This window comes from Pseudorasbora parva, chromosome 15 (assembly GCF_024679245.1).
Source record: "Pseudorasbora parva isolate DD20220531a chromosome 15, ASM2467924v1, whole genome shotgun sequence".
NCBI classification, from domain to species: Eukaryota; Metazoa; Chordata; class Actinopteri; order Cypriniformes; family Gobionidae; genus Pseudorasbora; species Pseudorasbora parva.
The window spans coordinates 19547906-19692084 of record NC_090186.1 but is presented as its reverse complement, the minus strand read 5'-3'; the positions used below and the strand labels follow the sequence as shown (position 1 = coordinate 19692084).

At 37.6% G+C, this 144179-nt stretch overlaps 9 protein-coding genes across 11 annotated transcripts in view; 3 read left to right on the top strand and 6 right to left on the bottom strand.

The window, feature by feature from the left end:
* Nucleotides 1-22671, bottom strand: part of LOC137041033 (connector enhancer of kinase suppressor of ras 3-like) — a 27397-nt gene extending 4726 nt beyond the window's left edge. Inside the window, exons 1-3 of the mRNA XM_067416957.1 lie at nucleotides 22465-22671; nucleotides 9106-9269; nucleotides 40-242 (exon numbers count right to left, since the gene is read on the bottom strand). Of these exons, the coding sequence (XP_067273058.1) occupies nucleotides 40-242; nucleotides 9106-9269; nucleotides 22465-22516 (419 nt within the window). The 5' untranslated portion in view covers nucleotides 22517-22671. The remainder of the gene's footprint in view (nucleotides 1-39; nucleotides 243-9105; nucleotides 9270-22464) is intronic.
* A 3111-nt stretch (nucleotides 22672-25782) lies between these two features.
* On the bottom strand, nucleotides 25783-29357 carry si:ch73-111k22.3 (pleckstrin homology-like domain-containing protein). The gene is made up of 2 exons (XM_067417307.1): nucleotides 29190-29357; nucleotides 25783-26588 (listed from the first exon to the last, which is right to left on the bottom strand). The coding sequence occupies exons 1-2, from the start codon at nucleotides 29355-29357 to the stop codon at nucleotides 26373-26375; spliced, it is 384 nt and encodes a 127-aa protein (XP_067273408.1). The 3' UTR covers nucleotides 25783-26372.
* Nucleotides 29358-30036: 679 nt separating this feature from the next.
* On the top strand, nucleotides 30037-40114 carry c15h1orf198 (chromosome 15 C1orf198 homolog). Its single transcript, XM_067417310.1, has 4 exons — nucleotides 30037-30368; nucleotides 32394-32444; nucleotides 32532-33107; nucleotides 37988-40114. The coding sequence occupies exons 1-4, from the start codon at nucleotides 30054-30056 to the stop codon at nucleotides 38042-38044; spliced, it is 999 nt and encodes a 332-aa protein (XP_067273411.1). The 5' UTR covers nucleotides 30037-30053; the 3' UTR covers nucleotides 38045-40114.
* Nucleotides 40115-41142: 1028 nt separating this feature from the next.
* On the top strand, nucleotides 41143-47605 carry clec11a (C-type lectin domain containing 11A). The gene is made up of 4 exons (XM_067417313.1): nucleotides 41143-41546; nucleotides 43272-43383; nucleotides 43786-43977; nucleotides 44923-47605. The coding sequence occupies exons 1-4, from the start codon at nucleotides 41436-41438 to the stop codon at nucleotides 45318-45320; spliced, it is 813 nt and encodes a 270-aa protein (XP_067273414.1). The 5' UTR covers nucleotides 41143-41435; the 3' UTR covers nucleotides 45321-47605.
* selenol (selenoprotein L) lies at nucleotides 47468-65097 on the bottom strand. Of its 2 annotated transcripts, none has more exons than XM_067417312.1 (10): nucleotides 64965-65097; nucleotides 64663-64744; nucleotides 64504-64557; nucleotides 64153-64198; nucleotides 57872-57999; nucleotides 55623-55737; nucleotides 55260-55382; nucleotides 53454-53591; nucleotides 52439-52589; nucleotides 47468-47604 (listed from the first exon to the last, which is right to left on the bottom strand). In XM_067417312.1, the coding sequence occupies exons 1-9, from the start codon at nucleotides 65095-65097 to the stop codon at nucleotides 52470-52472; spliced, it is 939 nt and encodes a 312-aa protein (XP_067273413.1). In that variant the 3' UTR covers nucleotides 47468-47604; nucleotides 52439-52469. The 2 variants fall into 2 exon arrangements, with proteins under 2 accessions (XP_067273413.1, XP_067273412.1); XM_067417311.1 differs by having other exon boundaries at nucleotides 47469-47604; nucleotides 52425-52589.
* Nucleotides 65098-66202: 1105 nt separating this feature from the next.
* Nucleotides 66203-106545, bottom strand: ttc13 (tetratricopeptide repeat domain 13). Its single transcript, XM_067417306.1, has 23 exons — nucleotides 106357-106545; nucleotides 103315-103409; nucleotides 101492-101567; nucleotides 101328-101398; nucleotides 98534-98599; nucleotides 94581-94673; nucleotides 94389-94505; nucleotides 92564-92674; nucleotides 92288-92370; nucleotides 91261-91402; nucleotides 87434-87608; nucleotides 84471-84627; nucleotides 84187-84317; nucleotides 83082-83214; nucleotides 82849-82941; nucleotides 78140-78223; nucleotides 75003-75087; nucleotides 74534-74643; nucleotides 71353-71488; nucleotides 69381-69460; nucleotides 66890-66968; nucleotides 66724-66803; nucleotides 66203-66644 (listed from the first exon to the last, which is right to left on the bottom strand). The coding sequence occupies exons 1-23, from the start codon at nucleotides 106523-106525 to the stop codon at nucleotides 66530-66532; spliced, it is 2481 nt and encodes an 826-aa protein (XP_067273407.1). The 5' UTR covers nucleotides 106526-106545; the 3' UTR covers nucleotides 66203-66529.
* A 129-nt stretch (nucleotides 106546-106674) lies between these two features.
* arv1 (ARV1 homolog, fatty acid homeostasis modulator) lies at nucleotides 106675-119626 on the top strand. The gene is made up of 5 exons (XM_067417304.1): nucleotides 106675-106811; nucleotides 107108-107227; nucleotides 107325-107478; nucleotides 114059-114280; nucleotides 118727-119626. The coding sequence occupies exons 1-5, from the start codon at nucleotides 106722-106724 to the stop codon at nucleotides 118852-118854; spliced, it is 714 nt and encodes a 237-aa protein (XP_067273405.1). The 5' UTR covers nucleotides 106675-106721; the 3' UTR covers nucleotides 118855-119626.
* Nucleotides 119627-125962: 6336 nt separating this feature from the next.
* fam89a (family with sequence similarity 89 member A) lies at nucleotides 125963-130265 on the bottom strand. 2 transcript variants are annotated; one of them, XM_067418553.1, is made up of 3 exons: nucleotides 130162-130261; nucleotides 129835-130074; nucleotides 125963-127957 (listed from the first exon to the last, which is right to left on the bottom strand). In XM_067418553.1, the coding sequence occupies exons 2-3, from the start codon at nucleotides 130048-130050 to the stop codon at nucleotides 127682-127684; spliced, it is 492 nt and encodes a 163-aa protein (XP_067274654.1). In that variant the 5' UTR covers nucleotides 130051-130074; nucleotides 130162-130261; the 3' UTR covers nucleotides 125963-127681. The 2 variants fall into 2 exon arrangements, with proteins under 2 accessions (XP_067274654.1, XP_067274653.1); XM_067418552.1 differs by having other exon boundaries at nucleotides 129835-130265.
* A 4609-nt stretch (nucleotides 130266-134874) lies between these two features.
* sprtn (SprT-like N-terminal domain) overlaps nucleotides 134875-144179 on the bottom strand; it is a 10620-nt gene continuing 1315 nt past the window's right edge. Inside the window, exons 3-5 of the mRNA XM_067417303.1 lie at nucleotides 142400-142528; nucleotides 140744-141035; nucleotides 134875-137341 (exon numbers count right to left, since the gene is read on the bottom strand). Coding sequence (XP_067273404.1) covers nucleotides 136290-137341; nucleotides 140744-141035; nucleotides 142400-142528 — 1473 coding nt within the window. The 3' untranslated portion in view covers nucleotides 134875-136289. The remainder of the gene's footprint in view (nucleotides 137342-140743; nucleotides 141036-142399; nucleotides 142529-144179) is intronic.

Sequence of the window (144179 nt, the reverse complement as noted above, 5' to 3'; positions counted from 1 at the left end):
GTGTGTGTGTGTGTGTGTGTGTCTGTAAATCTCACATACCTGTCAAGCCAGGCCAGCATGCCCTTGGCAGCCCCTATCAGCTCCACCACAGCGGTGAGGAACACGTTAGGTGGTTTGTTTGGACTTCCTCCATCATAAGAAGGATTTTTTCTCCGTTCTGATGCACAGTTGTGCAAGTTGTTGGATGCTGCTCGCATCTGACCTACCAGAGTCTTCAAGTTATCAGTCTCCACGCCACAGTTCTGCAAAGAAAAAAGAAGTATTAAATTAGTCTTTTTACATCTTTTTACATTTAAAAAAAAAGTGTTGCTTTTCCATTTAAAGGTTGCTGACACAATGTTAGGATGTATATATTTAGCATGTTGCTATGCAGGTTGTTATTTAGGGTGGTAGATCAATGGCCCAAATCAAAAGAGCTCGATCCCAACTCTATATTCAGGTTGGTAGATACCCTTGTGAAAAAGAAGCACACTTTAGTACAATTTGTTTCCCCCTTGAAATTGCCTCATCAACATGGCATCCTCAATAAACCCTGGGAACGGGTTTATTGAGGATGCAGCAGATCTTTTCAAATATTTATATTGAATAATTGTTTAATCAACATGTCACCCTCAATAAACCCGTCTCCGGCGTGTTGCCTCCAGTCTTTTTTAAATATTCCTATCTAATATGACTTCTGACCATAATAATCATACACTGTTTGTTAATAGGCCAGAGGAGAACTGGCACCCTGACTGAGTCTGGTTTCTCCCAAGGTTTATTTTTCTCCATCATGCCCAGGTTCCTTGCCACTGTCGCCTTTGGCTTGGGTTTCTCAGTTGGGGACACAAAAATTGCAAATAAATATCCAAATAAATTGAATTACTAAACTAAATGTACTACATCAACTAAATTACTGATCTGCCCACATTGTCACTATATGATAACTGAAATGATCTGGATGACATCACTGTTTTCTCCAGAGCGAGCGGCTGTACAACCAAATCAAATTCTGTTGCATTATTTTTCTGTTGAACACTGTGAAGCTGCTTTGAAACAGTCTGCATTGTAAAAAGCGCTATAGAAATAAAGGTGACTTGACTTGACTATAGGGCTAGGGTAGGATTAGGGTTTGGTTTAGGGTTAGTTTATCGTAAGTAATACATGTACTTTTCTTTCAGTGTAAGTTTACAGTGATTTTTTTTTAACCATTTTATTGTAATTTATTAAAGTTTATAAACTTAGATTTGGTGATTTTGCAAATAATAATTCATTGTCAAATTCCACATATAATTATAGTCATGCTAATAGTACCACTAACAAATGCCTAGCTTATCAAGTGCTAAAGCAGTTTCCATTTGTTTATCTTTCATTTTAGCGATATGAAATGTGAAGTATCTGGTAATATTTGTAATGTCTCGTGACAGTGGCTACGGCGCATGGGTCATTCTCACAACCTTTCCAGCTAAAAATCCCATCACATTCCACTGCACTGGTCAGAGTTGACGCATGAACATGGTCACTGCCTGACTTCAAAAGAATTCCAGAAAGCCATTTCTAGACCCAGCCAGACACTGACCGACAGAATGTTTGCATGGGCTTGAGGTCTGCCAAAAAGTGTAAGATACTTTGGCCTGGTCAGCAACAACAACACAGCAAACAGGTGTTTGGGAGATATTTTAAAGGGATAGTTCACCCGAAAATGAAAAAAAGCCCCATGATTTAGTAACCCTCAAGCCATCCTAGCTGTATATGGCAGTCTTCTTTCAGACGAATACAATCAGAGTAATATTTAAAAAAAATGTCCTGGCTTTTCCAAGCTTTATAATGAATGGATACACTTTTTGGGCTTTAAATTTTGGTCTGCCATTTACTGCTATTATAATGCTTGAAGGAGCCAGGGGATTTTTTAGTATAAACTCAGATTGTATTTGTCTAAAAGAATAATGTCATATACACTTAAGTGATTAATTTATGGGATAATTTTCATTTTTGGTTGAACTATGCCTTTAACCTGCACTGAGTTCAGGAATGATACAGGTGCTCTTATGGAATCTTCCCAAGTTGTTTTTGTATTATGATGAAGCTTTAACTATGATAAGTTCATGATGTCGGAATTATCAAAGCAATTATAAAAGATAATCCATCCCCCAGATATTCATTTCATGCTGCCCCCCTCAATGATTATAACTGTATGAGAAATGAGTTGAAAGACCAGAATCTCCCCTGGACCACAGACAAAAATGTGTTTAATGTTGAACAAGTTCAATGCAAATAACACAAAATGTTATGTGTTAGTGTTAAAGGGATAGTGTACGCAAAAATGAAAATGTTTATCTGCTTACCCCCAGGTCATCCAATATATAGGTGACTTTGTTTCTTCATTAGAACACTAATTAAGATTTTTAACACTAACTGTTGCAGACTGTCAGTCATGTAATGCATGTGAATGCATGCTTTCAAACACAACCCGTAACGGTCCCGGATCGAGTTGACACGTGACATCCTGATGTGACGTATAATGGCGAGCGATCTCAGCTTCAGCGCGGATAGTAAGGAGCTCCGTGGTCTCGACTTGTGTCCAGTTTGCGCACATTTCTGCTTGTTTAATTTTAGTTTCTTTTATATACGAACACTCTCTGCGTTTAAAACACCGACTAGCTCTTCTGGCACTGCAGAGTTGTATTATTGAAAAAACAAGCTCTAGGAGTCGCATGAGAACTACGTACACATTGCAGCATTAGTTTTGGCTTTTGTTCACACAGCGCTCGTCCCGGGTCGAACCCCGCAATGTTACTAGGTCCCCGACCCGGGTTCAGTTCGGTAATCAATTCAGGGACGTGGTTGCTTTCACACAGAAGGCGACCCGGCAATGTTCCAGGAATATTGCGGGTCCGACGTGCAGTGTGAAAGGGGCTTATGAGAGAGAAAATAAAAAACATGCAAATTATATTAAACCCTGCAGCTTGTAATGACACATTGATGTATTAAGACACAAAATGTGCAAGAAACCAAACAGTAGTATGTATATTTTTTACTTAAAAATACACCACTATGTCCAACAGCCTTCAGTGCGCGATCACTTCCGGTAAGTGAGGTCTGTACATGATATGGTTTAGTTTATGCAAGCCCCGGAAGTGATCTCTCACGTGTATCTCTACGCCATATCCTCACCGGAAGTGATCGCCCGCTGAAGGCTGTTGGACATAGTGGTGTATTTGAGGTATAAGATATATATATATATAACTGTATCTGGTTTCTCGCACAAGTCAATTGTTTCATGTCTTAAGATATCAATGTGTTGTCACGAGCCGCAGGGTTTAATATGGTTTATTAAATAGGGTTTAATAATAATTTTCCATAGATGCATGTTACCATTCACATACATTATACTGACTGCAACAGTTGGAGCTAAAAATCTTAATTTGTGTTCTACTGAAGAAACAATGTCACCTATATCTTGGATGTACTAGGGGTAAGCAGATAAACACCACATTTTTATTTTTGGGTGAAATATTCCTTTAATGTATTTGGTATTGACCAAGCCTGCAGTCTCCCTCTCAGATACTGAAGCTTTCGCGCCTCGACGTCATGACTGACAGCTGAGATCGACGTCTTCTCTGAGTGAAGTTGTCACTGAGGCACTAACAGACTTTTTTTTCGGAATTTTTGGGAGCAGATTGGAGCTTTAGCTTTAATTTCTACATTTCCATAACTGTTTATTTTACACCAACATAATTAATTGTTCTGCATCTGTGAGAGTGTGGGCGGGCTTTTGATATCGCGACTGTACTTCCTGGTCTACTTCCTGCACTCTACTGCGCAACTCCGGCCCCGAAATCGCTACTGCGCAGACTCGGTCCCAAGATGTCCGCGCCCTGCAGGCCGCCTAAAAGCTTCAAATCTGCCAAGCGGAAACGGATGATGTCGAGTCGTCCATATTTTTTTACGGTCTATCTATGGTATTGACAGACCAGATTTGCTAACCTGCTGCTGCAAAGCAAGCCTGACTTGCTATTGCTAATAAATACACAGGCAACAGGCGTGCTTCTGTGAGAATGTACTGTAAATATGCTGCTGCTGCCTAAATAGACATACACAAATCCCGTAGCAGATCTAGGCAGGTGGAGCTGGAGGAGGGTTTCTGAGGAACTTTGATAGCGTAATACAGGACTAGCCAACAGCAAGCAATGAACTAGACAATTAAATGTTTTTATTTAAATGTTGTAATGATGTGATTGCTTGCAGACTGCATGTGAAGGACATATCTAGAGTTTCATGACTGAACTATTTCAACCAAGCTATCAGTTAACTCTTCCAGTGGAGTTTTGCATCACTGGCATCAGATTTAGTACAATGTGTCTTGGATGTGCCGGTATTGTATTTGCGCAAACACGAATGAGATTTTGAGAGCAAATTACAAAATTTTCATTTGGGGTGAGCTATTGCTACAAAGTTCATGGGGTGTGCTATCAGAGACAGATGTGGGGTGTGATTCTGCCCAGATCTGCAGCCACTAAAAGCATACAGAGTACAAAATACATGAGAGAAATAAATGAGATGGACAGCTAGAGAAGGAGCTGAAAGAATAGATTATAAAACAAAGGTTTTAAAGTAAGTTTAAAGAACCACTTTACTGCAGTGGAACTGAGCCAGAGAGTGTTAGGGAGTTTAGCACGTCCTTAACGCTTATGGAAGCTATTTTTAAAAATAACCAGAGACCTAACAGATACAGAGCGCTAAGGTGAGGCTGAGTCAATCCGCTCGGCGGAAACTACTGGAACAATGGCGTGACATATTTTCCTGCACTAGCTTACTGTGTGTTTGTCTGTATATGAGGGAGCTGGGCGGGGGGGCTCTCTGACAGGTGGGTGGGTCACATCTGTTTCCTGCTCTCCAGGAGATATCTTCCAGAACATTCTACCCAGGAGTGCTATAGCGGACCTCTCACAAAGTCAACACTGCAATGTCTATTCCAGACTAATGCTACAGTTCCTCTTTGGTTCTATGCTCACTACTGCTTAGAACAGGTAACGCTTAATTATAAACAACTGTAAAAATGTTCTCAACAACATCCTTGTGACACCCGGTCTAACAGGTAGAGCTCCAACATACAACATCAAACCACAAACCTTCCTTTTACTCTTTGCTTCAGGCATACTCTTACAAAGAAACACACCTTTTGTGCAGTTATGGAGGGATGTAAAGGATTAGTTCACCCACTGTTGTCATTTGCTCACCCTTGTGTGGCTCAAACATATTATGAACAAACTCCAAAAAACACCATAAATAATGATCCACCAATACTGTCATGATCATGTTTTGTTTTATTCATAGTCATGTTCTGTTTCATTGTCTTGTTCTGTTTAGTTTCCAGTCATGGGCTGCATCCAAAATCGCACACTCTCTTGAGTAGGTACTTATTAATTACTCCACGGCCGATAAATAAGTATGTTCTATATAATAGTATGAATGTGCGTAGTATGTAATCTGGATTTACTACATTCGCCATGTTGTCATTATTTTCTGACCTACTACCAGCATCAACTGCGTCGCTTCACTTTCATACAGAAATCTTCTGTGGCCTCACGGGATGGTAAAGTGTCCATCAGAATCGCACCGGAAGTAGTAGGTCCTCCGGGTACTTTTGCCTACTCTTTTATGAGTACTGGGAATTCAGACATACTTACTTTGTCACATACTCTTTTTCGCCTACTATATAGTAGGGAAGTATGCGATGTCAGAAGCAGCCATGGCTTTCCGTTTCACAGTTTTGCCTGATTTCTCGTTCATTCATTCTCATTCATTAGTTGTCATGGTTCCTGATTAGGTCACACCTGTTTCCTGCTCCATTGATTATCTTTCCTTGAGTATTTTCTTCAGTTCAGTCTCTTGCATTTATGCTTATGGTGGTTGTGTTTTTCTCTTCTGTATTTATATAAGTTGTTCCAGATTGTTTAATTGGCATCATGTATCGTCTGTTGGATTAAGCTACAGCTCACTATTATAGTTATTAGTAATATTAATGAAATTATTATGTTAAAGTTCTATACTATTTCTATACACCATAAAATGCAGTTGCCTTGACAAGAATTCTTAAGTTCAAAAGACCACCTGTTATTCAATAGAAGAACAAATGTATTTAAAGGGATAGTTCACCCAAAATTTTAAATTTACTCACCCTAGTAACCTATCATTTACTCACCCAAGTCATCCTAAATGTATACATTCTTTTCCGACGAATAAAATCAGAGTTATATTTAAAAAGTCCTGGCTAATCGGAGCATTATGATGGCAGTGAATTGTTGCCTCGTCTATGAAATCCATAAAAGTGCATCTATCCATCAAATAACTGCTCTAGGGGATTAATAAAGGCCTTCTGAAGTGAAGGGGCACGTTTGTGTAAGAAGAAAAAAATCCATATTTAAAACGTTATAGACTAAAATAACTAACTGCTTAGATTGCTGTACGCATCGATTTACGGCGAAAAAGTAACCATTGACCCTTGACCCCTTGAGCCATGCGTATTGACGAACACAGAAGCGCAGAGGATAGAGCTAAACAAAACATCGGTCATGAATTAAGAGTCTAAAACGAGAATTTGTAATATAAGATATAAGAGAAGAGGGGCTTGAGTTTGCTATCCGTGAGAGGCGTCAAAGCTTGCGATGCTTCTATAGGCCTTACTTAAAGGTAGTAGAATCATTGAAATAAAATGACCTGTTTCTTTCCTTTGTGCAGCACAAAAAAAGATGATAGTCAAATGAGTTATGGTGTACTATATATTGGTTATTGTTGATATTAAAGAATTTATATTTTAACAGATTTTTTTTGTCACATTTAGATATATTTACACATTTTATTTAATTGTGAATCACCTCATGAGGTTGTGTAAATAATACTACATACAGTATAAGCTTCCTTATTATATAACTTATAAACAAAATGTACAGAAAAATGGAGATAGAACAGAAAGTGTCTCTTCATGGTGCAGTCTCCTATTATAACGTCATGTGTCAGTCTCCTGTGCTGAAAGAGTGGTCTCTGAATGGACACAGTGGACACTGTTTGTTCCAACTGACCCTCCCTATTCATATCCCCCACAATGTTGGGACAGCGCGGCAGCTAGCACTGGTTCTGCGATAAGAATCAGCACTGCCTACAACTTTGGGTTTGCTAACACACAAAAACACACACATCCTTAATTTTATATAGGCAGAATGTTCCTCTAGTCCACCATGTGTTTTTAGGGTTCATTTTCTGGTCATTAATTCTGTCTGAGAGGGGAAAAAAGAGAGCGGGGGAAGTCAAGAGGACATTTTGGGAAGGAAGCGAGAGTGAACAGCTGATTGGAATGCCTGTGAAATCTCTGCTTTCCTGTTCATGGCAGTCTCCACCTATAACACAGCTCATGCTGGGGAGAAAGTTCTCTTTGAATGTTAAATGAGGCCATTTACATCTGAATGTTAAGCTACTTGTATTCAAACCGTTCTTGATTATAAAACAGCTTTATGTGGCCTGATTAACAGTAAAGTACGGCCAGTTTAGAGTCATATGAGTCATTAGGCTCTTCAGAAAAAAAAATTGTGCTTGGCTATGGCCACTTTGTCAATGCTTGGAATAGCACACTACAATAGTTATCTTGCTATTTCTGTAGCAATGTTTCCTGCGTCACTGGCTAGAAACCATAGCTTAACCACTTTAGTCCAATTCACAAACAAAGGAAGATAATCATTCACACACACACAAAAAAGAAAATTTGACCAGTGATTCAAAACTAAATGGAAATACATTTCTGCCGTAAAATAAAAATATTAAAAAGGTGAATGCAACTTTTTTTTCTCACAAATCTGACTTTCTCAGAATTGCGAGATAAATGTTTTTACTCGTGGTAAGACCAGTCGAAATAGAATTTCGAAATGTAAACTCACAATCCTGAGGAAAAAACCTAGTTTCCCGTGACAAAAACTTGAGAAAATTTACTAATTCCTGCTTTTTTTCTGCTCACACCCAAACTGCGTGCACATAAAGCCCCCTCTCAGTATTAAATTAAGTTATTTTTCGCTGCTTATTGCGCTTAAACAGTCGAACACAAAATAATGTCAAAATGTCGGTCTTAGCGAGTATTTGTGTAAACAGAGTTATGTTTTAAGTAAACGTAAACAAGAAAATGCATTAGTAACAGTGGATCCGTGCATCGGATCTTAGTGACAGCAGCCTAATATACCTGCTATTAAATTGTATTTAATAACAGGTATAATTATTATTTCTGTATACATACACTACACGTTAAACCTTAAAATCTTAAAGGACTGTTTACAAGGTTACATGGGTCAAAAAACATACAATAACAAAGGCCACACAATATATATATATATATATATATATATATATATATATATATATATATATATATATATATATATATATATATATATATATATATATTATATATATATATATATATATATATATATATATAAAATTATATTTTATAAAATTAACTGTTTATATTCTTTTTGACCACTGTAAATTGGATGCATTGTAAAGATGTTGTTACTTTTATTACTGAAATGCTGGAAAGTATTTACAAGAATGATCTTTCATCACCGTTCAGAAGAGAAAGAGAAGCAAAACACTTAAATATTTGAAATGAGATGTTATTAGGGCAGTAATTAACGTTATAGAGGTTGAATTTGCAGCATTGATTAACTTATTAAAGCTCATTTCATGACATCTTTCCATTTTTTCCCAAGCATATGCTAATTTTACAGCAATCATTCGACATGTGCAGGTTCCCAGGTGCACAGGATCACAAAACTCGCTCCTAATCACCAACCGAATGCACGAGTTTTATCACTGAGGTGGCATTGAAATGTATTTTTATGGACGTCCACATAAGAAACAATTACCATCCGAATAGGGCTAGAAAAATAGCTGAATTTATTCAAATGACCCGTTCAAAAGTTTATGAACCATTTCACGAGTTCGTTTACCCATATACTCTTTAGCTGATAAGGTTTAAACATATTTGGCTTGCTGTCCACGGTGGAGGGGCTCGAGGGCGCTGCTTCAACTCGAGCTTGGCATCTGATTGGATGGAAGTTGGGCAGATAAAGTACTGACCAATGCACAGAGGAGATCCACAGCCTCCAGTATCAGCTCCTGATGACCGACGCGGGTCACTGCCAGCTCCTCCAGATCCTGATGCGAAATCTTCAGAAGCTGCTCTCCATCGATCTTCTCTCTCTCAAAGTTAGGAACATACTGCTGCAGACTGTCGTCCAGCCCTGAGAGACAGACAGAAAGTGAGAATGAGGGAGACAGAACACAAAGAAACTCTTTCAGGGAGAGTGCGTATGCGTATGTTTTGACACCCCAAGTGTCTGTGCAAACATTGAGACGTTGAGTCAATATAAGACATTTGCACTAGCCCGAAGAGTCCCGCTTCTCAGCGTTCCTCAGGTACAAATGTCAGTTAGCTGAGCTGAGATCAGATAATTGTAATATAGGAGTAAACAAAGCAAGATCACACCACTGTCCAGTGGTTTACGTAACTGAACTCCATGTGTGTGAGAAAATGCAGCCATGCTGTCATTATTTCCACAAACACAATCGGCACATGAGTTGGGCCTGACAGACGGCACAGTATGTTGCTGAAGAACGATGTCTCTTGGCAACTTTTCCTGTGATTTCCCAAGGAAAATGATGTCAATATAACCCTTTCACATGATCTCATGTACAGATGAAATGAGAAGAAAAATTACCAACTCAACTTATTCCATCATATATAAAAAGAACGTAAAAATATAAGTAAAAAGAAATTATATTTTATATTAATAATAAATAAGAACATTATAAACAATAAGATAGAAATAATGAAATATATACATAAATATAACATTATATAATATAAAGAGCCTTTTTTGTTTCATTATTTTAATGACAATTAACCACATTTCCTCCCTAAATTCAGACTTATAACTGTATATTGTATCCTATATTTAATATATGTAAGTCTTTTTTGCATTACAGACTGTATTATTATATATTATTATATATATTATTATATATTAAATATAGGATACAATAATATTAATGTAATTAATAATTGCTGAAAATAATTAGAATTATTAAAAAAAAAATCCAATGCAAAATATACAGATAAAAAATACACAATTGTGTCCACTGACCTGTGCGCAAATTCCATAATCAGGAATTTTCTTACCAACTGAGCAATTAATGCTTGAAATACCACCGTCGTGTTCTTAACTGCGACTTTAATCAAATTAATCATCACATTGTGTGATTCATTTGATTAAAGTTTGATTGACAATTCTAGTTCCAATGCATAATGATCCTAGGAAAACACTGTAAAAATTGCTTATTTGTTGTAACAAGAAATTATTAAAATACATGTTTCAAACTTTCATGTTTAATTTGATGTTACTTGCTGTTTATTTGTATTGTAGTAGGCTTCATTTTCATTTATTTTCTTTATGCATATATATATATATATATATATATATATATATATATATATATATATATATATATATATATATATATATATATATATATATATTTTTTTTTTTTTGTATTTTTTGTCACACTGTAGATTGTTAAGTTTAGGTATTGGGTAGGATTAAGGGATGTAGAATAAGGTCATGCAGAATAAGGCATTAATATGTGCTTTATAAATACTAATAAACAGCCAATATCCTAGTAATATAAATGTTAATAAAAATAATTTGACCCTAAAATAAAGTGTTAAGGTTCTTTTTATATTGGAGAGAAATTACCTGGACATGTTTTGATAAGATTCATCCTTATTTTACTCATTTGAATGTATTTCACTGGAAGGCTGAAGTCTTACAGTACTGTGAAAACCAAGTCTGGAGAAGAAGAAGAAAGAAAAAAAACATTTGGCCCGTAAGTATTAGCTGAAACTCTTGTCTGGAGCAGGGGAGGTGAGCTCAAAACAGCCTTCTGTCCACTGTTTGTGTGACTGCAGTATGAAAAGTGGCTCTTTGTGGGGGGTAGAAGCCCCTTTTAAAATCAAAGAGAAAGTGAGAAAAGGAGGCAAAGAGAGGTCAAAGGGCAAAGTTAGGGACTCCTGAATACCCTCCACCCTCAATGCCCCTACTGAGAGACAACAGCTGCAGTTTCTGAGCTCAAAAAGAGAGACACAGTGTCAATGGAACCGGCAGAGAAAAGCTGCAATGTAAAAAGCTCAACCAATGTAGCAAGAGCAAACTAACTTCAGCTTTTATCTCTTATTCTCAGGGCATTTCTGTGTTAGGTAATCTGGCAAAGCTATAGGGATGCAGGCATGTTTCGTTCAGTGCGATTGACATGCACATTTGGTGATAAAGAGTTGATGTGCTGTAAACTGGTGAAATTGTGAGGTGACAAGGCAGGTTAAGTTACTGACAGGGGTAAAATCTCCAAAAATCAGAATAATTTTGAAAGAAGTCTCTTTGATCACTAACCAAGGATGCATGTATTTGATGAAAAATACGGTAAAACAGTAATATCCCGAAATATTACTAGAATTTAAAATAACTAGTTTTCTATTTGACTATATTGACTATAAGGTAATTTATTCCAGTGATAGAATAGCTACATTTTCAGCAGCAATTACTCCAGTCTTTATTTTAGAAATCTAGACGCACCCTAGAGGCACCAAATGTAATTTGCAGCAAGGGTCATCAAGCAACTCTCCGTCGGCTTGCGAGCTGGAAAATCAAAACTCTGGTCAGGCCAATCACATCATGTAAAGAGTCGGTGGGTGGGCCTAACATAATGACGGCAGAGTTGCGACGGTTCTGTGCGCTACTTGAAAACAAAGAAGCTGGCGAACAGTGGTTTTTGGAATTGGCTGAGACTGTTTAAGATTTGGATTTAAGCTTTTCTTTGAGAAAAGAACAAAAAAACAGCACTGAAGTCATTCTTTAAAAAGGAAGATGAGTTTAGAGTTCTGCCGTTTAATTGAGCAACTAGCACCTTCTTCGTTGCTCTGGTTGGTTAAAGCTCTATCCTGTTGCGTGCAGAGAGAATCTGAAAGACAACAATTTATCCTGCCCTTCAGATTGGTGATTGGCCAATGGTGTGTTCCCAGAGCCAACATCAATTTCCAGCTCCTCCAATCTTAGAGGTTTGACAGTCTCACAAGAGAAAGTTGAAGAAAACAGAAGATGAAAGTGGATGTCTTTGGGTGGAGACCTGTTTACATGAGCACATGCTCTGCGTGCCTTCAAATCAAGCATTAAAAGAACAGTTCACCCAATAATAAAAATGTTGAGTTTCAAAAAGGACCAGAAAATTTGATGCATTATCTCTTGATTCATTCCAAGTCTTCTGAAGCCACAATATAGCTTAGTGTGAGTTATTCACTGACAATTTTATCCTCTGCCACGGGATGATAAAGGATGAGTTTAATAAAATAATGTTGTTTTAAGACAAACGAATAAGTACAAGCTACCATCAAAATATCCATTGAAAGCAGACCAAATTAACTCCTCAAGAACCTTCCCATATGACAACAAAATCTAATCTTCTTTAGTAAAATGCCTTAGATATAAACACTTACCCTGTTGGTATATTTAGATAGAGATAATAATGTTCACAGTAGATTATCTGCATGCTGTAGCAGTTAAGAATCTTGAAAAAGTTGGCAGCTTTGACTATTAATGCATGAGGTCTTTCACACAGTGCTACATTTTGGGAAGACTTTATACAAAGACTATTATTACAATAAACGGGAGAAAGTGCAATGTAAATATGGCGGAATAAGTCTCACCTCCTAAATAAAAGAGCCAATTGCTGAATGGTAATGTCTTTGCGTCTTGCCGTTGCCGTTCGAAGCTATTTGAAACAACATTTATCAGTTTTTGTAAGATTTCATTGGTGATTTCAAATATGAAACGTAATCGTAAGCTTGATGAACAGCTTTGGAGTTTGATGTTGCTCTATTTAAAGAGATAGGAACTGCACTTGGATGACTGAAATAGCTTCTCAAGAGGCGTTTCAAAGATGGCCGCAGAGTAAAATGACTTGCCTTAAAGGGACTTTGGGAAACAGACACTGCAAAGACCCCAGTCGTATCTACTGACCCCATTCACATCCAATTGAATAACAAGCTTAAAAGCGCCATATTATAGAGCCGAGGCACCTGAGTCTCAGTTACAAATGAGAGAGTAGAGTGTCTCTCTTTCCTCCATGGCCTGTCTCCACCCCCACCCCCCCAGTCCCCTGTCCTGATGGAGTCTCTCATTAACAGAGCTGGCCTGCTTCCCATGAGAGACTGGTGCTGAGAAAGTCAGCTTGTGTACCAAAGGCAGTAGCAGTGTGTATTTCCAAAGCTTTCCTACTGAGCCTTTGGAGACCTGAAGAATGTTTATTGTTCTCCGTGTGCGACTGAAACACTTCCAAGATTCCGAAACGGTCCGGAGCGTTACTCTTCCACTCCATATCTAGGCCTGCATGAATCACACGTCATTCCATTTTTGCCCTTTAGTAGAAATCTAAGAAGGGAAATATGCAAACAAAATATTTTCACCTAAAACAAAGCATACATCACACTGAGGACTTGACACACTGCTAGAATGACATCACAGTCTGTCCTCCCTCCAGTCTGGTCAAGTGGATCCACAAATATCTTTATTTAAAAAGCAAATTAATTAATTTGTATCGCAATCACTTTGTACTTCTAGTTACCACTTAGTAATCAGCTTTATCCTGCACTTTAACCTTCCTTTGAATCCCAATTCAAATGCCTTCCTGCTTGGAAATCCAAGCTGTATTTGCATTAGGCAGTACAACAAAGAAAAGCTATTACAATACTCCAGCTCCACTTTTTCCTGTAGTTCAGAAACAGGGGAAAAGTGGATGTTGGACATTCATCTAACGTTTTTTATATGTTATGACATGTTTGTTCAGAGAATATTCAAATGTAATGTTCCCATAATGTTTTCAAATAGATAAAATGGAATGTGTCCTTAGCATTCATATGACCACGAAAACTGGAGTTTAAAAAAAAGTTTTATAACCTAATGGGGTTGCAAACAACTTTCGTTCTTTGCTTTTTTCAGTTAAATTTTATAACCACTCCCCAACAAACAATAGCTGTCACTTCACCATCTCGGTTAATGGACTCGATGTAGTCCGGTTATGAGTAACCCACTTCTAGCCAAAATTACCTTGAATTTGGTTGTCGTTGAAATTGGAAGGTTGTTTTTGCCAAAATAACTTGCGAGATGATTCTCGTCTCATTGCGAGATGTCTTTCCATCTTGTAAGCAAAGACAAAAGTAATTACAAGGTGTTTGGTTTAATTTCTTTGACATGTTCTAGATCAGCCTAGATGCCAGCCGAACTCAGTCGCACCCACAACATTTGAGCTCGGGCAGTTCATTCTGGACTTGATCCATAGAGGAATAATTATGCCCGAACAGAAACTGCTCGGACCATTCAAATTTTCAGGGCGGGCTTTAGACGATGATGGACAGATGATAAACATTAACGTAATCATCCATGTCATCAAAGACGCGTTTGGGTTGAAATTGTTCAAATCCTAAACGGAGAACTTGTTCGTATATGCATTCACCTTCACAATTTCTCTCTGAAATGATGATCATGTAGGTAAGTACTCTGTGTATCCCTAATTTCTTTTTTTTTACAACACCGGCAAAGATCGTTTATTCCAGTGTACGTGCAGATAGGGTTGCCAAGTTTTTACAAAATGTGTGTTATTTTTGCAAGTTTGCCTGCTAAAATTCGCATTCCTGGATCTATATATCACCTAATTAAGGTTGCTTGAACCCGCGGACATGGAAAACAAACCTTGGGAAAACCGCAGACTTGTCAACACAGTAAAGTTGAGTTCTGTTGACATCTGACAACTAACGTTATGCGTCGGTCTGTTGCTCTGATCTCTGATTATCTCAGGTTATCCAATTGAGGTCTTTCCTGGTCCGGTTGAAACATGCCCCATAATCACAGCCCAATGGAGCAGTATCAGATTCATATTCTGACTAGAATTGAGTATGACCACTAGATGACTAGTCTATTCTTGGGCTATGGTTAGACATTATTACATTTTCACTGACAGCCCAAATTTTGCCCAAACTTTAGGGCAGTGTTTGGATGGCTATAAGACATTTTTTAAATGTAAAATTTCTTGCTGGGTCAGTGCACTAGCTTAGCACATCACTGGTTGTTTAGCCTCGTAGCTTATCCTATAGCAAACCTATGCAGATATTCCGTTATGTTTCTATAATTTCTATATAAATTACATTTGTTTGATCAGGCATGTGGTCTAAAGCAGACTCGAGTGAATTATTTCTCACTGTCTTGCAAAGCTAAAACTGCCTTCACTTTTGCACACAAGTATCCTTTGGAATGATGCAGAGCCATCACTATTTAACAAGTTTTTGTTTTTTGACATAAGTCAATCCTGCTTTTTAGCAATAAATAGCACAAAGCTTTTCGCTATCAATGCAGACTATTCTGCTTGGCTGGCCTTGTCATTTACTGGCATATACATTGTTTAGCTAGCCTTCACTACAGCCAGCTCATCACTGGACACGTGCTTAGTTGTCTGAGCTGTGAATAAGTGAAGTTTGGCACACATTCCACAGCTTGGGGGGTCAATAGAGGGAATGTTTGCTCCGCCTCTCCTCACCCATTAACAACAAGTGTGCGCATGGAAAGCAAGAGCGGATGAAAGAAACATTTGGTGCATTTAGTGTCCCTTTCAATGGCGACGTGTCATCAGTCTTTTCCATCGGCAGGAGATGAGGGACTTGTAACAAAGGCAGTATTGGGGGGTGGGGGAGAGAAAGGAATGAAAAAGAGAATTTCCTCGATCTAGACCATCCAGACCTCAACAAAGCATCCACATAGCTGGCTTTCGTGCTGTTCCTGAAGCTCTGCTTGTGCATTCTAGGGTAATTCCAGAAGTGATATAATAGCTTCCTGTTTGAGAGAGTTTGATCTTATTGAGACTTAATTATCCTGCTGCCTGAACAAAACTATTGAATAGGGATACTCTCTTTTGTAATGAAAAACAGGATTTATTTCACTTGCTAAAAGATTAGCCAATAGAGTGGTGCAGGTATGGCATCACTTTGTAGGCCAAAACTTGGAAGCGAGGTAGCATTTTAGCACTTCCAGTTACCTTGTCCCGAAGTCAATAGGTATTTTGAATGGGGTTTTGGTTAAATGGCTGAAATATGTCTTTGGTGAACACAAGCTCAAGACACATTCATGTTTTGTTCTACAGTATAAATTAAAATACATCAGTATTTCCCTACTCGTGACTTTTTTGAAGCTGTTACATGTGTTGAAAAAGGTGGTTGCCGTGGCGAAATGGGACTATGGGGCTAGAGGCTGTCGGAGAGATTAAACGTCATCACACCGAACAGCTAAACTCAGCCCGCTTTTACAACCTTATTCTGCTCATAATTGTGCTCTTATAAACTAGTTTAACTCAAAAGTTCTGGGAAAATGTTTTGAGAAAAAAATTGAAAGAGTTGTCAGAACCTTAGTGATATAATGACGTTGAAATCCTGGGACCATGGTGTAGTCCGTTAATACCCTACCTTTAGCTTTTTAGGATTCAAAACTCATAAAACTAGTGTTCATCTGTGATAATTATCTTGATGGACACATCGTGTAATTATCATAAACTTTTGTTGATCGCAGCTTGTTTTTTGCAATAATCCAAAAAGCCTATGGGGAAATTCTATTTTCCTGTTTTTGACGAGAGAACTAGTGTGAGGCTAACAAAGTGACATCATACCGGCATACTCTATTAATACAGAAGTCATTTACATACAGGTGCAGCAACACAATCTAAAATTATGATGCAAGATACCTTATAATATAAGGTAATTCTAATATATTATTATAATATATTATAAGAGGACATTTCGGGGTAAATAAGAAAAATATGACCCCTTTAAACCCAATTAAGTTAACAGGTGCTAATCCATAAACAAGTGAAAACCAGAGTCAGGTTATGAGAGCTGAGCACATCAGTCAGAGTACAGCAGCTTGCTAATAACTCATCTTAAGTAAGTCATCACCTGCTGTAAGCAGCTGCAAGTCAAGACGAGGCATTTCTCTCAGCAGTTACATGTGCCACAGGAATGAAATAAACTACATGAACTTGGAATGAACTGGGACGGACGGACGGACGGACGGACGGAGGGATGGATGGATGGATGGATGGATGGATGGATGGATGGATGGATGGATGGATAGATAGATAGATAGATAGATAGATAGATAGATAGATAGATAGATAGATAGATAGATAGATAGATAGATAGATAGATAGGTACGAACAGAGAGACAGATAGACAGACAGACAGAGATGAACAGACAGACAGAGAGATACGAACAGACAGACCGACAGAGACAAAAAGACAGACAAAGACAGACAGACAGCAAGACAGACCGACAGAGACAGACAGACAGACAGACAGACAGACAGACAGAGACAAACAGACAGACAGACAGACAGACAGACAGACAGACAGACAGACAGAGACAGACAGACTGACAGATAGAGAGAGAGAAACAGACAGACAGACAGAGATGAACAGACAGTTAGAGGGATGAACAGACAGACAGATATATAGACCGATAGATAGATATACAGACAGACAGACAGAGCGAACAGACAGACAGACAGACAGACAGACAGAGACACACAGACAGACTGACAGATAGAGAGACAAACAGACAGACAGACAGACAGACAGAGACGAACAGACAGACAGGGATGAACAGACAGACAGATAGATAGACAGATATATAGACCAATAGATAGATATACAGACAGACAGACAGACAGAGAGACAGAGAGAGACGAACAGACAGACAAACAGATAGACAGAGAGAGATGAACAGACAGACAGAGACGAACAGACAGACAGACAGATAGATAGATAGACAGACAGACAGACAGACAGAGACACACAGACAGACTGACAGATAGAGAGACAAACAGACAGACAGACAGACAGAGACGAACAGACAGACAGGGATGAACAGACAGACAGATAGATAGACAGATATATAGACCAATAGATAGATATACAGACAGACAGACAGACAGAGAGACAGAGAGAGACGAACAGACAGACAAACAGATAGACAGAGAGAGATGAACAGACAGACAGAGACGAACAGACAGACAGACAGATAGATAGATAGACAGACAGACAGACAGACAGAAAAACAGATAGACAGACAGACAGGTTTCTGCCAAGACAACTGTCACCTGTGTCCTTACTGGTGTGGGGGCGGAGCTACAGTATGTTTGTGTCTGCATGTGTGAGTCAGAGTCAATATTGCTAACAAAGGCGAAACTGTCGTCTCCGCCTGATACACAAACAGTCCAACCGCAGTCACGCAACTCACTCATGTGTGACAATTCATGGACGAGTCCCAAAAGCACCTACAACACGACGATGAGTCTGTGATAATGTGATGATGTCAGAAAGGTGTGGCCAGGATGTACAGAGGAGATTTAATCACTAAAAGGAAAAACATGTCCTCTGTATTGAGTGAAGTATGTCAGTCTGGGGGAATATGCGGGCGTGTTACTGCACGATTCCCGCCGATAGCAGATAACAACCTTAGGCAATATTCAGGAAATATGCAACTTCAATGCATATTTTCAGACGAACGCATTTCTCCAACTGATTCATTTAAATGGCATATACTTGGATTGGGTTATAAATATGCAATATGTGTTATAGTATGTGAAAGCAGTGCTTTTGGTATTTAACTGAGGGGACTTGCAACCATATTTGTATTGCTAAGCCCAAATGTCAATGAAACTCCAGTCACGTTTAGCTAATTATCAACTCATTTTCTGCAGATTGCTTCAAAAGCAAACAATTTTTATAGCTAATAAAACACATACCACGGTGCAGTCATCAGAGACATGCCGACAAGAGCAGTGTGTGAACAGTTGGTGTAGCATAAGGTAAATAGTCAGCAACAGACGGTTAAGGCTAGTAGTTTTTATCAGTACCTTCAGGATTCAAATGTAAACACAAGGCCATGCTTGAGTCCTGGATCTGTGACGTTTGCTGACTCGCTGTGACACCAAATTATGAACTGGTCTAGGATCAGCTACCTAACTATAGCGTTATACTGTATATTATATAGCTATATAAAATGTTGTTATAATTACATTTTATTTCATACATACACACTAGCATCAAATTTTGGTGCTGAAAATTCAGCTTAGATCACAGGAATAAATTACATTTTTAAATATATTAAAATAGAGAACATTTATTTTAAATTGTAATAATATTTCACTTTTGTACCAACCCTAATCTTTTGAACGGTATTATTATTATATATTACTCATATTAATAGTTAATATTGTTTGTTTATTAATTTATCAAATTACTTTTAATAGCTGATTATTAGAATTTGCCCCTAAATGAAGATTAAATTGCATTATTGTGGCAGCACTAAATATATAAAAAGTGGCATCAAATGTAATATTTAGTTTGTTTTATTTTTACACCACTGAACATAAAGGCTGACCAACAGCAGACAGCAGTCAATCTGCAATCGAGCCACAAGTCACCAACTGTTATCCACGATGGTTGTGTAATTTCTAGAGTTTTTAAACTAAAATTACTAATTGTATAAGACAGAGGTACAAGAGTATTGATTTCAGTTCGTTTTCTGTGGAAATAAACCTAAAGTGAACCTTAATTTTGCGCAGTATTTTCTCAAAATTCACTTAAGAAATATGAAAATATGAAGTATTTCTTATTGCCCATTGATAAGGATGTTAAAGTAACTACACTGTAAAAAAATCTTGTTGGTTTAACTTAAAAAAAGTAATCTGGTTGCCTTAAAATTTTGAGTTTATTGAAATAATAAATTTGAGTTGCTACAATGAAGGAAATTGTTTTAGTGAATAGAAACTAAAAATATGATTCTATCTGAACCACATAAAAAATGTGACAAATCATGAAAATAGCACAATTTGGCACGTTTCACTGCATATTCACAAATAAAACACACAATTACCCAATATGCTTACAAAATATTTTAATTGTATTTAAATAAAGGTTGTCGATTCTCAAATAAAATTCATTGTATTAACTAATTTCATATAATTTAATTTTTAATTTCAATTAAATTTAAAATTTTAATTTCGAAATCAAAATTTTAAGGCAACCAAGTAACTTATTTTTGAAATATTTTTTTAAAGTGTATTTCTTCAAGGCAACTAGTTACAATAGTGTGCAACAGTTGGTTTCTGGATGTAAAAACACCTTTCATTTTCTCGATAGGAAATTGATTTTAAATGATAAATTATTAAACGACCACCGTTAAAGACCTGTTGTGATCTCCGAGCTTGTTAATCAATGATATTTAGCTTTTTGCTGAAGCCGTCAGCCTGACTTCAGTTGCAGCTTTTTTTTCTTCTTTTTAAAAAAATAAATAATCATGTTGAACAGTCTGTGGTTGTAAACTACATTACCCATGATGCTGTACAGAAAATCACACCAATCAGAGTTGAAAAAAGCAGCATGCTCCAAAACATCTATTTAGCTCCACCAACTCCCATGAAGCACTACAACAAACTGAACCTATATTGTTTTTTTTTACATATATATTTAACCAACATTTTAAAAGTTTTATATTTCTTCATTGGTTTTAATTAAAAATTAAACTGCTATATTGCAATTATGTCCCCCACTAAAGCCGTTAAGTTCACATTCTTGCACCCTTGCATTGTTGTCCGCCTTTTAAATGAGTTTTTGCTTCAAATCAAAGTTTTGTGATTTCTCTTGTAGCTGGCTTGCATAGCTTTTACTTTTTTTAAGTCTCTATGGGAAAAATAAAAGCGGAAAAACTTCCAAAATCAATGCCACTGAAAAGGAGGATAGGCACTGGCGCCTCTCTATTATCATATATTATATAAATATAAATATATATATAAATATAGATATAGTCTGCTTTCATCTATTCAGTTTAATGATGTTAGTTGATCCTAGATCGGTACTTTAAGACATAGAGACCCGAGTAATATATCACATCTGTTGACTTCTGCATTGTCTGAGGCAGCTTTATTGTCTTGAACTGGCGTCAGAGATACGCTAGCCCTTCATTAGCAACAAAGGCCAACTTTTACCCTGAGTCTGAACAGCAGGTTTGGGACCTTTAAGGTGGCTCACTTTATAATTAGATGCATCTGCTGAAAACTTCTCTCCATTTAGAAGTGTGAGAATGGTGTGGACTAAAACCATCTCAGAAGTCTTTCACATCACATGGCTAGACATTTCTGGTTAGCAGAGAATTATAGGTATTTCATATTGTGGTGGACCTTGATACTTTACTCAAGGTCTCTTATGTTGTTTCAGGCAGTTGGAGCAGGATGGAGAGCAAGTATGGAAACGTAATAATTCAACCTACAAAAAATTGCAAGTCCAGATTGAACGTCCAGAATTAAAGAAGGATGCAGAGAAGTATTTGGTCTAACAGAGACATGGCATTCATAACACCTGTTGCAAAAACCTCATCAGCCTTTAATTATGGACTTCATATCTGCTATAACTCTAACAGCAACTGAGATGGAAAGTAGTATGACTGGCAAAATAATACCCATGATGATGTATAACATCTTTTACTACTGAAATGATAAATGCTAAGCGAGAAAACAACATTCACATCCAAGTGACCAATAACCACACCATGTCCAATAATTTGCTTATGCAAACTCCAGGAGTGAAAATTTCCACTCCTGCAATTTTTTTGATCAATTAAAGTGGTCTATTATTAGAAAGTTAGGCCTATACTGGTATGTTTCATTATTAAAACTAACAACAGTTATTTTAAAAACAATCATTAATAACCATTATACATTAAAATTATTGTATCACAAAACTGTAAACAACATACTAAATTGGTCATCAATATGATCTCTCCTGTTATATATTTGTTTTTCAGAAATGAATGGTCTGGCAGAAGAATTTTCAAGTTTCATGTCAGTTTCGATCATGCTTTGGGAGGAATAAACATTTGAGTTTCTGTGTTTGGATAGGGATATATGTTATGTCCTTCTCCTTACAAATATTATGGTAGTTTTTGACTGAAGTTTATTGTTATATTTAAATATTCAATCTATATATATATATATATATATATATATATATATATATATATATATATATATATATATATATATATATATATATAGGCTATAATTTATTTTCTGAATACTGTAGCCTCAATAAAACAAAATAGTCTAATAGAGCGATCAAGAAAGACTTATGACGATGTTTGAATGAGATCTATTTATTTTTAACATCTGTTGTATTGTAATGTAAACTATAGTTCGGTGCATTTTAAGTGCATAAAGTTAATCGATTAAGGGAACTATCCTATATTAAAGGGATTACAATTCGAGAACCAAGTCATTTAGTTAGTAGCCTACCTCTGATCCAGTCCACAACCTGAGTCGGTGTCCACTTGGTTATCGGCTCCATTCTTCGGTTCTTCTGTTCGGAAAGCTTCGGCCAAGTTCTCAAAAGTGAAATAAAGTTTTCCACGCTACACTTTAGCGTCCATTCTCATGTCTAACAACTGAACACTGATGATCTGATCACAGAAACAGCACCGAAGCTCTACCCACAGACCGAAACTATACAGACAGAGAGAGAGAGAGAGAGAGCGCGGATCATGTTACACTCAGGTCAATTTTATATCGCTGCTAAATCGTCTGTATACGGGGCAGTGAGGGTCAAACACATGACTCTCCAATTCATGTGAGAAACGTATTCCCAAAAAGAGGTCACTTTAAAAGTCTGCTCGGCAGCCTATATTTCGCAAAAATGATGTCATTTTGATCGACAACACAGTGAAAAACGGTAATATTGTGAAATATTATTTAAATATTCTTTATTAATTAAAATATATTGCTATATTGTAGCTAGGCTATTCCTGTAAAGGCAAAGCTGAATTGTCACACAGAAAACATTCTAATATAGTAGGCCTACTCATTTGATGCTCATTATTGTTATTAGCCTATTATTATTATTCAATGTGAAAAATGGTTGTGCTGCTTAATAGTTTTGTGTAAATCGTGATCCATTTTTTAGCGTTCTAATAAGGAGCATTTATTTTGAATAATTTTTTGTAACAATTGTAAAATTATTTTGTTTCTTTGACTTTTGTGCAATTTCAGCCACTGGGAAGTATTTATTTCTTTATAGCCCAAAATCTATACACGATGCTCATACAACACATTTCTAAAAACATAGGCCTGCATAGCCTAAATTAAATATAACTATTTATTATTTTTTTATTTCTTTCAAAATATATGTTTCATTTATTTAAAGAGAATATTAGGCTATATTAAAATGTCATTAATTTGTTAATATTATCAGATGTCTCAACTGTTAATTGCATTTGTCACTTAGGTTATTGCCTAACGTCCAATTTGTGTTTAATTTTTTTATATGCAGGTCAAAATTCTGAATCTGTTTGGACAGTGCATGCGATTTTTCCCACTCCAGCATACGATTTCCTGGGAGCTAAATAGAGGTTAAACATTGCCATTACGTTCATATAACACTTGTAATAAAGTTGTGACTGGAAATGGTTTGGGTTTGTGTTCGAGGTTTAGGCTACTTGTGAAAGTCATTTATTTTCTAACACGCATCGCCCTCTACTGGTCAGTTTTTAAAATCAGAATCAGAAAGAGCTTTATTAACTGACCTTTGATATCGAAGATTCCAGTAGTACACACATACACATATACATATAACAAGGCACATAAATAACATTTAAGAATAAAAAATAAAAATAAAAGTTTTTACACAATGTTTAGTCAGAATAAACATTTACATGATCATATTCACAGTGTTGTGAAAAATGATATGAATAAATAGGACTGAATGAATTACGGGGATATTGCACAGAAAAGTGGAGTATTGCACTTGGAAGTCATTTAATGGTTCAAGAGGGAAATGGTCTGTGGGAAGAAGCTGTTCCTCTGCCTGTAGTGATCTGAGGCACTGTCCTGACAGCAACAGTTCAAGGTTGTGTCCGGGATAAGTGGAGTCTGTGATGATTTTACCAGAGCCTTTCTCACACTGGAAGAGTACAGGTCCTAGAGAGTGGCCAGGAGGCACGGACAAATGGAAAATCTGCCTCTGATCAGTCATCATCTCAAACAACTGCAAGAACTTTCTTTCTTAATTTCTAAGGAATATTTTGTTAATACTTTAAAATAAGGTTAGTTAAGATGAATTTATAATGAACTGCACTTATAAAGCATTCATTTCTCTTTGGTAATGTTGATTTCAACATTTACTAATACATTATTAAAATCTTGTTAACATAGTTAATGCACCGTGAACTAAGATGAAGAAACCATGAACAGCTGTATTTTTTTAAATTATAACGTTAACAAAGATGAACAAATACAGTAACATGTACTGTTCATGGTTAGTTCATGTTAGTTAATTAACTAATGTTAACTAATAAACCTTATTTTAAAGTGTTACCACTATTTTATGGATGTGAATTACCCTTGAAATCATTAGACATATGTAGATGCATTTTTTATTTCAACAATATCACAACTTATTTTACAGTACATTTATTACGGTATTCAGATTTATGCTTCAGGCAAAAGTTCTCGTTCTGCCTATTATTATGCAACTTAATGCATTACAAGCTTTTGTTTTAGTCATTTTAATATTTTGTTTAGTTTTCTTTATTGATAATAACCGTGACTCATCAACATTTGAGAATTCAGCTGTATGGATTTAAGGTAAACAATTAATGAAAACTAGCAGTCTGCTTTATTATAACATATAAAACATTTAATTTGGCTTTGAATCATTTTCATAAACAAACAAAAACTGCCTAGCCCCCCAAAAAAGCTACAGTTTGGATTTAAACAGGCAAATGCTTAAGAGTCTATTACTGGATTATTATTGTAGTGATTATTAAACTGTAAAAATAAATAAATAAATAAATAAATAAATAAATAAATAAATAAATAAATAAATAAATAAATAAAAATAAGTTACCTGGCTTCATTGAAATTAAAAATTTAATTAATACAATTAATTTTTTTTGAGAATCTACAGCCTTCATTCAAATATTAGCCTATTAAAATATTTTGTATTATTAAAAGTATATTGCACTGTAAAAAAACAATTGTTGGTTTTTGTTGGTTTAACTTAAAAAAGTAAGTAACCTGGTTGCCTTAAAATTTTGAGTTTATTGAAATTAAAAATTTGAGTTGATACAATGAAGGAAATTTGTTTAATAAATATAAACTCAAAATATTTTTGTATCTGAACCACATAAAAAATTTGATATATCATGAAAATAGCACTATTTGGCATGTTTCACTGCATCATCAGAAATAAAACACACATAATTACCCAATATGCTTACAAAATATTTTAATAATATTTTAATAAAGGTTGTCAAATCTAAAATAAATAAATAATTGTATTAACTCAAAATTTTAATTTCAATGAACTCAAAATTTTAAGGCAACCAGGTAACTTTTTTGCTAAATAATTTTTTACAGTGTGGATATTTGTGTGTGTTTTATTTGTGATGACGCAGCCAAATTGTGCTATTTTCATGATTTATCATTTTTTTAATGTGGTTCAGATACAATAATATTTTGAGTTTCTATTTATTAAACTATTGTATCAACTAAAAATTTTTATTTCAATAAACTCAACATTTTAAGGCAACCAGGTTACTTACTTTTTTAAGGTAAACCAACTTTACAGTGTATGTTTCTAGCATGTTTGATGCAATTGATGCACCTCTTGATGGAAATAAATGTTATGATATTATTTCCATCACGAGGTGCATACATTTTTGGACGATATTGACAATGCAAGAGTTGAGCACTCTGTAAAGTCTCCTCCAGCACATCCCTAAGTGAAAATGATTTTTCATGCTCCCTCCCAACCATTCTTTCACAATTTGAGTCTGATGAATCTTGATATGGTCATCCTGGAATATGGCCATGATGTGGCTTCATACATGGTTGTTTAAGAAATGAAAAGCTACACACTCCATCAATTAAGAACTGTTGCCAGACATATAACATGCTAGAAACATAATAATCACTGCAATAATGATCCAATCATTGCCTATTTAAACCCCAAACAGAGATTATCAGTTTTTGTTTGTTTGTTTGTTTGTTTGGCCAGGCAGTGTATCTTATCATATAAAATATATTTCACTTGTTTAAAAAATAAAGAGTGTGTGTCTTTTAGTGTCGGAAGAGGTCATTTAAAGAAGAAAGAAAAAACAACAGGATGTAGAAAACTATAAAATCTCTATGGTGGAAAAAACATGGGTCTATTGCACAACACATGCATTGGAGCTGTGCTGTTCTGAACTCAGCTGTGCCTCACATATGGCAGTCACACACGCCTGCTGCTCTTCTGCACCGTCTGCCCGCAGCATGAAGGTGCGTTTACTGTCCTTTGGTGTGATTGTCCAGCCTAAAGCCCCATCATCACCCTCCAGCATCTCCACCTTTGCTCCAACCAGATTAATGGCCTTTTCTGCTGACTAGAAAAAGATTACATAGGAGGGGGAGCAGTTAAAAGGTCAACGTATTGTGTACTATTGGTTGATGGTAAAAGTAAAGCATTTTTTCCCCCTATGTGCTAGTGTTAAACGGATAGTTCACCTAAAAATGATGTCATCATTTACTTACCCTCATGTCCTTGCAAACCTGAATTTGACTGATCATTCAACTGACATTCAAATGATGACAGAATTTTTCATTTTTGGGTGAACAAACCCTAAAGTCTGTTTACAACTATGAAGGTATGAATCGCTTTTCGAGCCAATCAGAATCCATCCTGCTTTAAAGGGCTAGTTCATCGAAAAATGTAAATTCTGTCACTAATTTCTCACCCTCATGCCATTCCAAACCCGTAAGACTTTCGCTCATTTTCAGAAAACAAATGTCAAGTCAAATCACCTTTATTTATATAGCACTTTTATAAGACGTGACAGAATAGAGGGGAAAAAAAAAACATTGGGAGAAACCTAATCATCTGAATCAACTTATTATATATTAATTTATTAACTCTAAACACCTGCAAAAGATTCCTGAGGCTTTTAAAAACTCCCAGCCTGGTTCATTACTCAAAACCGCAATCATGGGTAAGACTGCCGACCCGACCCTGTCCAGAAGGCCATCATTGACACCCTCAAGCGAGAGGGTAAGACACAGAAAGACATTTCTGAACGAATAGGCTGTTCCCAGAGTGCTGTATCAAGGCACCTCAGTGGGAAGTCTGCACAACGAGAAGAGGTGACCGGACCCTGAGGAAGATTGTGGAGAAGGACCGATTCCAGACCTTGGGGGACCTGCGGAAGCAGTGGACTGAGTCTGGAGTAGAAACATCCAGAGCCACCGTGCACAGGCGTGTACAGGAAATCGGCTACAGGTGCCGCATTCCCCAGGTCAAGCCACTTTTGGGCTACAGATAAGCAGCACTGGACTGTTGCTGAGTGGTCCAAAGTACTTTTTTCGGATGAAAGTAAATTTTGCATGTCATTCGGAAATCAAGGTGCCAGAGTCTGGAGGAAGACTGGGGAGAAGGAAATGCCAAAATGCCTGAAGTCCAGTGTCAAGTCCCCGCAGTCAGTGATGGTCTGGGGTGCCATGTCAGCTGCTGGTGTTGGTCCACTGTGCTTTATCAAGGGCAGGATCAATGCAGCTAGCTATCAGGAGATTTTAGAGCACTTCATGCTTCCATCTGCTGAAAAGCTTTATGGAGATGAAGATGTTGTTTTTCAGCACGACCTGGCACCTGCTCACAGTGCAAAAACCAACTGGTAAATGGTTTACTGACCATGGTATTACTGTGCTCAATTGGCCTGCCAACTCTCCTGACCTGAACCCCATAGAGAATCTGTGGGATATTTTGAAAACAAAAGTTGAGAGATGCAAGACCCAACACTCTGGGTGAGCTTAAGGCCGCTATCGAAGCATCCTGGGCCTCCATAACACCTCAGCAGTGCCACAGGCTGATTGCCTCCATGCCTCGCCGCATTGAAGCAGTCATTTCTGCAAAAGGATTCCCAAACAAGTATTGAGTGCATAACTGAACATAATTATTTGAAGGTTGACTTTTTTTGTATTGAAAACACTTTTCTTTTATTGATCGGATGAAATATGCTAATTTTTTGAGATAATTTTTAATAAAATTTTTATCATTACATTATGGAAAATAATTAACTTCATCATATGCAATCTTTTTGAGAAGGGCCTATATATATATATATATATATATATATATATATATATATATATATATATATATATATATATATATATATACTACTCTATATCATATTCTAATATTCTCAATACAGAGTGATGTTCCTTAAGAAACGTTAGACATAATGTTTTTTATACTGTACAAACCGTATTTTCTCCCTACGCTGCCCCTACCCCTAAACCTACCCATCACAGGAAACATTCAGCATTTTTACTTTCTCAAAAAAACTCATCCTGTATGATTTATGAGCATTTTGAAAAATGGGGACCGCTGGCTGGTTCCCACAATGTAGGTAATCTCAGGTTTTACTTCTATCCTTATGGGGACATTTGGTCCCCACATGTAATATAAACAAGGGCATACACACACACACACATACACACACACGTGTGTGTGTGTGTGTGTGTGTGTGTGTGTGTATATCTTCACTTGTGTTCTGAAATTAACGAAAGTCGGGTTTGAAAGGTGAGTTATTAATCATTAAAGAAATGTCATTTTGGATGAACTTTTTCTTTAAAGAGGTCGCGTATAGGTGTGGACCACTGATCATCATTATATAGATCAGTGTTGTGCTCTGAGTGAGTGTGGGCTAATATATTATCTGAAAAAAGTGAAAGGGATTTTATTTTACAGGGCTCATGATAAGAGCGTGTCCATGCGTTGTCATAGTAACACAACAACAACATGGCAAGCAGAAACTCAATCCGTAGCATTTACTTATTGATTATTAAACAGTATCTAAACTAGACCACAATCACACCTCTCTGGCAGGTGTGATGAAGTTTAATGTTGTACTTATACTGTTCTATAGGCTAACTGTTATAAGTTTCTTAAGAGCCTTCTCAATGAGCAAACAGGCATAATTCACTCTTACCTTTTCATTACAACCATAGATAAGCAGCCCATCTCTGATATGAAACCACATCAATTTCCACCGCCTGGTGTAGAGTGTTTTCTTAAATAACCATCCTTCTTTCCACTCCACTTTTTCTTCGGGATGGTTTTCGTCAGTGCCGTTAGAGGTCGCCGATTCTAACGCCATTACTCTGAGACTAATAGAATAAAAGTCATTTAGTTATTATAACTATTGGAGAAATTACAGAAACATTAGATGGAACGATATCAAGTAAATGAAAAATATAATAATTAAATGTATAAATAATAACAACAAATAGGCTGCATTAATTAAATATTAAAAACAATACAACATCATGCTAAATGTCGTTTTTAAATGTAATAAAATATATACGTAATGATTCGACATTTTAATAATGTTTGTTTACAGGATCCTGGCTCAGTTATGCAAAATCTGGAGATATCATACAAATTTGATTCCATGTCATTCCATGTTAATGTCAAGACTAGTGTATTTACTCTTAGTTATGCTCTCTGCAATATTTAATTAAGCGATATACAATCAAGTATGTCATGGTGAGTTTAATCTCTATTAAAGTTCTTATTCAACGACTCACTGGAAAGGTAATAATAATAATAATAATAATAAAAAAATAATACATTTTATTTATAATGCACTTTATATTAAACAAAATTTCAAAGTGCTAAGGTAATGGACAAGTCAATTATTTATTTGTTTTTGCGTGTATATGCCCAACAAGTTACACTATATACACATATATAACATTTTAAAGATACATTAATCTAACAAAAGAGCTATTTTAGGATAAAATAAAATAAAAGTCTTTTGTGTACGTCAGCGTCCTGTCCAGCTGTTGAGGAAATGGCGGCCGCAGCGATGGCAGGGGCTGTGGCGGATCCTCCGCACGTCACGGAGGCCAAAAAACTGGAGTATTTCTCCTCCATCAACTCTATGGCTCGTAAGATTATGCAGGAGAGGGAGAAGATAAAGGAGACGTACGGTCCGGCTTGGGATCAGATGAGCCCGGTCGAACAGGACACGGCGATAGACAACGGGATGATGGATCCGCGGATCCGGGCTCGTTACGCCATGCACCGGGTAGACCGAGATGAGGTGATCTGCTACCCGAAACTTCTCATCCAGACCGGACAGAAGACCGTACACTTCGGAGAAGAGGTGCTTATGTTTTGTATTGACCTGTTCATATAGAGCGCTAATTCGGTCTTTGATGTAACGTTACTCTAGAAATGTAGGGCTTGTCAATCCATAACAAATTTAAACTTCTAAACACACTGTCCGTGTCTGCTATCAATTAACGTTACTGTTTTTTATTTGCTTTTCTATTATTGTTCAAGTCAATAATTGATTTTTATTTATCGTTACAAAGTATGTCTGATTGCAAGAACGTTTCTATGGAGGTCTCTATTAAATTGTTTAAAGTAAACAAATACATTAAACTAAAATAATTTAAAGCAAATTGTATATTCATTGTCAACTTAATGTAAATCATGTAATACGATAAATTGTTTATTAAACTTGTATATCATATAAACATACATTAAAGTTTACTAGACAAAACCTTCAGGATTTTCAGGATGAAGTTAAACTGAACAAATCATTCTCAACTTTCAATAACAAATTGTTTAAAACCTCTCAAATTTCAGTGAATTAACCATGTTTTGGATTTGTTTTAATGAATACATATAAAACATATACACATGTTTAGTGAATATAAAACATAATACACATGTCAACTAAATAAATGTCACATTTTATAATTTCTGTTGATTCATACAAATTAAACCAATATCAATACAGTCAACCATTTGACTAAATATAAATTAAACTTTCGGATACATTTCTAACGATTTATTAAACAAATCTATTAAATCTATTGTTTATCTAGTTAAACCGGTTTCTAAACTATTAAAATATGTAAGAGTCAACTAAATAAATGTCACATTTCTATAAATATTACCTAAACAAATCTCTTAAAATTCTCCATATTAAAATGTTTAAGCTAGGCAAGTTTATTTATATAGCACATTTCATACATAATGGCAATTCAAAGTGATTTACAAAGAAAATGAATTAAACTTGTAATAACATGTGCATAAGAAATATATCATGTGTAAGAATTGAAAATAAAAACAAGGATAATTAAAACAGTTGTAAAGAGAATTTTAAACATAAAAATAAAATGGTGGTAAATAGATCCCTATCTGCCTCATTCTCTAAATTCGGGTTACCCCTATCTGAGATGTAAGGTCCAGAAGACATTGCAAACCTGCTTCCAAGTCGGTTTACTAAACATGTCTGTACCAAATATCTATCAATTAGGGTGTGTTCACAGAACTTCACGCTTGGCATATCTGGTTCAATTAAATGAACACTGGGATGATTGCTCTGTTAGTGCGGTGCATTTGAACAAGTGTTAATGCTGCTATCCAAACCCTGGTGCTCACCAAACAAGTGGACCGAGACTGCTGAAAAGATGGGTCTCAGCCCGGTTCCAAGCGAACTCCGGTGCAGTTTGAATAAAATATATACGCAGCACGGACCAAACACATGTAAACGGGCATGATGTCACAATATACAACCCTAAAACGATGGAATGCTTAAGCATACCTGTTTTTTCTTATCATAGTGGCGATGTTGCCCATCACTGTTCGGTACAGGCATCAGAACCGTGTATTCTTGCAGCATATCTTCGTTTGTATGTTTGATGGAGGGATTCCTACTGACTCTTTTACACATTTTGTAAGCTCTTCACAAGTTCTCAGCTGGTCAAAAAACAATCATATGCAGGCTATGCACATATTTAAGAAGCACATTTATCCCAGCACACCATTGTTTTAGATGTTTGTAAGATTAGTCACAAAATGTATCATAAAAAGCCGAACAATCAGGTTGTGAACATATCCATATGCCTTTAGGATCGGTGTTAAAATGTCAATGTGAACGCTAAGTAGACCAGGTCCAGGACTAGCAAATGTACTATTAACGTAGATTAAACTTTCTATTCAATATCTATCAACTATTATTAAACAAATCTGTCAATTATGTATTAGATTTTTGGTTAGGCTTATTTATTCAGTACTACATATTTTTATCCCTGTTCAGAAAATAAGCAGGAATGACATTAAACAAGTAATGATGCATCTTATGGCATATTAACATCTCTATCTTCTCTGTTTCAAGGACTTAACTTGGCAAGATGAGCACTCGGCTCCCTTCTCTTGGGAGACCAAGGCAAGTAGGCCACCTCTGCTAAAAATACATATTCAATTTGCTAGCAAAGTGCAAACAAATGTAATTCAACCCATCCCTTCCTAACAGAGTCAGATGGAATTCAGTGTGATCTCTGGTGCAACAGAACCGGCTGTGTCCTCCGCCGTGAACGAATCCAAATCCAAGACCTCACAGAGTAGCAAGCTGCCCAGCAATGACGAGTCCTCCTTCTGGAAAATCAGTGCTGAACGCTCAAGGCTAGAAGGAGAGAAGGCTGAATTTCAGTCTCTGACGCCCAGCCAGATAAAGTCCCTGGAGAAAGGCGAGAAACCTTTGCCCTCGTACCTGAGGCCGGAGTCTGGGTCGAGGGAGTCGGAGGAATCGCCTACCCCACGGCCGGTTAAACAGAGAGCCCCTAAACCTCATGCTCCTCCTCCACCTGTTCCCATCAGCGTGACCCCTGTGGCGATTAGTGTGACCCCTGTGGCGATTAGTGTGACCCCAACACCTCCGGCTCCCGTGTCCTCATCAGAGGAAGGGTGGGAGAGGGCCCAGAGCACACTTCCTTCTGTAAGCAGCACTATGGATGATGTGTTCAGTCCTGGTCTGGTCACCAGGTCATCCCCTCAGTCCAACAGCACAGTCAAAGATGCCTCGCCCACCTCCAGTCCTACATTCTCACAGGTTAGACCTTCATTTTATCTAGTTACAGGGCCCCAGTATGCAACTAAATGGTCCCATTGGAATTGTTAAAGCCTTATGAATTCATTTGATTGCTGTTACTGTTTTTGATAATACATTTGAATTAAATCGTAAAACAAAGAATCCAGAAAATTTAAACCAACACAATTTCAGGGGGAAAAAAATCATAGGGCCTTATTATTTTTTTAATTTTTAACAAATTATTAAATAGTTTAAATTGTATCAATTCAATCAGTCATCTTATTTGATAATAAAAAATGAATTAAACCTTTAAATGGATCTAGAAAAAAGATCTATACTCACCTAAAAGATTATTAGGAACACCTGTTCAATTTCTCATTAATGCAATCAGCCAATCACATGGCAGTTGCTTCAATGCATTTAGGAGTGTGGTCCTGGTCAAGACAATCTCCTGAACTCCAAATCAGAGTCCTGCAACGGGTCGGGTACCCGCGGGTATCCGCGGGTACCCGCATAAAAGTGGCTAAAACGGGTGGATTATGACATTTATAAAATTCACGGGCGGGGATGCGGGCGGATAATTAACTCTGTGCGGGCGGGTAGTAGCGCGGATGGGCGGATGAAAAATATGTGCAATATTTCTGTGGCAAAGTGAACGCGAGAGCGAGAGAGAGAGAGAGAGAGAGAGAGACCAGGGCGTGATTGTGAATGAGCGTCACCTGCGAGCCACACCGGTCTCGAGTTCTCTGAGGGAGCTCGGAAGCATATAAGGACGAGAGATCACCAGACCTGGATTTGACGTTGAGTTGTGTTTATGTTTTATTATGAGTGTGCGCATGGGAGATGTCCATGAAGGGCTACTCACGTTACTTTCGTTTTGTTTGGTTAAAGTCTTTTAAATGTTCGCTGGTTCCCGCCTCCTTCCCCCATCCAACATATTGTAGGCTATTACAATTTCTATGTCCAAATTACCATTACACATAGGCCTACACGCAACAATGATATACCATTTGACCCATCACGTCACCACCACTGCGACATTGAAACTTTAGTTGATGCCTCTCGTAGCGCAGAAGGAGCGAGCGTTGCAGGAGTAGCAATGGATGAAGTAAAAGTAAAGCTGGTGAGTGGAGTAGCTATATGAAATTGTTGACAATGAGTCTTTAAAGGCACTTTTGCCTGTTTCATTAGCCCATTCATGACGCTGTTGATGTTGAGAGAGGTGTAGGATAAAAAAATAAAGCATTTTAATTTGAATGTTTTAGCGTGTGTGATTTATCGCGGGCACGGGTCGGGTAACGGGCCAAATATTAACGGGTCTGGGCGGGTACGGATTTAATTTTGAAATTTTCACGGGTCACGGGTCGGATCTGGTGCTAAACCTTGCGGGTACGGGCGGGGGCGGGTCTCCAAAAATGGACCCGTGCAGGACTCTGCTCCAAATTGAATGTCAGAATGGGAAAGAAAGGAGATTTAAGCAATTTTGAGTGTGGCCTGGTTGTTGGTGCCAGACGGGCCAGTTTATTATTTCACAATCTGCTCAGTTACTGGGATTTTCACGCACAACCAATTCTAGGGTTTACAAAGAATGGTGTGAAAATAGAAAAACATCCAGTATGTGGCAGTCCTGTGGGCAAAAATGCCTTGTTGATGCTGGAGGTCAGAGGAGAATGGGCCGACTGTTTCAACCTGATAGAAGAGCAACTTTGACTGAAATAAACACTCGTTACAACCGAGGTATACAGTACAGCATTTGTGAAGCCACAACACACACAACCTTGAGGCGGATGGGCTACAACAGCAGAAGACCCCACCGGGTACCACTCATCTCCACTACAAATAGGATGTAGCCTGGTCTGATGAGTCTCGATTTCTGTTGAGACATTCAGATAGTAGAGTCAGAATTTGGCGTAAACAGAATAAAAACATGGATCCATCATGCCTTGTTACCACTGTGCAGGCTGGTGGTGGTGGTGTAATGGTGTGGGGGATGTTTTCTTGGCACACTTTAGGCCCCTTAGTGCCAATTGGACATTGTTTAAATGCCACGGCCTACCTGACCATTGTTTCTGACCATGTCCATCCCTTTATGCCACCATGTACCCATCCTCTGATGGCTACTTCCAGCAGGATAATGCACCATGTCACAAAGTGCGAATAATTTTGAATTGGTTTCTTGAACATGGCAATGAGTTCAGTTCACTGTCCTAAAATGGCCCTCACAATCACCAGATCTCAACCCAATAGAGCATCTTTGGGATGTGGTGGAATGGGAGCTTCGTGCCCTGGATGTGCATCCCACAAATCTCCATCAACTGCAAGATGCTATCCTATCAATATGGGCCAACATTTCTAAAGAATGCTTTCAGCACCTTGTTGAATCAATGCCACGTAGAATTAAGGCAATTTTGAAGACGAAATGGAGTCAAACACAGTATTAGTATGGTGTTCCTAATAATCCTTTAGGTGAATCCTTTAGGTGGGTGGGGGTTGCTCAGCTTAAAGTGTCATGCCAGAGCATTTAAGTCGACTAGTTGCTGATAATGGCTTATCAAGGGCGCAACAGAATAAGAAATCTTTGAAGTCCACTTTTACGTTCTGTTCCCAACAGTTAAAATAGCGAATAAATGCATACTCCAAGAGCTCTTCACAAGATATGTTTGATTATGCCTTCTGGATGCTCAAAATTGATCAGGTGAATGCACGTTTAAATGGCTTATTGTACACGCAAGTTTGCCGTTCTAAACTAATGTGCTACTCTTGTATTGTAACATACAGACAGTAACTCGCACATCACATGCAGATCACAGGCACAGAAACATTCAGTAGCGCAGAAATGCATTGTCAGCACTGTTCTGTGATTTATCAAAATAGAAACTGAAAAGTTGTATCACACATTTCTTAGTAAAAAAAAAACCTACAGCTTCACTATTAGTAGAGAGATGCTGCCAGGTAGAATTAATTCACGTAATCGCTCGCTCATTAATGCATTCATATAAATGTTATCTTTACTGTGCTACTTTATCTGTATCTGATTTATATCTGATAGAAATATATAGAAATATAATGATCCAAAGACAAAAGGAGTGCTAAAAATAAGCCGTAAAGTAGCAGCAATAGCCTTGTGGGCAGCGTTCGAGTCTCAGCTCGAGGTTCAGGTTTATTAATGACGTCATCAGTGTCCAGTCAACGTCAACTCAACGTAAATGTCGGGAAAAAATCTGAAGCCGTTCAAACCCTAACACCGACGAACATAAACAAACTTATTTTACTAAATACATATATGTTAATATCACGATTAATTGACTTGACAGCACTAATAATACGACAAAGGTATGTGATCTAAAACAGGAAATCAGTAGGGCTGGTCCAAATACCATTTTTTGAGCTTCGAAGCTTCGATAGCATTAAACACCAAGTATTCGGAGGGAGGGGGCTGAACATATTTTTCTCCTTTAATAAAGGTAGGAATCTTTAGAAGCGGCGCACCTCACGAAGGCAGGGCTTATATGCTCCGTGAATGGACACTGCAATAGGGATACAAAACACACAGGTCTGTTTCAGCCTAGTAAAAAAGCTCCTATATTTCGCAGTAGATTCATTTACGGTAGATTGATAACAATGGGCTTGGTAGCGATAGGTGGTGTTAGTGTTCAGGCATAAAACCGGGTACATCACTTGCCCACTGCAGCACCGCCCCTGACTGTCGTTTACATTTTTTAAAAGTAGTAAAAATCATTTAGTTTAAGTAGAGACCCGATGAGTCGCAGGAGTCAGATTTCATTCATAATGAGAGCGAGGAGCTGAAATGAATGACTAGATTGCGGAAGATTTGATTTCAACTCGGAAAGTAAAAGCTAATATTTAAGGGAGTTTTTGTACTGTTTTGTTGTTGTGGTTTTCAATAAGAATAATAGAATAATGAACCAACAATTCAAGCAACCCGCCCCTGAATTGGCGCTAATTCAAAACCGAAACTAAAAGGCGCACGGCCGCCCTCTCATTAATTCACTGCAACACATTGTACAAGCACTGTAATGCGATGGTGAGGGAAAATGTTCTCATCGTTACATCCCTAACGTGTATAAAGGCTAATACATTTTGATTCTATTATCAAACCAACTGTCTCCATTGACTTTCTATTGCGGGAAGCCGCCTCCTTATCATTTCAGACTTATTACAAAAAACGAACAATGTCTTAAAGCTGATATGTGACGAGAAGTACAGAAAACAAGCTAAAAAACCCAGGAACAAAAACCCAGAAGTTTTTATAAGCTGTTGACCCAAAAAACGAGCGTTTAAAGACATAAAAGTGCATACAGGCACTTGAGACAGAGCATGACATGCTATATTACACTGAGAACTGTGCCCACTGGAGGGGAAAGTATTCAGCGACAGGAAATATAATATATACAACTGACATTTGGATATTTGACAAACTGTTTACTGCACACGTATACATACTGAGGCATACTGAGTGTCAGGGTCCCAAAATTGACTCATTCTTCCTGCTGAAGCTTCATATCTTATTGCCTGTATCCACTTTTGTCTCCTTAAACGCTCGTTTTTTTGGGGTCGACAGCTTATAAAAACTTAGTTATGTGTTTTTTAGCTTGTTTGCTGCACACCTTGTCACATATCAGCTTTTAGACATTGTTCTGTTTTTTGTTATAAGAGAAAAAAGACGAGGCGATTGCTTCACACAATACAAAGTCAATGGAGAGCGTTGGATTCCCCCCCGGTGTGGGCGTGGCCTAAATACGCTCTGTCTCTATACCAACCATGTGAACGAATATACAAATATTGTGGTACAGACCTAGAAATCAGGAAGTCTCTGTTTTTCTGCCACTAATGTATTAGCCACAGACAAAATCATTAATTGCGTAATTTCCTTTTTACAGTTCAACACAAGCAGCAGTGTCCTGAAGACTGGATTTGATTTCTTGGATAACTGGTAACGCTTGAAGAACCCATTCCAGATCACAGGACCTACAAGCACCATAAACACTACAGAACACTTTCCTATTAAATCATATGCTTTAGTAGTTTATTTATAGTGCATCAATATCTCTACGATTGTATTCAAATCTTCATCTGACCTCATCTCACTGGTTAGAAGTTACTGAATGCATGAGCTATGATACGTTGGGGAATCTTCTATCCTCGTTTCTTATGTCATTTTCACACTTGGTACATTTGTCCGAACCCATTGTCGCTACTTCCTTGTTGGTTTGCTTTCTCATTATGTTGTTCCAAATTGTGGTAAGCTTGCACAAATTTTCCCCATCAACATTAGAACCCCCAACAGCTTTTTATCATTGCAACAAAGCTTGAAATCTTAAAGTTGCAGAACAATGTTTTAATTTTGTTTCGTGTTACTACCAAACTGGCACAATATAGTTATCAGTACCAGCCAATTTCTATATTGCATTCACACCAACCATGAACCATACTGTAGTTTACAATACACCAAACACCCCTCTTTAGACTCAGGTTTAAGAGGTTCGAAAGATGCATTGATCAAACAATCATGAAATGAAATTCAGATCCACACTTAAACCGCTAGTGTGAATGCCACGTCACCGTCACTGCCATAAATTTGTATCTATATTTATCTAGACCTTGATACTAGTGTTAAGATGCTTCACTGTACATATTAATAAGGACCTAAACGAGACACCGTAGCGCTAGCATGGTTTTGAGATGACTTGCGCCTTGCTTGTTTTCTAGACTTTTTATATGCGTGCTGCTTTCATGGTATGCTTTGAAGTGAATCATTTACCCTTTTCCTCATTCTTCTAAATGTTTTCTTTCTTTGTCTCTTTCCTGTAGCCCAGCACACCAGAGTTGACTTAATAACTTTAAAGCAATAGTTAGAATCTCCATTCTTTGTTAGGCCCAAAACATACTCTACACAAGTACGCAACTGTAGTCCACATTTAACATGCATTGTTGTTTTACTGTGGCGGTAACAAACTCCAGTACTCAAGGGGGCGATAGTGTTACCTTCTGCACCATTAAAACTGAATGTGCTATTATTCAGGTAGCTTTCTAAAACATGTTGACAGTTGAATAACTTGCGTTTGATGATTTCAAATAGCTTGGTTTTTCAGAATGTAACGACTTGTGAAATCCAGACATGGCCCCATCCCAAATGGCACCCTAAAACTCCGCGGTCTTCCTATGAGCCCCGATTTCATGACGTAATGCCATTTGACTGTCGGGAAGTAGTCTTGACCAAGCGTGCCGCACATGACCTGAAAAAGTGAAGCCAAAGTGTCTCGTCCTGATTGCCCCCAGGTGGCTGGTCCCAATATATCTCACAAATCGCTTTCATTTTTCGGGGAGTAGACTCTAGCTTTGACTTTAATTTCTATAATTCCTGAAAAACTGTTTATTTCACACAAACGTGTTCTGCAGTAAACTCTACTAACAGATACTGCGGGAGTGTGGGCGGGGTTTTGATATCGCAGCTCTACTCAGGTCCCAAATCAGTGCAAAATTTGGACGTTGGTGGCTTCTCCAATAGAAGATAGTGAAGGGGCGTTAAAATGTCAAAAGGGACACCCTACACTCTAAAAAATTCTGAGTAAAAAACAACCCAATGTTGGGTCAAATATGGACTAACCCAGCAGTTGGGTTGTCTCAAGCAAATATTTAACCCAACCGCAGGATTAAAACAACCCAATTTCTGGGTTAGTCCATATTTGACCCAACATTGGGTTAAAACAACCCAGCAATTTTTAGAGTGTATGGTCTTGTGGACGCGGCAGCCATTGCAAGTCCACAAGACCGAAAATGCATATGAAGTGTGCCATTTGGGAAAGGGCCTATAAGTGTTTGCATTTACACACCTGCGGTATGATTCAGGGCTTAACTAATTTGGTTTCAAGGAATCATTTTTGGAGATTTGCTGCAAGATGTTTTCTCTTGAATGCAAAATATCTTGAATACATGGCCTGGAGCCAGTGTTTATGCATTCATACATATGTAATGAAAAATAACTACAATAAAAGAAGGACACTAACTCATGTTGTTGGTCTCGTTCTTCACTTGGTTGGTAGGGGGCAGTGTAGCGCTAATTAAAAACAACTGTGGCATAGATGGAGCTCTACTCATAAATCCCATGATGGTTCTCTGCCATTTGTCAAATATTTAAAGAGGTCACTGTCAGCGGTGTTATTCATTTTAATAAAATATGACTGTTGGATGTGCGGTATAATCGGTCGCATATGTGGAATTTTCACAGTGCAACTAATATACTCTATTTAAAGAGTTTTATTCACTGGGCAGTGATTTTTATTTTGGGGAATTGACGTTATTGCTTCACATGTTCTGAAAAAAAGGCCTTGTTAGCGTCTGATTGTAAAGTACCCTGTGGTTTTCTAAGAGGTCTTTTCAACATTCAAAGTTAAGGGCAATGTTTACATTATTATAGCTCTAACACAAAGTGTTCTGGTTCCTGGCAGACTGCTTGTATATCCGAATAATCTTGACCGAATTCTGAGTTAGTTGATAGGTGGATTAGACCAGTTTAACATAAATATCCAGTTTTAAAGAGTTCTTTCCCTTACCCTTATTTGTTAAAGGTAGATGCCTAAGCTGTTTTATCCGTTTCTGGATCTTTTCCTTGTACCGTAGAGTGTCTAGACACAGTCATCTGGGAGAGATTTGCTTAGTTAGAATTTGTTATGTAATGAACTGGATTCTTTTGGGCACTACTCCATTCTTACATCCTAATTCCCTTCCAAAGTCTCCTCCAGAGAAACAGAGAAAGAAAGTGTCTTGTTTAGAGGACGAGAAGTCCAAATTCCTTCCATGTGTGGCGACAGAACTCAGCTGGTAATGAGACGTTCATCATTTTCCTGTCATTTGGCCACCATAGACTTCCACAGAACATCATGTTCCCAAGGGACAAAAGCACTGAAAAAATGTGTTTGTAAGAAAGTTTAGTCTTAGGCAAGAACATGAATACTTAGATAAATGTTTATCTAAGAGGGAGAGAGAGCTGTGTCAGTAAAACTGCCATGTTAGCACAAAGAATAGTGGGAGGAATGAAAAAAAAACATCCCTCCGAAAGAAAGAAAAAAGAAAAAGGAATCTTTCCGACAAGGTGAAAGGAGGAGGAAAAGTGTCCGACAGCTGCGGAGAGGGAGGAGGCTAAAACAAAACAGAGCTGTATAGAGGTGAACAGCAGAGCAAAAGAAAGCAATGTGAAAAGAGGAGAGAAGGTTGCTGTTGAGTGAACATCAGAAGGGCTGGACATCTGGGGCTGTATATATACAAAAAGACAGAGAGCTGGCTGGAAAGAAGAAAGGGATTTATGAAGTGAAGGGATTTCAAGTGGAGATGATTCCAACAGTGATTCTGGCGGCTGTAGTGGGCTTCAGCGCTCTGTCCTCCTGTGACTCTGCCGACAGCACCACGAGATCGGCCATCACAACAGCTGATCTGTCTCAGGTTAATAGTTTACGTTTACTTTTTAGGTTTAATGATGGCAGCTTGTTTAAATATGAATACAGTTAATGATTTCCATCAATATAATTTGTACGTTTCTTTGTAAACCTACCATGATGCTAATAGAATACTACACTGTAAAAATATAAACAGAATGTACTGGTAATTTTCTGCCAGTACATTATCCAGTAATTTTACGGAAATTTCTGTTAACCCTTAAAACACAAACTAATGCAATGTGTAATTCAGAATTCAGTTAAAGCACCTGTAAAAAAACAACATGGAAAATTCCTTCATATTTATACAGTACATTGTGCCCTATTTTTAAGGACCTTTTTTTTTTTTTTTTTTTTTTTACAGTTTATTCCTTCTCATGGCTTGGAGTATTATGTAAATGCCTTTAAATACATTTAAGTACCATGGTACTGCAACACTAGGGTTTTATACTTAGGGTTACGGTGTAGCTTTAGAATGATAAGGTAAATTAAATACCTGCTTCTGTATTCATAAAGTGCATGCAACACTGAGGGCAAATGTCAGGAGTTTTAATACCTAGCAAGGACTGCATTTGTAATAATGTAGCCTATGTGTTTTGAGTATCAAGTAAAGGCTGGGATACACGATTTAAAAAAAATTAAGCATATTTTAAACACTACCTATTCCACACTTTCCGACTTTAGTGTTACAGAGGGAAAACTGTAGCCTAGAAATCTAGACGCACCCTAGCGGCAGCAAATCTAATCTGCCCGCAAGTGTCCTCTAGCAACTCTCAATACCCTTCTGAGCTGTAAAAGCCAAACTCTTGTCGAGCCAATCACATCGTGTAAAGGTTGGTGGGCGGGGCCATAATGACGATGGCCGAGTTGCATTTGCATGCTTCTAGTAAACACAGAAACTGGCGAACAGCGGTCTTTCGAATCAGCTTAGACCGCTACTCTGGTAGACTTGGAGTTAAGCTTTTCTTTGAGAAAAGAACGGCACTAAAGTCATTCTTAAAAAGGGAAGATGTGTTCGAGGTTTTGCCGATCGTACACGGCGAATGTTTAATCTGTCAATGAGCTCCGTTTCACCTTTGTTGTTCTGGTTGGTTGAAGCGCTATCCTATCGCGTGCAGAGGGAGTTTGAAAGACAACTACTTATCCCGCCCCTCGGATTGAGCCCTGTCAATGGTGAGTTTCCAGACCAAACATCTTGATGTGGGTCTGGCTTGTCAAGCTAGGAAAACTGGGCATCGGGCAATAAACGACTGAGGTTGACACACCACCACAGTTGCAAGTTGTTCCGAACATAACAGACTCACACAGGAACATGTGCCTTGTCGCTAGGAGACGCATTACAAAAATAAAAATAATACGTGCTCTAAAATCTCAGACATGCTTGCCATCCTCTGGCTGGATGGAATCATAAGCCACTTTTCATAACCATATTCATAGCGACTGGACCGTATTGGCACGGAATGGACCGGTTAAGCAATGAGAACAGTTTGACCTTACGGTGGAAAAGCGGCTATAGTTTAAAGCTAAATAATCAGTCTGAGCACTTCATACACTATGCAGTTTTCTGTGAAATCTGCGACAGCCCAAACACTTACAGACCACCTCTGACGTTTGTTACCTAGTTTTGACTCTCCCAGACCGTAAATTGGGGCAAAAATGTGGGCAGAAGTTGTGTAAGAATATTCTTTAAGACTGGTTTTGATGGAGGTTCTGTTGTCGTTTAATTCTACAGGCAAGAGTGTTCAATGAGGAGACGGTTAGAGGGCGAGGGGACACTCCTGACATCATAGAACCTGAACCCACCACTGCCGTCTCCGACATGGAGAGCACTTACAACTACATATGTGCGTTACCTAATCACTCATTTCACTTGGGTCTGAATTGCCAGAAAAGCAAGCCAAAACTGATGTAACGGAATGTATATTACATGCAAATATTCTAAATGCACCCCATGTCTGGACTTGCACAATCTAAGGATTGTTATTGAGGTAGTATTTAATAGTCTGGGCATGTGAATTATATAATGAAACTTGAGCATGTTGTTTCTATCATTTGATCAACTTAGTAAGATTCTATCTTAAAAAAAGAAACCCTGCTGTTGAAGGCTCTCCAAGAATCCAGAGATATCATCAGCTACCTTGTCAACCCCTTCTTCATACACTATACAGTTTCTTAATATTTATATTCATTCTCTGGTATGCAGCTGCATGGCTGACTAATGAAAGACTTTATTCACATTTCTGCAGTGTCTAGACTGGCAGCGATGGATCAGGCCATCCACAGGCTTAATGTGGGACATTACACATTGGACATTAAAGTGACACAACTGCTGGAAAGAGTGTCACGCCTTGACAATAGACTAGGTGACACTGAGGATGCCATTCAACAGGTCTCGTCCTACTGCAAGGACAATCGCAAAGAGATTGGACGACTAGAGGGTTAGTTGGTACTACTACCTGCTCTCTTCCAGACCCATAACCCTAACCACTTCACTTGACACAGGGGTGTGCAATTCTGTTCCAAGAGGACCACTTTCTTGCAGAGTTCTACTCAAACACATTTGCCTGGAAACTTCTAGGGATCCAAATCCCTCAAATAGCTGGTTCAGGTGTGTTTAATTAAGCCTAGAGCTAAACTCTGTTAGAAAATGGCACTCCTGGAGCAGGATTGGACACCCCTGTCCTAACCCTGCAGACTTCTTATCCCTAACTCCAGCCATGAACTTCCAATCTTAAAATTCTGACTCCAACTCGTAATTCAAACACTGACCCTTCTCTCTTATTGCAATTTCAGTTTTTTACCCACGATACCTAATCTTCAGACCTAACCCCAATTCCTGATTTCCTACTTTAAACACTAATTCCAAACCTATCCTTCTGTCAAAATCTTAACCTTTACCCAGTCTCTAGTCCAGGGGTGTCCAGTCCTGCTCCTGGAGGGCCACTGTCCAGCTTCAAATCTGAACCTGCCAATCAAGGTCTTACATAGAAACTTCTAGGTGGGTGTGTTGAGGCAAGCTGGAGCTAAACTCTGCAGGACAGTGGCCCTCCAGGACTGGGTTTAGACATCCCTGCACTGTTCCCTATTTCCAAAACTTAAACTTACTCCTAATGCCTGTCCCAAACCCAGATCTGAATCTTCTAGAGGAAACCCACACGTTGCCAATGATGGTTCAGATCTTTTGATTGGGGCCTAAAACATAACCATAAAATCAGATTAAGCAATAGTAATGTTCCAGGACCATAAAGATTGTTGGTATAGGAATATGTTATACTTAAGCGAATCTAGATGGCATTAGAGTACTCTACTTGACACTCATAAACTGAATGTTTGTGTTTTCATACTAAAACAATGACTGATTAAATCAATTTATGTTGCTCCAGGCTGTCAGAAAGGCCGTAAAATTGGTTACAAATGCTTTCTGGCATACCGTGTATATGAGACCTACATAGACGCATCCCAGAAGTGCCAGGAGCGGGGAGGACGCATGGCTATGCCACGAGATCGCAAGGAGCAGGAAGCTTTGGCTGAATATGTGAAATCAGTAATCCATGGAAACTGGCCTGTGTGGCTTGGGATTAACGACCAGCGCTCCGAAGGCCTCTACCTATTTGAGGACACAACGCGGGTCACTTACTTCCAATGGAGGAAGCACTTCCTTTCAAGCCAGCCAGATGGTGGTAAACGAGAGAACTGTGTATCCATGTCCTCAGATGATGGAGACTGGTGGGACACCTACTGTGAAAGACGAATGTATTATCTGTGCGAGTTTGATGTTTGACCTTGATCAATTTCTATATGATGCAGCTTTCTTCAAAATTGATTTTTTTTAAATGTCAAGAGCAGTTATTTAGTGTAAAAAAAAACCGGAGGACTATGCACATTAGAATTAAGGCCAGTGAATTTAAAGATCCCATTAAATGTTTTGATAAATGCATTTCCTATTAAAACAGGATGTTGGAGAAGGGCATATTAGCCTCCTATTTCTATTGAATCCCAAAGCAATTACATTGCTTGAGACAACTTTTGTACAAGTGCTTTATTTGCCCTAAATCATTTTACCCTGTATTTAGTCTTAATCATGAAAATGTTAATGCCTTTTAAATTAAACATTAAATGTCACATATCACCAAAGCTAAATATGGTCAAATTAAACATTTCCTTTTCTTTGTTTTCAGCTAGCCTTCATTAACAAGCTATCCTATACCTAGCCTACTAGCTTAACATAGCACTAAGAAAATCTCTTTTGATTAGCTAGAACAAGATATCATGATAATGCACCCTAAAACTGGAGAGGTCATTTTACATTTATTTTAAAAATGATACCAGTACCAGTTTTGGTCACAATCTAACATACACTTCCTTTAAGTAAAATTAAAGAGACTAATCGCATTGGATGTACTGGTTCCGGCCTCATCAGCGGCTGCAGTCATGACCTTATCTCATTAATAAAACACCTGCGATTCACAACTACCTGTCAAAGCACTCAGGCCCTGTCCTAAATGGCACCCTTTATATGCGCTTTCAGTCCTGTGGACTTACAATGGCTGCCAAATGGACACCCTACAGTCTCATGGGCTGAATTCGAAATCGCCCACTAAACCCTCAATCACTATTCCCAACGTTCCCAACTAATACAGTTCACTTGAATAATGCACTAATGAATAGTGCACTCAATAATGTCCACTATGGTTTCAGACATCACTACAAATGGCTGTCCCCTCAAATGATGGCCTATTTGAGGGTATAAGGGGGCGATTTCAGAATCAGCCATGGATTTAACAGACATACACACAGCTAAGTCCATGAGACCGTAGGGTGTCCCATTTGTCATTTCAGGTTACAGAAGAGTGCTCGCAAGTGCCCCTTTCGTGGCCGATAGGCGCCCATGATGCACACTTTTGCTAAGCCCGACTGAAGCAAGCTCCGCAGTAGACTTCTTCCGCGGACTTGTTGGAAGACCGCAAGTTTTTAGGGTGCCATTTGGGAAAGGACCTCACACTCGCATAAAGTAGCCTTGTTGACAAGTTTGGGTGATTATGGGCAACACGCACAAGATACAGTACCTTCAAAGCCCTGTAGATGGCGATATCCTTCTTTTGAAGCGGAAACAAACTGCTGCAGAAAAAGTTGGGTGGAAGAGGAAACCAATTTGCTATCTGCATAAACTAAATGAAGCAATGGTGTTGAGTTACATTCATAATTTCATAAAGAAATTATTTTTCACAGGAAAAAAAAAACCAAAACATTTAAATGTGTAATTTTATTTATCAATGATGAAAAAAGGATACAATTATTGACAGCAGGGGGACTAAAAGTAAAATATGGCTTTAAAGCTAATAGACTACAATGGCACAAAACATGCACTGAAAAACATGGACAAATAAAAACAGTAAAACATACTGAATTATTTCATCTTCTTGATGTTTAATGTTTGCATTATTCCAAGGGTGGTCTTCATTTTCCCTTGTTCTAACATTACATTATTGCTGTTTTTGACTTGTGTTCAAAACCGCAACAGAAAAAGTTTCCTTTTTGTTCTTCTAAAAAATTCTTTCGAATTATGGCTTGTTGTTTCAGCCCTGTCAAGTATTTGTTTTAAAAGCTTGAATCCACTTGGCAACAACTCAAACAGGTTTAAAGTGAAATAAGGCTCTTTATCTATGCTGAAAGGTGGATACAAGTCCAGTCTCATTCTGGCTGACATCAAGCTCTTTATTCAATGTGGACTTCATTCAATTATCAAAGAAATTGCAATAAGTTATATATATTTTATTTCTTTTTGTAAACATTTTATCCTTCACAGTAAGTAATAGTTAGTAGTAGTAAAACTTAAGATTATTTCATTTCATATGACTTAAAAAAAGAAAAAGAAAAAGTGAATCATCTAAATTAATTTAATCAAGAAACTGGTTATGTGTGATGTAGGTATGACTCAACATACGCAGCTGTGATGACCAGAGGGTGTAAATATCCATCAGAGACGACTCTTCATAAGTGTATGAGTTTGAGTCAGATCTTCATCCATACAACCTCTGGGGGAGCTGTCTATCTGTGGAGTCAACCTATAGCAACACATTTAAGGCCTTAAGTCAGTGACAGCCCAGCCAACAGGAAACGTTCTGGCAAGATTCTCTCAAAGTTCTGAACAAACATTCTTACAGTAACATTAAGAGTTATCTGGGTAGGGTTGCACCAGCCATTTGTAAGTTCTTACTTAAATTGGAATGTAAAGTCCACACTATAGGCTTAGTAACTACTAGCTAGTTTGTAACTAACTTTATTTGTTAAGGCAGACTGTAGCTAGTAGGTCATAAGCTCTCCGTAAAGCAATGTTGTCACATAATTTGACGCTTGCCCTCAATATTCCAATAGTGTCTTCAAATATGTGAGCAGAAGTTGTGTTGAAATGTCTGTGAATTTCAGTTTATCCTTTGTTCAAACTTTTGCCTCACTTAACCAATGGTAAAAATAAAATAAAAAATAGAAATTCTATCAAATACAATGCTACTTCATCAGTAATAACACAATATGTGTTTGTTAATGACATTCAGAAACTGTATTTGAAACTAAATTAATAAGGAAAAATAAATAAATACTTATACAAAGAACATCGGGAAGGACAATTAATGATTATGACCATTTTTATTCACTCAATTAAAATGTAAGCAAGTGTAAATGTCATCATACAGGTCCTTCTCAAAAAATTAGCATATTGTGATAAAGTTCATTGTTTTCCATAATGTAATGATAAAAATTAAACTTTCATATATTTTAGATTCATTGCACACCAACTGAAATATTTCAGGTCTTTTATTGTTTTAATACTGATGATTTTGGCATACAGCTCATGAAAACCTCAAAATTAGCATTTCATGAAAAGGTTCTCTAAAAGAGCTATTAACCTAATTAACTCTAAACACCTGCAAAAGATTCCTGAGGCTTTTAAAAACTCCCAGCCTGGTTCATTACTCAAAACCGCAATCATGGGTAAGACTGTCGACCCGACCCTGTCCAGAAGGCCATCATTGACACCCTCAAGCGAGAGGGTAAGACACAGAAAGAAATTTCTGAACGAATAGGCAGTTCCCAGAGTGCTGAATCAAGGCAGTTGCCTTGGTGGGAAGTGGGAAGTCTGTGGGAAGGAAAAAGTGTGGCAAAAAACGCTGCACAACGAGAAGAGGTGACCGGACCCTGAGGAATATTGTGGAGAAGGACCGATTCCAGACCTTGGGGGACCTGCGGAAGCAGTGGACTGAGTCTGGAGTCATCCAGAGCCACTGTGCACAGTCGTGTGCAGGAAATGGGCTACAGGTGCCGCATTCCCCAGGTCAAGCCACTTTTGGGCTACAGAGAAACAGCACTGGACTGTTGCAGTGGTCCAAAGTAAATTTTTTGGATGAAAGCAAATTTTGCATGTCATTTGGAAATCAAGGTGCCAGAGTCTGGAGGAAGACTGGGGAGAAGGAAATGCCAAAATGCCTGAAGTCCAGTGTCAAGTCCCCACAGTCAGTGATGGTCTGGGGTGCCATGTCAGCTGCTGGTGTTGGTCCACTGTGTTTTATCAAGGGCAGGGTCAATGCAGCTAGCTATCAGGAGATTTTGGAGCAGTTCATGCTTCCATCTGCTGAAAAGCTTTATGGAGATGAAGATTTCGTTTTCTCAGCACGACCTGGCACCTGCTCACAGTGCCAAAACCAGATACCAGGTTTACTGACCATGGCATTACTGTGCTCAGTTGGCCTGCCAACTCTCCTGACCTGAACCCCATAGAGAATCTGTGGGATATTGTGAAGAGAAAGTTGAGAGACGTAAGACCCAACACTCTGGATGAGCTTAAGGCCGCTATCGAAGCATCCTGGGCCTCCATAACACCTGAGCAGTGCCACAGGCTGATCGCCTCCATGCCACGCCGCATTGAAGCACTCATTTCTGCAAAAGGATTCCCGACCAAGTATTGAGTGCATAACTGAACATAATTATTAAAAGGTTGACTTTTTTTGTATTAAAAACACTTTTCTTTTATTGGTCGGATGAAATATGCTAATCTTTTGAGAAAGGAATTTTGGGTTTTCATGAGCTGTATGTCAAAATCATCAGTATTAAAACAATAAAAGACCAGAAATATTTCAGTTGGTGTGCAATGAATCTAAAATATATGAAAGTTTAATTTTTATCATTACATTATGGAAAATAATGAACTTTTATCACAATATGCTAATTTTTTGAGAAGGACCCTGTATATGTTGATCATCATATAAACATCATCATAAAGGATAAGAGCTAATTAATGCAGTTAGTCTGCTATTTGATTCCAAACGTTACTCCTGATCAGAGGCTACCATAAATACTTAGTTTATAGGTAGAGTTCCACTTCAACTATGTTTATTTGTGCAACACTAATTTTTTTTAGTAAGTTGTAAGTGCACATTTACATCAAAACTAGGTTAAGTTTTAAGTTAAGTGCAGCCAAAACGTGCACTGTCTGAATAGGTACTACAATTGAATTTGAACTTTGCGACCATTAAAACATCATGTTCCATGTAGTTTGAATGTGTGTAGTAGGCTATAGATGAAATGTGGACATACTACATCCACAATGTTGTCATTAGTGTCAGTTGCGTCACTATATTGATAAACCGTCACTATATCTCCATTGATAAACCGTAGCCTCATAAGATAGTTAAGTGTACATTGAATGCGCCGAAAATTAAGTAGTAGGTCATCTGGGGACTTTTTGCCTACTGTATTTCGAATACTATGTATTAATACTATTTTGAGTATATAATACTATGTATGCATATTACCCTGTTGGTTTTGACATAATAGTAAAAATATAGCATATTATTACACGGCTCCGCTTCGCGTCGGGGTCCTGATCACTCTGTCGGGGTTTATACTGCGATAACAACCGGCTGGGTGTACATTATCCCTTACGTATAGTAGGGCAGTATTCGATTTTGGACGCAGCTCTGGTTTAATAGAGTGGTGCAGGTATTACTCAGAAGACTAATTTCTCTACTGGTTCTTTAGAGATTCCCCTATGGGATTTTACAATTCTTTTTTCTTTTTTTATTAATGTGTAAAAAAAAAAAAAAAAAAAAACCTGTGGTAAACGTACACGATCAGGCATAACTATCACAACTGACAGGTGAATAACACTGATTGTTCTTCATCACGGCACATGTTAGTGGGTGGGAATGGATATACTAGAAGCAGGAAAAATGGGCAAGTTTAAGAATTTGTGAGAGTTTAACAAGGGCTAGATTGCGAGAGCAAGACGACTGGGTCAGAGCATCACCAAAACTGCAGCTCTTGTGGGGTGTTCCTGGTCTGCATCTATCAAAAGTGCTCCAATGAAGGAACAGTAGTGAATCGGCATCAGGATCCTGAGTGGCCAAGGCTCATTGATGCACATGTGGAGCGAAGGCTGGCCTATATGGTTCGACCAAACATACGAGCTACTGTAGCTCAAATTGCTCAAGAAGTTAATGCTGGTTCTGATAAAAAGGTGTCAGAATACACAGTGCATCGCAGTTTGTTGCATATGGGGCTGCATATAGCCTCAGACCAGTCAGGGTGCCCATTGGGCTCAAAAATCCCCAGATCTCAATCCAATTGAGCATCTGTGGGATGTGCTGAACAAGCAAGTCCGATCTATGGAGGCTCCACCTCCCAACTTACAGGACTTAAAGGATCTGCTGCAAACATCTTAGTGCCAGATACCAAAGCACACCTTCAGGGTTCTAGTGGAGTCCATGCCTTGATGGGTTAGGGCTGTTTTGGCAGCAAAAGAAGGACAAACACAATGTTATCCTGATCAGTGAAACTTACCTATACTTTGTGTTCTAAGTAAATTACACACACGCATAGTAAAAATAATTTTTTTGAAGGTCTGTTCATTTTTGAAACTGTACATTTTAACTAGATTAGACAGCTTGTGCGAGTGTGTGCACTGTGCAGTTTACATTTTGGAACAAAACATCAAAGTATTGTCAAATTATGTTCACCACAAGCTTAATTGTACTCATAAATTTAAAAAAATATTGAGAGAACTAGTGGTGAATTATTCTTCTGGTTTCTGACATCATACCACTCTATCATGTTCTCAAAATGTTAGCACAAAAAACATTATTTATACTTCATGAGACTTTTTAGTTGGATGTTCATTTAATATTGTTTATATGTTGCTACTTGTTTCAGAACATTCAGAGAAAATTCAAAAGTAACATTCCCATGTTTGCAGAATGCCACATTAAAAAAGAATGTTAGCAGAATAAAAACATATTTTTTTGTTATTGAGGATTTGTTATTTTCATATTTACTACACTATATATTAATGGACTTATACTCTGACATTATATTTGTTTCATTTTCATTTATTGTGAGTCTCATAGTAAAACAGAAGCTTCCCATTTTTACATTTTACAGTTAAGTGAAATGACTTGAGGCGGACTGTCTTTGTAAAAGAACAGAGTCTAGTTGAAGACTTTTGATGCAAAAGCCTCTAAATCGGTTTGATGTTTTTCTTTAAAATACGCATTTTTGTCAAGCTTCAATGTATAGCTTTCTACCCAAGTATCGGTACTTCTGAATGGGCTGAGGCTGGGATTTAGTGGGTTTGAAATTAAAGTATTTTATGAACTATATGCAGAGAGCATACACTCACATTTTTGACCGAAGTGGCTTTTAGAGTTTTTGCATCTGAACTCTTCAGTTACTACTCCATGCCAATCCTAGTTTCTGGAATGGCTAATATTACAAACTTTATTCTGGCCATCTTTCTTAATTGGAAGTCTGGCATGAACATGAATGAGTATAACTTTTCAGGAACTGGAACTTATTATGAGGATGGCAAGGAAGCAAGTAATGCAGTTAAACATACCAAAAAGACCAAACCTGAAAGCTCTTTCTCCACGACTTAAGAATGCTAAGAATGAGCAGAGACGGCAGCCAGAATCTGTGAAGCTGATGGTCTGTCCACAGGGCTTTTACACCGGTAGGAAAATATCACTTTACCACCCTGGTCCAACACAAAATCACCTCCCATCTGATAGAGACAGAGAGAAGGTTTTTAATCCATTTTCAAGAGTCCTAGACTACAGGGAGACAAATGTTTATTCTCTCGCTGAGTATTATGCAATATTTGGAATGTGTTTTTATGGATTTGGCACGTTACGCAAATAGTCAGAATCTCTTAAAAACATAATTTCTTCTCTTTCAGCAAATCAGTAAAGATCCTGATGATTAACATTAGGATGTCAAACAAAATGCTTTATCAGCTTTTTTATTTTCTATTATTGTTTGATTTTCTAGCACAATCTGGTGTTTAAATGCAGTTTAAGCCCGTATTTAGGGCCAGAACACCAAGTTGTGAGGATCCTCTTGGAATTGCTCTGTTTATTATCATGTGATTATATTTTCATGCAATAAACATTACATTTATCTTAATGGGACAAATGGTATGTTAATACACCAGAATTATTTACTTAGTTGTCTTGGCCATGCGTTTCGTGTATCTATTTAACAGATTATGTGACATACTATTTACATTTTTTTTTAGAATGGACAAGAAGATAAACACCTTTGGGCCAAAATAGGACATCAAAGTATGTCTTATTTGTGAATAACTGCATTAAAAGGACTCAAGTATATTAGACCAGCCTGCAAAATACAGTTTTTCTTGCATGATTTGAGCTGAAGAAGTGAAATTTATGATACTATTGTTGTTAGACTTTATTGCAGATTTATTTCTAATCAATGTAACTATCCATATATGCAGTCTGACAGTCTTGCTTTTATTGCCCTTATGTCATACAATCCAGGTAATAACAAATCTAACCCAATTTCAAGTCAGTGTTCGATTTTTTTATGTTCTGTACATAATATTTTCAGTAAATGTTCTGAGTCTCACCTGAAATAGATCATCGATGAACTGAGGTGGCACATCAGGTGATTGTTGGTTGATCGGCAGAAATTCAGAGTAGTGAAGCAATAACTTAAACTTCATCACCTTGCTGATGGATGAACCCAGACCGAAAGCTTTATAAACCTGTAACCCATTATAAACAGAAACTAACCAAGGTAATTTACAAGATAATTCAGCTAAATTTGGACAAAAAAATAGATATAAAAAAGGAGATACTTTTTAAAGCAATTACAATATACAGTAATGGCCTAAAGTTGTGTCCGGCCTAGTAAAATTGCCATCTTTATTCAAATACTACTAAACTTTGTGTGCTTGGAGTCAGTTGTTTTATTTGTGATAATTCAATGAAACATGCCAAATTGTGCAGACATAATTTTTGGCCAGGCTGTCATAGAAAGAAATTATGAACAACACCTGCAAAAACGAGAGATAAATGAAAGAAGAAATATGTTGACTATGTTAAATTATCATGTTGTAATCAATGTATGCATTTTCCTGAGAGATTTTAGTTTTTCTATGCAGTTTTGTGCACAGTAAAATGTAGAGTAACAATAAAATTGCACGGTAACATTTAGCTGTAGTTTTTTTAAGGGCAATTTGTCAAAATATATATAGCGATTAGGCATAACAAAGTTGATGTGTTAGAAGCAGGAAAAATGGGCAAACGTAAGGATTTCAGTGAATTTGACAAGGGCCAAATTGTGAAGGCTAGAGCTATGGGTCAGAGCATCGTCTAAAGTTGGGTCAGAGCATCTCCTAAAGTTATTGTGGGGTGTTTCCGATCTGTAGTGGCCAGTAGCTATCACAAGTGGTACAAGGAATGAACAGTGGTGAACCCGGTGACAGGGTTGGCCCATGTGGTTTGATCAAAAAGATAAGCTACTGTAGCTCAAATTGCCCAAGAAGTTCATGCTGGTTCTGACAGAAAGATGTCAGAATACACAGTGCATTACAGTTTGTTGCATATCGGGATGCATAGCCGCTGACCAGTCAGGGTGCCCATGCTGACCACTGTCCACCGCCGAAAGCACCAACCTCGGAGCAATGGAAGAACTTGGCCTGGTCTGGTGAATCCCATTTTCTTTTACATCACGTGGATTGCCGGCTGCGTGTGTGTCACTTACTTGAGGAATACATGGCATCAAGATGCACTATGAGAAAAAGGCAAGCCGCTGGAGGCAGTGTGATGATTTGGGCAATGTTCTGCTGGGAAAACTTAGGTCCTGCCATCCATGCAGATTTTACTTTGACACGTACCACCTACCTAAGCATGTTTGCAGACCATGTACACCCTTTCATGGAAACGAAAGTTTTTCAGAAAGTTTTTCCTGGTGGCTGAGGCCTCTTTCAGCAGGATGTGGGAGGTGCTGAACTAAAGTCTGATCCATGGAGGCCCCAGCTTGCAAGTTAAAGAACTTAAAAGAACTGCTGCCAACATACTGGTGCCAGATACCACAGCACACCTTCAGAGGTCTAGTGCAGTCCATGCCTCAATGGGACAGGGCTGTTTTGGCAGCAAAAGGTGGACCAACACAATATTAGGATGGTCATAATGTTATGCATAATCAGTGTACATTATTCAAGGTTTGTGCTTTGTTCCTCCCTCATATTTAAAATATTTAAAAAATAAAATATTTTCATATTTTGATGGTTTAATCAAACTGAATGTAGGGTCATTCAAAACAAATATCCCCTTCAGACATATATTTTGGACACTACTACTGTATATAAGAGCTTATACGTAAGCAAAGAAAGAACTAATAATGCTTTCACACACTCAATAGTCCTCACCACTCTCTCTGCATCCAACAGCATGTCAAAGTTATAGCCTGTCTGACCAAGCCAGAACGTTGCCCCTTCAAGAGAACCATACGAGACCACCAGTACCCGCAATGACTGAGCTTCCAGGAGCTTCTGTATGAGAAAAAAACAGAAACACCATTAATGATTCAAAGAACACGCCAATGCCAACTGTGGAACATTCTCAACAAAATCCAGCACAATATTTTGCCTTGCCAAGTCCACACAGCTGGGTCAACAAGCTTTCAAAAATATTCTCCAAACAAGGGTCTGTATGCAGAAATGCTGAGGTGTGCTACTGACTGTGCTTGCAGCTGTGCAGTTTTCCTCTTTATTAACGACAGGCTGTCTTACCTTGCTGTTCTTCAACTCAGTCAGGTGGTCTCGTCACGGCTGTCATCCAAAATGCCGAAGCAGCACAAGGAGAAGATTCTCTCCCTTCCCCAAATACTGACTCAGAGAAACATTCCTGCAAGAGTACAGGACAACCCTGATGTACATTACAGTTCACACATGTCATATCAATCAATGGGCTGGAATTTGAACTGAAATAGCCACAAACCACAGGGCATTGCCATTGGAACTCAATTTCAATTGGAATGAAATAAAGAGAAATTGCAATTCAAAGAAATTTACTTTTCTCAGCTGATAAGAACATTTTCTCTACTAAGTAATTTACAATACTAACATTTGGAGAAAATTAGAAAATGTATGAAGTTTTATCCCACCATGGTCCATAAAACATTAAAAAAGTTACTAAAATGGTCCATATTGTATTTAGTATTCAATATATTTTGATCAAATAAATGCAGCCTTGGTGAGAATAAGATTTGATACCTCTAAACAAATGCCTCCCACATTCAGAAATCTTATAGACTTTGAATATACAGGTCCTTCTCTAAAAATTTGCATATTGTGATAAAGTTCATTATATTCCATAATGTAATAATAAAACATTAAACTTTCATATATTTTAGATTCATTGCACACCAACTGAAATATTTCAGGTCTTTTATTGTTTTAATACTGATGATTTTGGCATACAGCTCATGAAAACCCAAAATTCCTGTCTCAAAAAATTTGCATATCATGAAAAGGTTCTCTAAACGATCTATTAACCTAATCATCTGAATCAACTAATTAACTCTAAACACCTGCAAAAGATTCCTGAGGCTTTTAAAAACTCCCAGCCTGGTTCATTACTCAAAACCGCAATCATGGGTAAGACTGCTGACCCGACCCTGTCCAGAAGGCCATCATTGACACCCTCAAGTGAGAGGGTAAGACACAGAAAGAAATTTCTGAACGAATAGGCTGTTCCCAGAGTGCTGTATCAAGGCACCTCAGTGGGAAGTCTGTGGGAAGGAAAAAGTGTGGCAAAAACACTGCACAATGAGAAGAGGTGACCGGACCCTGAGGAAGATTGTGGAGAAGGACCGATTCCAGACCTTGGGGGACCTGCGGAAGCAGTGGACTGAGTCTGGAGTCATCCAGAGCCACCGTGCAAAGGCGTGTGCAGGAAATGGGCTACAGGTGCCACATTCCCCAGGTCAAGCCACTTTTGGGCTACAGAGTAGTAACAGACTGTTACTCAGTGGTCCAAAGTACTTTTTTTGGATGAAAGCAAATTTTGCATGTCATTTGGAAATCAAGGTGCCAGAGTCTGGAGGAAGACTGGGGAGAAGGAAATGCCAAAATGCCTGAAGTCCAGTGTCAAGTACCCACAGTCAGTGATGGTCTGGGGTGCCATGTCAGCTGCTGGTGTTGGTCCACTGTGTTTTATCAAGGGCAGGATCAATGCAGCTAGCTATCAGGAGATGCTTCCATCTGCTGAAAAGCTTTACGGAGATGAAGATTTCGTTTTTCAGCACGACCTGGCACCTGCTCACAGTGCCAAAACCAGATACCAGGTTTACTGACCATGGTATTACTGTGCTCAATTGGCCTGCCAACTCTCCTAACCTGAACCCCATAGAGAATCTGTGGGATATTGTGAAGAGAAAGTTGAGAGACGCAAGACCCAACACTTTGGATGAGCTTAAGGCCGCTATCGAAGCATCCTGGGCCTCCATAACACCTCAGCAGTGCCACAGGCTGATTGCCTCCATGCCACGCCGCATTGAAGCAGTCATTTCTGCAAAAGAATTCCCGACCAAGTATTGAGTGCATAACTGAACATAATTATTTGAAGGTTGACTTTTTTTGTATTAAAAGCACTTTTCTTTTATTGGTCGGATGAAATATGCTAATTTTTTGAGATTTTTGGGTTTTCATGAGCTGTATGCCAAAATCATCAGTATTAAAACAATAAAAGATCTGAAATGTTTCAGTTGGTGTGTAATGAATCTAAAATATATGAAAGTTTAATTTTTATCATTACATTATGGAAAATAATGAACTTTATCACAATACGCTATTTTTTTGAGAAGGACCAGTAAAACCATGAGTTAAGCACTGATGTAGTTATAGTTGTGATGTAGAGTGATAAACTATTGCAACTGAAGGCCTTCATTTTGTTTCAACAGCGGAAAAACCCTGTTAGTAGTTCTGGATTGTGGCTTCCACTGAATATGAATAGTGATCATATCATGTGTTTATCTCACTCTTTAGTTTGGACGTGCATGAACTGTGTATCTGAGTTGAGTGTCTGGGCTGCAGGACACTGGGAAAGAATTGTGTCGCTCATTTGCATCTGAACATCCAGACGTTTCAAAAAAATATCCCACTCCACCTGTCAATCAAACAAACATCCATTCAGCACACTAAACTACTCAAACCCCTTATAGTAAGGTAAAATTATAAAACTATTTATCATTTGAAAATAAGCTGTCTAAGGAGCCCCTAAGTGAACATGGTGATGGAAAAAATTTGACTGGGTAAACCCAGCCTGATTTGCCAGCGATTTGATTTTGCCCTGAAACTCAGTCTGGAAACCTGTACATTCATTTCTACTGCTGCTACTACACTTTTGTGGGAACCAATCACAGACTAGCTTATCCATCTGGCACACTATTGGCAGGTTTAACATGATGACGGATAGAGAAATGATGGGTCATTGCCTGTTGATCATGCCTCTTGTGGTCTGATTGGTTGAAGGACTATCCTAGCAGGGTCTTTCTATGCTCAATGTGACAAGTTTAATCTCTGCAAGCGCCGATCCTGCTTGGCTCCATTTGATGAGAGCCTAGCTCCATGGCTCGGATTACATGGTTGCAGAGCCATGGGGTTTGCAGGTAGAGTTAGCCGACGAGGAGCGAGAGACGGGTGGTCGAGCACTTTCTCTCCCCTTCTTCATTGACTCTTCTGTATCTTGAAGCTCACTCTGTGATTTCTTCGGACCAGAACAAGAAACTCATGCTGCTTGTATTAGATTCTGAAGATTTGGATGCAGACAGACAGACAGGCGGGTGTGTCAGCAGAGCTGCCCACTCAGTCAATAGCGTCTGAGGAGCTGCTCGAGTGTTTGAGGTTGTGACTTGTGCTGTGGCCAAGCTCAATCTGGAGTGGCCTGATGAAAAGAGACAGGTCACATGATCTAAACTAGAGGTTCCAAATCCAATATCTGGCTGAGAGCAACCGCCTCATCACCATCTCCTGTGCTTTCCTGACCTTTACACCAAGGTGTCTAGGTCTGGGAAGAATCAGTACTCTGTGCAAGTGCATTCAAAGGCCACCTCAACATACTGTACTCTGCGTGGTGCAGGGGTACGGGACAGTGCAGAGGGTGGAAGAGAAGCTAGCGGGTTATCTCTCCACCTTATCAACATTATTGTCGGGAAAACTCACCTTACCCACCAAAGCTGCGGCCCTTGTGGCTAAGACTTACGTGGCAACAGGTCAGGCTGGTGCAAGGAGCACACCATTGTGGTTTTCCAGGCCTACCAGGCTTACTTGCTTAAAGAATTCGACTATGGCAGGGGATTAGCCCCGGAGGCAGTCAAATAATTTCCCACAACCATTGACCTTGCCCTCTGTGCAACCAAGCAGATGGTCTGCTCCATCGGTCATTCAGTGGCTGCTGTGGACAATTATGGAGCAGCATCTGTGGCTTAACTTCACAGGGATTAAGGAAAGAGGCATGGCTTTCCTGCTGGATGGCCCAATATTGCCTTCGGGTCTGTTGAGCGACGCAGTTGTCGATAGATACCAGGAGGCTAAAAGCAGTTGGCAGCATTCAGAGAATTAATCTGTCGCCGTGTTCACATTAAGATTCTGCCTGGCTAGTCAGTCAGTTGTTTTGCAGTCTAACTTCCCTCTGCCTATAAAAGCAAGAATGTCTGCACTTGTTATGTCCGGTCCATTCTTTGAGTATCTACATCCACCGCTCAGGCCAGTAGTGTATGTCCTCTCAGACCCTGGTCGGCTTTGGTGGCCGCAATAGAGGAAATACGGTCACCAAGCAGCACATCTCTCACTGGATCACGGACGCGCTCTCCCTTTCCTATGAGCCACGTGGAATGGCTTTGCCTCTCTGGGTTAAGGTCCACTCCACTAGGAGTGTCAGATCCTTCAGGGCTCTTGCTAGGAGTGCACCATTCCAAGAGGTTTGTGCTGCGGCCAGAGATGCATGGTAACAAAGTATAACTACTTTACGACTGTACTTAAGTACTAAAAGGCGGTATCTGTACTTTACTAGAGTATTATTTTTTTCTCCTACTTCCACCTTTACTTCAGTACATATTTTCGATTAGTTTAATACTTTTACTCCGATATTTTTTTTCTGCTGCATAGTTACACGTTACAATTATAAAAATGCTCTGAATCATTCCATTCCAAACCCACATTACCTTACCACTGCCAGAACGGTAGATATCAGGTTTGATGAAGCTGTGCCAGCTTCATCAAACCTGCTATCTATCGTTCTAGCAGTGGTAATGTGGGTTTGGAATGGAATTTTTTCTCATTTCTCATTGAGCGAATCAAGCTATTCAAGAAGACTGCGCATGCTCCCGTTTTGGCTTTTTTTAGCCGTCATATTTGTTCGGTGAGTGATGTAGAATAAAATAACTGCTGCGCTTGTCAGGGCGCATATGCGAGAGAGGCCGTGGGCGCACATTCATTGTCTAACAACACAAACTCTGTTTTACTCTCAAATGGCTCTCTATTTGTTTACACAGTTAATGTGCACTGTGAAGTAACATACAAACAATGAACACCTGTATTTTGATTAACTAAGATTAATAAATACAGTAACAAATGCATTGATCATGGTAAGTTCATGTTAGTTATTAGTCTAATACATTAACTAATGTAATGTTAACAAATCAAACCATATTGTAAAGTGTTACAAACAAATAATTTACTCAGAATACCTCTTGAAATAAGAATATAAGTGTTCTTACCACATTTGTTTTTAAAAAGAGTGGTTAGTAAGATTTAATCTTAATGAACTACAGTATTTTCAGGTTATTTATATGATAATGTGTAGAAAAATTACCTAAACAAATAATTTAGCCTAGTTTAGACTGGAGTGAGGTGAAAACAGAAATTTTTTTTACATCTATAAGTCAAAATAAACTTTTTGGTAATGAAATATGGTTCAAACTTTTGAATACTTTCTTTAATAGCTACATAAAACAATACTTGTACTTTTACTTCAGTACTTGAGTAGTACATTTTTAAATAAACTATGTCAATACTTAAGTAAAAAAAGTGTTGAATACTTTAGTACTTCAACTAAAGTGTGGTGCTTAAAGAATACTTCAACTTCTACTCATGTCAGTTTTTTGATAGAGCACTTTATACATCTCTGGCAGCCGCCGGCTTGTCCTCTGCACAAATTCATCAGGTTCTACAATCTGGACACGGATTCAACTCGAGGGTTTTAGGTCCTACAGGGTTAAACTGGTCTTAGCCCACGTTCGCAATTGTCTGTGCAGAAGCACAGCTTTGTGGGACAGGCACTGTCCAGTGGCATGGCGACATTGGCAATAAAGTTCTCATAGCGTCAAGCCAAGATGCTGTGTTGAGTTCCACTCGAAAGGGAAAGTCTCAGGTTATGTATGCTGCCAGGTTCCATGAGAGGGGAATGAGACAACTCATCTGGTCGACACACCGGCATGGCATCTATTTATGGTTTCGGGGATGTACTACACTACATTGCTACATCATCATTGCTCAGCCAATCGACGATTGCCATATGTAAACATGTCCTTCAGACACTGCCTCGCACGGAGCATTCCCAGCCATGACAGCATCTTGTTCCCATCTCAGGTTACATTATCTCGAAAAAGTATTGCATTACCTTAAGAAACTTTGCGTTCTCTTACAAAAATATTGCATGCCCCCAAAAACGTTGTGTTCTCTCAGTACTGCATTCCCCCCAAAAATTTGTGTTCTCTTGCAAAAGTATTGCGTTGCCCCAATAAACTTTGCGTTTGTCATTAATCCAATAATCCAGAACAAGAAAATGATACCGGGCACAGAACTAGAAAATAAAAAAATAAAATCAAGGCTTAAATACATGGGGAGATTGATGAACAGGTGATGAACATTATGGAGGATCAACCCTGCATAAATTATATGAATGAATGAATGAATGAATGAATGAATGAATGAATGAATGAATGAATGAATGAGTAAATAAATGAATAAATATACACATATGTAAATTAATAAACAGAAAAAAAGATAAATAAATGTGATATTAGGAAAATAAATAACAAAATAAATGACTTGAAAAAATAAATATGATTAATTTTTAATCAAATAAAATGTTGTATTATCGTTCCCTTAATTTATTATTTTCTGCTTTTATAAAAAAAATATTATTGTAACTTAATTATTTGTTAATTAATTTTAACATAAATTTTTATATTTACTTTTACATATGTATTTATTTATTTATTTGTTCATTTACTTATTCCCACATGTATTAACATTAACATTTATTAATCGATTGATTTATTTATTTTTATTTTTCCGTTTGCAACATGGAAATGAGGAGGTCCTTGTGTAGCTTTAGTGCATCATTGGTTGAGATCTCACCACAGTCTGTAGAGCTCACGCACTGAATCGTCAGACCAGCTGAGGCTGATAATAATAATAATAATAATAATAATAATAATAATAATAATAATAATGATAATGATTTGGTGGTGCATGTCCGGTGATGCATTTATGTGTGAGCAGGAGGATTTTGTAGTCGATACGGATGAAACAGGGAGCCAGTGCAATGAGAGTAGGGAGTTATGTGATCATATTTATGGACTCTCATAAGGACTCTGGCAGCACTGTTCTGGATGTATTGAAGCATCTGGATATTTCTGCCAGAAATTCTACATAATAAGAGTCCATTGCAGTAGTCCAGCCTAGTGGAGACAAAGGCATGGACAAGGTTCTCTGCATCTGAAAAGGTTAAAAGGGAATGGAGTTTGGAAATGTTTCGAAGGTGGTGGAAGAAAGTTTTACAAATGTGCTTAATGTGGTCATTGAAGGTCAGCTGTGGGTCAAACCAAACCCCTAGGTTTGTGACTGAGGAGGAGAAAGTAATGACCTGGCCGTCAAGGATGAACTGGGATAAGGGAGAGGAGTGGATCTGAGGAGGGGTGCCAACCAGTAGTTTGACCCATTGAGAAATAAGTTCCAATGGTACTTATCGGAAGAAAGTACGATGGTCGCCCCACCTTAGTACTATCTGACTCAGATTTTGAATGTGCTGGGACATACTTTGAAGAGTGTCTATTATTTATTGCGGTAACATTTCAGTTTGTACTTCCACATTCATATCGGAATATATAACCATCCTAAAACATCGATAAGCACATCTAATTTTAACAACAGTAATTTGATGCGTTGTTTCCCACTTAATTTATTAAGAAGCGCAACTTTCTAACGTTAGCTGTTTGTGAAAGGTCCGCCATAGTATACACATGCAAGAACTGAACTTACAACCTGTCGAGTTCAAAATCTGTGTGAGTCAGATGGCACTACTATAAGTATCATTGAAACGTATCTCTCAATGAGTCAAACTGCTGGAAACATTGATAAGTTGTTTGGTCTGTGAAAGAACTCTACGGCCGTCATTTACTGACCTGCTACACTGGTCTGATGATTTTGTGCTTGCGCTCTCAACCAATGATGCACTGAAGCTACACAAGGACCGCCCTCCTCATTTCCATGTTGCACATGGAAAAATAAAAATAAATGAATCAATCGCTCAATAAATGTAAAAATAAATACATGTGGGAATAAATAAATGTACAAATAAATAAATGAATGCATAAATAAATATAAAAATTAATATTCAAATTAATTAACAAATAAATAAAAGTTAAAAATATATTTCATAAAAGCAGATAAAAGCAAAAGAATAAATTAAGGGAAAGATAATACAACATTTAATTTGATTACAAATGAATCATTTATTTTATCAAGTCGTTTATTCAGTAATTTATTTTTCCTATCATCACATTTATTTATCTGTTTATTAATTTACATACGTGTATATTTATTTATTTATTTACTTACTTATTCATTCATTTTTAACATAGTCAGTAACCAAACTAGGTAAATGGGCAGGCAGACATGCTAATAGGGACACCAAAACACCATACTAGTAAAATAGAACAAACCAATACACACATTACAGTGTTTCTCTTGCAAAAGTTTTGCAAGCGAATGCAAAGTTTCTCGAGAGAATCTAAATGTTTTGCGAGAAAACGCAAAAGCTTTGAAATGTAGTATTTCCTCCTTTTTTTTTTATACCAACACCATGTTCCTTTAGTGGCAAGATATCAAATCATTTTCAAATAAATAAAAAAATATATATATATAAAAATAATTTTAAAAAAATGTAAAAAAAAAATAATAATAAAAAAAAAAATATATATATATATATATATATATATATATATATATATATATATATATACACAAAACTTACTTCCAGTTGCAGTAAACCTTCAACATTATCTCGAACCTCTGTGATTCTGTTAAATTAGGAATCAAACAACTATTATTATTATTACTATTATCTTTATACTTTTATGCCATTGATATCTAATATGTAATGGATATTGTAAAGGACACGGATGAGTAGTGGATCATTATACATATCCCATACATAGCCTACATATTAGCCTACATTGCTAATTACCAAATAGATCTGAGAGTTGTTTGTGACATCAGTCAATTAAACAGTTTAGCAGTTATGCAAAACATTTCACCACTGAATGCCACAAGTCAACTGACCAATCACAAAATCAAGTATTTCAGAGAATATGTCCAAACTCACTGAAAAAACTGTTCCCATAAACGTTCAGCTTCCTTTTGGTTTTTCACACCCAGACTGAAAGAAAGCATTATATCATGAATAGTTTATATATCATACAACACAATACCTCAAACGTGCACCATAGGAATATTTAAAGACAAGTAAGGTAACTTACGTTACCTGTTAAAGAACCTGCCCCCTGCTGACATCAGACCAAATAAAGGACGTATTTTCTTATTTACAATTTCTTGTGAAGAACCACCTAAACAACAGTAATATGTGAATTATATACATGTATTCTGAAAATACATGAGTAAATAATAATTATATAATTGCAAGCCAATTCTAAAACAATGTAAAGCAGAAACCTTTTTAATAAACTCTCAGACATTTGAACCCCTGCTTAACGTCACAGTAACGTATACTCGCACACGTACATTTGCGCACTCTTAAGAGGTTAAATCTTAAATTGTTAAGGATACCTTTGTCCACATCGTTTTTCACATTATCCAACGATGTTCTACCGAATCGTATTAGTTCTTTCAGAGCCCTTATAAGTACGTTTTGGTCCACTTCAGTAGCCATGCTGAGCTTACAGCCAGTAACATTGTACATCTGTCGACTGTCGTTCAAAACCTAAACGGTGATTGGTCGAACCTTGTCAGCGCTGAGAAAAGTAACAGCTACCACGTGTCATTAGCCATTTTCACACAGAAATACCGGTAATTTAACAGTAACTACTGTAAGGGGCTGCTGTTGTATTATTTTTATAACCGTAAATTACGTCTGAATAATGATTGGGAAACTTAAATAGAGACTTAATTGAAAATACAGTTTAAATAAATGTAAGTTACCTGCTTCCGGGACACGCTGAACCTCGAACATGTATCACTATGTACTGCATACTAAAAGCTTCTTGGGCAGTAAAAATATTGTAAAATGTTAAATAATATTAGTAAAAAAAAAAAAAAATAGATCGATAGATATATCGATCGATCGAGAGAGAGAGAGAATATATATTTAATTTTTTTTGCACCCTCAAAAGGGATTAAAATGGAGTAAATGCATACAACACTGGTTACTTTCAACTGATTTTATTGACTGTGGCTGCTTCATCAAATGAAGTCTTTTTAAATGAAGATTTTCCATTTTCAAGTTTTTTTGTGCGTTAACAAACCGCCTATATTCCCCTCATGAAAAAAGCGCCATTGTTGTTCTTACATTTTCACAGGAAAATAAAAGAAATAAGTATTTTCCATTAAGCACCAACCAAGGCATGAATAAGAAAACCAAAAAGCTACTTAAAATGAGATGCTTAGAAGATGCTAAAATAAAATGAAGGATTTATAAGATTAAGGAAATATACGAGCTCTTTGTCTTTAGTCGACTGCAGATTGAGGTGCAACTGTTTCCAGTGTTTAAGATCACATGAACATCTCCAGATTTTCATCGCACATTATTCAGCTAAGCCATTAAGTACAGAACAAAAATAATCATAAAGAAGCCAGTGTGGACAGTAAACATGGCAAAATCTGTCTTTCAAACAACAAAAACATTTGCAAACATCTTTCCCCACTGTGTTCAAGTATTGAGAAAGGAACTCAGAGCTGAAGAATATTGCTTGATAAACTCTTCAAAGGACATCTCTGCAACAAGTCACAGAATTAATTCTAAAACCAAACGGTCTCAAATAATAATAATAATAATAAATCAATTGAACGCAACTGATGAAAAATAATTTAATAAAGATTTTTTTTAAATTATGTTGTGCTACATTTCCTGCTGTTTTTTCTCCAACTCAGATTATGCTTGCAATTGCTGAACTTTAATGACATCATAAACAGCAACACAAATGTATAATTAATTTAAAATTTGAAAAGTCAACTCTCTTCTCCATGTTTGTGGAAATATAAAAGCTAAAATCAAAGAATATTTGCACTGAAATTTGATAGGTAAAACCATGTAAAAGTGAGGACTGTGAGCAAAGATGCCCTGAGTAGAGACGCCCCTTGTTTGTGTTTTGAATAATTGGATTGGTATTTCAAGTTTAGGATTTCTTGGGACAGTGCGAAGATGAGTCTGTGTTTAGAACTTCAATCATGGTCCTTGTTAACTGGAACGTCTCTGAAACTGACGGAAGGTTCTGGTACCAACTCGGCAAACTAGTAACGGAGAAAAAAAAAAGATGAATGTGTTAACAGTATGAATATGAGCATCAGTAATAGAAGCTTCCTGAAGTACCTCTTTAAATTCATCCAACTCTTGACGGTCTTACTGAAGCGATCAGGATTGGCTGTAGTCATGGCCTCGAAGTCAAACAGCTGGGTGATAAAACAGAAATGTTATGCATTACAACAGATAGTAACTGTTGTTAAAAGTGCAGTGACATTACTTATGTCTTCTTTACCTTCCCAGATGGGATTCGGCCCAGCACCTCTTTCCCACTGGCCATCAGAGCTCCCATGACGACAGAATACGCCACAACACTGGAGGAATAACAATGATTTTAAACATGCAGGTATAACAAACACAAATTAAATATAAATCTGAAATATAGTCTGCCATCGCTGAAAACTTGTTCAAGCCAGTTTGAAATGGAAATCTACAATATCTAATTTCTAGAAGCATCTTAATGTTAACTAATCATCCACTCATTTGTTTTTTGACCATAATGTAATTTCTGTAATAAATATATGCCAGACTTCCAATCATTTAGTCCACTTTAGGGGCTATATGTAGAATTCAGAAACTCTTGTTATTAGCGACACCGGTGGCCATTTAGTGAACTGCAGCAAGCAACTTATTGCTCATACTCGCACTTGTGCACATTAAGCGGCAACCTCCCTCAGTTTCCAGTGTTTCTCACACATAGACTAATTTGTGGCGGTCCGCCACACAATCAACACCAGCCGCCACATATTGCTTTGTCATAATTTTTTTTTACGTTATATTTAAAAGACGCACGCATATTCGTTCAGCTGCATTCCCTTAGCACTCACTCACTCGCTCTTTAAATGTGAAATTTTAACTTTTGCACTAATTTTGCTCTTCATGACAACTGCAAGGGGGTGATTTTTTTTTAACTCATTTGTTTACATTATTTAAAGCCTTAAAATTCTGCATAATTAAGGGCGTAGCCACTTTGAGTGACAGGTGGATAGCCTTTTTTCTGCTGTCTGTTAGTCATCGCGTCACCTTAGCTCAACCCACATGGCACCTCTTTGCGCATTGTCAGTTCTCGGGAAGTGATGTGCGATGACGCGCTGCCAAGATGGCAGCGGCCTGCTCGACCCTACTTTTCTTCAAAACTTCTCTTCAGAATTCTATGGGTGACGTCATGGACACCATGTCCATATTTTTTTAAGTTACTCACGGCAAAGTTATTTTTGTTCTTCACTTAGAAGTAAAAAGAAGTGAGAAATACCATTTGAGCAATATACAGTTAGTGAACACCCATCCACGCTGTTGAGTGCGTTTAGATGAATATGTAAATATGTGCTGCACGCTTTCCTCTCAATAACAAACTAAACACAACAAAGACAGCGATGAGAAAACAGCAGTTAAGAAAGCTTCTTATCGTAGAGATGTGGACATGTTTGCTCCAGCGACGGATGAAGTCATTAAAATGGCAATGTTATGATAGTTTGATTATAAAGTATTGGTATATTTGAGACTACAGATTTTATAGATCTGACTCTGTGAGACTATATTTTAAATGGACAATTCTCACAAATAGCCAATCTTACAAATTCAGATCTGCTTTCATCCAATCAACAAACAAGGGACAGAACCAAGCCCTCACCTTTCTTTTTGATAAATCGCTAAATTACAGTCTAAATGTGATGCAAATTCACTTACATCACTAGTTTAATGTGGTGTAATCAGTATTTTGTGTTTGATTGAGAAACTTGTCCAATCTTAGTAGGACTAAAAACATACGCAATTAATGACCAATTTATTAAGTCAAAATATTAACAATCTATTCACAAAGTAAAACCGACAAATGTACAGTTACAGTGAACACTTTTTAATGGTGCACTGTGCAATATTTAGGAGGATCTATTGACAGAAATTCAATATAATATATATAACTATGTTTTCAGTGGTGTATAAAGACCTTACAAAATAAACCGCTATGTTTTTATTGGCTTGAGCCCTTTCTATCTCCATACACCGCGGGTCCCCTTACAGCGAAGTCACCGTTTTGTGCCGCCATGTTTCTACAGAAGCCGTAAATGAACCAATTGCCTTACAGTGCACTAGCTACTCTCTGCTGTCTCAGACGATGATATCTTTGTCCTGTGTTGGCCACCGTAGCTCCTCTAAGTGCTTCAAAAGGGAGGGATGAGCAGTGGACGGTTGCAATTCACAAACTAGCTGCTAAATACTGCTAAAATGTACATAGTGCACCTTTAAAATATATATCTAAATACATCTTTTATATAGTATTTTCATCTTATTCCTTTTCAATCCAATAAAACTATATAACTTATTATCAATATTATAAACATGCTAAAAGAATAAAAGTAATTTATGCATGCTATTTAAAACTTGTATTGATGATGTATTTATTAATTAATCCACCTATTTATTTCATGGTTTTTCTAACTTGATATTTACCTATATTTATTTTCAAACTCCAAGGAACAACATTCAAACCAATTTTAAACGATAAACTTTAATTCTGACGTGACAAATCAATAACGTTTAAATACTTTTAGGCTTTGTCAAGGCAGAATCAAAGATTATCATTATTTTTACCTAAACAATTAAATATATGTTAATTTTAAAATGAGAAGAGTATATGAGAGGTTTCTACCCATAAACTAAGATTGAAATCCCTAATTCTCATGCAAGCATAAATATTCTCTAAACAGGGAAATTAAACATTTTCTTACCTGGAGCCTCTAGACAGTGGCATGAGGTTACAGAAATAATACACCAGCGAAAGAATTAAATTACAAACGGCATCTGCGTCCTAGAGAGAGAGAAAGAAAAGCAATAAATACTACTATTATAACAATATACGTTACAGTTGCACATTTGTTTATATTTAATTATTTTTCTCCTTGCTTTGTCACTGACTGTGTTCTCTAGTGAAGTGTTTTCTTAAGTTATTAAATCGGAGAATCACTGGTTCCACCTATCCGTAGGGTTTTAATGGTGGATAATAATGATAACAACAAATCAGCAGATTGACATAATATCTAGGCTATGACATTCATGTATTTGTCAGATGCTTTCACAACTGGCCGATAGTTTTTTTAAATGAATAATGAAACTTGATTAAAACTTTTCCTCACAATGTAAAATAGTGCTGAACTTTATTACAAAATTAGCAATGCATTAACCACGAAAACGCTTTGTAATTATCAAATTAAAAACAAAATAAAAATAGCTATGCTTCATTGATGCTGACAATGATAACTTTGATTATTATTTATATAGTCATATGAAATGTTTAAATGAGGTACAAAAAACACCATATGACTTAGTAAAAAATCTAATCACAGCCTTCCCACTTAATTGACAGAAGTATGTTTGTAGTTTATCCTTAGTGACTGTCTGTTCCCTGAATAGTGATGCTATCTACTGGATGCGGTGTGACACAACAAATACCCGATAGTATAACTATTTTGGATGTATCCTACTCCAGCACTCGGACACAAAGGACAAATGGGTTTGCAACGTCCATTAGAAAGCCTCTAGTGTGGCACGGCCACTGTCTAGTGTGGTGATAAGTCAAGAAATATGAAAAGGCATATCTCACTCTCGGATTCACCAGTGCAACGGAGGGTAATAAAGATAGACCACAGTGTTGCATGCCTCAAAATATTAGCTTCTGACAATTCGAAGCCGAAAGTTTTAAGAGGCCAATTAGTTAAGTACAGTAGTAATGTATTAACTACAATATCAAATAAATCCTATAGAAATGTAATAATAATAATGCGTTCGATTTATATATCGCTTTACAAGGCACTCAAAGCCTTTGAAAAGCGCTTTGAAAAATGTACATGTCTGGGAGTGTCTTTATGTGGGTGCATTTATATTCCTATTCTTTTTTTTATATAATTTTTTATTTTTATTTTTTTAAATAGTTGCATTGAAAATAATCAGAAATGTTTCTTGATTTCCAAATTGGCATATTAGAAGGATTTCTGAAGGATCATGTAACTAAAGAATGAAGTAATGAATAATTATGTTAAAAACAAAATCAAATAGAAATGGCCTTTTTCCGGGGACATGTAGTTGGGGGGCCTGAAAATATTTCTCTCTACAAAAGGGGTTACTGCAGAATAAAAGTTGGAAATTAGTTTTCTATTAAGTTCCGTATAGATTACAAAATGGGCATTATTTTGACAGTCACCACTAATTACAGATTATAATAAATTGGTTATAGATTATATTATATTATATATATATATATATATATATATATATATATATATATATATATATATATATATATATATATATATATATATATAAAACACTCTTTTATAAAAAAAAAATATATAAAACTGAAAAATGCATGTGTGACGTGATCTAGGGATACAGACAGATAAAACTGGGTGTAACCGTGTAAGTGGGTCTATTAGTGCGTGTGCGCGAGTGAGAGACAAGGCACACAAGTCACAGAACTCCCATGATTCTCTGTGTAACAGGTCAGACAGGTGTAGATTCCAGAGCTGTGAGCACCACAGTGAGACTGTGTTTACGTGATACTGAATTAATTTGCTTTGAGATGTGACTTATGAACACACGCCAGCAGTCACACGACAGGTTTAGTAGGAGACAGAGCAGCTTGTGAAATGGATGTTCAGCGGTGTGCAGAGACTGACAGACACTCAAACAAACAGATGTTCTTACCCCTAATTCAGTGGAGAGCATCAGGGTTTTTCCTTTGGCTGTGAGATCTTTATAGAGTGCTTCAATTTCTGACTGATACTGCTGCGTCCTCTCATCTGTGGTCTGAGTCTCTACTGAAAACAGCATGTTTCCCACTCTAACACACACACACACACACACACACACACACACACACACACACACACACACACACACACACACACACACACACACACACACACACACACACACACACACACACACACACACACACACACACACACACACACAATTAGCAAAAGACAAAAAAGCCTGGCCATAGCTGGTTTAACAGGCTGGATTTAGATGGATTTGGCAACTTCTTTAGATGGCAGGACACCAGCTTAAACCATCTACATCCATCTTAAACCTCTATGACCAGCCAACCAGCTCTGACTAGTTACAGGCTTGATAAACCCTTTTATGAAAGTTTAATATGGTTTTAAAAAAGCAAGTTAAACATTGCTAGCATGATTTAGCATAGTTTTAACATGTCTGCATGCTAGCATGTTTTAACACATTGCTAAAATGATTTAACATGTTGCTACCATGTTTTGACATATTGCTAACATGATATAGCGTGATGATAGAATGTTTATAACATTTTAGCATGTTTTCCTATGCTATTTGTTAGAATTTGTTAGTGATACGACAGCTTGAACACTCTATATTATATGGTGACCATATTTTGATTACCGAAGGTGGACAAAGTACCCCCTAACCTTATTACTTGAGTAAAAGTAAAAGTACTACTGGTCAAATATTACTCCATTACAAGTTCTAAAAACTGATTTTTACTTGAGTAAAAGTACTTTATCTGACATACGACCACCTTAAACTCATTTTAATATGTGTATAAAAGTTACAAAGCTGCTGTCACTTTAAGGCAGAATGCACGGATCCAATACTCTGTAACAACTCTGAAATTCTTCCAACCCTTTACACTTTCTCCCAAACATTTACATTTTTAACTTTTTATAAGACATGCATCTAGTGTATGCCAACTAAACTAACCTTGAACTTCTTTAAAAACTGAAACATACTTTCTAATTATGGCCATGAGTGCACACACTGTGCAGAGGAACTGTCTTCTTCCACTTCTATAAACTGATCAGTGTTCAAAAAATGTTGGGAAACTTTACATGACCCTAGAAGAGTGATTACTGAAAGGCCTTCTGCAACAAAAAAAAAAAAAAAAAAAAAAAAAAAAAAACTTTTAAAGAAGAAAAAAATCATCCACTGATTTTAAAAGCTGCTACAGATATGACTTTCGACTTTGAGGACCTTGATAGAAATGTAGTGGATTACAAAGTACAAGACTTGCCTTTTAAATGTAGTAAAGTTAAAGTCAAAGTTTCACAAATCAAATAATACTCAAAGTACAGACACTCAAAAAGTGTACTTAAGTACAGTACTCAAGTAAATGTACTTAGTTACGGTTCACCTCTGCCTTAAACCAGGACACTCAGCTCTGCAAAGAGATGCTCAAATGATACTCAAAGTTTACTTAAAGATTCATTATTTATTTCAATACATTTAAAATATGCCCCCTCTGTATGGATAGAAAATTGTTATATTAGGGCCAAAACAGGACATGTCATGGGAAAACAGGACGTTTGGTCACCCTACTCCAGGGGTCTCCAACACGTCGCTCGCGAGCTACCAGTAGCTCGTGGCCTGATTGGAGGTAGCTCGCCAAGACGTAGGCTACTTTGCATCTAATCAGTGAGCTAATTTAGACTGACTTAGAATTTTTTATTTATGAACAAATGTAAATGTAAACATGCAAATGTAAGGTTGTCACAAGTACAGGTAGGCTACTTTAATACGATGTTGGTAGTGAAATAAAAAAATAAAAAAAAAGACGATACCAGCATTTCCGGTAGTAGGCTACCGACTCCCGAGTATATTTGGTACACACAGCTTTCCAAGTTGTACACAGTGTTAATCCAAGCGCAGGGCTCTAAACTGTAGCCGAATATATACTAGCGTCTGTGAATATTAAACTGCAAATTACTATTTAAAATTACTCCTGCAAATTCTGCATCTCTGCGTGAATAACGGGCGCAGATGCGAGGGCGCAGGAGCGCACACCCGCGTGTGCACACACACACACACTCGCGTGTCTCTGCCGTGTGCCACTATGAGGACACACAGACACATAAACTGTCACCTCATGAGAATTTAACGTTTGATTAAAGTAAGCTGTCATATGAACACACGACACTCAAAGGTCTTCATGGCAACCCGTCATAATAAAAGTTTGGTTTAACGTGAAGTTTAACATGGAGAAAATGACAGAATACTATATTAGGCTACTGTTGCAGCCTATACAGTAGATGTAACTACATCTCTCTGTAATAATAATACGGCTCTACTAATAATAATAATTATGCCTAGATTGTTCCTTATTTTTCACTTGATATTTTATGTATAAACAATGATTACCTTTTAAACAGCATAGGCCTACAGCCTTTAAATGTTTATGTATGATTTACTTATAATAATTATCATCGTAAATAAAAAACGTTTTAAATAAAAATAAAAAAACAAAAAAAACATTTTGCTGTGGTACTAAAATTGGTACTGACTACCGTAAAATGTTTATGGTATTGGTACAGACTATTGGAACTTCTACTAGACTCTTTCAGGTGTAAAACAGTTTGGATTGTTGTTAATATGAGAATTATGATGCATTATTTAAGAGTTTGAAGTATTGTAGAATATGAGCAGCTCTTGGCGACTTTCATTTTTAAAAAGTAGCTCTCAAATGAAAAAAGGTTGGAGACCCCTGCCCTACTCTATATAAAAGTTATGTAAAAAGTTTTTATCCCCTTAAAAGGAAGTAATTGGGAATTTGATTGTTTGGAAGTCTGATACAGGAATTCCGCTAGTAGGAATCAGCTAGAAAAAGATATGTCATACCAAATCAGAACAGCCTGAGGGTCTGTGTTGAGATTAGCGGCCATAAATCTAGGCTCATGAACTCACATTCATTCATCATAGCCAACATAAGCTGCTTGGTTTGAAAGAGAGCAGTGCTTCATACATTGCTACACTGGACAACAGACAATTAGCTCACACCTTTACCATAATAAAGATTTAGATTCTGATTCCTTTTAAACGCTCACGAAACCCTACATTTTTAGGTGCAAGTTCTCACCGATCTCCAGTGATGGTGATGGTGAAACCGTCATATTCCTTCCCAGGATCCTTAATACTGGGCACTTTAGAATTGACTGTGAAGCCATCTCTGGTTTTACTGTTGAACTGCTTCAGAAGTAAAAAAACACACAGAAAAATATTAGACCAACTGTCTTGAAAACTTGCTTATATTTATAACCGTATGTGGCAATTCAAAAACACAAACTGTAATTGTGAAATGTCAATCATAATTTTAAACAGACAAATAAAACCATGAGCAATCATTCATAACATGTATCGTTCATAATATGTATGGTGTACAAGAAAGGATGAGAGAAAGGAATAGGGTGAGAAAGATGATTTAGACTTTTATAGTCAGAACTTGTCTAACCAGAAAGATTTAAGATTTAATTTAGCACACAAATTATCCATTTAATGATGAAGATAATTAGGTACAGATGAGCAGCTGTAAAACTCATGTTTAATACCTTCATGATGGGCAGCAGATCCTCCACTTTATTAACATTTTCTAGAGCCTGCTTTACTTCTTGAAGCCCCCGTGGGTTATACGCCCTGATAAAGAGAGGACACCTCCATCAACATGAATACAGTGAATGAATAAATGGACAAAGAATAAAAGATGAATAATTTCACAAGGTGAATAAATTATTTACCTATTTGACTGGTGTGTGAATAAATAAATGAATGAACGAATGAACAATGCATTTGATTTGTTGATTATCATTTGTTTGAAATAAATGCTTTGTAACGTAATAAATGTCATTAACGTCAATTTGTATTAATTTCATGTGTCCTTGCTGATTAAAAAAAATATTTTTATTTTAATATTTTTAAATATCACAAAAAAATAAAAAATAAGAATAATAATAAAAAAGGTTGTGTATATGAATGAATGAGAAGTTTAGTGAATAAAGTTGCGGGGAATTAATAAATGAAGGTAGGCTGTAAATGAATGAAGGTTGTGAATGAATGAATGAATAAATTTGGGCTGTCGATTTAATGCCTTAATTAGATTTATTAGTTATGGTAAAACATTATTATTATTTTTTTAAATCACATGTTAAAAATATTAACCACCCCGGACTTCAAGTTCATTTTACTAGTTAATTTTACATTTCATACAGTTGATTGATGCAGAATATTATGCAGGCCAACAACTCACTGTGTGATGAAGCCAATAGAATGCAGTTAGCATGTCCCTAAAATTCAAGATATGGGGCAAAAACGCCCCTGTTTGAGTTTAAGTCTCAGGGTGTTTTTCTGGGCACGTTTGTTGTGGTCGCGTCAGTGCGCGTTCCTGCTGGTGCGATGCGCGATTACACTGCAGGCAAACGAGTAAAGAGTGCAAGATCACACAAATTCTGTTTCTCTGTCCAGAATAGCACAAGATGAGTGCACATGCAATACTGATCTTATACAACAGTTTAATAAAATAAATAAGTTAATATTGTGTTGTTATAGACAGTTTAGTCTGTTTTGTTCAGTTTTACCAACGAAAATATAAAGACAAAAGCAGAAATCTTTTAAGTGATCAAGTGAACAAATGATTCAACGGACTATAAAGAGAACCATTTAAAGGGATAGTTCCCCCAAAAATTTAAATTCTGTCATCATTTATTCACCCTTAAGTTGTTACAAACCTGTATGAGTTTCTTTGTTCTGCTGAACACAAAAGAAGATATTTTGAAGAATGTTTGTTTTGAAGAATGAACCAAGCAGATAGAACAACCATTCACTACCATGGTATTTTTTTCCCTACTGTTGGAGTGAATAGTTGTTATTTGCTTGGTTACAAACATTCTTCCAAATGTTTTATTTTGTGTTCAGCAGAATAAAGAAACTCATACAGGTTTGGAACAACTTGAGGGTGAATAAATAATGACAGAATTTTCATATTTGCAGGGAACTAACCCTTTAATTCACTCCAGAATGAATCAGTAATGTGAACGAATCAAATGAATGAATGACTCAATGACTCACTCAGACATTTACCACCACCTACTGGCAGTTTTAGTTTCTTATTTAGACTATAATTTCATGAAATAAAATAAATCATATCTCCATATTTATAAAAAAAGAGATTAAAAGGTACAGTTAGCCCAAAAATATTTTCTTCTGAAGCTACTTTTTGTAATATCTATTTGACGACTTTAAATTATCTTTTGGGAGTAATTAATGAATCGCCACATTGTGTAATTAATTAAAGCCCTAGAATAAAATAATGAAGGTTGTGAATAAATTAATGAAGGTTGTGAATGAATGGCTTTTGTCTGTATATTTTAAAGGGACACTTCACCGCTTTTTCATATTAAACTATGTTATTCCCTTAACTAAGACGAGTTGATACATACCTCTCTTGTCGAGTGCGTGCACTTAATCGACCTGATGCACGTTGACATTCTGATAGCATTTAGCTTAGCCCACTAAGCCCAGTTCATTCACTATGGTACCATACGGAGATCAAGTTAGAAGCGGCCAAACACCTCCACGTTTTCCATATTTAAATACAGTTACACAAATAGTTGAATGAGCAAGTATGGTGACAAAATAAAACGTGGCACTTTACTTAGCAGGTTAAAAAGGAGAACTATAATGTATGGCGGAATAAAACTTCTGAGAGTACTTCGACTCGGCGCAGTAAAAAGTCCCAGGTGAAAAATCCTCCCTCACATCTCCCCCTCCCTCTCTCATTTCTGTCAATAGGGGGGCGGGGGAGATGTGAGGGAGGATTTTTTTAGCCGGGACTTTTTACTGAGGGAGGAGCCACGGTTTATTTTGTAACCCTACTTGGTCGTTCAACTATTCGTGTAACTGTATTTAAATAAGGAATCCGTGGAGGTGTTTGGTCGCTTCTAACTTGATGTCTGTTTGGTACCATAGTGAATGAACTGGGCTTAGTGGGCTAAGCTAGCCTGACAAGCCAGACCCACATAGAGATGTTTGGTCTGGAAACTCACCATTGACAGGGCTCAATCTGAGGGGCGGGATAAACGGTTGTCTTTCAAACTCCATCTGTGGCGTGCACGCAATTGGATAGCGCTACAACCAACCAGAGCAACGAAGGTGAAGCAGAGCTAGTTGAAAGATTAAACTTTCGCCGTATCCGGTCGGCAAAACTCCAAATACATCTCTTCTTAAGAAGTGCCGTTCTTTGTTCTTTTCTCAGAGAAAATCTTAACTCCAAGTCTTCCAGAGTCGCGGTCAAAGCTGATTCGAAAGACGCCCAGTGTCTGTGTTTACTAGTAGCACGCAAGGGCAACTCAGCCGTCATTATGTTAAGCCCCGCCCACCGACTCTATACACGATGTGATTGGCCCGACCAGAGTTTGGTGTTTCCAGCTCAGAAGTGTATTGAGAGTTGCTAGATGACACTCGCAGCAAATTAGATTTGCTGCCGCTAGGGTGCGTCTAGATTTCTAGGCTAGGGCTAAGCTAAATGGTATCAGAATGTCACCACGCGTCAGATAAATTAAGTGCACATACTCAGACGAGAGGTATGTATTAACCCGTTTTAGTTAAGGGAATAACAGTTTAATATGAAAAAGCTGTGAAGTATCCATTTAAAAGCTCCTTAAAAAATAAAAAATAAAATAATGTAACTCACCCATGATAAACCAGTATTCTGTCCTTTACAAATATGAGAATACTACTGAAGTACTCCAGATATCTGATATTTATGATCTGCCCTCTGTGAAGCAATAGAACAAGAATTAAAACACTATAAAACAACCAAATTAATCGTTTTAAATTTGTTTCATATGGAAGCCCATTTCCGACTTAATAAAAAGCAAAAACTGACTTAAAAACGTCGAAAACGGTAAAGAATTATGAGATTAAAACAATTTATCTTATCAATCTAAAAAAATTAAATTGAGACACTAAATTATGACATACTAAATAGGAATGATGACTTAAATTGATATGTCACAATTGATATTTAAAGTCAAAATGACGACAACATTTTTTTATTTTATAATGCAAGTCAATGGCTACCATCTTCTAATGTTTTCTTCCTCTCAAAGTGATTGGTAAATGGTAAATGGACTGCATTTATATAGCGCTTTTATCCAAAGCGCTTTACATTTTTGCCTCACATTCACCCATTCATACACCGACGGCGATGTCAGCCATGTAAGGCGCCATCCAGATCGTCGGGAGCAGCTGGGGTTAGGTGTCTTGCTCATGGACACTTCGACACTTAGTCAGGTGGAACCGGGGATTGAACCACCAACCTTCTGGCTTGTAGACAACCTACATGAACCACTGAGCCACTAGTTTCAGATAAAAAACCTTTACTGTTCAAGAACAAAATATCCCAAACTATCTTTTTAAGACATATTTTCGAGCTCTTAAGTCATATTTTTGACTTTTTAATCTCATAATTTCATAATTGTGACATACAAAGTTACCAGAGCATGATTTTTTTTTTCTTCTAATGTGGCTGAAATGGGCTTCCATAGTTTCACACTACAACCATGAGCAGCACATATTTTTATTGGCACGCATGTTGACAGGTTAGAAGGGTGTCAAACGTTCTGCCTGAGCCACATCAGCGTAATGTGTACCCCAAAAAAATGCACCACATTCCTATTTCCATGACGGCATGCTAAGCTTGCATGTGACACTTCACGCTGTATAACTTGTGTAGGTCATTGTTTTTTCATTTTTTTCTTATAATTCAAATATTAAGTAGATTGTAACAAATTAGATTTTCCGATTCTTAAATATGTGTTTTAAATACTTTCATAATGATCATGTTAGATGCTCAATAAGGTATAATAACGGGCTATGTGCACCGCCATGTTTATGCAGATTTAAATGTACACATATTTACTGATGAATTCAAGACATGAAAGTTGGCAGTTAGTCAACTTGGAGAAAAACAGAAACCTGTATAGTTACAACAAATAATACACAACGTGAAAGAATATTTGAAAAGCTATTTTCTCAATTGTTATCGCAGCTTCCAAAGTCACTAGTGTGTATTTTTACAACCTATGAATATTTTTGCTAATAAGAAAATTTGTTGTTTAAAAATGCTGACCAGAAGTGATATATGAGTTGTGCTGAGTCTGCCTCTGGATCAGCGCCAGCCAAAGCACAAGAGCACATTTGAATTTAGCAGTTAATCACGTGACGCGCACACTTTGAGTTTGACATTTATGGGTTGGAGTATTGACATCAATAGCAGAAGCTGCATATCAGAGCATCTACTTAGTTATTATTATTATTAACATGAATATTGTATACTATTAAACATAAACCAGAGCCAGTTATTATTATTAATAATATGAATAGTGTATACTATTAAACAAACTCCTGAACCATTTTATAAGTTTCATTAACTTACATCTTATTTTATCATTAAGTTGTGGTCATTACTTAAATAACCACCGTTGTGAGATAAAAATAACTATTCTCTGTATAGCATGCGGCAGCACTTAATGCAGCGGAAACACTTCTTGAGGTGTGAAACCGCTTCTGCTCACAGAGTCTGTCTTCTCTGTGCAGAATCAATGATATCAGTGCTGCTATATATACTATTGATATGGTATCAAGGCTTCTTTATACCAAGCAGCAGGGCCTAAAACTAACTTTTTGCCACAGCTGCCAATGGTTGGTGACTTAAAATTACCGGCCATTAATAATTTTTACCAGCAATTAAACTGTTACTAGACAATTAAGACATCAAAATGTTAGATCCCAGTGAAAATTTACAATTCTCCATTACAATTTCGATACCACAGCTAAAACTACTAGCCTAACTAATATCAATTTAAAACATTACTAAAGACAAGTAAACAGTCTAATCAAACTACAAGCAAAAGCACAAATAAATACAATATAACAAAAATACAAATTAAATAAACAGTGCATTTCAGATTTCTCAGGGAGGTCAACAGCAGTTTTCAGGTACATAAATTGAATAAAGTAGTGAAAGAAAGTGATTTTTTTGTGCTTTGTTGTTTGATTAACATTAAAAACAGACAGCAGCAGGAATATTAGGCTACTGTCACTTTAATAGCGAATGTGTCTACTTTCTCAACTGATTATGTTCACTTAAACAAAAAACAGACTATGTTTAGTAGAATACTAGTAAACAATTACTAGTATTACCATACTTTGTTTCCTTATATTTATACGTCTGTAAAACAAGACGTCCACATATGCTCCACATATAGGCTTATAGCCAAAGGCTAATTTGCAGCCCCAGTCCCTGGTTAGGCTTTTAGGCTGGAGATTTTCATGTTCCTAGTCACCCTGGTGTGCTATTTATTTATTCATTTATTAATATTAATGGGAACATACTTCATTTTACTCATGAAAATTCTAGGGGTGACAATAGTTGTGGCCAACATGTTTTGGAGACAAACATTTATTTCATAATGTTTCCCCCTGATATACATTTTTTTTTTTTAAATATTTCATTTTTTTTTAATGATAAGGATAAACAATGCAGATTTATTTTTACAGCCATCTTTGATCATATTTACCAGGAGTGCCAATAATTCTGACCACAACTGTATTTCAATATGGCTATAAAATAATACAATTGTTGTTGTTGTTGTTATTACCAAATAAAAAACAAATAAGAAAAAAATACTATTGTAATATTTCACTGTAATATTATAACATTTAAACCATCAAACTTATATTGTGACGAAAAACACTGGGGCGGTGGTGGCCGCTTGTTGCATTCCCAAACACATTAAAAGTGTCCCAAAATCAGAGCAGATGCAAAGACGGAGTTTATGTGGAGCAGCATTTACTGTGAACAGAGCCACTCTGATAAACTCTGATAATGATCACATGTAAAACAGTGGCGTTTTATTTTGATAGCATACAGTACTAATGTGGCTCAAATGCCAAACATTATGTTTTTGCACTACCTTTACAGTAACTATTTGAAGGAAATATTTTTTGACGCTGCTGTTATTGTATGAAGCCATGACATTAAAGGCCCGTTCACATTAGGAACGATTAAGATAACTACAACATTGCTATATTAGTTGACGGATGATAACTTTGTTTATTATACGCTACAATTACTGTACATCGTCTGTTGAATTGAACCCTTTTATTAATACAAAACCATTTGAGGAGTCGGAAATACTGGTTAACCTAGGATGTTTTTTTCTCGTGTAACTTTCTCATTTAGTGTTATGAACATGCTAGCAAATTTTCGACACTCATATGTTGTGGAATGCATGTACAAAATTTCAATTATGATTGTGATGTTAGCTGCTCAATTTGATCCATGGTTAAAGGCAAGTGCACAGAACCAAATTTAACAAAGAAAAAAAAGGATGTATTTTCTGTCAATTTCTAAACTATCCTCAGAGGGTATGTACCCTCAGTCTCATCTGAGGGGATTTTGTTTGAAGAAATTACCTCAAGAAGTTGTTGAAGTTTATGCAAGTGAATTTTGCTGGGAAGTCAACCCATGATCTAGCCCTAGGATTTTAACATGATTCAAATGCTTGAGCTCTTTAAAAATCAGGGGAATTCTGATTGGTCTCCAATATTGTTATCGTTCTGAAAGTGATTCCAATGATATTGTTCTTTTTTTGTCGTTATCATTATACTTGTGGCATGAAAAATTAGACCCATTATTAAAACATAATTGTCTTTGGTGTGAACAACCCTTAAATGGTTAGTTCACCCAAAAAGGAAATTTGATGTTTATCTGCTTACCCCGAGTGCATCCAACATGTAGGTGTCTTTGTTTCTTCAGTAGAACACAAATGAAGATTTTAACTCCAACCGTTGCTGTATAATGCATGTCAATGTTTTTTTTTTTTTTTATATGAGAGCCACTATGAATGTAAAAACCACATACATACGAATCCATATTAAACCCTGCAGCTCGTGATGATACATTGATGTCTGAAAACATGAAACTATCGGTTTCTGCGAGAAACCGAACAGGATGTTTTTTTTTTTACCTCATTGCAGACAAATCTTATCTAGTGATCCCATTTGTCATTACTTCAGTCAAAGAAGGTCAAAACCCGGTGCGATCATAGAAATGTGTAAATAGATCCCTCATTAGATTGGTCAAATGAGGTATCTATGTACATAAAAAAAACTCCATTGACATGCATTATACAGCAATGGTTGGAGTTAAAAATCTTCATTTGTGTTCTACTGAAGAAACAAAGACGCCTACATGTTGGATGCACTCAGGGTAAGCAGATAAACATAATTTTCATTTTTGGGTGAACTAACCCTTTAAAAGGCAAAACAATTTGTTAAGCGATTAGGATTGGCAGCTTAACAGAACAAAGGACACGTTGAGGGGAGATACAACACCTGATGAGGTTAATGTGGTTGTTAAACCCTCTGCTAAGACTCCTGGCTGGCATCTGATCCAACCACAGCACAGGCTGGTCTGGATCTGCAATCCTGCTCACACCCGTGAACACACACACACACACACACACACACACACACACACACACAAAGATCAATCATCAAACCTAACCTTTGGTAACACCCTCAACAGAGCTGTGAGAAGAGCTCAGGCACGTTAGCTGGAATCTGACCTTCTCCATTTCACTGCAATGTCAAACATGTCTCTCCACTGCAGCTGTCTGGTCTTTCCGTTGACTCGAACCTTCGAGTTACTCCAGGTGCGCTGCATGGCCTGCATCACCTCTATGGTGGCCAAACCCATCGCTACACAAAACAACATTAAAATGCAACTCATAAATACAAGGACTTGAATACATCTATGACATGCATTCTGAATTACTCAAATATTTTGATATTTTTTTTGGAGGCATAGTCAAATATAGAAAGGTGAACGGTTTTGATATCATAATAGAGAATTAATTAATAAAACCTTATTAAGTAGTCTGGAATAATTTTATATCATTATTTCTAAGAGGGGAAAAAAAAACCACTTCACTGCTTATTATTATTATTATTATTATTATTATTAAAAAACATTTCTCCATTCAAATCAGTCATGTAATGTGATAAACAAAAATTTGTAGTACAACCAACATATATAAAACAAAACAAAAAAGACACCAAACGACTGTCAATATGAAAGTCAATGAAAGTTAATAATTGTTTTTAAATTAGATAATCTGGCCATTTTAATGACAGGCCAAGGTTAGTTCAGGTTATAAAATGTCATGTGGATTGACTGAAATTTTATGAGATTTATAAATTAATATTTCATGATATAAAAAAAAGGAACCCTGACAATTATATTTAATTTACAAACCCCAAAAATATATTTAAATTATGTTATTAATTTTTATTTAAAGGTTGCACCATGATAATTGATCATTTTTAAGGTTATTTTAGGTCTTTTAAACCTTTCTTGAAGAATTTGTATAATTGTATTATTTGGTGAGTTTAAAGAGCTCTGACTTAAAAAAGAAAAGAAAAAAAGAAGAAAATCATTGACATGATTTTGTAACAAATAAATAAACTAAAATGATGATATAAAATAAATGAAACCCTGAAAATTATATTTAAGTATAACAATGACTTTGTATTTAAGGTACAAGAAAAATGTGTTATTCATTTTTAATTGACGGTTGCACCACATGATATTAGATAGATTTGCAATGTTTCAGTAATTCATTTTTTTTTTTAGAAAAAGTTTATTACTTAGTAATTTTCAAGAGCTCTGACCTCTGTGTATTCTGAGGTTTGGTAGAAACCCTAACGTGTCGTATTGCATCAGTGCGCCGAGGTGATCGGCTGTACAGATGAGCTTCTGAACTTCCGCAGAGTAACTGTCAAAATTCTGAGGTAGAACATCTCTACAAGAAAAAGAGAGACAACGAGGGGATAAAAGAAAGCTAAGTGCAAAAATATACTGATATCCAGTTAACCATATCTATAAATCTGAATCAAATGTGTCTGATTCCCAAAAACACAAAAGCCTGTCTTTTTATATTATTTTATTTACTCACTTAATATGAGGCTGAAGTCCAGGCTGTTCTTCATAGTCCTCGATGAGGAAGGGAAGATTTTTAGCCCAGTGGTTCTTAAAGTTTCCAGGCAAATCCTGATCAACATTATACTCCGCAACAGGTACATCCAGATGAGAGTGTAAATAACGGGAGTATTCTATTACACAAGAGAGAAACAGAGGCATATTTCAACTCCAAATGGATTATTTAAAAATAAATAAAATGTTATATAATAAAATGTTAACTCACGTCACACATCAGTTATGATAAACAGAAGTGTGTGACGTGCGAGAACCAGTGAGGTTTATTCTAGTGTTACGCAGCACGTTTGAGCTTCAGCAAGAACCAATGAGGTTCATTCTTGTTACGCAGCACGTTTGAGCTTCAGCAAGGACCAATGAGGTTCATTCTTGTTACGCAGCACGTTTGAGCTTCAGCAAGAACCAATGAGGTTCATTCTTGTTACGCAGCACGTTTGAGCTTCAGCAAGAACCAATGAGGTTCATTTTCGTGTTATGCAGCATGCTTGAGCTTCAGCAAGAACCAATGAGGTTCATTCTTGTTACGCAACACATATGAGCTTCATCTAGAACCAAATGAGGTTCATTCTCATGTGTTACGCAGCATGTTTGAGCTTCAGCAAGAACCAATGAGGTTCATTCTTGTTACGCAGCATGTTTGAGCTTCAGCAAGAACCAATGAGGTTCATTCTTGTTACGCAACACATATGAGCTTCAGCAAGAACCAATGAGGTTCATTCTTGTTACGCAACACATATGAGCTTCAGCAAGAACCAATGAGGTTCATTCTTGTTACGCAACACATATGAGCTTCAGCAAGAACCAATGAGGTTCATTCTTGTTACGCAGCACGTTTGAGCTTCAGCAAGAACCAATGAGGTTCATTCTTGTTACGCAGCACGTTTGAGCTTCAGCAAGAACCAATGAGGTTCATTCTTGTTACGCAGCACGTTTGAGCTTCAGCAAGAACCAATGAGGTTCATTCTTGTTACGCAGCACGTTTGAGCTTCAGCAAGAACCAATGAGGTTCATTCTTGTTACGCAGCACGTTTGAGCTTCAGCAAGAACCAATGAGGTTCATTTTCGTGTTATGCAGCATGCTTGAGCTTCAGCAAGAACCAATGAGGTTCATTCTTGTTACGCAGCACGTTTGAGCTTCAGCAAGAACCAATGAGGTTCATTCTTGTTACGCAGCACGCTTGAGCTTCAGCAAGAACCAATGAGGTTCATTCTTGTTACGCAGCACGTTTGAGCTTCAGCAAGAACCAATGAGGTTCATTCTTGTTACGCAGCACGCTTGAGCTTCAGCAAGGACCAATGAGGTTCATTCTTGTTACGCAGCACGTTTGAGCTTCAGCAAGAACCAATGAGGTTCATTCTTGTTACGCAGCACGTTTGAGCTTCAGCAAGAACCAATGAGGTTCATTCTTGTTACGCAGCACGCTTGAGCTTCAGCAAGAACCAATGAGGTTCATTCTTGTTACGCAGCACGTTTGAGCTTCAGCAAGAACCAATGAGGTTCATTCTTGTTACGCAGCACGCTTGAGCTTCAGCAAGGACCAATGAGGTTCATTCTTGTTACGCAGCACGTTTGAGCTTCAGCAAGAACCAATGAGGTTCATTCTTGTTACGCAGCACGTTTGAGCTTCACCAAGAACCAATGAGGTTCATTCTTGTTACGCAGCACGTTTGAGCTTCAGCAAGAACCAATGAGGTTCATTCTTGTTACGCAGCACGCTTGAGCAAGAACCAATGAGGTTCATTCTTGTTACGCAGCACGCTTGAGCTTCAGCAAGAACCAATGAGGTTCATTCTTGTTACGCAGCACGTTTGAGCTTCAGCAAAAACCAATGAGGTTCATTCTTGTTAGGCAGCACGTTTGAGCTTCAGCAAGAACCAATGAGGTTCATTTTCGTGTTATGCAGCATGCTTGAGCTTCAGCAAGAACCAATGAGGTTCATTCTTGTTACGCAACACATATGAGCTTCAGCAAGAACCAATGAGGTTCATTCTTGTTACGCAACACATATGAGCTTCATCTAGAACCAAATGAGGTTCATTCTCATGTGTTACGCAGCACGTTTGAGCTTCAGCAAGAACCAATGAGGTTCATTCTTGTTACGCAGCACGTTTGAGCTTCAGCAAGAACCAATGAGGTTTATTCTTGTTACGCAACACATATGAGCTTCAGCAAGAACCAAATGAGGTTCATTCTTGTTACGCAGCACGTTTGAGCTTCAGCAAGAACCAATGAGGTTCATTCTTGTTACGCAGCACGTTTGAGCTTCAGCAAGAACCAATGAGGTTTATTCTTGTTACGCAACACATATGAGCTTCAGCAAGAACCAAATGAGGTTCATTCGTTACGCAGCACGTTTGAGCTTCAGCAAGGACCAATGAGGTTCATTCTTGTTACGCAGCACGTTTGAGCTTCAGCAAGAACCAATGAGGTTCATTCTTGTTACGCAGCATGTTTGAGCTTCAGCAAGAACCAATGAGGTTCATTCTTGTTACGCAGCACGTTTGAGCTTCAGCAAGGACCAATGAGGTTCATTCTTGTTACGCAGCACGTTTGAGCTTCAGCAAGAACCAATGAGGTTCATTCTTGTTACGCAGCACGTTTGAGCTTCAGCAAGAACCAATGAGGTTTATTCTTGTTACGCAACACATATGAGCTTCAGCAAGAACCAAATGAGGTTCATTCTCATGTTACACAGCACGTTTGAGCTTCAGCAAGAACCAATGAGGTTCATTCTCATGTTACACAGCACGTTTGAGCTTCCACAACAACAAATGAGGTTTGTTCTCATGCATCCAGATTGTTTCAGGCCAATCTTGCTGGCTAAAAGATACTGAAGCAACTGAGAACTACTTACCTGTTAAACACTCTGTCATGTTTATTAATGATATGATCAAAGTTATTAAAGAGCTCTAATTTCTCACCTCTGAGATATTTGACTTTGAGATATTCAGAGCTGGCCTTCTGTCCCAAGAGAGGGTCGTTGAGCATGACTTTAGTCTGAGCTTTAATGCCCTCGTAGAACTGACCCATGGCCACATGACTGAGACCCTTCATGTACTGACACACCTCATTATAGGGCTCCAGCTGCAGACATCTCTGAAAGACATGATAAAGACAACACTGAAACAAACAAACAACCACAAGACTCATGACAGCAGAACGACACACATCCACACGTTAACTGTCAACATCTCACCAGAATAACTGAAAACGTATTCGTTTTGTGATTCAAAACAAGAAATTAATAAAACAACACAAGAAATACAAGAATGAAAAGTACTGTGTTGAAACAAAAAAAACAAGAAATCACCAACCAACAAATGTATACAGTAAAAGTGACAGACAATGAACTTTTTCATTTTTAAAATCAATGTTATTGACGTTGCAAAGAGGGACTTTGGAACTGCACAAATCTACACAAGTCATTCTGACTAAAGATAGTCTATCTAGCTGATCTTCAACAAAGAGTCATACTGATGCAAGTGAATTACCATTTACATAAACAATAAGAGTTTGTAAAATACAGTTTTTTTGGATTGCTTAAGCACAATTTTCAAAACAGGGCCCGTGTTCTCAAAATACTACACACAATTAGCCCAACCAAACACCAAATCAGCAAAACACTACAGAGCCTTTGCATAATTAAACACTCTTGTAAAAACTATACATTTCTGTTTAAAAACTACACTTTGTTACCATATGAAACACACATTACACATTACTATACTTTGTTTGCATGAGTTACACTCTGCTGTGATAAACCTAAAAAACTTTTAGCGCTTCTACTTTCCTATGATTAGAGCAGGCGACCATCAATGTACAAATATAATGTAAATCCACCAAACACTACACAAGACAGACTGAAGAAACTCATTTCAACATGCCCAAAATGTTGACATGAACATTCAATATACTGTAACATACTGTATACTGTCACTTTACATATTGTACTGTAAGCTTACTGTAAAAATTATAAAAATAAAAAAATAAAAAAAACAACCTAGACAATATCTCTTCACCTAGCTGGATCTGGCCAGAGATTTTCATCAAAAGCGCAGGCAATGTTGACATTAGCAAGACACCTTGGAAAGAAACATCTTGAATGACAAATCCATCCATGCATTGCTGCTACCTCCATCTGGTCCCAGGTCTCCTCCTCTTTCTCTGATGCTTTCTATTGTGCTTGAAGACTGATGAACTCATCTGCTGCTTTTTATAGTGCTTATACACCGGATTGGTGTCTACAATTAAGCAAACAAGTGTTTGCACAGCTGATGACTGTGTTGAACCAGTTGGTTGGATGGTGCGGTAATTTGTCAGTCAGTGTTTTGGTACTGCAAGGAAGTGACTTCATGATAGAGTTGTGTGTAATGTATGTTAAGTGTGTTTAGTGTTTTGCAAATCACTGTGTGTAGAGTTTTGCAACAAGTGTGCGGTTGACAATGTGCTTACAGTTATGCAAATATGGGCTGATGTTTTGCTTCTTGAGTGTAAGTTTTTGCTAATAGTGTACTACTTTTAATTTTAGTGTGTAAGCAATCCTAAAAAAACTGTAACTTAAAGTGACAGTTCACCCAAAAAACCTGTCATAATTTACTAACCCTCAAGTTATTCCAAATCCATAAATTTTTAGTTTGTCTTTAGAACACAAATGAAGATATTATTACCATAATCTGTGTTGTCAATTGCATCGTCACAACAGAAGATAATTTTGACTCGTCCCTTATTTAGATAGGTATTCCAGAGGCCTTTAAAGCAGAAACGTAAAGCTTGAATTTTTGCTAAAGCTTATATGATTTATTATTCTTCCTGATATAAATTCTACTGTAAAGTAACATTTCCAGTTAAAAGTAAATCTTTACTAGGAAATTTTACACAGGACTTCATAAATCATAAATATGTGACTATAGTTACATCAGCAATGAAGAAAAGGGTGTTTCAGAGGCATAACAATTCACATTTTGATAGAATATTATAAAATGTGTACTGATGAATCCTGAAGATTTATTAGATTAAGTAAATATTCCCAGTGTTGCCAACTCTATCGCATTTGGCGCCGCATCATGAGACGCCATTATATGGTGATTGCTTATAAACAAGGCCCAGTTCAACTCCAGATTTGTAGCTCGTCTAATGCTAAAAGATGGAGTGGTTCCAGCAATTAATGTTCACGGTTGTGTGTTGGAAGAAGGCTGTGAGTAAAACTTCTTCAAATGCCTGTGTTGTTAGCTATCGACTCGTTCATTCAAATGCGCTACTATTCCATCTTTAAAGGGTTATGAAACCCCAAAACACTTGTTTGAGATGTAAACAGATACGCATTGGCTGCACATCATTGAAAAAACTCATTAAGGTTATTCATATGATATGAAAAATTGTTATTTTTGCAACGTCACGAAATCTGACGTCAGCGTGTTCTCGAACCATGTATGGGCTGGTGGGAACATGCTGACGTCGACCGTTCCAAGCGTTTCTCGAAATTAATAAATTCATGACATAAAGCTCATTCAATCCAATCACTGCGCTGTAGTATGCATAAAATATAATTAAGTTAATATGCATTTTGACAGTCACTTCTGTCAGGTTCGTCTTCCATCATTATTGTAGAAACATGGTGGGGAATTTTTGGAAGCAGCGTGCAGAAAAGTCAAGGAGGAAAGTGAGGCGTTGTGCTGACACGAAGTAAGGGCGCTGAGCGAGCTGTAGTGGGGACGCTGTCTGTGGAAGCCATTGCTACAAAGGCTCTGTAAAGTCAAATGAACTTAAGGAATCGCACGGCGAACCTGCAAGCGTTGACCTTAATTTCTTCATTTATGTCAGAACTGGCCACAGACATGCACTAAACCGCATGTGTTCGGGCTCTTAGTGAAAAGGTGCATATTTGGACAAATATAGATTTATTCTGGCTGCCGAGTGACAGTGCGGATAGTCGCGGCAACTTAGCGCGCGTGCTTCTGATGTGCGGCAGCGGTCGAGACTATGAAACTTCAAACCCCTTCGCTTATACCCCGATCTAGGATTACAGTGAGGCTTCCCCGCCGAGTACATCTCCGTGGGCCTGACTCCTCTATCGCATCGCAAGCATGTTCGTGGGTGGTTCCTGTTCTCTTATGAGAGCACAACCATGTCGGCGTGTTGTTCATCTTGCCAAGAAGTGTGCATATTTGGATAAATATAGATTTATCACGTTTGCAAAATATTTCGTCATACAGAATAACATTCCATTTCTCACTGAACTATACTGATTTAAAGAGCTGAATGACATTCAGAGAGATCTGTTCTTCCTGCTGCATGCCACTTATACTCAATCCCTCATCTAATCCCTCATCTCTGTTGTAAACAATGCCAACGTGCGAACCAAGAACATGTCTCAAAACCGCAGTAACTGCTGCTGTCGGTAACGCTAATTCTACTGCACCTAATGACACCCCTATTTTTGCAGACCATTTCCTCTTTCCACACAATACCCACCCACCATTTCGCAGTCAACCACGCCCCTTTTTGGAAGCCTTTTTAAATCGAAGGTGTGAAAAAACACAGCTGCAGCAGGCGGGGTTTGATGACCCTTTAACTTGTCAATGCTTGCAAATGACCATGGTATAAGAGGGATAAACCATGGCTAGGTGTGCATTAAACAATTTGAATGCTTTGTGTCGGGCAGCCTCGATGTTGTGCATTAAAATAGTTTAATGCAAAGCTAGCCATGGATCATCACATTACACATTTGGGGGGCACACCATTGATTTACCTTAAAGTTGCCGATGGCCTCTTGCAGGCTGCCGTGGTGGTACAGCATCATTCCTCTGAGCTGAAGCGACTGGATGTGGTTCTGATCCAGTAACAGAGCTTTCTGGAAGCTCTCCATAGCATTCTCAAAATCACCCAACTCCCTGAACAACACACACACACAGACACTAGGGGTTAAACGACTTCAGTTTTTTTCCAAGTCTATATTTATGTGATGAAAGTCGAGTTGACATCGACTAGCCACTGATGACATCATTGATGAACAAATAAGCCTGAACCTTGAGCCGAGACTTAAACGTGGGTTTTTTTGTGCACAGGACAGCTATGGCATATGATACAGCGCTGCCCAAAATAACAGCTTTTCTGATAAATTCTTTTGTCTTTGGGTCGTTATATTTCTCACAGATTAGTGCTGCTCCGAATCAGATTCAGATAAAGTAGCACAATAAAGACATTATATGAATGCATTAATGAAAGAGAGCGTGATTGTGTGTAAATTAATTCTACCGGCAGCGTCTCTCTACAAATAGTGAAGGTCTGAGTTTTAATTACTAATAAATGTATGCTAGAACTTACAGTTTCTAAGCTATGTTATTGATAAATCACAGAAACAGTGTTGACGATGCATTTCTGCTCTACTGAATAATTCTGCCACATTAGGTTAAAAACGCCAATTAACTTGCGTGTACAATAAGCCGTTTAAAACGGGCATTCCCAATACATTTTGAGCATCCAGATGGCATAATCAAACATATCTTGTGGAGAGCTCTCCTCTGAGTATATATTTATTTGTCATTTTAACTGTTGAAAATGGAGTGTGTGTGTCATGAAATGGCTTATCCTGTTGCACCCTCCATTGGCCAGCGACTAGTCAATGTCAAGATTACAGCGTCATGGAAGAGCCTTATAGTCAACTAGTCGATTAGCCAAATAGTCTGTGCAACCCCTAACACACACGTGTAATTGGCTTCAGAGGAACATTTAAAAAGTCTGACTGTTAAGATCATCGTGTGTCAGTAGCACCACACCTGTAAGCCTGGCCCAAGCTTTTATATGCATCTATGAAGTCCGACTTCAATTTGAGAGCTTCTTTAAACACCTCTATAGCTTCCTGCAAGCAGAAAACAACATTTTAGTAGTAGCATAGACTGTACAATTTGTCATTTACTGTCAATACAGTCTGCTGCACGGTATATGGCAACCCTCTTTAACTTGCATGCAGATCTTACATCTAAACTACACAATGCCCTGAATTATAAAACTCATGCAGTGCAAAACGTATTTTTTTGTTTTTGTTTTTTTACTTTAAGAAGGCCCCTGTGGAAGAATGTCAGCCCTTTATAGAGCATAGCAATGGGCTGGTTCTTCTTTAGCTCTAAAGACTGCTGGAAATCCTCCATGGCTGCCATATAATCCTGAAAATCAATCAGAGAAAGGATGCAGCTGTAAATATTATTCATCAATGAGTTATTAAACTTACACTACCATTTAAAGTAAAAAATTACACTACCAGCTATCAGATTCAACCCTCAGGTTTGCTTGCAGACAGCTCAGAAGCTGAACCCTTCAGATCAAAGTCTGCCGCCAAATAACATTCAGAGCCACTACAATAATCTTAATCAAACCGAGTGGTACTGACAGAAGTACTTTTATTTAGCAAGGACGTGTTAAATTGATCAGAAGTGATAGTAAAGATATTTACACTCTTACAAAAACAATCCTATATCAAACAAATACTGTTCTTTTGAACGTTCTATTCTTTGAAGAATCTTGGGGAAAAAAAGTTAAATATCCAACATTGATAATAACAAGAAATTTTTCAGGATCCTTCAGAAATCATTCTAATATGATACTGAAAACTAGAGTAATGATGCTGAAATTTCAGCTTTGCCATCACAGAAATACATTTATTTAAAAAAAATATTACAATACAAAACAGTTAATTCAAATTGTAATAGTATATTAACAATATTAACGTTTTTAACCGATTTCTTTTTAACAACTTAAAATCTTACCAACCCCAATCTTTTGAATAGTAGTGTATATCCCTATAATAATCCAATAACTAAAATAGTATAATAATATAATAATGAATGTGACATATTTGACTGTACGCAATAAAACCTGCACTTCAAAACAAAGTCTTATGTTTGTTTATATATATATATATATATATATATATATATATATATATATATATATATATAAGAATCTTACCCAATTGATAATAAAAATAATAGCAATAAAAAAAATAATTAGACTTTGTTTTGAAGTTACCGTAAGATTAAATTCTGAATTTAAAATTTGGCTCTTTTTCATAAGCTGTAATTTGACTTGACTGACAAGGACAGAAATTTGTTGAATCATAATTCAAATTCACCACAGTCAAACAATCAACATTTCATTATTCCAACAAATGTTTTGCAACAAAACAAAATTAAATTAATTAATGCTCTTAAAAGTTAGAGTAGACTAGCAACAACAGCAACAATCAGTTTGATTCGCAAAAAAGGTCTATTGTCAGCTTGATTTCAATAAATTGCTATTTTTGAATTGGTGAGAAAGTTCTAAGTTCTAAAAGTTTAAGTATGTTTTCACAGTACAATGAACTTCTACATCGTGTCCACACCAGAAGCGAGCGGCAGGACACAACGCGACAAAAGACAATAGAACCCATTATAATCAGTGATGCTGTCTACACTGGATGCGGAGCGACGCAACAATTCGACAGTAGACGGATGCCTCGTTCTATTTATGACATGCAAACGCAAAAGACAAATGCTTTGCAACAGGTGCTTTGTCACATCCAATGTAGACACGATGTTATCTCAAAAGATACATTTGATTACTCATAATAACCCCTATAATTAAAAAAAATCCCTTATCTCTATATATCATTTATCAATCACATGTACTGTGAACTTGCATAATAAAAAATATCTTCCAATGTGCTAAAGCTAACAAGCGTGATGTTCCTGGACTCCGTACCCACTCCACATAGATACAGTGCTATCTATGGTATAGACAGTTTATGAAGGGATCTATATGTTACAATAACACTTCAGTCCATTAAAGCCAAAACCAAAGGGCATCATGACAGATAAGACGGCTACTGCGTCATGCGTGTACCTCTGAAATGAAGAGCAGTGTTCCTCTGTGTCTGTAGAGTCGGGCTGAAGGCTGCAGTTGTATGGCTTTAGTCAGGTCTGACAGAGCTTCACTGATGCGACCCAGAGGAGACAGAATCTAAAATCACATGCTTCATTAATAACACTAAAACCTTGTTTTATTTCTTTTTTTGGTCAACCCCTTGTTCCTTACCTCAGCCCTCTGCTCATACACTTCTGGTCTGTTGGGCTCCAGTGCAATCACTCTGCTCAACTCATACAGAGCCAATTCTGCATTCTTTATGTCCTTTAGAGAGAGTGAGAGCTTCCTTAAAATGTTAGTTCACTTTAAAATGGAAAAAAAAAGAAGTAATAATTTACTCACACTGGTGTTGTTCTAATGCCATATGCCCTTCTTTCTCTTCCAGCCCACAAAAGGAGAAATAAAAAATAAAAAGATTCCTCTTGCCCTCGTTTATATAAATGGCAGTGAATCGCATCCAGCATCAAGTTTTCTGGGCGTATACGATAGGGTTTGTGAAAAAATAAATAATAATATTGAATATGAGGTGAATACACACAATATTGCCAAAAGAATTGGGACGCCCCTCCAAATCATTGAATTCAGGTGTTCCAATCACTCCCATGGCCAAGGGTGTATAAAATCAAGTACCTATGCATGCAGACTGCTTCTACAAACATTTGTAAAACAATGGGTCACTCTAAGGAGCTCAGTGAATTCAAATGTGGTACAGTAATAGGTTGCCACTTGCCACCGATGCAATAAGTCCATTTGAGAAATTTCCTCACTGTTAAATATTCCACGGTCAACTGTTAGTAGTGTTATAACAAAATGGAAGCAATTGGGAACAACAGCCACGAAGTGTCACAGAGTGGGATCAGCACATGCGGAGGTACATAGTGCACAGAAGTAGCCAACTTTCTGCAGAGTCAATAACTACAGACCTCCAAACTTTCTGTGACCTTCAGATTAGCTCAAGAACAGTATGTAGAGCTTCATGGAATGGTCTTCATAGCGGACATGTACTCTGGAGTGACTTATAGGATTATGGTTTTTCAGGGGTTGGGATTGGCCCCTTAGTTCCAGTGAAAGGAACCCAATGCTTCAGCATACCAAGACATTTTGGACAATTTCATGCTCCCAACTTTGTGGGAACAGCCGGACTTTCCTATTCCAACATGACTGTGCACCAGTGCACAAAGCAAGGCCCATAAAGGCATGGATTAGAGAGTTTGGTGTGGAGGAAGGAACTTAAATGGCCTGCACAAAGTCCTGACCTCAACCCAATAGAACACCTTTGGGATGAATTAAAGAGCGGAGACTGCGAGTCAGGCCTTCTCTTCCAACATCAGTGCCTGACCTCACAAATGCACGTCTAGAAGGATGGTCAAAAATTCCTATAAACACACTCCTTAGCCATCCCAGAAGAGTTAAAACAGTTATAGCTGCAGAAGGTGGGCCAACTTTATATTAAATCCTACGGATTCCATTAAATTTCATGTGCGTGTAAAGGAAGGCGTCCCAAAAAATTTGGCAATATAATGTCTCTGTTGCTTTCATCACAACAAGAAGTTATTGCATTCATATCCGTCAACTGCCATTCTGACTGTCATTAGATTAGATTAATTAATACATAAAATGTAAGTTGTTTTTTTTTCACAAAAGTCTCATAAATCCCCAGAACACTTGGAACATACGACATGCCGCACAGGACCATTGTGTGATATTTTTAAATCTTTTTTTAAAAGCTTTATGCTGGTCGCTATTCACTGCTATTATATGAATGAGCGCAAGTGAAACGTTTTATTTTTCATTTAACCTTTTGTGGAAAAAGAAAGAATAACACACTCCATTAGAACAACACCAAGTTGAGTAAATTATAACTTAATTTCAATTTATGGGTGAACCGTCCCTTTAACTCTTTCCCCACATTGATGAAATTTTCTGGCTTTTCGATTTTTCACAGCTTTACGATATGGAAATAATACTGACTATATGGATTTGATGGACTCAACCTACTTCCTCTGTTTTGATCATTCTGAATATGATCCAGATGTTGTCTTTGGTTGATTTTCTCAGCCTTTTGCTCAAAATGTTGCTTTATTATTACTAAACTTACCCACATAATGTTGATAAAAAGAATGCATGAAGCTAGAATAAAATGTTTTTTTTTTTTTGTAGTTTTTTTAAAGAAGAGGGCCTCATGGGCCCTAATGGTTTCTTTCTTTTTATATTTTGCATGTCTGATAGCTTTTCTTCAAAAACACTGGCGGGGAAAGAGCTATGTATATGTACAGCTATCAATAGGTGCATATCTGTGGTGTATTATATTTAGTGGTGTTTGATAAGGCAACATACACACACTAGCGGTCAAAAGTTTGGAATACTTACAGTTGATGTTTTTGAAAGAAGCTTTTTTTCCGCAAAGCTGCTAAAATGGACTATTTTTACGTACTAAAATTGATCTAATGGGTCCTACCCATTTTCCATTGCGATTTTTCAAAATCCTTTGCGAAAGTTCCTTGTCAGACTGTACAAACATGATCCCTGATGTAAGCCATGTCACACTGTAAGATCTGTTTTCATTAATGTAGGACTGTACGATAGTCAAGGCACGCTAAAAACGGACGCACGCAAGAAAACTCATTCAGTTTTATATCATCTATGAATGACACTTTCGGGGACAGTGAGCTGCATTACACGCGGGACTGAAATGGCGGCTACAAAGAAATCTCTACCTCTCATTTTGGTCATAGTTTGTCTTGAAAAACCGAGACATTTGACAGTCTTCGTAAGAGAAGTCACACTACAGGATTGTGCGCCAAATCTTCTGACACTGCCAGAATTTTGTCATGAAGTCAAATTTAATCGCAGTAGTCTTTAATCGGCTGCCGAAGAACATGCCAAACTAACGATCAAAGACGTCAGATTTTAGCATAGGATCAGAGAAATATTTTAGGATTTGCAAAATTTGTCTCAGACGGCCAAATCGTGTGCAAAATCGCAGTGCACCTGGCTTAAGTTATTCAAATATTTAATTAACTTATTAGGTATTAATTATTTGTATAAACTATAATACTGATCTGCCAACATTTTCGCTATATGATAAATTAAAATAAGCTGATAACATCACCGTTTTCTCCAGAACGACTGTACAGCCAAATCAAATTTTGTTGCAATATTGTCCTGTTTAATACCGTGAAGCTGCTTTGAAACAATCATCATTGTAAAAGAGCTATATAAATAAAGTTGACTTGACTTACCCCAAACTTTTAAATCATAGTACATTTAAAGGGGTGGTTCCGTGTTTTTTTTTTTCTAGGCTTGGTTGTGTTTAAGGGGCACAGTATAAAAAGTCTTAATACTTCTTTTTTTTTTTTTAAACCTCGTATTTTTCTTATATTTGACCTTTATTCCACACCACTGTCTCCACTGTCCTTTGAACGGTTTGTTTGCTTCCTGCTTCTATGAAGCCCATCCCTCCGAAAAACGCAATGGTCTTAGATTGGTTAGATGACCAAAATAGTTTCATGTATTTTTATTGGCTGAAGTGCCAAGCACAGGCTGTCCGGAAACGGCACGGCCCTTACCATTACGGGTAGAAGTCACATCTGTTGTGACTAGCAAAGGTTTATGATGTCACCAACCCGAGAAGAAGCTTGTTGTAGTCCAAACCGGCCATTTTTGTAGGCAATGAACTGCCATAATTTTGACAAACAATATCTCCATTTGCATTGAACTTTCAGCGCTGTAACTTTGCAGATACTGTTTATGCTCAAGCAGCAACATTACACACTAACTAAAGTTAAAAAAGTGAAATCGCATGCAACCACCCCTTTAAAAGCAGTAGCACAACTGATTTGAACATTGATGATAAGAAATATTTCTTGAGCAGCAAATGACTTTTGAGGGATCATGTGATAGTAATGATACTGAAAATCAGCTTTGCATCAGATGAATAAATTACATTGTAAAATTTATTCAAATAGAAAAGTTATATTAAATGATAATATTTCACAATATTACTGTAGTTATGATCAAATACATGTCGCCATAGTGAGCATAAGTGTCTTCTTTCAGAAACATTAAGACCATAATTATTCCAAACTTTTTGACCAGCAGTTTAAAATAACAATTGTACGTACCTGCAGACTCTTTTTGCCGTATGCTATTCCCCTTCCATAGATGGCACTGACCAGTTCAGGATCTCCCTAAGGTGACAGAGGACAGACTATCAATGCACAAGCATCATCATGTTAACCATGACTACTTCATCTTAGTTGGAATGGTTCTGTTGTTATACTCGCAATCAACAGTATGCATAACTGATACAGTAATATATTAATACAGTAATACAAATGTTTTGTTCACTTCAGCAGGCCTTATAATTAAACCTCGGAGCTGTGTGAAGCACTTTTATGATGGAAAGATGCACTTTTATGGACTTCAAAAAAGAATGCCACTATAAAGCTTGAAAGAGCCAGGAATTTTTTTTTATATATAAAAAAGAATGTCATACACCTAGGATAAACTGTGAGTAAATCATGGGGTAATTTAAATTTTGGGGTGAACTATCCCTTTAAAGGGGTCATATAATGGTACATGAACCTTTACAAGCTGATTGTATGGAAATGTGTGTTGGCAGTGCCTGTACACAACCATCCTATAATGATAAAAATCCATCAAGTGTTTTTTGTTTTTTTAAATCTGCTTATATGTTTTCTCCTGTCTCAAATCGAGCCGTTCGATGTGTGACGTCACACGACCGGACACCCCTCCCACGACTGTTGGAGTGTGTGACTCCCACGACCCCTCCCACGACTGTTGATTGACAAGCAGCGTTTCATCTCAGACCCGCCCTGCGCGAGCTCAAGCTGTTGTCGTTACCATAGACATCATATAGGTTTCAAATCTATATGATGTCTATGGTCGTTACAGTCCGCCATTGTATAAGTAGAAATGCTGGGCGAATGTAGTGTTCTGTTCTTGGGTGTAATAATAAACACAGCAGTCATTCTGATGTTCCTAATTCCGAACATTTAATTCAGCTGCTCCTGAATAAAGATCTGTAACTTACCAGCTCTTTGTGTTTATGCTGCCCCTCCACAAGAAGTTAAAACACTTCACGATGAACTGCAGCTAATGTGGTAAGTTAACACTAAGCTTAATTATGTAGATGGTTTATAAAGGTGTCTGTTACTGTCTAAAAATAAATCGTGTTGTAAGTCATTACAATGCATAGATAACCTTACGCATCACTGACAAACCGACATTAACAGAAAACAAGTTTTTATTGGCATAAGGTGTAACATCAATCTGTCAATGAACTAACGTACATCAGTATACACATAGCATTCGCGCTAACATTACCCTGCCAGTACATAAAGACAGATCAAAGGGACATTACATTAACCAACCATTCAGAAACATCCTGTTTAGCCTTAAATGTTGAATTTCGTTGGAGCTGTCATCTTGTCCCGGTCCGACTCCTGTTCAAATTGATAGAGTTGATATTTTTTACGGTCTATGATCTGTCCTCTCAGAGACTCGTGTAGCAGTTATTTCGCCTCTGCTGTTAATGGCAACGACTCCATGCCGCCTCACATAACAGAGGGGCGGGGTAATCTTCATTTAAAGCCGTATGCACTGAAATGGCTTGGTGAAAACAGAGCTGTTTTTGACCAGGTAAAATGAGTGTTTTCTTACAATACTAATGAGAATTTTTAATTAAAGTATATTACAAAGTTTTCTTACAATACTAATGAGAATTTTTAATCAAAGTATATTACAAAGTTTTCATTTAGACACCAAAGAATCATATTAACTTGTATAAAAATGGCATTATATGACCCTACATTAAATGACCTCAATACATTGCAGATATAGCCTGACAAGCCAGACCCACATCAAGATGTTTGGTCTGGAAACTCACCATTGACAGGGCTCAATCCGAGGGGCGGGATAAACGGTTGTCTTTCAAACTCCCTCTGCACGTGATAGGATAGCGCTACACCAACCGGAGCAACGACGGTGAAGGGGAGCTCGCTGACTGATTAAACATTCGCCATATCCGGTCGGCTAAACTCCGAACACATCTTCCCTTTTTAAGAATGACTTCAGTGCCGCTCTTTGTTCTTTTCTCAGAGGAAAGCTTAACTCCAAGTCTTCCGGAGGCGCGGGCAGAGCTGATTCGAAAGACCGCCGCCGTTCGCCAGTTTTTGTGTTACTAGAAGCACGCAAACGCAACTCGGCCGTCGTCATTATGGCCCCGCCCGCCGACTCTATACACGATGTGATTGGGCCGTCCAGATTCTGAGGAATACAGCTCAGATAGGAATTGAGAGTTGCTAGATCACAGTTGCGGGCAAATTAAATTTGCTGCCACTAGGGTGCGTCTAGATTTCTAGGCTATTGCAGATATGTTGATTAAATACAAACCCAACAGATCACTCAGATCAGCAGGATCAAATCAGCTAGAAATACCAAGAGTTCACTCAAAGCAAGGAGAGTCTGCCTTTAGCTATTATGCCAGCCGTAGTTGGAACCAGCTTCCTGAACAGATCAGATGTGCTCCAAAAGTAGCCACATTCAAATCCAGACTCAAAACACATCTGTTTAGCTGTGCATTTACTGAATGAGCACTGTGCCATTGTACGTCCGACTGATTGCACCTTATCTATGCATCATTTTTTAAATTCTTTTTATAACTGTTTTAGTTTACCTTTGTTCTTTTCTTTGGTTATCATCATTTTATAATTTTTAATTCTCTTTACATTGTATTCTTTTTCTTATGCATTTTTTATCCTTATTTTAATTCCTTTCTATGTAAAGCACTTTGAATTGCCATTGTGTATGAAATGTGCTATATAAATAAACTTGCCTTGTCTTGCCTAATAAACATTCTATCATTATGTTAACATCTGTCCCAACGAAACTGACCTGTAGCAGTAAGGAGAAGTGTTTGATAGCTTCATCGTAGAGGCCATTTCCAATGAGAACGTAGCCTATAGCTGAAATAAAATCAAAAGAGCATTAGAGGTTTACATCAAATAAAAACATATGCAAAAGACACAATGACCAAAATCAACATATTTCATACACACCAAGTTCTTCATTGGTATTTTGGTTTTCCACAGCAAAAGGAAACCGACGCTGTTCGACAAACAACTTTGCCTGATTCTGTGGTGACAGAAAAAAGAGAAAGAAAGAAAAGCGTGTCAGGAAGTCTGTCAACCTCTTGCAATCATTCCAAAACAACCATTGGTTACAAAAACAATGCACTATCCATAATTACAGAGGATGTTTCCATCCGTACTGAACAGGAAGTGTTTTAGGTCTTGGCTCGACACTCTTCATTCATGTGTCTACTAGCAGATGTTGAAAGAATAAATCAGCTGAAATGTGGAATTCTGTCATCATTTACTTACACTCACAGTTTCAAACTTCACTTTCTTACTTTATTTTTCCATAAAAACTGTACTAATATATCACTGGATCTTTTTTACATTTACATTGACTGGAGATTTTAATGGGGATTGGCAAAATAAATTATAATAATCATTTGTGAATTAATCATATGAATCCTGTGAATCATAAGTGAAAAAGCAGCATTTCTTAGTGATCTGCTATTTACACTAGTTAGATTATATTTATACTTATAGTGACAGATACTATTTGCACCTCTATTCTATATACTATTTGTGTTGTTGTACATCAAACAGTATGCAATAATAACAGTGTGAAAAATTATTCGATTTTTTTAATTATTAAATGAATGCCACCTTATTGGGGGAAAAAAGCCCTCCCTAAATCTACCCATAACCGATAAACACAAGTTAGACACTGTTTCCCCTTTTTGAATATTTTCCGATCTGATATGTGATGAGAAAAGGGATTAGAGCAAGTTTGGCAAAAGGTGGATTCAAACCTTGTCATTTATTTTGAACAGACAGTAGTGCAAATTACAGTTTGTTCCACCCAGCAGCGTTAAGTGTATCGAGCACTAAGCAGTAAAGAGAATGCACTCTTGCATAGGTAATATTTTTGTTGGGCTAATAAAAAACAAAAGGTGTTTGGTCACAATCAGCTGCAAAACTGAAAAGCACCTTGTGTTATAAAAGTACACAAAAAAAATACAACTGGAAATTAAAACTTAGAGATTACTTTTATTGCCAAATGATTTTGTTACAATAAAAAAAAAAACATTGTATTTGTAAAATTAAGAAAACAAACAGGATGCCACTTTCTGCTATCCCGGTTTCCTTTCCTTGAAGTTTGTGGAACGTGTCACAAAAATGAATCGAAAGTCAGCATATACTCTACTAACAAGCTCTAGCATGCCATCTGAACTCTTGTTTTGGTTGGGGTTGGTGCGTGCGTAGATCGTCTCTTCCTCTTCTGCTCTTTTTCCTATTGTGGCGGTTAACAAACAGCAATGCATTACCGTCTGCACCCCTTTCTGGATTAATGTTGATGGCCTTGGACTGACTGTATTCGTCATCTGACTGTATGCACCGAACCATTACATCCGTACTGTGAAGGTTCCGGATGAATACACGTACCGTTGCATCTCTTATACATTAAGTGAATACGACAAGTAAATAAATAATACAATTATTTTGGATTTGGACTGAACTATTACTTTAAAAGTGCCCCATTCATTTTTTTCAAAGTATACTATAAACTAAGTTATTGTCTGCCAAAAGAAAGAACCGATTCTAAACTGTTTGAAACAAGGCGTCACTAATTTCATTGTTACTTCCTGCACAAACCTATGTAGATTCGGAACCAATTTGCATAATGACAGCCTATGGAAAGTGAATCAAATGCGCTTGAAACGACAATAGTAAATAAATAATGAAAGCATTTTCGTTTTGGGCTGAACTATTCCTTTAACATTGAGCAATAAAATGCAAATGCAACTCACAAGGATTTTCTCTGCATTGAGTGAAAAGATGGACTCGCAGGGCGGGTTGCTCCCCTCTTCACAGTCCGGATCCTCCAACTGCAGAATAGATGACTCTAAAGGGGATCAAAGAACAAAACAAAAACAAAAAAGTTGAGAATAAAAATGTGGATGTGACAAAAAAAAAAAATACTAACCAAATGACTTTAGTTGTGTCGCTATATGCTATGCATATGTACTCAACTGTGAAGTATATCAATTTCATAATTTTATTTTGTCATTCAACACAAGAGTCCCCACTCCCTCCTCTATTTAAGAAAAGCGGTGACAGTTAAGGGCATGAACATTCCACACTTACTGAAATCACATCTGTCTGCTCTGAGTAGGTTAAAAGTTTTCTATATATGTACTATATCCTCTGTGTTGTTACCAGTGTTGGGCGAATTACTGAAAATTAGTAATTAGCTGGAGTTACTATTTACTTCTTTTAAAAGTAATTTAATTACTTTACCAATTACTGTATATCAAATGCAATTAGTTACTAGGGAAAGTAACATTCAAAGGTGCCCTAGAAGCTTGCCCTAACAAGCTACATGCCAGGAGAGTGAAAACGGCAGCTCTCATTGACACACATGCCATGTTGATGTTTGTTATAATCGGATACCACAACAATTTAATTCAAAATTGTTTGTTTGCTCATCCCATATCATGCAATCTTCGCTCTGCATCTTAAACTGGAGAAAGGGGCAACTATATTCCTGCAAGCAGTAAGTAGCGATTTATCCGCTTATTGACTTCTAAACAATTTCTGATTAAATTGAAAGTTTCTTAGAGAGACCGCATTGTCTAGATAGCGCAAGATGCTAGTACAGTAACAATAGGAAACTTCAAGTACCATGTATAACCAAAACACCAGATGGTATACTGGTTTTGGTTTTGTTGGGGGGAAAGAAGAGCGTGTGCTTGCGGTTGCCAGATTTCAGTAATTGAAATCCCCCAATCAGAGTTTTTTTGTTAAAAGAACACGTATACTATCCGGTGTTTTACCTAAACATGTGCAATCTAGCAACGAGCTATCTCTCGCGCGCACGGATGATCTGAAAACACCAATAAACAAGTAAGCTGCATTTTAGCAATCCCCATTTGAGATGTTCTGCTTAAAGTGTCATTCAGTCGGTCTGTGTTGTGTCAGGACGGTCAGGACTCACGAGCCGCTTCGCTGATCAACTGAACTGCTGTGCGCTGTGAGCGGCTGAAATAAGCCAATCAGAGCAGAGCTCAACATAAATATTCACGACTCTTCCAAACAAGGCAAAAACAGAGCTTTACATTGTAGGGACAATTTCTAAGGTTGTAAATGGACCTGTAAAACTGTATATGGACAGTGGTTGCCCTTAAATAAGCCACATACCCTCTATTTAGATATCAGAGAACAAATTAAAATTGTTTCAACTCATTCTAGGGCACCTCGCCGCAAATGAGTAGCAAGCCAGCACGCAAACTGGCGCAAGTGAAGTATGTCTCAGATGCTCAAAAGCAAACAATCTTTATTAAAACGATTTAGACTAAATGATATCAACTAACCACTTTAGGTCGCCGTCTCATATTGCGGTCTTTAATTTTAAAATGACCTGATGAATAAAATGCAGCTCATAACAGTTTCTTTCGCTGACGTGACCTCCGTTAAATGTGCATATAGCACGGGAAATGACGATCGAATTTATATTCATTTTGCAGAGAGGTGTTAGCTAAGACAACCTGGAAGTTTTTTATTAAAATTTGTTTAGATTGTGTAGCCCGTTTCGTTTGCGAGCCCCAATCAGCCTAACCTCAATTTATGAAAAGTGCCTTTTTACGGTCACAAATGGGCCCGGAGTCTGCGCAGTAGAGAGCAGGAAGTAGAGGCACGATACCAACAGCCTGCCCACACTCTCGGAGATGCAGAACTATTCATTATGTTGGTGTGAAATAAACAATTATGGAAATGTAGAAATTAAAGCTAAAGCTCCAATCTCCACCCAAAAGTCCCGGAAAAAAAGTCTGTTAGTCCCTCAGTGACAACTTCACTCAGAAGCCGTCAAGCTCAGCTGTCAATCATGATGCCACGCCTCCTGTTTTTATAGCATTAAATAACTAAGTAAAACTAAACTCTAAGCGAACTCTTGAAATTAAATCAGTGATAAAAACTGCCTACAGTGACAGAAACCAACTTTGGGAAAAAAATTATACTTCAAATAATTTGATTGTTTGGTTTGTCTTGCATCCATTAGAAAACACTGAGGGTTATAACCTATACTGGGACTGGCCACCAGGGTTTAGGGAGCGATTTCGGACTCCGCCATAGTATTTCGGACACAGCAACTGAAAGGGGAGCAGAAAATATACTTCTCGCACTACAAAACCACAGAACAGTGGAGAAAATAATGCACTATTAAACATTCCACCAGCAAAAGTATTTTAGGTGTATTATTTTGGACACATCTCTTATTTTATAAGCATCAGGCCTACAGTTAGTCTAGGAAAACTGGAAACAAAACCTGAAACAGAATCCCAAGTCACCATGGTGATAATTGTTTTTTACACTAATACCACATTGACTTCATAGTTATTGTTACTACTGAAAATAGTGGACTCATGCTATTTGAGGGCCAATTTTAAATTATGGTACCAAATTATTAACATATTCAAAAAACATATGATTAAAATATTATTACATGTTAGAATGCCATGATGTTACCATAGTCTCATGGCCAAATCACCATGGTAATGCCAAGCTACATCTGCTGAAACAACCATGAACTCGACACCCAATGAAAGTTTTCCTGCAGCATGTTTATATAGCATTAAGAAGGATGTGCATGAGGCACCAGAGGTTTGCATGCATTATTTGAGTTTCTGTTTGCATTTATAGAGTTTCTGCACGTATTCTGTAAGTTTCTGCAAACATGATGTGATTCTGTGCATGTATGATCGGCATCTATAACCCCGTCAAGCTCGAGTCACTGTAAGCGGAAGAGAGTGAATCACATATATCAGAAAGATCAGGACGTGGCAGAAGCTCACCGCAGTCTGCCGCATACTCCTCCCACTCGGCTGGAGAGCTGCAGCCGTGCTTGTGAAGGTCGCTGTTGAAGAAAGTCAAGGTGGAGAAATACTCGCTGGACAAAATAGCTCCGCATAAGTACAGCAGCGACAGAGCCGCCAGCACAACACCCCCGCCAGCAGGTGCCATGTTGTGAGTAATTTTATGAGCAGGTGAGGAACGGTGTAGTAGTCTGGGTAATGTAGTTATGTTAAACTAAACCCTTACTTCCGGCGTGGCGGTTGTGGTGGAAAAAAACTACATATCCCGTCAGTAGCGTTATAAGCCCCGCCTCTTATGGAGGATCAGGAAGCAGTAGGCGTGTTTTCATTCTGTCATATGGAGAATGGCACTGTTTAAATGCGTCGAGTGTAACGAAGATGCAACCGAACTGCATCGAGACTACAGCAACGGCATACTAAAACTCACCATATGTGTGAGTACATCATCATTTCAACTTTAGTCAGGTTTTATCTGGTCTGTTGAGGTTAGCATACTCACAATGTATGCCTATTGTAATGAAGGGAAGCTCGCTGCATACCAAGTACTTTTGATACTGTGATGGCATCTTCCACATAATATCGGCATTTGAAATGCATTATATGCCATTTAATGCCTTAAATAATACATAATGAAATTTTGAAATTAATGTTGTAGCTAGCATACGTTGTCATTAATATATTAATATGTAGATATGTGTTTGTAAACTAAAACAGTTTTTCCCCTTTGCAGAGTTCATGCAAGAAGCCAGTTGACAAATACATAGAATATGATCCAGTTATTATTCTGATAGATGCCACGCTATGCAAAATCCAAGCCTTTAGACATATACTCTTCAACACTGAGATCAATGTGAGTAAAACTTATTTTACACAGTTTTGGGTTGCAGTTGTTCATGTTGCATAAATAGTAGCCATTGTAAACACAGCCTCTGTTGATCTCTTTCTAGATCCACTGGAAACTGTGCGTGTTCTGTCTGCTGTGTGAGGCGTATCTGCGCTGGTCCCTCCTGCAGGGGTCCCAGCCCAGCGATGACCCCGCTGACATCATCCGTTACACCAAAGAATGGGAGTTTTACTGCATGTTTGCTCTGGCTGCACTGGGTAAATCATTGTTTTTAATTAAGTCAGACACTGACTAATTGGATGGAATTGTTGAGATGGACTAAATTAATTGTTTGGTAACAAGTTAAACAAGTTAAAGCTACACTGTGTGATATTTTCCCCCATCTAGTAGTGAATATGACCATCAGTGAATATTAGTTTCTATTCCTCTCAATTCTGATTTCGTTTTAACTCCTACGGTGGCCGATTTAGTCCAAGATTAACATGGCAACCCCCCTCTTCACATTCGACACTCCCATCGAGTGTTAAAACGCGAAAGGCGAAGCTTGAATTTACGTGTATGTCCCTCTTTGGCTAATGTACTTTCAAGATGGAGGGGCAACATGGCGACCAGCATTCAAACCCCTCACCCGTATGTATTTTCAATGGCATATTATAAACTTACGAGAATACTTTATTACTTGAAAGAAGTAAATATACATTAATGAGCACATATATTTTTTGAAAGAACTAAGTGTTTTTAGCTAAGAATATACACATTTTTTTACACAGTATAGCTTTAAGCATATTTTTGAATATATTATGAAATATTTAGGGGGTTGTAGTCTGTGTGTGGCCTAGTGTGTTCAAAATGATTTGTGATCTGTTCAAATTCAACAGTTTTTTTTTTCTTCTACAGTACATACACTACTTTTCAAAAGTTTGGGGTCAGCAGGTTTTTATTTTCTTATTTTATAAATGTAATTTTTTTGTTATGTTTCTGAAAGAAGCTCCTTAACCAAATATGAATTAATTTATGTTCTGTCATTTATGTGCAGCTTGGTTCAAAGATTGATTAGAATCGAAGAAAAAGATAAAGATGCTGAATATGATCAGCATGAAGAGATGGATTGTGTACCAAGTTTCATTTATCTAGAACAAACGGTTCAAAAGTTATAACCTTTAGAAAAATGAATTTTTGAACTGGTAGTGGCGCTATAGAGTTGGTTCTATAGACCCCAAAAGTTGGTCAGATTACTATTCATTACCAAAACTACAAAAGTGAAAATCTTCCATAATTTTCCTACTCATGGTTCATGGGGCAGCAATAGACACCCATTTGAAAAGTAAATAATAAAACTAACAATTCATATAGGGGCTTGGCCCAAAATAATATACAATAACAAAAAAAATTCAAAGCCTTCATAGTGGATTTTTAAAGGCATTTCTAATGTACGTTATGAATCATTATATATTTTCATAAATAATTGTCACCAAAGTTAAAATGCATTGTCATATTTGCAGATTTCTTGTACATCTGAAATTGGTTATTTGTCATGTGTTTTAAAGAATTATACTTTCTAAAGGTCTAACAACAAATTGACTTCGTTGAAGTTGTGGCCATTCTCCCACAATGAAAATGCATGGAGTTAACCCAGTATAGCCTATAGAGAATCACTTCTGCCGCTTGACAGAGCAAGACACATTGAAAAAATGAGCTGTATTGGGTCAGATTATCCGTACAGTATCTGTGACTGATAAACGACCCAACGGAATGATTGGCCAGAGGTGTCATTTTCTCTTCTAATACTTGCTGCTGCTCCACCAAGCCCCAAATATGTATGACATGCCAGCTTCATAAATCACCCATTTGATGAAGATGTTAATTCAGTGTTCCTGAATGGATTAAAAGTATTTATTACATACATTTACAGTTTTAAAATGATCATACAAATTGTGCTATGAAATCTATTTTTCTGAGTATGCCGTGTGCAATGCAAAGGCTGTTTGTTTATGTTAAGGCTAGAATAGAAACATGTCAAATGTTAAGTTAACGCAGTGCCATGTTTAAAGCCGCACTTGGCTACTTTTGCTCTCGGGGTCCCCCTACAGTTTGGAAAAAATAATGTCCTCAACTACTGTCGTAAGATCTGTAATCCTACAACAGGGGATGCCATCGCGCGTGCATTTGTTGACATGACAACCCTGACAGCCCTGAACTAGTGATGCGCGGCTCGTCTCATAACCTGCGGACCCCGTATGTCTATTTAATGGTCGCGGGTGCGCGGCGGGTTGTCAAAATATATACAGTGGTGCGGTGCGGGCCAAATAACTTCATAAAAGTGGCGCCGCGGGTCGGTGCAACGCTAACAGTTCCCCTGAACACTGCAAGAGGAGTTCGAGTTCTTCTGGCGTCGCGTGTGAAATGTCTTCATCCCAGGTAACGTTACAGTCAGTGGCAAATGCTTCAGCATGTCATATGAATATAATTTCATGGGTTTTATTTTTTTCAAATGCCAAATAATCACGATGCTCACGTTTACAAGCCAGCGTCATTATAGTAGTCTGTTGGTTACCGTTTTACAGAATCTATATGATACTTCAGTTCAATGTTTGAGTGGTAGCTCACTGTAACAAGCATGACAGCATCGGTCGGGCACGCCTCCTTCAGCTCACGCCGACGAGCAAACGCTGGTCACATGTTGATCCTCGTCCTGCCTTTAATCCCATCACTTTTTCGTTTCCTCTTATTGCTTTCCTCCAACAAAACCTTTTCTTTCTTATGTGTCTGTGCTGCTTCGGACATGACTATATTATCCGACGAACAAAGTTGGGCTCGCACGTCCGAATTTAAGGAAGTGTGTGTGTTGGTGGAAGTGACGTATATGCCGTAAAGCAGTCGAATTTTGTAGTTCTTTTTGTTCTCGGGTTACTACCCGAAATCCGAAGTTTAAAAGTACGATTAAAAACGATACAGACCCCATCAGGCTATGGCAGACGTGTCATTCAACCTATTGTAAGTCGATTTATCATCACAAGAGTCTTAAAAAATAAATTATGAAGGTTGAAAAGTTACCTAGTGCTGCTTTAACAAATATTTGTCAAAAGCCTAATGTCCAGATCCAGTCATTGATGAGCTGTTTGGCATCACGGGTTTAGATAAAGTTCAGTTTTCTGTTGTCTTGCATGTGGCTTTATCTGTTTTTTTTATTATTTGTCTTGTTAGTACAGGCATGCACAAATTAGTTAGTTCAGCATTTACATATTACAAAGCAAAAAGTTGACGTGTCAGTGTCACAATATTATTCAAATTACTGACTGGCAATGTTTTTTTTATTTTTTAATAGCAACCGTCTTCATCAAAAGACTGATTACCCCACAATGACAATGTGAAAGATGTTCATTTGAAATCTTTGTAAATTAAAACGGAAGGAAAAATATTTACATAAGTATTCACAGCCTTTGTCATGACACTCGAAATTGAGCTCAGGTGCATCCTGTTTCCACTGATCATCCTTGAGATGTTTCTACAACTTGATTGGAGTCCACCTGTGTTAAATTTGGTTGATTGGACATGATTTGGAAAGGCATACACCATTCTATATAAGGTCTCACAGTTAACAGTGAATGTCAGAGCATAAACCAAGCAATGAAGTGCAAGGAATTGTCTGTAGACCTCAGAGACAGGATAGTATCGAGGCACAGATCTAGGGAAGGATACAGGAACGTTTCTGCAGCATTGGCATGGCAGCCCGTCTGGAGTTTGCCAAAAGGCACCTGGAGGACTTTCAGATCATGAGAAACAAAATTATCTGGTCTTATGAAACAAAGATTCAACTCTTAGGCATGAATGGCAAGGGATATACCTGGAGGAAACCAGGCAATGCTCATCACCTGGTGGTGGCAGCATTATGCTGTGGAGACGTTTTTATCAGCAGTAACTGATAAAAACGTAACTGATAACTAGTCAAGATTGAGGGAAAGATGAAATTCAGCAATGTACAGAGACATTCTTTATGAAAAGCTTCTCCAGAACGCTCTGGACTTTAGACTGGGGTGAAGGTTCATCTTCCAACAGGACAATGACCCTAAGCACACAGCCAAAGATAACAAAATGAGTGGCTACTAGACAACTCCGTGAATGTCCTTGAGTGTCCAGCCAGAGCCCAGACTTGAACACAATTGAACATCTCTGGGAGTTTAGAAAATGGCTGTTCATGCATGCTCCGACGCTTGAGAGGTCCTCCAAAGAAGAATGGGAGAAACTGCACAAAAATAGTTGTGCCAAGCTTGCAGCATCATACTCAAAAATGCTGAAGGCTGTAATTGTGCCAAAGATACTTCAACAAAGTATTAAGCAAAGGCTGTGAATGATTATCTACAAATTATAATAAATAAAAAAAAAATAATTACATCAAATATATTTTTGTATGATGTCTTTTATTTTAACGTTGTCATTATAGGCATTGTTTGTAGAATTGAGGACAAAAAATAGGAATTGAATCCATTTTGGAATAAGGCTGTAGCAAGAAAATGTGGGAAAAAAGTGTGTGTTCTGTGAATACTTTCCCGGTGCACTTAAAGGGTTAGTTCACCCAAAAATGTAATTTCTTTCATTAATGACAAACCCCAATGTCGTTCCACACCCGTAAGACCTCTGTTCATCCTCGGAACACAGTTTAAGATATTTTAGATTTAGTCCGAGGGCTTTCTGTCTTTTGAATGTAAGTGTATGCCCACTTGCTGTCCACGTCCAGAAGGTAATGAAAACATCATCAAAGTAGTCCATATGTGACATCAGTTGCTTAGTTAGACTCTTATTGAAGCGTCGACAATACATTTTGGTCCAAAAATATGACTTTATTCAGCATTGTCTTCTCTTCCGTGTAACTCAAATAAAGAATCAAACGGTCATGAATCATGATTCAGATCACGTGTCAAACTGGCAAACTGCTGGAATCACGTGACATTGGCGATATGAATCACAAATCAATCTGCCAATTCACGACCATTTGATTCTTTATTTGAGGTTTGAAAACAAACGCGGCAGAGAAGACAATGCTGAATAAAGTTGTATTTTTTGTTATTTTTAGACCAAAATGTATTGTCGACGCTTCAAAAGAGTCTAACAAACCAACTGATGGTACATATGGACTAGGGCCGGGACTTTAACGCGTTAAGATTAATTAATTATGTGACTTTAACGCGTTAATTAATTACGCAAAAAAAATTAAAAATTAAAAAAAATTAACCACACTTATTTTTGCACCGCGGAACGTTTTTCAATGAATGAGTTTCGACGGACCGATTATACTGGAACACCAACTAGCGCTCCGGAGTCACGACAACAACAAACCATGGGTGCGTCTCAATCAGCTCCCTAGTCCACTAGTCAGGGCACTGATCAGGACATAAGTCAATGGGCTGACTCCCTGATCAGTGTCCTGAAAACTGAACTAGGGAGCTAATTGAGATGCACCACATGAGTGAACGTGAACGAAGAAGCTGATGAGACTGCTTTGCTTGGCCCCGTGGATGGGAAATTTTGTTTTAAAAAACGAAAGGATGGAAGCGTCATCAAGAGCATGGTTGTGTGCAAGCTATACAACAAGGAATTTGCGTATCACCGCAGCACATTGAGCCTCAAATATCACAAATATGCTTTTGCTAAACTTAATGGCAAACATTGCGCTGGTCTGCTGGACTGAAATAATTAACAATATTTTGTTGATTAAGCTTATGTATTCAGTCATTATTCAATGGTATACAAAAAATCCATGTGAAAAATTACTTCTCATTGTTCTCAGCTCAAATATTTATATGCAATTAAAATGCGATTAATTTCGATTAATTAATTACAAAGCCTTTAATTAATTAGATTTTTTTTTTATCGAGTCTCGGCCCTAATATGGACTACTTTGATGATGTTTTCATTACCTTCTGGACGTGGACAGCAAGTGGGCATACACTTACATTTGCCAGAAAATATGTTTTTGTCTCATGGGGATGTAAAACTACAATTCCCAGAATGCTTCGCTGCCCTGTGAGGCCATTCCCAAAGCCACCTACTGGATTACTGTGACTGAGTTGGAGAAGCCACTACAATTAAAAACTGAGCGTGTCTGTTCAATATAATGAGTGAGTCACCGCGTGAGATAATAGTCAGATAAATGAGCTGAATGAGCTCTCATAATGAGAGCTAAGGTAATCGCGACTACACTCGCGGCATACATTCACAACGCGAGTTCAATCTGGCGCGTTTCAGTTCATGTCTTTGCAAGCTTAACTTTCATAGAAATTAATTTGAGAAGTTAAAAGACTTACATTGCTCACCATAGCTCCGTTTAAATGAGTGCCTGTAGCTGCAAGCTGTGCTGTGAGTGTAATCTCCCGTCCCCCATGCGCGGGTTCAAAACATGAGGAAATGGCTCCCTCTGCTGGCTGTAGTCTTTAGCCTTTGGCCAAACATTCCTCAGATGATGCAAATATCGTCAATTTGCGTCATAAGAGGAATTTTTCCAGAAATAAAATGCATAAATCTCTTGACTCAGGGGGATATGAGGGGGGAAAGCCATATGCTAATCGCCGAAGTAACCCTTTAAGTATTGTAATATATTATAACTGGTTACAGTTATTTATTAGATCATACAATGCATTATAAGGTGCATTACAAGGCATAATTAATGCATTAAAAAGGCTTTAAGAAAAGTTTTACCTAATATTCTTATTTCTGTAATGTAAAAGATTGCATTACAGTAATGAAAATATTTTGTTTTAGGAAAAATGTGCTTAATTGTCATTAAAATAATGGTATAAAGCAGAGAATAACCCTGACAGCCTGTGCTTTGTGCGTTTCTAGAGTTGGCCGTGTTCTGCATAGGAGTTTTGGTCATCCTGGTGACGTTGCAGCTTTTCTGTGGTGGTGCTTTAGAATTCACTCCGCTGTTGAAGGCACTTCTGCTGTCCAGCTATGGCAAAGTGCTGTTAATTCCGGCTGTCATCTGGGAGCATGATTTCTCCCCGCTCTGCTTCAGCCTTATACGACTGTTTGTCCTGACCTCCAATTCACAAGCCATAAGAGGTAAAGATCAACAAACACCTATATTTTTAGAATACCTACAGGTTAAACACACAGGTTAAACCACACAGGATTGACAGCATAAGATAAACCTACACTCTCTTTCATTCACATAAACACCCAGAGGCAATGTGAAATGTACGCATAACACTCACAGAACCAAAGTAAACACTTTCTCTCTCCTGCGTGCTCTTTCCCACACACGTGCATTCACACAGAGGGTTATATTGTTTATCCTGGAGGTACAGGTCACTCCCAGCAGTTCCTGCTGTCTGCACAGATGTTTCACCAACAATGTTGTAGGGATATCAAAAGTACCAGTGTACCGGTTCCAAACTGAAGCTAAATGTTTAATAAAGAAACACGTTTTTTGTTACAGTATTTTTACAAAAGCAAAACACTAAATGTAGTCCGTTTGTGCACTACATTTTGATATTATTAAATCTGTATGATGGCTTTAAAAAATCATTAATATATGGGTGGGTGTTGGTGTTCTTTAGCAAATTTGGATACCACTAAAAGGTGCTCTGCTTGCATTAAAGGGGGGGTGAAATGCTGTTTCAGCATTCTGATCTTTTTACACTGTTAAAGACTTGGATTCCCATCCTAAACATAGACAAAGTTTCAAAAACTAATGTTGGATCTTTGATAGAGTATTTCTGTGTCAAAAATACTCCTTCCGGTTTCTCACAAGTTTCAGAGTTTTTTCGAGTATGGGTTGGCTTGACGTCGATAGAGCGGAAGGTCCTTGTATGGGCCGTACGGGCTCTTCTCCCGGTAGGGTGCGCGTGCGTGTGACTAGAGCGAGAGAGGAAATGCACGCCCATAAACACTCTCTCAGCTGCAGATCCACTCGTCCGTGAACACTTATGTCGGTTATATAGTCCGCGCCGCGCTCCACTTTATTCCTATGGGTGACATCAAGCGACTTCAACGCTTCAGCACAGCATTCCGGGAAGGCAGCGCTGCATTTGAACCGATTTGAACGCAGAAATGACGGCAAGCTTCACAACATCGCTTCAGTCACGTCACAAAGTGGATTTCCACGGTCACTGCTGTCACAGGACTTCACCAAATCATACCAAAGAAGTGTGTTTTTGATGGAGCGGTCCCAGCGATAAAGGTTCGGTCCTGCTTTGGAAGCAGGCGGTGAGTAAAACTGCTTCAAATGTCTATGCTGTTGGCTATCGTCGCGTGAGTAAACATCAGTAAACGACACGATCGTGTGCTTCGTCATTCAAATGCGCTAAGGGTTACTCCATTGTTGTTCTATGTATAACGTTTAGGGCTGTCAAAATTGCTCAAAAATGACATTCGAATATTCCCTCTAAAAAAAACACGAATATTCAAACTATTCGAACATCTAGGTGCGCATTACGTCAATAATAGGGCAAATTAATACAAAGAGACATTAACTACTTGTATAGTTTGTCTATTTAAGTTTATACATATTTGACAGCGTATTACTTACACAAATACAAGTAGATTGTTATTATAAATTATATAATTATTATATATAAATTAACTAATGGCCAAGACCGCAGAGCGCAGACCTCTCTCTCGCCCTCACTGCAGATAACAGTTTAAATGAACAAACTTTGAGTGCTGATCAAGAGTTTTGTGCAAGCAATTTAAGGTCGCGAGACTCGCGACTCTTGTCCAAAATATAGCAGGCTTCATTCAGTGATTGAAACAAATATTATTAATTTTACAGCATATTGAGCGCTCCGGGCGAGCTCTGCTGTGCTAAACATGGAGCTTTTTCCTTCACATGGTAAATATTCACAATAGTGGAAGCAGTGCATTTATCCTTTATTCATGCAATATCACTTCAGTCAGTACAGTAGCCTACATTTTAGTAATGTTTCTATTTAACATTAAATAAAATGAGGCATGGTATGCTAACTGTATCGTGCATAGCTTGCATATGACTTTATCTCGCGGCTCAACAATTTTACCTCCTACCGACCAAAATCCAACGTACTTCCAGACATGACTTTTTAGATTATGGAGTTAAAATCTCTTTCTCTGCTGCAGTCGAGTTGGGCTCTGCACTTTCTGTGCTCTGCACTTTCTTCTTTTCCTGTAAGTGTCCACATCTTCCCCGTCCACTTTCAGCAGTGACAGTGCGACTCCTGTGACCTGTCCCTGAACCCCCATGCTCGCGCTCACTCGCAAAGCACACAGCCACGCCTCTTCTACCGCAGCGGGGGATTTTTTTCCGTTTTTTTTCTTTCTTTTTTCTGAATATTAATTTTCACCTTCGAAATTCGTTTTTTAAAAACTATTTGAATATATATTCGAATTTAGAATATTCGTTCAGCCCTAATAATGTTACACTAGTCTGACGTGCAAAACCGTTTGCTTGCTACTGCTAAGGTTTAGTCGCATACAATAGTCCATAAACCGAATCATGTCCTCATAAACTGCGAGTAAACACACACAAATGTTGACAGGCCACTAAATACAGTACATACCACAGAGACGGACGTCCTGATGTTACTGTTTCTCCTGTTCATTTTATTTCAGCCTCCGAATCTGATTCTGGATCATTATCTGTATTAGCTGAATCTGATCGATAGCCATGGGTTTCTCCACGCTTGAGGACGTCACCGCTTTGTGCGCGATCGTCATTCTTTAGCTCCGCCCACACGATACGCCTCCAGGCGCTCGTTTTTTTCCGGAAAGACTCGGTACAGCCTATATTTCTTTTATAAATATAATAAAACTAAAGACTTTTCTGAGATTTGAAGGATGCAATGCTACTCTATAGATACTCAAGATTGACATGAGATTGACTGAAACTGAGTGTTTCACCCCCCCTTTAAATGTGTATTATTATTATTTTATTTTATTAGTTATCTAATAAAGTTATCTCTCTTACTTGCTTTTCTTGTCATGTGGTGCAACTACCATGCAGGGAGAAAACCATAAAAAATAAAATGACATTATTCAGAGGGAACTTTTTTTTTCATGACAAAAAATGTTTTAAACGGTGTTATTGTTAACTTAAACTATTAAAATGGTTTTCGTTTATTACATAAAGCAGGAATTAAATATATTACATAACTTCAGCAGGGTTAGTTTCCTTTTTTGGACTTTACAAACAGAGCAACATTTACTGCCATTAAAGCTTGAAAGAGCCAGGACATTTTTAATATAAATCTGATTGTATTCATCTGAAAGAAGAATGTCATATACAGCTATAATGACTTATGGGTGAGTAAATCATGGGGTAATTTTACAATTTAACTCGTGTTAAAATTAGAAATGTTGCCTTGGTAACTAACTGAAATAAGCATAGGTTGATGTAGTAAAATTATTAAATTACAAAGATTATTGGAGTGCATATTTTTTCTACTTCAAAAATGTAATCTGTTAGTAAATTTCACAAATAATTACAGTGAAATGTCTCAAATTCTAAACCATTTTCTTTCATTGTATATTAATTAATATGTGCAATCATATATTCAAGCAACAAGGAACTTTATGGTTACACCAAATAACATTTAAACCAGGGGCGGCGTTTACGTATGGCAGTTGCCATACTCTCATGGCGTTGAGACAAGCGGGGGAAATAAACTGTTAATGATGCTGGCTTTTAGATCTGTTGCAGCTTTTAATTTTTTTTTAAACAGCCTACCGCCAAGTCCTAACCAGACACGATGCAACAAGATTTTCAGCGGCTCAACCCGAGGTCAATCAATCAAAAATCATATCCAATCAGAAAAGTGTGTGGGCGGGCTCTCTGCAAGCACACTGACTGCATTCGCAACCAAATTGATAAGTACTAGCTACAATATCGAATTCCTAAATAGTACACAATTTTAGCATGATTAAAAATACATACTGAGGGACTGAAAAAAAAAAAATCATCATATTGTACACGCCTTGACGGTCTGAACTAGTTGTTTCCTCTAATTTATTATCAACATCTGAGGTGAGGTGAATCATTGTTGCTTAGTAAGGTGGTCTATAAAGGTCAAGAAAAATGATATTCAAACTCACTTGAAATTCCTTTTGACATTAAATTTAGCACATAATCTGAACTTGTCATACTTTTTATGTTGTTCCAGCCACAACACCGCATAAATAAAAACAGTGGTAGTTTGGTTTGGACACAGTGAAAGTTTATAGGGCTGTTTCAGTATTTGTAGGCCTATTGATTTTGTATTGTTGTTAAATCTGTTATGTTCTTTTAGAGTGTATTTTTGTCCACATTTTGTTTTTGTGATAATTTGTGAATGTCGTTGTATGGCCATGAGGACTGTATGGCCCTAGGTTTTTGTAAAAACGCCACCACTAATTTAAACGTATGCATTTTTTTTTTTCAAAACCATATCAAACCATAATGAATACTAATAAAAGTACATATTTCAGAATTTGGCATGTTTTAAACTTTAGATTTGTAAAAATCTATCTCCACTTTAATTATTCTCCATGTTCCAGTGATTCTGAACTGCAGTCGTCGTCTATCTCTCCTGGCGGTGTGTGGCGGCTTGCTGTTGGAGATGTGGGTTGCCCAGGCTTTAAAAACACTGCAAGTCTGTTCACAAGACTATCTGTCAAAACTCTAGAAGAACATGAAGACTTCACTCCAGGAGTCTGAAACCTCAGGATTTGACCGAATGTATCAAACAGTCCAGACTAAAAATAAATGGATGCTCTGGATTCACGACCTCCTTGCAGTCTGTGAGACCGAAAGTTTGATTTATGAAACTGTTTACCTTGTTAAATCGCAGATGTTGCTGTAGAGACATGTTTGTCATTACTTCAGAGATGTTGTTTGATCACGATGTTTTGTAGAAAGGAATTTATTGTGAAACTAAATGAGGTCATAGAGAGCAAATTGTTCATCTTTACTATGGTTACCACATGTTATGAGTTTTGCATGCATATATGTCTGGTATATGTCTAAGCTAACTCATTTTAATTGCAGTAACTAGTCTTCCCTTTACAATTCTCCTCATACACAGAAACTAGTCTGGATCTGTAGGCAGAAAGAGCCGGCCTGCAGTTTTCACCAAATCCTGTATGTTTATAAAGACTTTGAAGACACAGCTACACATTCCTGAGGTCATTTGTCAAATTCCTCAATTAGCTCTGCTGAGAGAAGACATTCACTCAGATATACTACAGATGGCTGTGGATCTGTTTGACACGATGAGTCCAAATACCGTAATGATCTGAATGTCTGTTTTATATTGGCCGGTTTATGTATTGACTTGAAAAACATGGACTTGTGTAATTTATTTCTGTTATATAAATGTGAAGTGTGGACTTTCAGTATGAACTTGTGCAACTTGTTCTGAAAAAACTCAGGGAATAAATCCTGCACTTCTTTGTGAACCCGGCGCTTAATGTTTTGTAATTGTTTAGTGTTTCTGAGGCAGTGCTGAGGGGGATTTTTAAAGGGTAAGTAAAATAAAATAAAAATTTAAGCGTGGTACTGCTTTAAAATCGGTGCCCTAAAATTGGTTTGCCACTTCTTAAAAGTTATTGAATGCTGACAAAGATACTATAAAGTAATGCAGATGAAGCAGTTTAATATGTACATCATGGAGTAAAAATTATTATTTCAATGCTGGATAGACAGACAGGCTGACTTTTTTTTCTGTCTATTTCATATTTTGTCATTTGAAGATTGTTATGAATAAACACAGGTCAGTGTTAAATGTCCACAAGTCAGAACCGGTTTTGAAATATTTTTGCTGAATGGTCACACTCTGGTATTTTGTTGTGCTACCTGTCATGTGTGCACTTCTGATTTGGCAACAGTCTGCCTGAAGAATCTCCTGTGTGTCCGCTTCACAGATCAGTATTGTTCAAGAGTAAAATGGTATGCTAAATAAATCCTGAAATTAAGTTATCCAATAAGTAGAGAATGCAAGGTTGGGCTCCACTCAAAATTCAAGTCAACTTTAAAAGATTCTTTGAATACTTTTGTTTTTCAGATCCTATCTGGGTACATTTAGCAAAAATTCAAAATAATTTTCAGTAGTGAGTGAACTTAAAATATGGCAACATTAAATGTTTGTATTTGGTGTTTTTAAGTTTTTTTTTTTGTTTTTTTTTTTTTGTCTGCATAATTCCGTTAATGGATGATGATTGGTCAACAGAATGTTCCATGCTAGAAAAACACAAATTATGTAACAGAGTCAGTCTCCCATATTACATACTTAAATTACTTTATGAATTTAAATAATTTCAAATACATTTTACATTTATTATATGAAATATATTTATATAATATATATTTAGAGGCCAACTACTAAACAACACAGGGACGTTATCCTCTAGAAAGGAAAAAATAAGAGGTATGAAACTGAATCATTTAAATAACTGGTTTTGGTTCCTCTTATGTGTAAACCACAATTCTGTGCACAAGGATATGAATCACTTAAAGGAATAATTCAGCCAAAAATGGAAACTGTGTCATCGTTTACTCAACTTCATGTTGTTCCAAACCTGTTTAAATTAATTTCTTCTGATAAACACATAAGATATTTTTGAAAAATGTTTGTACTCAGACAGTTGATTGTTGCCATTGATATCCATAGTATTTTTTCTCTCCATATTATGGAAGTCAATTGGGCCCATCAACTGTTTGGTTACCAACATTCTTTAAAATATATTATTTTGTGTTCAACAGAAATCATTGACATATTTTTCATTTTTGGCTGAACTATCTTTTTTTACAACGAAATAAATGTTTTCTATGAACAATAACAAATAGTGTACGATTACTCAGAGCTTGGCATATATTGAACAATGTGTGTGGCTCACTTGACAAAAAAAGTATTTAAAAATATTTAAAATTTAAAAGAAATGATCACCTGTTATATAAGATACACATTTTTCTTACATTCATATACATTTCAAATGGTTAATGGTAAATGGTCAATCTAGCACATTTATAACTTACACATGAAGTGTTGCAATGCACTATGTGAACAGTGCTTTAAAAGGGGGATGGGCTGAGGGCAAAGGTAAGCTCAAACATGGCTTGATGTGATTTAAGGAGAGGTCTGAAGCCAGTTAGCTAGAAGCCAGTCCATCCACAAAGCCAGAATACACCAATCAGGCATAACATTATGACACTGACAGATGAAGTCAATAAAACTTGTGATTATCTCTTTATCACAGCACCTGTTAGTGGGTGGGATATATTAGGCAGCAAGTAAACATTTTGTCCTCAAAGTTGATGTGTTAGAAGTAGGAAAAATGGGCAAGCATAAGGATTTGAGTGAGTTTGACAAGGGCCAAATTGTGATGGCTAGACGACTGGATCAGAGCATCTCCAAAACTGGAGCTCTTTTGTGGGGTGTTCCCGGACTGCAGTGGCCAGTATCTATCAAAAGTGCTCCAAAGAAGGAACAGCGGTTAATTGGCGACAGGGTAATGGGCGGCCAAGGCTCATTGATGCTCGTGGGGAGCGAAGGCCGGCCCGTGTGATCCGACCAATGAGGTTCATTGTTGTGTGTCACGTCTGAGCTTCTTCTCACACCTCAAACATGGACATTTGAGCTTCTGTTTATCATATTAAATGCGCTCGTATGTGTGTTGATCAGTGTTTACATGTTTATCAAATAAACCGATTACAAGACTGATTAAACTTGATTCAAATGGATTACTTTTACAGTGTCTTTATGCACTTTATTAAGCTTGAAAGTTTTGTGGAATTGACTTTCAATTGAGGGACAGACATCTCTAAAAATACATTAATTTGTGTTTTAAAGATGAATGAAAGTCTAATGAGTTTGGAACTACATCAGATGACACAATATTAATTTGTGTGAATTATCCCTTTAAATCCTTGATCTCTTGAGAGGGAAAAAATGTAAAAAAAAATAATTACAAAAAATCCAATAGTTCTGTGCAAAAGTTCTGCATTCGTTTGTAAAGAAACCATTAAATCTGTTATTAGCATAAAATGCTAAATTTTATGCTAATAACAGATTTAATGGTTTCTTTACCACATTCGCTGCTGCATAGGCAAGACATCTTTCCCTTGTTACATTTTGAGAAGGCAAATCCCTGGTCAACGTGACGCGAACACATTCAATAAAGATTACAGTAATCCGACTCAATCTCCTGAACAGGTGCTTAGGCCCAAACTCAGAGGTGTGGATTTCCATTTAGAGATTAAGCGCACAGCAGGAAACAATGAGGACCAACATCTAGCCTCCCTTTTGCTGAAGAACACTGTACTTGAATGTACTAGAGATATCAAGATAAAGAAAGTGAGCAGTGGAATATCAGAATATCATCTCTGGTCGGACTTGCAGCTGTGTCTAAGTCACTCAGACTCACAACTGTTATTCATCTCCTCAATATATGACTATAATTTACTAGCTACAGCATATGTGTATAGCAAAAAGGCTAATATAATACTTTAATGCTCATTTACAGGTTCATCATTTTTGTTTTTTGGGCTCTACCAGAATATGTTTACATCATTCAATGTTAAAAAACTCTTTTTCTTACAGTTTACATTGTTGCAGCACGTGTACGAAATGTAATGGCCCTTAACGTAACTGGTGTCATGACAAATTGGGTCCTCCCTCAAAATCGGGTCTCCTCAAACTGTCAGTTAATGATGATCCTAAGCATATACGAATGATTTTCATTTAAAATATGCATAGTTTACTATACAATGCATTATTATGCACACAAGTGCATAATAAACCAGCTGAACATAATTTCTTACACTTGATTAACTGTTAATTAATAATAGCCTATTCAGTGAATAACTAAATATTATCAATTAGTTTTATTTATAACTGAAATATTTGGACATTTAACACTTAATTTAACATATAATTACATTAAAGATGATTGACAATATATGTAGGGTACGTGCAAATGTGTGTATAAACTAGTACCTATTAAAAGCATTTTTAACCAACGGGATTGCTTGGGGGGATGGGGGGGTCCCAATTTGTCACTACATCAGTGAGTATCATCTCCAGAGGCTTCTGAGGCACTGTAAACACTACAGTACGCTAAATACGGTATAAGTTGTGCCGTGTCATTTTGAGCCAGAGTCCGATAATGACAGTTAAGAAGAAGACTGTGTCTGAAAGTATACTCTCTTGAGTTGGTACTTATTTTAAATAATTACTTTGTATTAAAAAGAATATTGAATGTACTACATAAATGTATTTGTTCTAAATTTGCCTTGTTTTTATTGTCATGTGACTCAGTTGCATCACTTCACTGCCATTCACAAATCCTCTCCCGTGGCTTCATGGGATAGTAAAGTGTCCATCATATGCACAGCAGGTCATCCTGGTTTACTTTTTGTCTATGAGTACTAAATTTAGACATACTTCTTTTGTCACACACTCTTTATGTAATAGGTGAGCGTGCAATTTTGGACCCAGTGTCTCGTGGACGTGGGTCAACACACTACTAACGCAACTCGGCCCAGACATCGTCCCCTTTTTTTCTGTATGCCTTGGGCAGGAAGTATTGCGACGTGTTCGTTCCTGGAAGAAAACAAGGCGTTTCAGGGAGTTCAGAAACAGTGCTTACTGAAATACAGAATAACCTTTGGAGTGATTTTCTAACTTTGCAGACATTTTCATTCTCAAACTCTCAAGCTACAGAAAGTTGAAAATGTAAAAAAAGCATAATAGCATCCCTTTAAAAAGTAGTGGGTCCCATTTTATATTAAGTGCATTTCACTACTATGTGCTAACATTGAATCATTTTAAGCAGTTATTGTGTACATACATGTGAACTTATATCTGCATGTAATTACAGCTGTAATGAATTGAGCTATAATTACACAGTTATTACTGTGTAATTACACATAATTACACCGTTGTCTCTTCCCTTACTCCTTAAATCTATAACCATACCACCAAACCTGTCTATAACCTTACCCGTATCACACCTCAATAGCAACAAGCAAGTGTTTTGCAATTGAACATGAACACAACCAGTTCAATGTACCTAAGTACATAGTTAAAAACACTAATAAGAGAAATCAGCATTATTCCACGTAAACATTTCAAACAGTAATCTTCTACATGTCCAACGCATGACTTTATTAATGTGCATGTTTAATTCAGAAAGTGGTATCAAGTTATCTTGGAATTAAAATGGTAATTTTACATTTTTAATCTAGATGAAAAGGATACAGAAGGTCGAATCGAATGCCTTGACGACGATATTCCACACAGTAAGCTAATGTTCATTCAGGCATATGTAGGTCAACCTGATATTCTATGCATAACGAAAATTTGCATACTGTGCTGCACATGATACACTGTAGTCATAAGTAGGCTACACTATCTGCACAACATTAAGATGCAAATTAAACAAGATAACTGGACAACTGAATTAAGCGGTCTGGAGCGTGTATTGCAGGATTCTTCCTCTTGCTATATCTATATACAGTAGCAAGAAAACGTATGTGAACCGCTTGCAAAATCTGTGACAATTTAAAACATTTTAACAAAATAAGAGAGATCATACAAAATGCGTTATTTTTTATTTAGTGCTGTCCTGAATAAAAATATTTTACATAAAAAATTTACATATAGTCCACAAGACAAAAAAAAAAATTACTTTTCAAGTAATTTTATTTTTCAAGTATATGTACTTTATCAGTGTTCTTTGGAAAACTTTTACTTCACAACATTCCAAAACATAATATTGTAATTTTTACTGCACTACATTTCATATTAAATACAATTGAATACATTTAATACTTAATTACATTACACATTTAGCACTGTCTTACTTTTAAAGTAATTTAAAGTTTAACTTATATTTAACATATTAAATGTAAACAAAAAACATCTCTGGTTTATGAAATGTAGTGCAGTAAAAATTATAACATTATGCTTTGGAATGCAATGAAGTAAAAGAAAAACAGTGATAACGCACATATACTTGACATATGTACTTGCGTAGAAACTAAAAATACTTCATTACTGTCCGCCTCTGTTTATTTTTTTTATTTTTATTTTTTTTTAAATTTTATTTTTATTTTTATGGTGGTGGTTGTTTTTGAGTCCCTTGTTTATCCCGAGCGGAAAAATCCTCCAGGTCCTGCACTTTCTTCAGTTTTCCAGTATCTTTTGCATATTCTAACTTTCCAGCAGTGACTGTATGATTTTCAGATCCATATTTTAAAACTCAAGACATTTGAGGGACTCAAACACAAATATTAAAAAAAAGTTGAAACATTCACTGATGCTCCAGAAGGAAACGCAATGTGTTAAGAGCCGGGGGTGAAAGTTGGATCTCAAAATCATATGTCACAGCTGAAAAGGGTTCAAATATGCAAAAATGTAGGAAAACTGAAGAATTTGCAGGACCTGGAGAATTTTTCTGGAGAACATTGGGATGTTTAACTGCCCAGTATAATCAAGGGACTTACACAACCACCACAAAACAAATAAAACAGCTGCAGATCATCGAGGGAACAACACAGTATTAAAAATCAGTGGTTCATAAACTTTTCAATAGGGTCATTTTAATAAACTCAGCATTTGTCTTGTGGACTATATATGTAAAAACAAATTATGTAAAATATCTTATTCAGGACAGCACTAAATAAAACAATGCATTTTAGTTCAAATTATTCACATATTCTGCAAGGGGTTAAATTACTTTTTCTTGCCTCTGTATATGTATAGTATATGTGACAGAAAAGTAGCAACAACGAAAAACAGGACATCGTTATATTTATTTTATATAGCTAACACACACAATAAAACATACAAAAGGGATCATTCCCTTATCAATGATCAATTCATACACATCTGACAACTTTGAGAAAACATTTGCGAACACGGACTGACCAAAAACATCAAATTCAAACACACAAGACAAAAGCCATCTAACAGAATAACGTAGCATCTGTGTATACAAAACAACTGCAGAATTAATTTCACGACCAACCAGAGATCAAACAGGCCAAAAACTGACTTTTTACGCAAATTACAGAATCCGAGCGGGAATTTCCCAGCAGGATCGCAGCAATAAATCACGGCAGGGTGAAGATAATGAGGAGGCGTTTTCAGGGTGGACCGTTCTGCTGTCAGCGTGGGGGACTGAAATGGATGCTGGATGTAGATATGAAATTACATGATAACAAAGGGCCAGCAATGGCAAAAACACCTGGATTCAAAGCCGAGGTGCGTCAAGGCACGACGTGTGAGGTTCAGTGCTGCTTTTGGTCAAAGCACCTAAAGCCGTGTGGTTGCATAACAAGATCCATATTTTATTTTTCTCAGAATTGAGCCAAGGAAGGTTACAAATCGGAAGTGTTCAAATGAAATCAGAAATGCTGGGATTGAAAAAAGCGCCTTGATTGTGTCTGCTGGTGCAAGAGAGAAAAAAACACTTCAGAGCTCAAACACACAAGAGGTAGAACAGATTCAATCTCTGCTGATATTAATATTCTTGTAGATGAAACGTCTCTGAAGATTGTCAGTCCTCAGTCAGAATCGGATGATCCACAATGATGCACTTTTTGAATTCTAGGCATTTGTTTGCTTGCACATCACGTTAATGCTTACATTATGGCATGCTATGATAACATTCACAATATGCATACGCAGTTGTTGTTTTTTTGGTGGATGATGGCCCGTATGTACTTGCCAAAACAGTTTATTACCTCACATTTTGAATGTCACTTGACATTTGAGCAAAAAGAGAAAATGATTCTCCTATGAAATGCACTGAAAGCGCAATGGAAGACTGAATCCAAGCAGCAATTATAAGGAAATAAATAAAACATCTACAATACATGATCTAGCATAGGTTTACATAAGGTGGGAAGGAAGCGCTATGGAAATGTTATGGAGCTGGTTATTGATTTACTTATACAGTATACAGATATGTTCATAATGAGTTACACAATACATAATACAATAAGTAAACTGGAAGATTGAGTTTTGTTTTGGTGATGCTGTCACAAGCTCTTTGTGCTGGTTATACCCTGGATTACATTTCAGCGAAGAATAGGTAGCATTTCCAGCATACTCAGAATTCATATTTTCAATAAAAACAAACCCCTGTTTCAGGTAAGCACCCGGTGAGCGACTGCTCAGCAAGAATTAAGACTTTTCTAAATCCAAAGGGGTGAAGCGTCAAACCATTGTCTATAAATTCACCAACGCAAGTTTAAATATGATTTACTGTAAACATCATTATGAAATGATATGCTTCTCCCCTTATAAAAATGATCTTATAAAATGTCCGACGTTGATTAAATCAGGAAAGAAAAAATACTATAATGTTGTATATTATACAATAAATAATAATCCTCATTTAATATTTCCTATAGATAGAGTCTGCTGTAAAACTAACCAATGCCAGCAAACTAAATTATGGCACAGCTTGTTTTCATTAACGAAAAGAAAAGAAAAAAAGTCAAGCGATTTATATTGTGATATGGAACGAGTCATGTATCCAGCTGTCCTTGGACGTCCCATTTTTAGGAGATGTATCATTTCCATCCGGCGTTTCGGCTGGCGTCATACCGGATTCAGTATAATATTCCTCATCCTCATCGAAATAGCCATTCTCCATCCCGTACGGTCCATCTGCACTGGACACGGCGGCGAGGTCCTGGCAGCTGCCTTTGTACTCCTGGATGGACTCGTGAAGGGACCAGAGCTGACAGAGGAGGGACATGTCCTGCTGCCGCAAACCCACCTGCGCAAACACAAACTCTAATGAGTGCTCGCAGAAAGATCAAAAGGGGCAACAAATTGCATACCGGTGCAAACATTTACTTTGAAATCTACCTGTGGTATTTAGCAAAGTCATATAATGTATATTTTGTGCTTGCATTCCAAGCCTTGTTACACCATTGTGCTGACATTGTAATGGTTTGATCTTTTCTCAGTGATCAAATGTTACAGCAAGTTGTTTTTAAAGGGATAGTTCATCCAAAAATGAAAATCACCCCATGATTTACTCACCTGCTAGCCATCCCAGCTGTATATGACACTCAGACGAATACAATCAGAGTTATATTAAAAAATATCCTGGCTAATCCAAGCATTATAATGGCATCCATCTATTATGAAAAAAAAAAAGTGGATCCATCTATTATGAAAGTTATTCACACGGCTCTGGGGGGTTAATAAAGGCCTTCTGAAGCAAATGGATGGATTTTTGTAAGATTTTATTTTTTTTTGTAAATAAACATATTTAAAATATCTAGCTTTCGGCGGACCGCCTTCCGTATCTTACTGGCGCAATGATGACGTCAGACGTAGCATAAGCATTTTGAACAGCGCAAGTTAAATATGGAAGCTAGATATTTTACTTTACAAAGTTTTAAATATGGATATTTTTCTTCACTTCAGAAGGCCTTTATTAACACTGGAGCCATGCATATTACTTTTATAATGGATGGATGCTCTATTTTGGGCTTAAATTTTGGGCTGCCATTATAAAGCTTGAATTAATCAGGACATTTGTTTAATATAACTCTGATTGTATTCGTCTGAAAGAAAAATGTCTTATTTAAAATTATTAATTTTTTTGGGTGAACTATTTCTTTAATTAACATGTCTAAATCAAACTTCAAAACAATCAAATTGTTTTCTAAAAATAATTTCTAGGCGTCACAGATAAGCTCAGAACATGGGAACCAAGCATTTTTGTTTAACACAGGCACATTTTAAACATTCAAACTGAACATTTTTACGCATCACGTAAAAAGTCTGAAGGTCTGAATCTACGAAGCGAACATTTGAATCGAACATTGTTGGATATCACAAAAGTGTTCAAATAAAAAATAAATTGAGCGTCTAGTTCAAAGCATTTAAAGCAAATATTTTTGGGCATCAAAGACTAGTTCCGAACATTCAAATCGAACATTTTGGGCATCAGAGGCAAGTTAAAAACGTACAAACCAAAGTTATTTGTTCGTCACAGGGCGATCAGAATATACAAATGGAACAGTGTTGGGAATTTACAAGCAAAAAAATAAATAAAACATACCAATAAAAAGTGATGTAACGTTACTTGAAGCAAAGACTACATACTTTTGGGCATGTTACAAGCTTTTTGTTACAAGTTGTGTTTAATACAAGACACAAATAAGTTGTGTTTAACTCAAGAGCGATCCAAATCAAACACTATGGGAATCACCGGACGCTCAAAACATTCAAATCATGTTTGTTTTTTTCAGGATCATTAGAAACACTTTTTTTTTTTTGACATCAAATGCATTTAAAACATTTCCAAAGCAAGTTCGGAATGTGCCGATCCGACCATTCGAATCGAACATTGTTGGAAATGAGTGTTCAAATCATTTAAGGTCAAATATTGTTTAGGATCACGATCACATCCTTTAAGCATCAATCCCAGACTTGTTCCAAACATTCGAAACGAAAAATCACAGGCGCATTCAAATATTTCGAAATGAACATTTGAATCCATTCGCGTTCCAAAAAAAAAGTTCGATTCGCTCATGATGTCCAAACATGTTGTCGTTCGGGAGCTCACAAGCACTGACAAGTTAAATGTAAGCCTGCAGTCAGGAGAACAGCTGTTGCTTACTATTCTGCACCCCTTACCATCTCTTTTCTAAGCAAAGCCAGAGCGGCATCCAGGTTTGCTGGCTTATTCGTCAGCAGATTGTCCGCGTTATTCCTTCCTCGACTTAAGTCATCCTGAATCATGGTCTTCTTCACGTACATCCTCTCCATCTCTCTCCACGACCCGCCGCTGGAGTTGAGCAGTCCGCTCAGGCTCTTGGGCAGCGGCGGCAGACCCTCAATACAGGCCAGCATACCGCCCGCTGCTCCATTCCCAACCTTACCATTCATAATAACATTCACAAATAACAAGCTCTGCTTACAGACGAGTGTACATCAACGGCATGTGATAATTTTCTTAAAGACCTTTACGCTCCGACGTCGAAAAACCCATATAACAGCCACCGCTCCGAACAACACCTATAATCTGTGGGGCTAGAGCTCGCACTTCCTGTCGCTTTAAAGAGACCCAGAGCAGACTGGGCGTGGCCGCCAATGACGGACAGGAGGGTCATTGAATATTCATGAGAATTAAGTTCTGATTTAATCTTCTGATCAAAGCGCAGCGAGCTATTGTGTGGTAACCTACATTTTCATTTCATCACATGTATACTATTTGGATTTGCTACTGATCCGTTTAAAAAATAATAATGCAATTATATAAAATTATTATTCACTTTAAGAAGTGTAAAAAAAAAAAAAACACCTTTATTAACATACATGTGTTGCATGTATGCTGTTATATTCTAATTTAGCATTGGAATTGTGATTACTGGGTTAAATCCAGATCACAGTCCTCTAATGGCAGCTCAGACCTTGGCTTGAAGAACACATGGGCAGGAAATGGCCAGATGAATTGACTCAGGGTGAGGTCAGGGCCGGAATCCCAACACGGAACAAAGGTGTCAGTAGCGGGCAGATGGTGACCACGATCAGCCACGGATCCGCCCCTCTGACACAACACACCCTGCTGCAGCTGGACACAAAGCATTGACATGAGGCCATTACAAAGACAGCATGTGCACACAGACACACAAAGACAGCTCAGATGCTGCTAAACTTCCCTGCCTCCTTTATCAATTAATATCCACAATCTGGAAGAAACTGTTTACCAGTGTTTGAGACTCTTGACAATGGTGAGTTTGGGATAAAGACCTGGCCACAAGGACATTTTGTCATATTAAAAAAACAACGTGGACCCAAACAAATGCAAAGTATCCTTTCTTTATCGGTTCTTGTGTCATTTCTCAGTTTTGTAGCGCATCAACAAAGTGCCTTATTATATCACTTTAAATCATAAAGCAATTTACAGTACCTGTACATTTTTTTGTAGAACAGTCTTTGTTTGTTCCTGCCCTCATCATGTCCTAATGTAATGCAATCATCCTCCAGGAAGTGATCATATTTTTAGGTGGGGGAAAAAGAATCACAGATATGTGATTTTGTTTGTGGTATTAGCCGATCTGTTCCATCCTATTTGACAAAATACAAAATACACAGAAATAGAAGTCTGATAAATTCCTTTCCGAAGACTAATTTAAAGGGGAAGTTCCTTTCAAAAATGAAAATTCATTTACTCATCCTCAACTAGTTTCAAACCTGTGTAAATATTGTGATATTTGGAAGAATGTCCCCATTGACTAGTACTTTTCTCCCCACTAGTCAATGGCTGCCGAGATCTGCTTGGTTACAAACATTCTTTGCAGTATCTTCCCTTTTGTACATCAGAACAAAGACATTTATACAGATTTGGGAGTCAAGTCACCATTATTTATATTGCCTAGCGCTTTTTACGAGGCCAGTTGTTTTTAAAGCAGCTTCACAGTGTTAACAGGAAATAACAGAATTTGATTCGGCTACAGCTGCTCTAAAACGGTGATGCTATCCAGCTATAAAGCTTTCCATTATAGTGTCAACGCAGGCAGATTGGTAATATAGTTGAAATATTTGAACAACTTGAGGGTGAGATAATGATGATTTTTGGGTGAACTATCCCTTTAACACCCACACTCACTGTTTATTTTCAAAAACCTTATACTTTCAGAGGCTGTCAATGGCTTTTAACCATTAGATAAATAGAGCTGGACAAGATGAAATTATTCACACAATGATATGTAATTGCAATTAATAACGTAATAAATAACTAATAAAATGTCTGAACTTGAACAGATCTTATTTTGTAAGGGGGCTGTTCACACAGAACACAGTGTTTATAAGCAACTGAAAAAAGCACAAATGTCAGAGCATGTCAAAACTTCTAAAGGGCCCCAAAACAGCTCAGATTCCTGAGGGTTAATATAACACCGATTGTGTAAATCTACTACAGCCCTTATCACTTTTTTGTGTTAAGACACAAGCAGTAGAATGAAAAACAAAACAAACAAAAAAACCTTAGTGAATGGCACCTAAGTCTACTTTATCCTATAAAAATACATCTTTACATTACAAACAACTCTCAAAAGGTACCAGAATTAAATCAGCACTGGGTAACTTTTGCTCTCGGGGTCCCCCTACAGTTGGGAAAAAATAATGTCCTCAACTACTGTCGTAAGCTGTCATCCTATAACAGGGGATGCCATCGCACGTGCATTTGTTGACATGACAACCCTGACAGCCCTGAACTAGGGATGCGCGGGTCGTCTCATAACCCGCGGACCCCGTATGTCTATTTAATGGTCGCGGGTGCGGGGCGGGTTGTAAAAATATATACAGTGGTGCGGGGCGGGCCAAATAATTTCATAAAAGCGGCCCCGCGGGTTGGTGCAGCACTAACAGTTACCCTGAACACTGCAGGAGGAGTTCACATGCAGGTGTTCTTCTGGCGTCACGTTTGAAATGTCTTCATCCCAGGTACAGTCAGTGGCATGTTTCAGCATGTCATATGAATATAATTTCATGGGTTTTATTTTTTTTCAAACGCCAAATAATCGCAATGCTCACATTTACAAGCCAGTGTCATTAAAGTAGTCTATTGGTTACCGTTTTACAGAATCTATATGATACTTCAGTTCAATGTTTGAGTGGAAGGTAATCACTGTAACAAGCATGACAGCATTGGTGGGGCACGCCTCCTTCAGCTCACGCCAACGAGCAAACGCTGGTCCAATGTTGATCCTCATACTGCCTTTAAAGGGGGGGTGAAATGCTGTTTCATGCATACTGATCTTTTTACACTGTTAAAGACTTGGATTCCCATACTAAACATAGACAAAGTTTCAAAAGTTAAGGTGGACGTTTGATGGGAGTATTTCTTTGTCAAAAATACTACTTCCGGTTAGTCATAAGTTTCGGCAAGTTTTTTTCGATCATGGGTCCACTTGACGTTAATAGGTCGGAATTTCCTTGTATGGGCCGTACGGGCAATTCTACCGGAAGAGCGTGAGAGAGAGAGAGGGAGAGTGCGAAAGCAACAGCCTACGCCCATCAAAGCGGGGCTCGTAGGCTGCGCTGCACAGGTGATGTGACTTCAAGAAATTAACAATGTCACCAAAAAAGTGACCAAAGTTTTTGGTTGCCAGACCAAGACAGCCCATTACAGATTGCCAAAAAACCCCGCGTTAAGGCAACAGTGGATGGAATTTGCTTTTCCGGATCAGCAACTGAGTTCCGCAAAGGTTTATGTCTGTTCACTGCATTTCGGTGCAAACTGTTTCATAAAAAAGGCCCAGTTCGACGCCGGATTTTCCGATCGCCTAATGCTGAAGGATGGAGCAGTCCCAACGATAAAGGTCCCAACGTTAGAACCGCAGGCGGTGAGTAAGACTGATTCAAATGTCTGTGTTTTTGCCTATGCCCATCAAGTAGCCCAAACATGATCACGTATAGTTAATTGATCAATGGAGCATGCGATGTGTAGTGCGTGTACATTTGTTTAGCTGGCCACTATATGTGTAACTTTATGGTTGTGTATTGTAAAAGCACTCCAAACAACAATACACAAAGAGTGGGGAAAAATTATATACTAAATAAGCGCGCTTCTTCATTCAAATGCGCTACTATTCCATGTCTTCCTATGTAAACACTAGCCTGCCGTGCAAAACCAGTCCGCTTACTACAATTGTCTACACAAACCACGCGTAAACACACACACACACACACACACACACACACACACACACACACACACACACACACACACACACACACACACACACACGCACAACTGCACTTCCCACATGTACACCTACAAAGAAAAAAAATACGACGATATAATTCAAGTATAAATATGTAAATAACACAAGTCGCTAAGCATATTATATAGTTAGTGTATAACTTGTACCACATAGAGACGTCCTGCTCTAGTCGTTTTTGCTGCTGCTCCTGTTCAACTGCAGCCTCTGGGTCTGATTCCGGATCATAGATGTATGGCTGTATCTGATTAAAAGCCATATTTTTATTTTGAATAACGTTTTTTTCCCGCTGTTAGGGATGACACAGCTTTACGACGCACTCAACACAATAACAGCGGCGCGCACTTGTCATTATTTAGCTCCGCTTACACGATACGCCCCCACCCGCTCGGCTTTTTTCGGAAAGACTCGGAACAGCGCATCTTTCTTATATAATTATAAAAAAAAATAAAGACTTTTCGGAGATATGCAGGATGCAATGCTACTCTATAGGTCCTCAAGATTGACATGACACTGACTGAAACTGAGTGTTTCACCCCCCCTTTAATCCCATCACTTTTTCGTTTCCTCTTATTGCTTTCCTCCAACAAAACCTTTTCTTTCTTATTTGTCTCTGCTGCTTCGGACATGACTATATTATCCGACAAACAAAGTTGGGCTCGCACGTCCGAATTTAAGGAAGTGTGGGTGTTGGTGGAAGTGACGTATATGCCGTAAAGCAGTCGAATTTTGTAGTTCTTTTTGTTCTCGGGTTACTACCTGAAACCCGAAGTTTAAAAGTACGATTAAAAACGATACAGACCCCATCAAGCTATGGCAGACGTGTCATTCAACCTATTGTAAGTCGATATATAATCACAAGAGTCTTGAAAATATATTATGAAGGTTGAAAAGTTACCTAGTGCTGCTTTAACACCATCTTTAGCAACAGGACAAAGGGGATACCAAATTAATTAATTAATTGAACATTTATTTCAACAACAAAGTTAACAAAGGCAACAGATTTAAAACACGATAGAAAAAACACTTAACAGTTTATAACAAAAACAACACACAAACTGACCACGTAAAATGAATAGTTCACCCAAAAATGAAAATGTTGACATAATTTACTCACCCTCACGTTGTTCCAGACCTGTATGAGTTTCTTTCTTCTGTTGAACACAAAAGAAGATATTTTGAAGAATGTTGGTATCCAGACAGTATCAAAATATCTTATTTTGTGTTCAACAAAAGAAAGAAACTCATACAGGTCTGGAACAAGTTGAAGGTGAGTATAAAGCGATGACAAAATTTCCATTTTTGGGTGATTATATATATATTTATTTATTATTATTAAGACAGAGTATGAATCAATTTAAACCATTATTGAAACAAAACGGCCCTAAATTGGCCAACAGTAAATTGTGCAAAGATTTCACTCCCAACAGAGCATGATGCATTACCATCACAGTTTGCCTTTATCAGAACCTGTAGTGCATGTTAAAACCGCATGCATACATTACGAATGACATCACTGCCTGGAGCATGACAAAAACAAACCGCAGCGTCCTGCAGGTATGTGCTTGGGCCTATAAGTGAACTGGGCCAATAAGTGAACCACGCCAAAAGTAACATCTGCGTGTTCTAGGTGTAACATGAGTAGCGTGACCTCGTCATCAGGCATTGTTTCTTTCTAAGGTGGGTCGCTGAATTTGAATCACACCAATACATTGTGACTATTATTATATCAAGAGGTGTTAGCCTGCACACCTTAATATTCACATCTGGGTGGGGTTATTTTTTGAATGTGTGCACTCCTCTAAGGCACAAAGCATATGTGAAATTATTATGCAGAAGGTGGAACAAGCTCCGCCCCCACTCATGGGACAACCTGACAGAGCTGTTATTGATGACACCGGAATGAAAGCGACCTTGCAAAGCCTGATCCGGCAGAAAAGCTAAGCACATCTAAATCCCACAGCGGACAGCCGACACGTGCGAAATTCAGTACCGCTGAATAGACATGAACCGCGGACATCAACCCACAAAAGCACAGTGACGTCTCTTTAGGCCACTAACTGTCAATCAGTGCTGACCGTGCCCAACATTCTTCCCATGATGTAAAAAATGCTCTCTTTTTACAAAAATGAGGTAGAATAAGTCTTGGAGCAGTAGAATAATTAAAGTAATATGAAAGGAAATGTGGCACGTTTTGTGGGTTATTGTACTGCTAACAACTTCAACATTAATTTTAAGAACTGTGACTTACATAATTATTGCATTTAGAGCTATACCTGAGTTTTGAGAAAAGTAATACCATAGAAAACATTTCTCTCTGAGCTTTAGTAAAGCCCTATTGCCTGTACTTCATGTTTTTAAAGATTACAACAGACATGAATCTAAATGTTCATTAACTGTAGACTCAGGTACTTCGATGTAGCACACAGGGCAGTGGACGGTGATTTGGACTGGAGGATTGTTTGCTTGCGGTTTCCAGATTACAGGTAGAACTTCGTCTTCGTCCTCGTCCTCCTCTCCCTGCTGCGCTGTGAACGTGGCGAACTCACCGACTGTCCGCTTGAAGTAATCAAAGATATGTTCAGAGTTATGCTCTTCCCATGATCTTTTCTTGGCTCCTGAAGGCGTAGTCCCTGATGTCCGGGGGCTGCCAATGTTTCTGGGGCTCGGAAAGCCGGATTCAGGTTTTACGGAGCCTCCAAAGTGCTTGGAACCGGACCCTGAAGTAGTTGAAGTACTCTGGGGACTGCCGGTGTTTCGGAATCCTGAGCTTAAAGCATCGGACCCTACTTTTTGGTTACTTCCGGAGAACTTAGAAACGTAACCTGGTGTGCTAGTTGCAGGCTTTTGGGGGCTTCCGAAAGCTTTCGACTTTGAATCTAGGAATTCCGTTTTAGCACTGCTTCCAAAATATTTGGAGAGCTGTGACTCTGCAGAGCCAGGCTTTGGCCCTGTGGTGGTGGATGAATGAAGGTTGTTGATCAGGCTTGTTTTCCCAGAAGGTTTTGTGTCTAAGGCACTAGGGGTTGCTGTCACAGTATCCATGACAGGCTTGGAGGAACCGGCAGCACTGGTTGCTCTCTCTGGAGATTTGAGGACTATGGCCTGGAAGAGATCTTGCACTGACCTCTGCTTGCCTCTCAAGTCTTTAACTTTGGAAATTCTCACAGGTGAGCCGTTGATGTTGATAAAAGCACTAGTGTTGCCAACAGACTTTTTTTTACCTGAGCTGACTCTTTTGTGCAAGTTTGATTCAATGGACGGTAGTCTCGGAAGGAGTGGAGAGTCACTGGGAGAGACCAGAGGGTCGGGTTGTGCTTTAGGAGGACTCTGACTCTGCTTGTTTGTGGAAGTTCCAAGAATAAACCCTCTCCCACTGAATGGAATGATATTTCGGATGTCTTGTGAGCCAGTGCCTGCAACACAATAGTATACATATAATTTGACTGTCCAGAAAAGCGTACAGTGTAGCACTATCAAAACAATAGTCAAATGTTTGTTCAAGCAGCCATGACATTGCAATTTACACTTCGAATTAGGTATTCTGGTATAAGGCATTAAGCAAGTGTATGTTAAGTTCCCAGGTAGGGTTGGGCGATGTCTACCAAATTGGCATCAGACGATGTCTACAGTGAAACATTGCGATGGACGATTACATCGGGGTAAGGGTGTGCCATATCACACCGTCCACAATAACACCGGTATACATTTTTACATGATAAAAAAGGGTCATCTCACGATATCGATGATATAGCGAAGCGATCACGTATGGGACATTTATGTTCCATAGCGCGTACAACAACAACGCCTGTCAGAGTAAGAGCAGCATGTCAGCCTCCAGTGACGAGTAAGTATCTAAAAAGGGAGCTACTTCAATAGTATGGAAGTGGTACTTTGGTTACAAGAGGTCAGACCTCCAGCAAAAGGAGGCTTATGCCAAGGTCATTTGCCAACATTTACAACTTAAAGCTGTTATTGATGTTTGAAGCGCAATATTTGACCGGGAGGGTAAAAGTGGTGGATATTTTAGTCAGTTACGGCTCCTTAGATCTAGCATTCTGCTCGCTTTGAATCAGACATGGAGATAAACTAGTGCGTGAGATTATATTTATTTGAATAAATGAATTATAGCATTTGTTTGAATTAATTATCAAGAGATAGATAATCGTACCTGCTTCTGTTCAGCGTCTCTCTTAACAATGAAGATGTGCATTTACTACTTAAAATTAGTGATGTAGCCCCATTGTTGCTGAGAAATATAATGTAGTGATCCGGTAGAAAAAACTATTTTATGACTAAATGTTGCAGGGCAGTGTTGCCAAGTTTCTGTGCTCATCAATGTTTGTGTGTGTGCGCAGCGCGATCTACACGTTCTGCATGCGAGTGTGTGAGCAATAAAAACAGCGCATTAATATAGAATGGTAATTCAACTGACTTTGAACTACCTGCTGTGAGTTAACCCTTTCCCAGCCAAACACAGAATTTTCTGTTATTTGTGAGAAAACGCTTCCAGGCCAAATGCTAGGGGGCACTATTGTACATCTTCTGAATGAGTACTGAATCTCCTGATCAAAACACACGAGTAAGACGCAGTAAAACAAGCGATCGTATGTAATCATATGCATATGAAAAATAACGGGATCATCAACATTAAACATAATTTTTATCAAAACTGCCTAATGTTAATGAATGAAATGTGGACCCAGGACGAGCTACAGGACTGTGCAAGCATTAGGGGTGTTGATCTGAGGGACTCGATCTACTCTATCTGTGTTTTATCAATACTCTGAATCTGATCTTGGAAACAGTATTTCACAAAAACTTGATTTTCTCAGCTTTTTGTTCAAAATGTTGCTTTTTTATGAAACTTGCCCATATTCAACTGTTGATAAAAAAGGAATGCAAGCTACAATAATCTTTTTTATTTTTAAAAGAAGAGGGTCAGCTCTTTCTGTTGATATATTGCATGCTCAGATATTCATAAAACAAAATATTCTATGGGCTATTAAAGCCCATCAACTTTTATTTTTAAACGCTGGCGGAGAAAGAGTTAAACGATTTTATTGCACACCTTCCAGCCATTTAGACTTGTGTTTTCCAACAGACCATGGCATAAATTACTTTAGTTTTTGTTATACTAAAATGTTAAGGAGTTGTTATACTTTTACTTAAGATTTCTGGTGAAAACACTACCAACTTGTACCAAGGCTACTTTTTTACTTTGCTTACACTTGACTTCTGCTGTGTGACTGTGTCACCACTATTATTGCACTATATAATGCTGCTGCTGCCACCTTATGACAATACATTTACACTTCAAATTAGGTATTCTGTCATCAATGACAGTAGGTCATTGGAGAAGGGCCTTCATTTTGTTTGTTTATTGTTTAGTCACCAGACTGATATACTTTATTATATATATATATATATATATATATATATATATATATATATATATATATATATATATATATATAAAACACCTAATTGAACAATATCTTTGTAAAATGGCACAGCTTTTTAATTTTTTTATCTTTTTACATCAGTCAATCAATCATTAGACTATGTTATGAGATTATGATAACCAAGCACTATGATTATCTTAGAAAAGAACTTTATAAATTACTAAGAACTTTAGTAATTAGAACTAAATTTGTTGGTAACCATGTATGAATGCATATTTTTCATTTAACTGAACTTTGGACTGGTGGTGGTGCTTAAGATATTGTTGGTGTTTCTGTAAAAAAAATAGATAATAGCAATATAATAATAAGATAATAATACTAATTCTACTACTAATAACAATATACAATGCACTGAGGATTTAGGGGGGTGGGATGTGTTTGAGCACTACGCTCCGTTAATATGGTGCGTATCTGGAGAAAAAGATAACGTGCATGGGGCTGAAAAGGCTTGAATGAAGCGCGTTTGGCTTTAAATAAAATTACTAGATGATATAGTGCTGAAATATCATAAACACAAATGATCCTGAGTGCTTGTTTTGTGATCCACACTGCTTTTTTGTCACTCTGCTCACTTCAACTAGAAACAGGAAAATGGTGCTACAGTTCTGTCCCGCTGTCCGGATGGAAACATGCGTGGGTCCGCATGTGGACCAAGGTCCGCCATTTGAATATCATTGGTTTGGTTTGTGTAAAACAACAAGTCGCCTATAGTTTGTTTGGCGTTTTTTGCACAATACAATCTTTAGTGTACAATGTGTTCATTAAACTGTTTTGAATTTAATTTGTATTGTGATTGAGAATAACTTTCTTTTGCGGGAGGGGACAAGGAAAATCACAATCTATCGGGCCAACCCAACTCCCGGGTAGATCAGTATGTTACCATTCAAATGTGCAAATCTAACCTTCCTACCACACAAAGAGATTCATTGAGATTGAATCTCTTCACATATCGCCCCACCATTTCCGTCTCGTACATATTTATCAACAAAAAGGTCATTATATTCTTGTTATAATTTGTCATCACAAACATTTTTATCAGTGAATTATTTATCAAAGAAATTAACAGTCGGTGCATAAGCCTTTCAAAGTACACTCCTTTGAATATGAGCGTGGATAGATGCGGTTATGGACACTATCTAGTGGACGGTTCTTTCCAAGTGCTCAAATCAGAGAAAGATGAGATACAGTGACGTAAGACCTATAGCTCTGTGGTGGCTCTCTAGCCTGTGGAAAGCCAAACCGGTTCTTAAAGGCTCTCAAGTCGAACCAACTTAGAACTGACACTAGCTCTTAACTAGCACCCGGGTTATTCTGGTGGATACGGGGTAAATGTGGTCAAAGCGAATAGATCACCTGTTGTGCTGCTGGAAGGCTTTGAATTCTTGGAAATCCCATTGGAAGGATTCTTGTCTTTCTTTTTGTCGCTTTTGTTTGTTTTCCCATAGTTTTCTGGCTCTTTGATTTTGGTGTACGTTCCACCGCAGGTCCTATGGTGCTCAGCCCACCAGGGGTCTCTGGCCGAGGGAGGTCTGTTCATCGCACGTTTTACGTATCCGAAGAATGGTCGGCGATTCTGACAGGGTCCGTCACAGCGCCACCAGTGCTGCCTGTACACGTCGACCTCATCGTGAAACGAGTGATATACCTGTGAAAAGAGATGCAAGTCATAATGTCATAAATGCAATGTCATGATGCTTAGTACAGGTCTGCATTCCCGCAGTTCTCCCTTGGGAATCGATCAGCTTTCTTGCGGCGAGGAATACATTTCTGAATCAAAGATGGTGGCGGTCAGTATCCCTGGTGTACTTAGAATGGGAGCGGATGGTCTGATAATAGCCTGACCGCTCCCGGCACCCATTGACATTCATACAGTTTCCTGCCACGAGCTACCTGGCAATAAACACTCATCTAAAGGATTATTAGGAACACCATACTAATACTGTGTTTGACCCCCTTTCGCCTTTAGAACTGACTTAATCCTACGTGGCATTGATTCAACAAGGTGCTGAAAGCATTCATTAGAAATGTTGGCCCATATTGTAGGATAGCATCTTTTAGTTGATGGAGATTTGTGGGATGCACATCCAGGGCACGAAGCTCTCGTTCCACCACATCCCAAAGATGCTCTATTGGGTTGAGATCTGGTGACTGTGGGGGCCATTTTAGTACAGTGAACTCATTGTTGTGTTCAAGAAAACCAATTTGAAATGATTCAAGCTTTGTGACATGGTGCATTATTCTGCTGGAAGTAGCCATCAGAGGATGGGTACATGGTGGTCATAAAGGGATGGACATGATTAGAAACAATGCTCAGGTAGGCCGTGGCATTTAAACGATGCCCAATTCGGACTAAGGGGCGTAAAGTGTGCCAAGAAAACATCCCCCACACCATTACACCACCACCACCAGCCTGCACAGTGGTAACAAGGCATGATGGATCCATGCTCTCATTCTGTTTACGCCAAATTCTGACTCTACCATCTGAATATCTCAACAGAAATCGAGACTCATCAGACCAGGAAACATTTTTCCAGTCTTCAACTGTCCAATTTTAGTGAGCTTGTGCAAATTGTAGCCTCTTTTCAAATCGAATGTTACTGAATGACATGTGGAGCCAGGACGAGCTACATGACTGTGAAGCATTAGGGGTGTTGGACTCGATCTACTCCATCTGTGTTTGATCATCGCTCTGAATCTGATCTGGATACAGTCTTTCATAAAAACTTGATTTTCTTTTTTGTTCAAAATGTTGCTTTTTTTAATGAAACTGACCCATATTCAAGTGTTGATAAAAAAAGGAATGTATGAAGCTAGATTGGTCAGCATGAGGGTCAGCTCCTTCTTTTCATATATTGCATGCTCAGATATTCATAAAACAAAATATTTAATGGGCTATTACATTTTTGTGACCATGGTCAAAAACACTTGCGGTGGCTGACAACTTTTTTTTTTTTTACATGACGGGGAAAGAGTTAATAATCTAATCCTAATATTAAAAATGTGTCTTACAGTGATGTTGGTGCCGCTTGCTTGGTTGATTCTGTTCATGTGTTTGCAGAACTCTGGTCCGTGACCATCTCTATCTCTGTTGTTTTGAGTCACAAAGAGAAGAGCGTGGATCATCTCATGAAGAAGAGTCTGTAGAAAGAAACAGTAACATTAAAATCAAGCTGCAACTTTTCATGTAATACATTTAGGGCACTTCATCTTAAATTTATATGGTGGAACAAGCTATTAGATTAATGAAACAAACCTTATTCTCTTTAGAATAGTTGTTGAAACGATCTGTCATTTTCAAGAAAAATAATTAAATGTATATACTTTTTAACCACGAATGCTCTACTTCAGTGTTGTGATTCTTCACGGCGTGTGGCATCATTACGTCAGAAAGGTTGTGGCTGTGACGTATGTGGAAGTACCGACCTGCTGTTAAAATGAACGTGAAAAGACTAAATCAAATGGCCTTTACAAAAATAATGGTAAAACAACAATGTCGGACGATTTTGAAGTAGGTGGAGAGTGAGACCAACGTGACCTTTCCAATGTGATGATGTCATACGCCGTGAAAAAAACCCACAACACTGAAGTCGAGCATTCGGGGTTAAAAAGTATATATATTTGTATATTTTCTTGAAAATGACAGATCGTTTCACTAGATAAGACCCTATTCCTCGGCTGGGATCATGCAGAACCTCTGAAGCCCTTCGAAGCGCTTTGAAACTGCATTGATTTGGACCTTCAATGTTGGTTGCCATTGAAATACATTATATGGAGAAATATCCTGGAATGTTTTTCTCAAAAAACTTACATTTCTTTTTGACTGAAGAAAAAAAGACATGACATTGGGGGTGAGTAAAAAATAATAATTTTAAAGTGAACTAATCCTTTAATGTCAATTAATTTCCAAGATGTGCTAGAGTTGACTTTACAAAGTGTTGTGATTTTATTTCCCTCAGGAGGTGCATCAATGTTTGATACAGATCTTATATTGAGATTGCAAGAGTTGAGCACTCTGTAAAGCACTCTCGGAAGGAGGTCTGCCGGAAAGCTAGATGTTTTACTTGATAATGTTTTAAAGTGGTGGTTCCGTGTTTTTTTTCTAGGCTTGGTTGTGTTTATGGGGTGCAGTATAACATGTCTTAATAATTCCTTTTTTTATGCCGTATTTTTCTTATATTTTACCTTTATTCCACACTGCTGTGTCCACTGTCCTTTGAACGGCTCGTTTGCTTCCTGCTTCAATAAAGCCCATCCCTCCGAAAAGCGCAATGGTCTTAGATTGGTTAGATGGCCAAATGTAGTTTCATGTATTTTTATTGGCTGAAGTGCCAAGCACAGGCCACGCCCCTTACCATTACGGGCAGAAGTCATAGTGTTTATAACAATAGCAAGGGTTTATGATGTCACCAACCCGTGAAGAAGCTTGTTGTTTTCCAAACCGGCCGTTTTTTGTAGGCAATAAACTGCCATAACTTTAAAAGACGATATCTCAGTTTGCATTGAACTTTCAGCGCTGTAACTTTGCAGATACTGTTTATGCTCAAGCAGCAACATTACACACTAACTAAAGTTTTTAAAAAAAGTGAAATCGCATGCAACCATGCTCCTTTAAATATGAATATTTTTCTTACACAAACTTCAGAAGGCCTTTATTATCCCCTCAGAGCCATGTGTATTACTTTTATAATGGATGGAAGCACTTTTTTGGACTTTTTTTATATTAACCTACTATGATTTTATATTTCTCTGAAAGAAAAATGTCATAGAATGAATTGAGGGTGAGTAAATT

Coding starts and splice junctions, on each gene's coding strand:
- si:ch73-111k22.3 (XM_067417307.1), bottom strand. CDS start 29,357: ATGGCGTTAGAATCGGCGACCTCTAACGGCACTGACGAAAACCATCCC. Junction 26,589..29,189: donor TCTATGGTTGTAATGAAAAG/GTAAGAGTGAAT, acceptor ATCTTTTTCTAG/TCAGCAGAAAAGGCCATTAA.
- c15h1orf198 (XM_067417310.1), top strand. CDS start 30,054: ATGGCGGCCGCAGCGATGGCAGGGGCTGTGGCGGATCCTCCGCACGTC. Junction 30,369..32,393: donor CCGTACACTTCGGAGAAGAG/GTGCTTATGTTT, acceptor CTCTGTTTCAAG/GACTTAACTTGGCAAGATGA. Junction 32,445..32,531: donor CCTTCTCTTGGGAGACCAAG/GCAAGTAGGCCA, acceptor CCTTCCTAACAG/AGTCAGATGGAATTCAGTGT.
- clec11a (XM_067417313.1), top strand. CDS start 41,436: ATGATTCCAACAGTGATTCTGGCGGCTGTAGTGGGCTTCAGCGCTCTG. Junction 43,384..43,785: donor GAGCACTTACAACTACATAT/GTGCGTTACCTA, acceptor ACATTTCTGCAG/TGTCTAGACTGGCAGCGATG. Junction 43,978..44,922: donor AGAGATTGGACGACTAGAGG/GTTAGTTGGTAC, acceptor ATGTTGCTCCAG/GCTGTCAGAAAGGCCGTAAA.
- ttc13 (XM_067417306.1), bottom strand. CDS start 106,525: ATGGCACCTGCTGGCGGGGGTGTTGTGCTGGCGGCTCTGTCGCTGCTG. Junction 98,600..101,327: donor ACTTCTCCTTACTGCTACAG/GTCAGTTTCGTT, acceptor CTGTCACCTTAG/GGAGATCCTGAACTGGTCAG. Junction 84,628..87,433: donor CAAAGTCAAATATCTCAGAG/GTGAGAAATTAG, acceptor CTTGTGTAATAG/AATACTCCCGTTATTTACAC.
- arv1 (XM_067417304.1), top strand. CDS start 106,722: ATGGCACTGTTTAAATGCGTCGAGTGTAACGAAGATGCAACCGAACTG. Junction 106,812..107,107: donor TACTAAAACTCACCATATGT/GTGAGTACATCA, acceptor TCCCCTTTGCAG/AGTTCATGCAAGAAGCCAGT. Junction 107,479..114,058: donor GTTTGCTCTGGCTGCACTGG/GTAAATCATTGT, acceptor GTGCGTTTCTAG/AGTTGGCCGTGTTCTGCATA.
- fam89a (XM_067418552.1), bottom strand. CDS start 130,086: ATGAATGGTAAGGTTGGGAATGGAGCAGCGGGCGGTATGCTGGCCTGT. Junction 127,958..129,834: donor CTTTGCTTAGAAAAGAGATG/GTAAGGGGTGCA, acceptor GTGTTTGCGCAG/GTGGGTTTGCGGCAGCAGGA.